General features: G+C 45.6%; 2 protein-coding genes across 2 annotated transcripts in view; both read right to left on the bottom strand.

Moving 5' to 3' along the window:
- Positions 1–480: 480 nt before the first annotated feature.
- SCN10A (sodium voltage-gated channel alpha subunit 10) lies at positions 481–80,553 on the bottom strand (the record flags this gene model as incomplete). The annotated part of the gene is given in 28 exon segments (XM_079795050.1): positions 481–1,694; positions 4,398–4,668; positions 9,643–9,743; positions 11,205–11,346; positions 12,589–12,642; positions 13,732–14,016; positions 15,277–15,399; positions 20,096–20,269; positions 23,559–23,713; positions 24,966–25,089; positions 26,594–26,731; positions 28,046–28,510; positions 30,021–30,380; positions 38,851–39,024; positions 40,641–40,879; positions 45,276–45,387; positions 47,744–48,037; positions 52,399–52,569; positions 53,525–53,722; positions 53,872–54,013; positions 57,863–57,926; positions 58,356–58,359; positions 58,361–58,551; positions 61,003–61,094; positions 61,695–61,823; positions 75,555–75,635; positions 78,768–78,886; positions 80,272–80,553. Coding segments are annotated over 28 exon segments (5,898 nt in total).
- A 40,623-nt stretch (positions 80,554–121,176) lies between these two features.
- The window catches only part of SCN11A (sodium voltage-gated channel alpha subunit 11), a gene marked incomplete at its 5' end in the record, with an annotated part of 67,791 nt that continues 44,788 nt past the window's right edge, over positions 121,177–144,179 (bottom strand). Inside the window, 9 exons of the mRNA XM_079794530.1 lie at positions 121,177–122,251; positions 124,864–125,134; positions 128,216–128,316; positions 134,525–134,666; positions 136,306–136,359; positions 137,073–137,342; positions 137,806–137,907; positions 139,917–140,090; positions 143,117–143,271. Of these exons, the coding sequence (XP_079650656.1) occupies positions 121,215–122,251; positions 124,864–125,134; positions 128,216–128,316; positions 134,525–134,666; positions 136,306–136,359; positions 137,073–137,342; positions 137,806–137,907; positions 139,917–140,090; positions 143,117–143,271 (2,306 nt within the window). The 3' untranslated portion in view covers positions 121,177–121,214. The remainder of the gene's footprint in view (positions 122,252–124,863; positions 125,135–128,215; positions 128,317–134,524; positions 134,667–136,305; positions 136,360–137,072; positions 137,343–137,805; positions 137,908–139,916; positions 140,091–143,116; positions 143,272–144,179) is intronic.

Genomic DNA, 144,179 nt, shown 5'->3' on the forward strand with positions numbered 1-144,179 from the left:
GTTACCTTGGGCTGGAGCAGTTGTCTGCAGCTCTCAACATGCAGTCATGCAAAATCCTAAGTAACATTGTCAGTCTCTACATGGTGTTTCACAGAGCACTCACTACCTTGGACCTTCAGCAACATCCTTGCCATAGATCTCTGGAAGTTCTGGTCCTGAGAAGTTTGTCTTGATAAATGGAAGCTCTGATCACAATAAAAATAAAAGAACCAGGGACAGTTTCTGGGACAGTGAGGGAACCCATCATCTGATACTGAAATTCGTAAGGGAAGTCACAGTGGAAATGCTCCTGGCTTCTGACTCTTAGTGGGGGCTTCTCCAAAGATGGGTACCGACTGCATTCCCTTGCCCAGTTCTGACATTGTGACCAGTGGCATGCATGGTGAGGTGGTAGGTGGGTGCCCACCTGTAGTGGGAAAGAGTTATCACAGAGCAGAAGGGCACATCAGAACGGGACGTGCCCAGGCTGGAGTGTCCTCACTAGGGTGCAGGGGGAGTGGCTTCCTTACTGGTAGCTTCACCTACATTTTGTGTTGAGCTAGATGTGCTCATGTTGACTTGGTCACTAAGGCCTCTAGTGACACTGTCATAGGAGGGTGGGAAAGATATGGCAGATGCAGTTTCAGATTTGTCTGGAAGCACACTATTCTCATTTTCTGCGAATGCAACGAAGTCTTCATCTGGAAGTGACACAGCCTCCTCCTCAGCCCTGGCCACACCGGGGGGATTGAAGATGGTCTTGGAGCGGTGGAACACATAGCTCCGATAGGCCTTTTGAATGACGGTGGCTGAAATGTCTTCTTGCTTCCACCGGAGGGTGGTGGCTATTGGTTCATAAGATGCTTTTGAAAGATTTGTGGCCATAAACTTGTCCTCCATATTTGCCTTCAGAGAATCCAGCTCCCCAGACTCTCCCAGAACATTCTTGGTGAAGGCAAAAAGGATGTCCAAACAATGGATCTTATCTCCAGGGACCAAGGGAAGGTCCATTCGGATTAATACATTCCGATTGGGTTTTGGGATTTGCAAGGGGCCAGAGAGGGTGTCTGCGAAGTCTGAGAGGGCAGAAAAAGTTATAAACTGGGTGGCCTCCGGGTCAAACTTTTCCCAGGTCTCATAGAACATGTCAAAGTCGTCCTCGCTCAGGGGCTCGGTGCTCTCCTCCGTGGCCACATTGAAGTTCTCCAGAATCACTGCGATGTACATGTTGACCACGATGAGGAAGGAGATGATGATGTAGGTGGTGAAGAAGATGATGCCCACAGCTGGGTTCCCACAGTCCCCTCTAGTGCTATTGCTGTTGGGCAGATTGGGGTCGCAGTAGGGGGGCCCCGTGTTGAGGATGGGGTTGAGGAGACCATCCCAGCCAGCCGATGTGGTGATCTGGAAGAGGCACAGCATGCTGTTGGCGAAGGTCTGGAAGTTGAACATGTCGTCGATGCCAGCCTCCCACTTGACATGGGGGAAGGTGGCCATGCCGAAGATGGAGTAGATGAACATGACGAGGAAGAGCAGCAGCCCGATGTTGAAGAGGGCAGGCAGGGACATCATGAGGGCAAAGAGCAGCGTGCGGATCCCCTTGGCTGCTCGGATTAGCCTGAGGATGCGGCCAATTCGGGCCAGACGGATGACTCGGAGGATGGTTGGGGAGAAGTAATTTTCAAGTGATGAAATAATTGCAAAAACCGCCAGGCCTTAAAAAGAGAGAGGAAATGATCTAAATTAGTACTCCCAATCATGATCCCTGACACGGTTGGCTGTGATCACACGCCTTCATCTTGGCTCCAGATGAACTTATATGTGTGCATCTGTATTCAAAGACACTGAGCCCTTCTAACCTGGCACAGTGGTTGGCATTGAGTAGGGGCTTAGTAATTGTTAACTGCAGAAATCCTCTCTCTCTCAAGTAAGGCTCACCCTTCCTATCATGGTCTTATCTTTATATCCATTCAGAATATCTTTTTAGTTAACTTCCATGGTCAAAGCCCTATCTTCTGCAGCGTAATTCAGCTGGGAAGTGACTGCACCCTATTCCATAAGCTCACAGTCTATTGTCTGCTTCTGTCTATGACCCAGAGCCTGCTCTTCCCTGAGAATTCAGCCTTTGGCTCATGCCTTTTCCTCCAACCTGGTCTTGTGCTCTGTGAAGGCCACGACCCCCTGTGATTCATCTCCCTATTTCCTACTGTGAAGATTGACTAAGTTCCTGGCACAGGGTCCTGGGGATAATTGTACAGAGACTGGTATTAATTATAAGGGGACCTGAGGAGTTTGGCAACTTGCTGACAGCTAAAGCAGAATGGCTTTGAATGACCAGCTGTCTGCATAATGGCCTTTATTTGTTTCTTTCATTTTCCCAGCTGTGTTTAAACTCTCTGTTAGGGTCTGGAGATGGGCATGTTTAAGGTCAGTTACAGCCCCCCACCCCACTATGAACAAGGTTGGAAAGATGAAGAATGCATATGTCCCTCCATCTGGTATCTTACTTGAAGATTTGTAAGCTTGGTTTTGGGGAACTGTGGGACTTATTGGGACTACCAAAGATAAGGCAAGGCGTTTAGGTAAGACATGATTCAAAACCTCGTAGGACAAATGGTGAGGGGTGTGGTAGCAAGCTCTCTCCTTGCCAGGATTCCCTTGACCCTCTTCTCCAAGTTGCCTTTTATCATAGGAACATGAGTAGTGACAGTATTGTGTTGGAAGGTGGAAGGAAGTGGGAGGAGACTTGGGAAATAATTATAATTTTTTATTATAAAGTCTTAATGAAGGCCTCTCTCCTAAAGTCCACTTTAACTAGGACATTATATGGACACATAATGGGTACATAATGTGTCCACATAATCTCCTTAGATTCTTGCCGGCCAACTGGTCTATGTCTACTTCAAGGGAGAATAAGTGTTCATAGTTGTAACATTTAGATATTCAATGCATGTCTTGCTGGAAGGAAGAAAGGGAGAGAAGGATGGACAGGTGGAATCTGTCTGTCACTGGCTTTCTAGCTGTCTCTCGGAGTGATTTCTACCCAGGGACATGTTGCTGTGTAGGTCATAGGAACTGGTAGTTAAGGTGTCCACATTATAGAATTGAGTACTTTATGTATATTTTATTTCTATGAATAAGTTCCCTTCTCTGAAATCATATCAAAATGGACTTTAGAGTCTGTCACTTTGGAAGACAAACGAACAAAACAAACTTCCCATAAAAACCAGCAGCAACAAGAGAATAAAACAAAACAGAAGTACATTACCCCCTTCCCGCCCCCCCCCCTCCCACCCACTCACCACCACCACCAAACAACTAAACACAACCCAAGGCTGTATTTCAGCACCAGGTAGGGAGATCGATGTTAGCCTCTGATTGGAAACCAATGGGAAGTTAAATCTACAGTTATGCCCTGATATGAAAAGTAAGCAGGTCAGGATATATTTACAATGCAAAGTAAAGCTGGTGTGCTGGGATTTGGCTTTTATAAGGCCAAACTTTGGCTAAACCACAAGAAGGCCAGGGACAGTTTCTCGGTTGTTGGTGGGAGACGGCTAGTTCATTAGAACATTAGCCTGGTCTAATTTCAGCTCCACCCTTTACAAATTGTGTAACTTTGCATAACTTTCCAAATCTCTGGGGCTCAATTTTAAATGTATAAAATAAGAATAATGACACTGCTTTCACAGGGCTACTGTGAGGTTTCACAGCGCCCAGCCCAGGGCTCAGACCTCAGCACTCAATTATGGGGGCTCCCTTCTCCACTTTAGCCTCTGACTCTACTCATTTTCTCTGAACAACTTTGGCCCCCAAATACTGGGCCCATCATTCAACAACACCCAGACTAGACCATAATAACACTGATCTCTTGGCATTGATCCCTTGACTTTTCTATTCTCATATTCCTTAAGAGGAGAGTTATACAGAGATTTAATTCCAGACTCTTAACTTAAGAATCTCCTTTTCAATAGTCTCCTCCCAGACTTCCTTCACTCAGTTGATAATTCACCTCCTTTTTCAGAAAGTGTATTTTATGACTCACTTCACATCACACCACCCACTCTCTGATTTGAAGATCATAAAAATAAGGCCCACTGGAAACTCCATCATCTTAGGTTCTCTGGAGGAGCAGTTGTTCCCCATCAGCCCCCAAAATTCTGGTGATGGTTGTGTACACAGCAGGTGCCTAAAGACACTTCATGACAGCAAGGAGAAGGCCAGTGAAACCTCTGCATTTGACTGAGAGGCCCAGGGGCATTTTAAATCTGCTGCGCTTGGAAGGAAGCAAACACTGGGCTCCTCTAATGTATAACATGTTTAAAAAGTTTGTTTGTTGTCCCCCTGGTTTTGAAAGAAGAGCCAAAACAACCCCAAGCAGAGGCTGGGCTTCCCCACCACGTGTGATGCCCACTTACTCCCAATGGAGAGGACCACGACGATGAAGTCAAACACATTCCAGCCGTTCAGGAAGAAGTATTGCCTCAAAGCGAACATCTTCAGGACACACTCTCCGGTGAAGACAGCCACAAAGAACTGGTTGATTTTGTTAAGGATTTTCGTCTTTTCCTCACTCTGATCATCTGTCTCCACCATCATCGTGATCATGTTGAGGCAGATGAGGACCATGATGCTGATGTCGAAAGTCTGTCTGGTCACGATGTCAAAGACAAAGCCCTGGTACTTGTTCTGAAGAAACAAGAGATGGCACGTCAGGGCCTTTTGGCCAACATAAATCAGGCATCTGGGGGCCTGTGTTCTCCAAAGACAGGGTTTCAAAGTCTGTCTCTTTTGTCTCCCTCACACTCCACATCCAATCAGAAGCCAAGTCCTGTCCAATACATCACTCTTGGTTGATTCTACTTCATTGCCTCAATTCAAGTCCTCATCACCTCTCCTGGCCCCATGAAGTCACCAGGCACTTTGTCCTTGTCCATGCGCTTCCCTCCATTTGCAATGCCCTTCCAGCCTGTCTCTTGGTATCTAAATCCCAATAGTCTTGAGTGATCTATCTCTCTTAAGCCTCACTTCTTCCAGGGAGTTTTCCTTAATCATATCACACCACATTGCCCCTTCTTTGGGTTCCCACATCCTTTATGGTCAGTCTTGAGTTCTAGCATTTCATGTATGCTTCTCTTCTCTACTAGACAACGAGCTTTTAAATATAGGAGCCATGTCTTATTTAACATTGTGTTCCTGTAGTGCCTTGCATATAGCAAGAGTTCAAGAACTGCTTGCAAAATTATTGATTCAAGGGTAAAGTTAGTGTGATGGTGCAACTTCTTCCTGCAAATGCTCTCTTTATTCCTGGGGCTGTGCAGATGTCTAAGCCAATGCAGGGACAAAGCATGGGGTCAAGTCTTGATTGTTTGCACTCTTGGAAAGAGGCAGAATGTCCTGGATAGCAAAGAGATCATTTCTATTTGGCTGTTTTTATGGCGTTTTAAGAAAGTTCCCAGCATGGCACTCTAGTCTTTCCTGTGCTGTTAACTTCGTAGTGTTCTGGGACTCCTTGATCTGAACTCCATTCTCCACTCCTGACCTTCTCCTCAGTTCACCTGCCTTGATCTGCAAACATCTCCTTTTACTTAGGGCTGATACTTTCTCCCCACCCCATGAACTCCAGGGCTAAGAGGCAGGCCCAAGATCCTCTTGTTCTCCTCTGTCAATTCCAGACCTTTATTCTTGTGTCTTGTAAAGTCCTTCCTTCTTGAAGCTTGTGTCACTGATGAGTGAGGCTCTTAGCCACATTTGGACACTCTTGGCTATTGTGTCTTAGTTCCTTAGCTAACTATCTAATGACCTAGTTTTTCAGAAAAATCTTCCTGAACATCACATCTTCCCCAACTCCCACCCTATTCTCTCTCCACTTTCACAGAAAAATTTCTTGAAAGAGTTGTGCGCAAGCACTGTTTCTCATTCATTCCTCAATCCACTCCAACATAGCTTTTGTCCCCATCCTGCCACTGAAATGGTTTTTGCTAAGATCACCAATGACCTCCATAATGCTAACTCCAAGGACACTTGTTTGGCATTGATTACCAACCCCACCCATCTTGAAACTCTCCTTTTTTGGTTTTCATCATTCCTTATTTTCCTGGTTATTTTCTTAACTTCCTGGCTACTCCTTTTTGAGTCTTCTTTACCCAACCTTTAGATGTGAGAGTTCCTCAAGTCTCAGTCCTAGGCACCCTTTGCTTTTCAACCCATTCTTTCTCCCTTGGCAATCTCCCAAACCTGTGAATGAATATATATATGTGGTTTTTGCTAATTATTTTCTTGAGTCACTGGACTGTTATCTCTGTGAGGGCAGGAACTTTATCTATCTTGCTTACTGCTCTACCCCAGTATCTGTATGGTACCTAGTACACAATAGGTGCTCAATAAATAGGTGAATGAATGGATGACAGAATAGACAGCTCTGTTACCCACACATTAAAAACACACACCATAAAGCCAATCCACTAGGGTTTGAGTAAATTTAATTCTGCACAACAGGCACTTAATAAATGTGTACTATGTGCAAGGCTCTGCATGAGTGAGGGAGGAAGAGAGGAAGCTGTCAGGAGTCTCACCAGGGAGCTCCCAGGAGCTGCAAAGCAATCAGAGGGGAGAAGGGCTGTGACAGAGGCTGGTTCCTACTTTCTCCTTCACGGTGGGGATGAGTTGCTCCCTTATGCGGTTAGAGCAAAGAATCAGACCCAAGTGGGCATGGTTCCGGCATAATTGTCGACTCACATCTTTTCTGGAGTGGGAGGGGTATTGCTGAGCCAATAATAGCTTCCATTTCATCAATGAAAATGGTGAAAAAACAGAGCCCATTCATAGCCACATGACTTCAAATGAAACAGAACAGGTGACAACATTGCTAAGTTCCAGGCATCGAGTTTGCCCTGTATATTCAGACGCTGGGGACGCAGCAGCTTGCTGGCTGCTCTCGGCTTAGCCTGTGGGCAGTGATCACACCTTTGCAACCCTTACTGCTGTCAGAGATGATGAAGTGGGTGACTGATAATGTGATATTATAGAGCCTATTATTTTCCCATAAAGTGGAGTATATAAAACCTGCTTTTAGTGACTTCTATAGTAAAGAATGTTATAGAATAAAATTTCTTAGTCTCATGGAAATCTTAGTCTTTGTTATGGATGAAGCATAAGGTTTAGAACCTGGGCTTCAGTAAAAGTGATAAGCGGTACGTATGTGCATGGGTTAGAGGTCCCTACGTCATCCAGGTTGGCTGTGTTATGACATGGCATCCATGCAACTGTGGGTCAGATCTGTGCCAATGCTCTACTTATCTGACCAGCTTGACCTGTTGGGACTCCTAAGGAAAAAAGGTGAGCATTCTAGTGCCACTGGTCATGTGAAAAGGAAACTGGACCTGAGAAGGTGGATCTTATATGGCAGAGGAAATTTCTCTTTTTCTTTGGGTTTTCTTTCTTAGCTCTGGACTTTGAGGAGGACAGGAAATCAGACTTGTACCACAGGGTGGTGGATGCCAAGATGTCTGCCATATGGATGCCAGCCAGGAGCTTGGATGGGCCTTGGCTGTAGCTGCTACTTGGGCCCTGCAGCATCCCTAAGACTTCAAAGTCTTGTTTGAATGTCCCAGCCTTGCCTCAGTTATGTTGAGGGGATCAAAGGAAAAAGTGTTTGCTATTCTTGGACCAGAATATTAAGGAGAGAGCCATGCTCCCCCACTAGAGCTAGTATAGTATTGATAGTGATTATTGCACCCGCCCCCATCCTAAGGGATGATGAATCTCAGGAACACAGTTCACCTATGGTCTCGCTTCCATTACCTATGTGAAGAACCTCCTGCCAGTGCCAATCTTGGAGGATCTTGGCTGTGGCTTAGTTAGGAAAAATGGTGATTTTGTTGTAGGTCTTCCTGCCCAACCATCAACCTCCACCTCTATTGTAGTGCCTGGCATTCCAACATTAGTTTCTACCTTTGTATTAAGATAGTGTTCTCGCCACAGTTCCTTTTTGAAATGCAGCCCACCCTGTCCCAGGGGAATTGTCTTCCTTCAGAGGAGGAAGCTATGGTGGCCTGTGAGATTGGTTGATGAGAGGGGAGAAGCTGAGATATTATAGAGAAATTGAGTAGTAGTAGTTTGTAGGGGGAGGTTCCAGAAACAATTTGATTTTACCAAGGGTTGACCCTAGCATAGAACTCCTTGGTGTCTGGTTCAAACATGGAGTCAACATCAGTCCAGCCATCAGTAAAGGCCAGAATGGACTCAGTTGCTTATTTCTCAGTAAGTCTGAGCGTCCTCCAACTGTAGCCCCTGACTTGACTCTGATTGGCTGGGCTCAGCATTTCACCTATATATTCCAGTTTTGAGCCTGTTCTTGCCCGTTGGACTGGTTGACAGAGGGATACTCAGTGAACTTGAAGGACTTTCCCTCAGGCTCATCCATGCTCACTCACGCCCAGTTATCTTGATCTTGTGGGGATTTGGGAGGAAACCTCTGCCTCTGACATCCTATCACTCCCCATTGTAACATTTCTTATCAGAACTGAGAATAGTAAGAAATTTATGACCACTGGTTCCAAGTAAAGTGTGCCAAAGTTCATAACACTTTTTTTCCTCCAGTAAATGTTTTTAAGACTCTGTATTCATGGATATTTTAGTAATTTATGCAAATCCCATGCCTTGATTTAGAAATTCTAATGTAGGTCTTTCTAATTCATTTAGGGAAAGGCCTGTCTCTTTGTTGAAGGTCCTTAAGCTCTGCCCTTGTTTGGGGAAGGGCTAATGGGATTTTGCCATGGACAGTGCCTGTAGTTTTCTTCATAAATGTTGCATCTTAACCACAGAAAGGTTATATAAAGGGACAGGATGCCGATTCTATTCACTGGAATAGATGGCTCAGAAATTCTTTGAAGAGGTTTAGCTGTATATTTCCAGCATAGCAACATCCCCACTCCCAAACCTGTTGCTCCACTTCCACCAGGGGCCAGACACAGGGCTGATGCTTTCTACCTTCTGGCAGAGGCCTGAGAAAAACTTAGATGGTAGGTATCATGTAGGTTTGGGTGCTGCATTTAACAGGAGAATAAGAGGGCATGCCTCTTAGGGTCTTTGTGAATAAAGGAATCAAAGTGGAGGATGGCCCTAAGTTCTGGTCAATCTTTAAACACTAGAGTGGGATAGGTTTTTATTTCTATTGTGCCATCTGACCATGATTTTGATCAATCCAGGACCCAGAGAGGGTTGGCTTTTGGCCATTTCCCCCCTTTCTAGCTGTAGGAATGAGGGGGGGGGGGAAATGTAGGGTAAGGCTAGAGATCCATTGCAACTTAGCTCATAAAACACAATGTTTCATCTCAGAGCTTTAACCATCCTTCTTATCACTTAGCCTAATCAGCTCTCAATCCTGTACTTGAGCCCTAAAACTGTTGTGGAAGTCAGTGCTTCCCTAAACAGTTCTATCTGGAGTAACTGTGGAAGACATGTTCACTCTTTAAGACCAGAGTTGCTTCTTTTAGACGTCTCATTCCTTGGACCTGAGAACGCTCATTACCTTCATCCCTGAACTCAACCCACATCTCCTCCTCCACAGAGGGCACTGCCCAGGCCCCTACCCAGCACAGGCATAGGCTGTCAGGTTGGATTTGTAGACACACTCTGGTAGGGGGAAGCTCTGGGACTCACCAGGGGCCGGGGGATGGGCTTCTGGGGCTTCTTGGAGCCCAGCTTCTTCATGGCATTGTAGTACTTCTTCTGCTCCTCTGTCATGAAGATGTCCTGGCCCCCTAAGTGCAGGAGGGGATAACACACACCACTGTTATTCAAGCAGTAGGAGCCCCCAGGGATATCAAAATCATGCTGTCGGGGAAAGACATCTCAACATTCTCCCCTTTCTGCAGAAAGACATGCCAAAGCCAGGATCAAGGAGTGTCCTGTTTCTCGTCTACAAGAACCCAGAGATGCCACATGGACAAAGGTGGGGAGGGTTTGGGACTAGGACCTAAGGAGAAGGTAGGGGTTGGTTCAAATCTGAGCCTAAAATCCAGCCTGCTCATTCCAATAAAATCCATTGGTTTCTAGAAACTTACTCTTGGCCAGGGGCAAGAGCTTACCTCAGGGTGTTCTGGAACAAAGACTCTGAAACCCAGCCCCTCAATCCCTTCCTGGGGAGTTATTGCCTTAACCAAGGGTCTTTGGAGAACCCTTGACTGGTTCTCTGAAGGCCCTGTCAGTTACACTGCTGCTGTTACAGTGCTAGAAATTCCCCCAGTGAAGATGCCTTCCTCCCTTAGGATTGGATGTTAGTTTTTTTAGGGACCCTTTGAACTTCCTACATTCAACCCCTCACCTTTCACTTCATGACATAACTTTAAAGCCTCCCATATCAATAGCATGTTTGTATAAATTAGTGACTGCAAATACTGGGGAAAGGGACTGAGATCTGTTGACATTTGAAAGGAGATTTCAGAAAAATCTGGGGCCCTGACTGGTGTTGCTAAGTGGTTAGAATAGAGACACTGAAGGGTGATAGGTTTAACTCCTGGCCCAGTCAGGGCACGTGTGGTAGGCAACCAATCGATATGTCTCTCTCACATCAGTGTTTTCCTCCCTCTCTCTCTCTCTCTCTCTCTCTCTCTCTCTCTCTCTCTCTCTCTCTCCCTCTCTTCCACCTTCCTTCCCTTCTACTCTCTCTAAAAAATCAAAGGAAAAATATCCTTGGGTCAGGATAAATAAATAAACAACAGGTTGTCTGAGATTGGGGTCCTGTTTACTGAAGTCAGCACCCATGGAGGAGAGGGTCTTCTTCCCCAGCCTGAGAAAGGTTGGGAGTCTGCCAACACTGGGCCCTGGCCCTTCCCGAGGCATCCCGACTCAGAGCTCTGGATGCCAGGGCTCCAGACAGAGGCGGCGAGTGCTGGAGCCCTTTCCTTCCCTGTTGATATTCCCCAAGGGGTCACCTGGGACACACCCAACACACTTGGCTCAGCTAGGAGGACCATGGCACTCTGGGAGAGAAGATGGGAACCCCAGGCAAGGCTGGGAGGCAATGCTGATACAGAGAAATACAACTCTTCCAGCAACAGCCCAGACACCAAACAGGGGGCAAAGATCAGTGTTGGTGTTAAAGCTAAAAACTGGGCTCCCCGTCAGGCATGAAGGGCTGTGAGTAGTGTTGGCATTAGTCATGAGGCCAGGGGACAAGAGATACAAGATTGGCCATTACCGCAGAAACACCGGAACCCCACTTATCTTTTTCTTCTGTTGATTGAAGTTGTCAATTATGACCCCAACGAAAAGGTTAAGTGTGAAGAAGCCGCCGAAAATGATGAAGATGACGAAGTACAAGTACATGTACACGTTGTTCTCCCACTTGGGCTGCAAGTTCACCTGTGAGCAGACAAAGTGGGGCATGGGGACGAGGGGGTGTCTTCGTTTGTGTTCACGCCAAAAGCCCACCCTGAGACCTGGACCTGGGTGCAGGTGGTTTATTTGGGAGGCGATCCCAGGAAGCAGGAGTGAGGGAGGGGGAGGGGGAGCAGGAACAGGAGAAAAGCGAAGAAGGGGATGCTGGGAAGAAAGTCATTGCTATGGGCAACGGGCACTCTATCCTCTGGGGCTCTCTAAGGAACCCTGTAGAACACGCCTCAGGACTTGACCTCCAAGGGACAGGGACGCTGGAGCATTTATCTACAGACTCCCCAAACTATCTGTGAGAGCTGTCCCCAGGGATGTTAAATCCCTCACCCTTGGGCTGCTAAGCAAGCTCTAAAACTCTGAAGAAAGTCAAGTCTCATGTCAGCATAACCATTATTGCTTGTCTCATTTTCGGTTCTTATAAGTGTATTTCTAATAGCACATGATCTCACTCATCTAGGGGAAATAATGAACAACATAGACTGATGAATAAGAACAGACCCAGAAACAAGGAGACATGGATCAGACTGTCAGGCCTCAGAGGGAGGGTAGGGGAGGGTGGGGGTAAAGGGGAGAGATCAACCAAAGGACTTGTGTGCATGCATATGAGCCTAACCAGTGGTTAAGGACAACAGGGGGGTGGGGGCATGCATGGGGAGGGGTGTGGGATGGGAATGGGGGGATGAGGACAAATATGTGATACTTTAATCAATAAAGAAATTAAAAAAAGAAAGAAAGTCAAGTCTCTGAGAATCAGAAACACAGAATGCCAGTGAACTCAGAGCTGGGCTGAGAGGACGGGGCAGGGCACCCACAATGTCTGCCACAGTGGGAATGGTCTTTCCTCAGCAGCACCATTCTCTCCACCTGGCTGCCATGGTTGACTCTGAAATTCTATCTCATCCCTTTGTTCTAGCCACCACCCCTACTCCTGCTCCTGCCGGGGAATGCCCACACGCACAGTCCTTTTCCAGCATTTTCCTCATGCAGAGGAAGAGTTTCAGAAGCCCAGGAAGTGTGCACAGAAGGAGAACAGGCTAGGTTGGCTTAAACAGCCAACAGTGAACCAGCTGGACACTGCTCCGGAGAGGAATAGTGCCAGGCTGCTGAGTGGTCGCCTCTTCTGCTATCAAGGCCACCGTCTTCACTCCAGTTCAAATAGACTGATTGAGGGGGAGGGGGCACATGGACGGGAAGGCAGTGGGCAAGACTCACCCCTTGGGCATCGACAGCCGCATACATGATGTCCATCCAGCCTTTAAAGGTTGCCTGGAAACAAAGAGCAGTAGCTACTCAGCCTCTGCCCATGCATCTACCCTGGGCTTTGTTTTGATTTGCTTACTTGTTTTCCTCATTGAGCATTATTGGTCCCCCTGGAGCCAGTTCTGACATGTCTCTATCTCCCAGGGTAGAGCACAATGCCTGGCACACCATAGCTATTCAGGGATTTTTGTCAAATGAGTGCAGGAACTTGTGGGTAACTGCATGACAAATGTATTAGCAATTACATTAACACTTGAATGGATGGAGTACTGAATGAACAAGTGGATGGATGAAGGGAAGTGATGAAGAATGAATGAATGAATGAATGAATGAATGAATGAATGAATTGAAGTATGAATGTGGTTGACTATCACCATCACCAGCATTATCTATCACTATAATAGTCCTAGAACATAATCTATTATCTTCTAGGGCAGTGGTTCTCAACCTTTCTAATGCCGAGACCCTTTAATACAGTTCCTCATGTTGTGGTGACCCCCAACCATAAAATTATTTTCGTTGCTATTTCATAACTGTAATTTTGCTACTGTTATGAATCATAATGTAAATATTTGTGTTTTCCGATGGTCTTAGGTGAACCGCTGCTGTAGAGCCTAAGACCATCGGAAAACACAGATATTTACATTACGATTCATAACAGTAGCAAAATTACAATTATGAAGTAGCAACGAAAATAATTTTATGGTTGGGGGTCACCACAACATGAGGAACTGTATTAAAGGGTCTCGTCATTAGAAAGGTTGAGAACCACTGCTCTAGAGGATAAAATGCAGAAGATTGAACAAGTGGCTATGCTATGTTTATTTTGTACAAGTTGTAAATTCTAACTCATTACCTGATACAATGCCATGACAAGCTTATCGTTTATTCTAGTCTATTAGCTCACATTGGTCTAATTGTACCTCTGGGAGATTATACTCATTGGTAAGGCCCTCTAGCCTCAGGGTGTAGCCTGTAGGAATGACCTCAGCTCAAACTGAGTGCTATCCCCTACATAGCATCTTCTGAAAGATCCCCATCCCCCCACGTTAAAGAGAGGCCAAAGGAAAAGACATGGTTGATTTCAGGACTCACCACCTGCAGAAGCGCGAGGTAACCCATTGCAACATTATCAAAGTTGACCTTCATGTTGACCCAAAAGAGGTTGCCAGTGTAGTTGTGAAGTTTACAATCAGATTCGTTATTCACAATAGTATAAGACACAAGAGAAAAGTCTTTATTGGTCATGTTGATGCACCTCCCAAACATCCCTGAGAAGAAGTTCATGCCCATGATGCTGAAGATGAGCCAGAAGATGAGGCAGACGAAGAGGACGTTCATGATGGACGGGATGGCGCCCACCAGGGCATCTACCACCACCTGGGGGGAAATGCAAAAGGACCTGGAACCCCACCAATGCCTCACCCCTTTTTGCTGGATCCAACTTCTTTCTATACTCACTCAGGCTGCTTCAAGAGCCAGTGGCCTTTGGAAGCAAGAGAAATGGGTTAATTAGTGCAGTAATTCAGACTCAGAAGACTGAGCAGGTGAAGTGGGTTTAAACCTTCTCTAAACTTCATCCAGGGCAGCTTTCAGTGTCTTTGCTCAAGACTGAGGAGGCGGATGAGTTTACAAGTACAAACATGCTCATTTAGGGGTGTGCGTATACGTGTTGTGCTAGCACATACAGACCTCTAGAAACTTGTTTTATTTTCCTTGAATACAAGACATGAAAATGGTATATAGTATTTGGTTAAGAATGAGTGACAACCTACATCCATATTCACAAACTTGCCTATTTGTAAACTAACAACCTGGAGATAAAATAAAATAAATATCAAACTATTTTAGTCATAAATGCCTAATGTTTGTAAAGGTACAAGTTAATTTCAAAAGTCTGCTTTTGTGTTTGAAGATCTGATGTCAGCTTTGAGTCAGGGATGGAGGAAGAAAGCAAAAACCTCACTTTCTCTGCCAGGAGGCCTTTGTAATTATGAGGAAGGGGAGCGGGGGGGGGGGGGGGGGGAATGAACAGTCCCTCAATCTCCCCTAAGGCAAGGGCCAGGCGTGTGAGCATTCCACCCTGAGGAAGACAGTGAAGGCAAGGTGGGTGCTGATAGAGATATGTAAGAACAGGGATGGATAAAAGGAAAAACCCATAAGACTCAGGACTGTGGTCTGTTGGAGAGAAGATATAGTCTAGTGGGTGTGGTGGAGGTGCTGAGCTGATGATGTCACTACATTTAAATGAGTGTCAGAGGAAAGGCTCGTTTGTCCTGAAAAGATGAAGAGCTTGGGATGTACCGAAGATTCTGGCAATGAGGACATCTTGGCAGGGGGGAGGTTGAGATCAGGGATGCCTGTGGAGCCATGAAGCAGGATCAGTAAGAGTAGAAGTGAGGTCCGAGTCCAGGCAGGTGTGATGTTTCAAGTGAGAAGGGAAGAGGGGCTCACAGAGGACCCGGAGGGGAACTAGGAGAGTCAGGACACTGCAGCACCACCAGTGTCCATGCAGACGTGAGGACCCGGAGCTGACCTGTGGGGGTGGGGCCTGGAGCTCAGGGTCAGTGGTATGGAGGGCATAAGGGGAGAAGTGGTACCAAATGTGGCAGACCAGAGCCATTTGGAGATAGGTCTTACCCGCATGCCTTCAAATCGAGACAGAGCCCGCAGTGGCCGCAGGGCGCGGAGGGTCCGAAGGGCTTTGATGGATGCCATGTCAGAATACTTCAGGATCTTCGCTATGAGGCTGGTCAGTGATATCTGAGTGCGGGCAGAGAGCAAAAACATCACTCTAGGGTCCCAGAGGGGTGGTTCTGGTGGAAGGAGACAGGAAGTCCCGCCCACTCCCTACTCTGTCTAAGCCATGGTCCTCGCTCCCACCTTATTCTGGAAACCAGCGAGAGGTCCAGAGATAATTCAGTCCCTTTCCTTGTATTAAAGACTTTGCTCATCACTTATCTGAAGCTCTGGGAAAGGAAAGGCCAGTCTCCCACATGGCCAGACCCCGCTATGCAGGTGGCCAAGCTCCTAGTGCATGAAACCTACCTTCCCATTCCCTCTAGGGGCACCAACCAGGTCCCAACATCCTTGAAACTTTGATTGACTTTCAGAGATTTGGAGAGGTGATGGTCCTTCATGAGGTTAAGTGAAAGTTTAATTTGAGGAATATAAAGTTAGTCTCAATTGTATTTGCTTAGAAAAACAAGGTGGAAAGTGTCCTGGTCTGGGTAGGGTCTAGTTCCCTCTCCACCCCTGATTTCTTTATTGTTGTTAATCCTCACCTGTGAATATCTACTGATTTATTTTTTTATTATTTTTAAAAATATATTTTATTGATTTTTACAGAGAGGAAGAGAGAGGGATAGAGAGTTAGAAACATCGAAGAGAGAGAATCATCGATCAGCTGCCTCCTGCACACCCCCTACTGGGGATGTGCCCGCAACCAAGGTACATGCCCTTGACCGGAATCGAACCTGGGACCTTTCAGTCCGTAGGCCGACGCTCTATCCACTGAGCCAAACCGGTTTTGGCATCTACTGATTTTTTTAGAGAGAGTGGAAGGGATGAAGGGAGGGGGGAGGAAGAGAGAAATAGAGAACGAGAGCGAGCGAGCGAGCGAGAGAGAGAGATGAGACATATCGATTGCTTGCCTATTGCACATGCCCCAACAGGGATAGGGATTGAACCTGCAACCCAGGTACATGCCCTTGACCAGGAATCAAACCCACACCCTTTGGTGCCCAGGTTGATGCTCCGACCACTGATCTACACCGGCCAGGGCTTGACCCCTGATTTTTTTTTTTTTTACTTTGGGTCAATGCCATGTTAGCCTAGGTTGCACTTTCACCCTTTGTGAGATGAGAGTCAGATTAAGAGAACTCCAAGGCCCTACAGGTCTGTTCTTTAGTCAGAGTGACTGCAATGGGTACACGAGAGCCAGCTTTGAGAGACAGCTGAAACATAATGGCTGAGTCCCTGTTGGTCTGTTAGTTCCTCCAAGGATTGCCAAGGACACAAACTGACATGGAAAAATGGTCACACCTTCCAGGAACTCTGAAGGTGCCGGGGAGATACCATATGCAGGATCTTGCTAGAGACTGTGCACCAGTCCTAGGAGATCCTACTGTACTATGACTGGCAGGCCGAATTCAGGCTTAGCTTATCCTGGCAGTTAGGGGATGTACACCCGAACTTCAGAAGGGGAGGGATTTATATTTGGGTGCTAGAGCCTCAAAAGATGCCGATTCTTGGAACGAGTGGCACATTCCACCAGGATAAAGAACTGGAATGAAAGGACCCCCTTCTTTCACGCGTGCAAGGCTCCAGACACCAGCAGGTGGCACCCAACTGCATGGCTGGCAGAGCAGGGAGGTTTGAGGCCAGCTCCATGCTGGACCCCATTTAGTCTTTTGCTTAGCACCCTAGGAAGGCTGGCTCTTGTGCAAATCTGCAGCCGGGACAAGCAGGCGCTGGGGCCTCTCCAGCAAAGCCTTTCCACCCAAGCCCAGCCCCACTCCCAACCCCGTCAGGGCACGTAGCCTCCCAACTGGCCTCTAGGCTCCGGTAGTGCATCCATCCCATCCTTTCTCCACTGCAAATCTGACTATGATCATGTTTCTCCTTTACTCCCAACCTTCACTGGTACTTAGGATAAGCACCCTTAGGATAAGCTCCACACTCGTTAGCCCAGATGACACAGCCATAGCTATAGCCACCGCCTACTTTTCCAGTCATATTTCACCCTATATTCTACCCAAATTGTGCCCTAAGTACACTTGTGCCTGCTCCTTTGCTCAGGATCATCTTTTAACTAAGATTGCCGCCCTCCACCCCCAGTCCTCTTTGCACCTCCATGCTCCTGCTCATTTTTGTTGTTGTTAAGCCTCACCTCAGGGTATTTTTTCCATTGATTTTTTTTAGAGCGAGCGAAAGGGAGGGGGAGAGGCAGAGAGAAAGAAACATCGATGTGAGAGAGACACATTGATCCGTTGCCTCCCACAACAGGGCTGGGGATTGAGCCTGCAACCGAGATACATGCCTTTGACTGGAATCAAACCTATGACCATAGGCTGATGATCTAACCACTGAGCAAACCAGCTAGGGTTCCTGCTCATTTTAAGCCCTATACCTAATGCCACCTCTTATATGAAGCCTTCCTAACCACAAATTCTACTGGGTGGAAGCAGGCTCATGTCCCTGTGTACCTAAGATACTAATTATTTCCAACAGTGCTCACCACATACCCCCTTATATTATGTTTATTTCTCCCTGTGTGTTTAATCTGCTGGAACACTGAAGTGTAAACTCCTGGAGATACAGAGTTTTAATTTGTTGGCTTTATCTCTCTCAGAGCACTTCATAAGTCAGCCCTATAATCAGTAGTGATGAATAAACATTTGATGAATTGAAGAAAAGACAGAGGCATGTTGGGATGGATAGAAGGAAGGAAAGAAAGAAGGAAAAGCAGCTGGATGGAAAGTTGATGGATGGATATTATAGATAGTTGAAAGGAAGAATTGAAGAAAGAAAGGAAAAAAATATCGAGTAGTAGATGGATGGATGGATGGATGGATGGGTAAAAAAGGGACAAATGGACAAATGGATGGAAAAAAGAAAGGATAGATGGATTGGCTAAAGGAAGAGTAGAAATATGGAAGAATGGGTGGATGCTGGGTTGGGAGGTGCATGAATGAATGAAAAAGAAGGTTAGGTGATTGAATAGTTAGACAGAAGGATGAATCAAAATATAGGAAGACAGAAGGACTAAGAACCAGTGGACAGATGGATGGAAGGAAGGTTAGGATGAATGGATGGCAGAAGGTAAGAAGAATGAAATTTTGAGAATGAATGAGTAGAGGGAGAAAATTGATGGAGAGAATAAATGGAAGAAATTAAGATGAATGGATGTTTGGAAGGAAGAAAACGGAAGGGTGAATGGTTGGATAGATGGAAGGAGGGATGTATGGAAGAAAGGATGGATGGTCAGATGATCACATTTAAAGCATTCAAGTCTGAAGCTAGTGAGACCTATATAGGTTGGCGTGACTGTGCCCCTAACATGGGTGGGTAGCCAGAAGAAAACATTTTTCCTTCATCTATGAATACTGTGACTCCGATTTCAGGCCTTACAGCTAGCTAATCGCGGTGGTACAGGGGCCTGATGCTGCTAACACATTGGTGTCAGGAAAGAAGAGACTTGAGTGCTCAGACCTGCTGTGGAGGACCTGCCAACACAGGAGGCGGACAGAATGTTCTGTCCTGGACCCCATCCAGCTTCAGGAGGCAAACATCAAATACAGACACATTTCCCAACACCTCTGATGCGCAGACCTTGGTGCTGGTGGCTGCTGAAGTGGGGGAGGCAGAGGCAAACACAACACGTGTCTCCCCCGGCCCGCAGGGACCCTCAGCTGTGCACCCGTGAACAAATGACGCAGGCAGCCACCTGGCAAAGCCAAGAGGGCAAAGGCCTGGACAGAGATAGAAGATTGTAATGGTTACGATCAGGGAGAGATCACGCCTAGCTTTTAGGGTGAGTGGCCACAGGTTAGTGTGAGTCTGACATAGGAGCTTCAGCTCATCACCTCTCCACGGGGACCCTCTCTCCCTGTCAGTGCCCCCGGGAGAAGCCAGTGGTGTTAGCTCAGTGGTTCTCAATCCTCGCTGCACATTGGATATGTCCGGGAGTTTTACAAAAGCCTGATGCCTGGACCCCTCCTAACCCTGTACCCCAAAACCAGAGAGATATGCATCTTTGGGAATAGCAGTGTTTGTTCACTGTATTTTCTTTTAAAAAGATTTTTATTGATTTTTAGAGAGAGAGGAAGGGAGAGGGAGAGAGAGAGAGAGAAACATCAATGATGAGAGAATCACTGATGGGCTGCCTCCTGAACACCCCCTACTGGGGATCAAGCCCACGACCTGGGCATACGCCCTTGACCGGAATCGAACACGGGACCTTTCAGACCGTTAGCCGATGCTCTTTCCACTGAGCCAAACCAGCCAGGCAATGTTCATTGTATTTGTAAGAGCCACCCAGGTGATTCTAGAGTGCAGCCAGGGCTGAGGGCCAAGCCGGCAGGAGGGCAGATTGTCTGTGCTGCGCAGGCCTCAGCCCCCTAAGTCCAGAAGCCCTGTCAATGGGTGCGAGGTCCTAAGACCTTGGGGAGCCTCATGTTTTAAATGTAAATACAGAGGACGGTAAGTGGTCTTTCTGGATGGAGGCCTAGGAACTGAGGACTCACCCGAGGCTCATCATTGTGAGAAAATCACGCACTGCCCGGATCTTACCATTCGCAGGTGGACAGGGCTGTTCTCGGACCCCTTGCTACATGCTCAGGACTTTGCTTTGGTGCAGCCCTTGAGGACCAGGCCTCCGAGCTTTCTTGGGCAACAGCAGCCATCCATCAGAGGTGAGGCCCCTAAGCCCGGCATGTGTGCCCACCGAGCTACTCACGTTCACGATGAGGAAGTCGAGCCAGCACCAGGCATTGGTGAAGTACTTTTTGAAGCCGTAGGCCACCCACTTGAGCAACATCTCAAACACAAAGATAAATGTGAACACCCTATCGGTGTAGTCCAGCAAGGCCTTCACCGTGGGCTTCTGGTCAAGGTAGTAGTCTTCAAAGGCCTGGCAGGAAGGGAACAGAATGGCAGGTTGCCTGGACTTCCAGCTCTGGGGCCCAGGGATGGGGCAGGACCCCACTAGGCCTGCCCCTCCAGCCCCCCCGTGAGGGTTCTGGTAACCAGCCGGCCTGTATTGTTTTGTTTTCTCCGCTCTGGGGAGGTGGAGTAGTGGAGGAGATGCTGTGAGATACAAACCAGGCCTTCCCCAGCCAACGGGCCCACGTGGCCGTGCTCAGACTTTGCAGGGGAGCTGAATGCTAGTGAGAAAGAAGACCTTCTCACACTGGGGTTTGGGAGTGAACCAAAGGGACGTTCACTGTGACTTGGTTTAAGAATAAAAGCATAAAAGGATGTTCCCAGCAGTTCACAGAAATGAACGTAAGAATCGCTGTGAACCTCTGAAAAAGAATGCTGGAGCTCACTGGGAATCAAGGAAATGTAAATGAAAAGAAGACGCGGGTTTTCTTCTTGCAGATTGGTGAGGATAAAAAGGAAGGGGTGGGGGGAGCCCAGAGTTAGTGTGGCTGTGGGGGTGAGGCCAGCCACTCTAGCATGGCCGGAGGGGAGGGAAAGCCAGTTCAGACTTTTGGAAGGTCAGTTTGGTAACCCGTCTCAAAGGTTGTAGAAACCTAGCAACTCTGCCTTCAAGAACTTACCCGGAGGGCACTAACTGTCCTGGTGCCCCACCCAGATCCTGTTGAAGGGGACAGAGCGCCCATCTCCCGCCTGCTGTGCAGGTTGGCAGCTACCAGCTCCTGAATGCCCCCTTTCAGGAGGATGGCCCCGGGCTGAAGGAAGCTGCCTCCACCTCAGGAGGTTACCTGCCCCCCCCTCCTCGCCTCCCCGGGAGGCAGCCCAAAGCCAGTGACTGACGGTGGGTTTAAAAGGCCCCAAGGTGGGACAGCTCTGTGGCGCCCTCTATGCTTCAGAGCTCCCGTGGGGTCCGGCTGAGACTGGACTTCCTGGAAACCTGCGTCTTTTTCTAGCTCCTTTCCCTGTTCCCTGGGCTCCTCTCCCAGGCGGCCCCTCCGAGGGAGCACTGGCATGGACCGTGCGGCCACCATTGCATGAGCCAGGAGGAGCCTGATGACTGAGAACCCTGACTGAGAGATGACAGAATGAATAACTGGGGTTTCAGCTGCGGCATGTGTATGTGGTACCTGCAAAGGCCGATGGGAAAGTAGGGTACCAAATGTTCCCAAAGTGAGATTCTCTTTGAGTGATGGGAAAATGGGCGCTATCTTTTCTTTGCATTTTCCCATCATTTCCAAGTGGTGGGATTTTTTTTTGTTTTGTTTTTGCACTTTGTCAGATGAAAACTCATGCTATTTTTTTTTTCCCCAAAAGTACTCAAAGTAAAAGCATAAGGAAGACTAAATTTGGTGCCAGCCTACTGAGTCCCTTGGGGAAGGAGACGGGAGGTGAGTGGAGAGCTGCTGAGGCAGGATCCCAGCTCCCTGCTGGGGTGGGGGATGGGGGAAGTGGGGCAGCTGGAACAAGGGGAGAAGAGAGAGGGAAGGAGCAAGGGAGAGCGGAGGAGATAAACCAGGAGAGAAGGCCCAGGGGGAAGACATGAGCCAATGAGGTAACTGAAAGATCGGTCGGAGGCCGAAAACCAGGTGACACAGGCTTTATTAGGGGAAAGACCTGCCGGGCTGTCTCGCAAGGGAAGAGCAGCAGCCCATGCGGAGGTGAGCACTCCTTTTGAGGGGAGGAATGGGAAGGAATGGGGGCTTAGGGTACTGGGCAGGCGCTGATTGGTGGTTTAATGTATGGTCCATATAAGGTACATAGTTAGGCACTCAGGTACTTAGGAACAAGGGCTTAAGGTATTCGGCAGGTGCTGATTGGTGGCTTAATGTATAGTCCATATAAGGTACATAGTTAGGCCCTCAGGTACATCTGGGCTGCAGGTTACGTCATATTTACCGTTACTCCGCCCACCAGTTGGGGGAAGGGAGGATTATGGGTAATGAGGAAAGCACCCAGTCAGCAGCAAATGTGGTGATTGTTTCCATCAGGGCAGGCAGGACGGAGGGAAGGGTCGGTGTGGAGAAAGCACCTCCAGCCTCCTCTCACCCTGCAGTATGGCCTCTGCACCGGGCCCTGGACCGAGACTGCCATTCCAGGTGGACAGTCACCGCCCTGTGCCCGTGCTGGGACAATGGGCACCTGCTGATGCTGCCTGGCCCTCTCCACCTTCCACCACGTGGACCAGCGCTGCTCTAGGGAGGCCTCTGCTACCTCCGCTCTGCGCCATCCCTGCCCCCTTTTCCTCCCGCCTCTCAGATCAGGCCTTCTCAGCTGCCTTTGCTGCCCCCCCAAGGCTGAAGCTATACCCTGCGCAGTGTGGGCCCTCTTCCTGGGGAACCTGGCATTTGAGTGGGTGCCCAGACAGTCAGTAGATTGTTTCCAGATTGGAGCCATGAGCCTGGAGAGTGGGTTCTAGTCCTCCCTTAGACTAGCTGGCGGGGACCCTGGGCAGGTCCCTCCATGTCTTTGTGCTGTGACTTCCTCGCCCATAAAATATGGACACCTGGGGATGAAGAGTCCCCGCCTGTGCTGGCATCTACTCGGGTCCGTTGGGAAGGTGAGTGGAGACTGTGTAGTGACACTAAGCCACCGAACAGAGAGAAGCATCCTTCCTTGTCCCACAAAGCCTGGAATTCAGCAAGGGGCTTAGGAAGTGTCCCCTAACCGAGAGTCTCTTTTCCTGCAAGGCATAGCTATTCAGCCTCACCGGGCAGCTTGCTGGGAATGCGGAGTCTCAGGCTCCAGCCCGGATCTCTGGAATCAGGAACTGCACTCAGACAAGCTCCCCAGGTGATCACATTGTGAGAAGCGCTGTTTGTCATGAGTTGCTTGTGAGCTTTGAACACGTCACAGCCATATTTACAAGCGGCTTGATAAGACAAGGAAAGATGATCCTCTTTGTCCTGGGCCTTCAGAGAAAGCCGATGTGGTTGGGGGTCGGAAGGTGGCACGCCAGGGGCTTTGGGATCCTATGAGGGCTGTTGGGTTTTGCAACTTGACAAGCTGGGTAACCTTGGACAAGTCCCTTAAGCGCTTTGAAGGTGGGTTTCCCCGCCTATAAAGTGGGATGCACACACTCACTGCTTGAAATCCTGCAGCTGGTGAAGCAGGCCAGGTGGGCAGCTCTAGCACCCACCAGGCCCTGCTGCTGAGAGGGGCCCACGTGCTGGGCTGCAGCTCTCCTTCCAGCCACAGGTTGGGGGCCTGCACCCCAGGAGTCAGGGGAACCCACCCACGCAGCCCCAGGGCCTTCCCCTTACCAGAGACCCGCTGCTGAGCAGGATCATGAAGACGATGAAGCTCTCAAACCAGCTGTGCTCCACGATGCGGTAGCAGGTCTTGCGCACCTGCCAGCCCACGGTCCATGGGAACTTGGCGGTGTTCACTTTGCACCAGGGACAGCGGCGAATGCAGCCTGTGGGGAGAGGTGACTGATGGTGAGTGACAGCCTACTGGGACAGGGGGAGCATTTTTGCTCCAGCCCAGCAGGGAGACCACTCTGCTGGGAAATCCACCTGCCACCCCTTCGGAAAATAATTCTTTCCTGGAATATGCAAGAAGCGGGGTCCCTCACAGGCAGTCTCTCTATCCTGCCCTCAGAGGCTCCGCTCCACCATCGGTCTGGCCCACTCTCATCTCCTCCCAACCTTCTTCCTTCTTTTTATTTTTTAAAAAATATATTTTTATTGATTTCAGACAGGAAGGGAGAAGGAGAGAGAGAGATAGAAACATCAATGATGAGAGAGAATCATTGACTGGCTGCCTCCTGCACGCCCCCTACTGGGGATCCAGCCCACAACTCAGGCATGTGCCCTGACAGGGAATTGAACTGGGACCTCCTGGTTCATAGGTCAACGCTCAACCTCTGACCCATACTGGCCGGGCTGACCTTCTTCCTTCTTATAGATGACCCCTGTGGTCCCTGCGCTCACGCTCACCTGTCCCCGGAAGCCTGACAAATCGTGCGGCCTGGGCCTGGTGGTGTCTGAGGGGCCATGCCCCGAGCCTGTGCTGAACTGAGGGGCCACCACGGGCTGGAATGGAGCGTGGGTCCAGCCCAGGGTCATGTGGAACTGGAAACCAGAAGTGTTTTCTTTATGAAACAAATTAATTTTATTATCGAGGCCACAATTTCATAGTATGCTTTATTCAGTTATTGCACAAGTATCTATTGAGAACATCATGTGCCTCATTGCTCTAGGCCAGTGGTCGGCAAACTCATTAGTCAACAGGGCAGCAAACTGCTCTAGACTCTGAGGGAAATGCGGAGTCAGGTGCAGTTTCTGTCTTCAGAGGTGACACGGAAGACCGCAGGCCACAGCACGCCCCGCCCCTCCTCTGTCCTTTCTGTCCCGGATCAAGAGCGGTTGTGGTAGTGACTCCTTTCCCCCGTGCAACCTCAGGAGGGTAAGTTCATAACTGAGGGGTTTCCCGGGGTGGCGGGGAGGGCACAGCACCCACGGGTCGTGTCCAACGTGGCAGGAGATGCACATCGCGCCCCCCCGGGCTGCCCTGAGTTGTGGCACTTGTGTCTGAGGCTGGTCCCTCAAGCCTGGGAGTGAGGCAGCAAGGGGCCCTGTCTCCGGTGCACCCCAGGCCAGGGCCCGGGACGCACAGGTGCTGGATGAGTGTGGAACTGGATTCGGGCCCGAATTCATGTCGGTTACCTTCTGTGAAGCAGTCTTCCGGTTCTTCCAGGTCCTCGGCCAGCTCGGGGATCTTCTTCAGGATCTCCTCGGGATCCAGGAAGTCCACCGTGCTGCCCTCGGAGGAGCTCCCGTCGCTCGCTGCCTGCAGGGCACAGGCCCAGGGCAGTGAGTTCAGCTCCCCGAGGGGCCGGGGAATCTGCACGGCTGGCCCGACCTGCTGCGAGCTCGGAGATGCAGGCTGGACCCGCCGGGGGTCCCTCCTATGCCTGCTGCCTGGCCAGCTGCGGCCCAGACCAGTGATGCTCTCTGAGTGATGCAAGACTTTCCCCCTCCAGACCCTGATGGAGTGCTGGCGATGGCCCGAGACGCCATAATTACCCTCATAAAGACTGTGCATTCACTGGGCTTGAATATTTAACCGCGGAGCAATGCCGCAGGGGCCCGGCAGCCCTCCTGGCAGCTCCGGCCCTGTAATGTCTCCAGATGAATTCAATTAGGAGCTGACGCTGCTGTCCTATTAGTAAACTTGATAGCTTGGCTAATGGACCCAAATGGTGGGGTGTGTTCCCATCTGTCACTGTCAGACCCCTCCCTGCCTGGCCAGGGTCATGGACGAAACAAAAACAAGACTAACACCCAGCAGTTGTGTACCGAAAACATGGACAGAGAAAAGCAGCCAGGGCGTCCTTAGCAGGCTGGGGAGGAAATAGGATGTCCACGTGTGGAAGGTGCCACCCTCGCCCGGCTGGACCCAAGTGGCTTGTGTTCATCCGGGGCCCCCAGGTCCCGTGTCAGTCCACCCCCTTATCTCCTGCTGCTGTGGTCAGCCTTGCCCAGGGGCCCACAGCCAGTAGCTGGCATTCCTCAGGCTGAAGGGCTTGATAACTGTGGGGATGAATGATATATCTTCCTTATCTTTGCCTAGTCCAGTGCCTGTCACAGCGTCTGCCCTTAGCGGCTAGGGGTCAAGTTAAATTCCTGATTTTTAATACAGTGGATGAAAGACGCTAACCCTTTACAGACACCTCTTTATAGACACTTCTATAGCTCGTCTTCCTCAGAGATTTGTAATGAAACCATCAAGTTCATTGTTACCTCCTCTAAGACATTCCTATCCCCCGAGTCCTCTTCCTGCTCAGTCTGCGTAAGGCTGTCCGCCGACTGCTCAGCACTGACAGCCCCTCCAGAGCTCCAGGGTGTTTTTGGTGAGAGAAAAAGGTGTGGACAAAGGAAAGCGGGGGTGGGGAGCCACGGGGAGGCTGTCTCCCCCGCGAGCAACCCTGACTTTCATCTGCCGGCTTCACCCAACTCTCTCTGAGCACTGTCTTCGGTTTCCTTTCTTCTTGGTTGTCATTTTCTGGGCACTTATTCCATTTCAGGGAAGAGCTAAACACTTGACAAGCAGCATCTCAGTTAAGCTTCTAAAGGACCCTGCCAAGGTTACCATTCAGTGTCACGGTGAAGACCAGGAGGCTCCGAGAGGTTGAGGACCTGGTCCTCCGCCCCCAGCCTCACTCTCCCTCCTGAAGTCGTGCCGAGTAGCCTAGGGGGTGGGAGGGACTTTAAAAATTCCCAGGTGTGATCTGAGGTTAGGAGGTTGAGTGGAGCCTGGAAGACCCCACCTCTCCAGGAAGCTCTCTACCTACCTCTGCAGGGGCCTGAGCGGCCGCCTGGTCTTTCCACTTCTCGCCCAGGTATGGAGCCAGGTCCTCAGAGGACGTTCCAGAGCCTGGGCTCCTGGGTGCCGGGTGGTCCTCATAGCTCCCGACTTGCTGCAGCTGCTCCTGCGGGTGAGAGGGGATCCCAGCTAGGTACTCGGGCCCACCCTCCGCTGACCACTTCTAAATTAGAAGGGCTTTTGTATCTATGTAAGTAAACTCTACATCCACGCACCCGTACACTTGTGTGAAGGGAGTGGGGAGACTCGACAGCCTGATAGATCTGTTTAACTCTTGGCTTCATTACTTATAAGCCTTGTGACCTTAGGCAAGTTACTTAACCTCTCTGATCGTCATTTTTCCCATCTGCAAAATTGAGAAGGCAAGGTCTACTTCATTCAGTTATTTTGATGACTTAAATGTGTTCATGCTTATAAAACGCTTCGAACAAAGTGCTTGGCTCAATAGATGTTAGCCATGACCATTATTAATTGTCCAAAGGTCAGAGTGGTAGTGAGTGAACGTGGCTATCTGGAGCCACCCGAGGACCCCAAAGTAACTAAAATGCCTTTGAGTGGAGATAGACATCCCAGAGTTCATGTCCTTTACTATGGGGATGGACGCCCTGCCCTTGGCTGTTACCCAGACAAAGGCATGTAAAATATGGCAGCTGATAGCAGCTGCTGGAACACAAGAAAAGTGACAGCTGCAGGGGAAGAAGGCCATGGAAGAGCCACAGCCTCAAAGCGCAGCTGTGTCAGGCCATTTAGTGGGATGGCCAGCAGCCCTGCGTGTCCCTGGGCCCCACAGGGATCCCTGCCTTCCCATATTGTGCAGAAGTGCATGCCCCCAGTCATGGGGAAGAGGTTAATGAGGGTTGATACACAGTAGGGAACTGTGCACAGTATTAAAAAATATATTACTCAAAGGCTGAAATTCTTTGGTGCCAAAAGGAACAAGTGTCATTTCCCTGTAACATCTCTTGTCGGATAAATGAGTCACATAATGACCAGGACTCCGTAGGCTTCTGCTGAAGAGTAGAGGAGCCTGCTCGTGGACAGCATCCTGTTCTTAGAGGAATCTCATTAGCCTCTCATGCACAGAGCCAGGGTTTGGTGGAGCAAATAGGGCCACCGTGTGAAAGACAGCCCCAAACACCTACAAGTGGCCTGGGGCTCAAGGGGGCCCCTGCTCCCTGCTGGCCCTGGGAATCCTGATCCTTTCTTCCACGTGCTCAAATGCCACCTCCTTGAGGAAGTATGGCACGACTTGCACTTCCTATGTCAAGGGCGCCTTAGCCTGGCTAGCCTGGAGCTCTTCCAGGCCGGGCCAGACCTGATGTTGGTAAATCTCTGTATCATCATTTCCCTTCTTCCCCTGTCACTCCCTCTCCGAGACTTCTCCTTGCTTCCCATGGCCGTCCAGTGGGAGAACTCTCACCTGCCCATGTGGGATCACTTCCTGCTGGGAGCTCCCAGCATCCTCCTCCTCCTCCTCCTCCTCCTCCTCCTCCTCCTCCAAGTCATCCAGGTCAGATTCACCCTCGGCAATGGGCACAGAGACCCATACATTAGGATTGGTGATGAAGTCACTGTGGCTGTCCCCGGGGTCTCTGGGGGCCGAGAGACCTCCAGGGCCCCCCAGGGCTGCATCAGCAGTGATGTGGTTCTCGGCTTTGGAGCTGGAGAGTGGGATCTTCACCACCAGCTGGGGCTGTGCCTTGGCCCGGGAGAACAGGCAGGGCCTGCGGAAGAAGCTTCGAAGAGTCTTCATGGTGCGATGGCCAAACGCCTGGACCCGGGCCAGGGCCACCTGCAGGTTGTTCATCTCCCCATCCTCCTCTGGGGCTGTGAGGTTGTCGGCGCTGAAGGAGTTCAGCAGCAGGGCGATAAACAGGTTGAGCACCTGAAGAGAAGGAGTGGAAGGGAAGACTGCTCAATCCACGGCCTGAGCCCCTCCATGGGCCACCTGGTCCCAGCGACATGGCCGGATAGCCACACCTGGGCCTCTCCCTGCATCCCGGGATGCTTTCCCTCTTGGGGGAACAGACCGTCTGTGAGCAACCGAGGAGAGCCTTGGGGGTGTCATAAGTGACCTGCCCCGTGTACATAAGACTGGGAAGCCTGTTCTCCACCATAGAGGAGGATGGCCCCTGCTGAGCAAAGGGACGTCAAGGGACAACAGAGAGGAGCAGGCGTGGGCCTCCCTGGGACCACCGTCACCTGCCAGAGCCCTGGGTCCTAGTCCTCACTCTGGAATCCTAGGCACATCTCATTGCTTCCAACCTGAAAGCAGGGCGTGGGGATTCTGAACCTCTCAGAGTGGCTGTGAAGAGGAAATGACGGAGGGATGGATGTAAAAGTGCTCAGAGAGGCACACCTCCTGCCTGAGGGTTAGGGCCTGCAGGGATGGTGAGCTCAGCCTACAAGAAAGGGGTTTCAGCCAGCCCCCCACACGGGAATGTGGGCGGAAGGCATCTCTGCCTCAGAACCTGGGTGGGAAAGACTCGGAAGAGCCTGGATTTGTTGGTTCATCCCTCTTCTTGGTTTAGCTTTCTCTGTCTGTAAAACTCTGACGGGAAAACAACCTAAGCTGGTTGACTTCCAGGGCAACAAGCAAGGGGCCCCTGGAAGTCCACCTTCCCCCTCCAGCCAGTCGGTGCTGGGAGACCAAGGGGGCCCAGAGCCAGCACGGCTGGAGCTAAGCTGAGGGTGAGGAGCCAGGCTGAGGCAGAGAAGGGGTGTTGGGGCCAATTGTCAGGAAGTCTCCCGAGAGGCTCCCCTCAAACCTGGGAGTGGACTGTGTCATTGCCACGGTGGGCTGGACACTGCCCATGGTCCAGCTTTCCTTATTCATCTTGTCCCATCGCGCTTGCTCCCTGCTCCTAGCTGGGACCTTCGTAGCTTGGAGAAATCAGCCAGCTTTTACTCTCCTGGAGAAAAATATTTTCTGAAACTCCCAGGAGCAGGGAAGGAAAATTTTCCTTTAACGACTAACAGCTATCACTTACTGAGTTCCTGCCATAGCCCAGACACTGCGGTGGCAATTTGCATATGCCATCTCCTGTAATTTAATTCTCCCAGTAAGCCCACTGTATTCTTAATTTTAAGGAAATTAGAGCTTGGGGATATTATCTCTTGCGCTGGGTGTCAGCCACCACTATTAGCAGTGGACCTGGGATTCGAAGCCAGGTCCTTCCTTCTCTGCCACATGTGCTCATTCCCACAAGTCAGGCTGTCTCCCAAGGGACAGTTCTTACAATGCGACTTGTAAATGACTCTGAAAAGTTTGAAGGCCTTCAACCCGGGAGGTACTCTGTGGGCATCAAACACGTGCAACGTCAAAGCTTTTCAGGATAACCCGGAAGTTTCCTCCGTTGCCCAGAGACAGTGCCCCAGTGGGGCTCCGCACTCACCACCAGGTTCCCCAGCACCATCACCGTCAAGAACAGAATGAGGCAGATGGACGTCTGGCCGACCTCCATGCAGGCCCACATGTTCTCAATCCACTCCCCGCAGAGTATGCGGAAGATGATGAGGAAGGAGTGGAAGAAGTCGTACATGTGCCAGCGCGGCCATTCCTCGCCGGGTGCCGAGATCTTGTGCCGATAGTCCCGGTAGTAATCCCCGAGGAGCTGCTTGCCAACCAGAGCGAAGATAAAGACAATGATGGCCAGGATGATGGTGAGGTTCCCCAGAGCCCCCACTGAGTTCCCGATGATCTTGATGAGGGTGTTTAAGGTAGGCCAGGACTTGGCCAGCTTGAGGACCCGCAGCTGCGGAGAAACAGAGACCGTGTCAGGTCCTGGAGGCTGTTCTCATCACCTTTCATCGCAAGTCTTGGCCAGACACCAAGGGCCTAGGAAAAGCACAAGGCAGCTTATTCCATTAAGATGGGGTGCTCCCAGGAAGGTACCCTTGGACACCTTTCTTCCTATGTCACGAGTTACTCAACAATATTATCGGTCCTCTGTGGTTCCCACATATTCAAGGTGCTTCACTGACAGTGGCAAAGTCAGGGGGCTTATAATGGGGGTGGGGGTGGGGGTGGTCTTGTCGTACATACTCTATTCTGTAGCTGCTGGCCTCCTGATGTGGGGCTATTCAATGGGGGTGGAGTACAGTCTGATGGGGCTCACAAATAAGTGAGAACGGTCCACTTTTGACCTGAAGAGAGGCAGGCCTCCTGCAGGTAGGGCATGCATTTGAGAGGTATTGGCTAACTATCTCTTAGGGCAGATGGTCGGCAAACTCATCAGTCAACGGAGCCAAATATCAACAGCACAACGATTGAAATTTCTTTTGAGAGCCAAATTTTTTAAACTTAAACTTCTTCTAACGCCACTTCTTCAAAATAGACTCCCCCAGGCTGTGGTATTTTGTGGAAGAGCCACACTCAAGGGGCCAAAGAGCCACATGTGGCTCGCGAGACGCAGTTTGCCGACCAAGGTCTTAGGGCATTTCTTATCTTGGGGTCATGGATGTGAGTGTCTGTGATATCATAGATACTGAAATAGCAAGTATCTATGATATCACAGACACAGCAATAAATGACCCATGTGTTCATTTAATAGATCAACCAAACTGCCCACCTTATTGAATGCCAACCACTTGTATACATGGCACTGTGCCAGCCTGAGAGGTGTGTGGAGAGAGGCTCCTGCCCTTGTGGAATGAATGGTTTAGTTAACAAAGACAAGGCAAAGAGCCCGGCTGGTATGGCTCAGTGGTTGAGCGTCAACCTATGAACCTGGAGGTCATGGTTCGATTCCCAGTTAGGGCACATGCCCGAGTTGCGGGCTCATTCCCCATTGTGGGGCATGCAGGAGTTAGCTGATCAATGATTCTCTCTCATCATTGATGTTTCTACCTCTCTTTCCCTCTCCCGTCATCTTGGAAATCAATAAAAAAAATTTTTTTTTAAAAAAAAGACAAGGCAAAGACCCCCTCATTGTACACCCAAATGTGCTAAATTCCACAAGAGAGCAAAAACACCATGCATAAAGATGTATACACACTTAAAAATACATTTGTATGGTTCTCTAATTTGTTAGAAAGAAATATCCGGGCTCATCTGTCATGGGGTATTTATGGAGGACCTACCAAGAGCCGGGCTCTGGATGGAGTGCTAGGATGCAGTGCTGAACAGAGCAGGACAGCAAGTTTTATCACCCACACAGCAGAGTGCATCCCAGGGGAGGAGGGCTAACCCTCTTACACAGGAAGCGCCGTACCTGACACCTAGTCTGGACGGCGTTCTCCTCATACTGGAAGCAGAGCTTGAAACACCAATTTTGTGGACTGGACATAGAGGCGGCTGACAAACCCTAATAAAAACTGAGTGTTTGTCACTAGACAGAGCCCTTTAGTGGAGGGTATTAGGAGAATGTAACTTTCCTTAGCAACATGATTGATAAGTTTCCATTCTCACGGTAAACTCTAGACAAGAGTAAAAGCAGAGATTGGAGTAGGGCCTGCTACAGGGTGACAGCCACCCACCACACCACAAGTCTGAGGGGCCTGACTTGGGACAGTGAGGGACACAGGGGCAAGTTCACTGGCACCTGGGCAAAAAGACCAGGCATTGGCTCTTGCCTTAATCCCATCTGGCTAACGGTTCCCACTGGTTCCTTAGTTAGTTGGGGTGGGGTTGGGATGGAGAGTTTAGATATTAATATAGTTGGATTCTAATACAGTTGACCCTTGAACAACATGGGGGTTAGGGGTGCAGGCCTCCCATGCAGTCAAAAATCCATGTATAACTTTTGACTCCCCCAAAACTTAATTATTAATAGCCTACTGTTGACCTGAAGCCTTACCCACAACATAAACAGTCAATGAACACATATTTTATGTTGTATGTATTATATACTGTGTTCTTACAATACAGTTAGCTACAGAAAAGAAAATGTCATTAAGAAAATCATAAGAGAAAATACTTTTACAGTATTTATTGGGAGGGAAAAAAACCTCGTGTAAGTGGGCCCACACAGTTCAAACCCATATTGTTCAAGGGTCAACTGTATTAGAATCCCCTAAGATAGCAGTTTGTTGTCCATAATTAAGCTTATATTAAACTGTAAGCAAGTTGTGTATAATTCTCATTTTAGGGTATAAATGGAGTCAATCCTTTTGCTGTCTTTATAAAGGGCAGGAAAACAGGATCCCTCCACTTGCTGTTCTAGAGACGTCTGGACTTGGGGACCATTACTGTTAGCCAGCCAGTCAACACACATTTACAGAGTGTTTGCTGCTGGGCTGTAATGCATGCGCCCCCACTTCCCCAAACCACCTGGCTGGCTCCTGCTGATACTAGAATGAGTGGTACAGGAAAGCAGCCCCACCTGCGTCCATGTTCCCCTTGACCTTCACCTCCACCTCCACCCCCATCCAGTTGCTCTCTGTAGCCTTTGCCCAGCTTAGCATTACAACAAAAGAATTGCTTCATATTATCATGGAAAATTTATAAACTGTTGCTTTTAGTAGTTGTTGAGTATTCCTTCATGTCTAACTAACCACCTCTCCAGTTAATCTCATGACTAATCTGAAATTTTCTGTTTAGGGGGAAAAGTACACTGCTTCGTATCCCAATCAATAAGCCATGGGGTTAAGTCTTTAAGTGTTGAAGACCAGTTAGATTTTTCAACGAAACAAAGCCACTCTTAGCAAAGATTTTGCTAATGGCGTGGCCACCACTGAGTTGAGAGAGAAAGGCATGGGGACCAGAAAGCAAAGAAATAAAGCCGAGCTGAGAACTCCGCCAAAGAAAGCACGGCGGGCATGTTGCACGCAGAGCGGTCTGAGGCTGGCCATCTAAGTTTTAAAAGAAGTGAATTACAAAGGAAACCATGACCCCTGACTGCAAAGCCTTTGCTGTTTAAAAGGTGAAATGAGCCTCGGCCTCCCATTTTCCATAAGCTGGAGGCAAGCTCTGACGGTTATACAGGCCTGGCTTGCATCATACTATGACAGGAGAGAGAAATATACCCTTATTGGGTGAAGATACTGAGTTCAGGGACTGTTTGTACAACACTAGGGTTATTTACTGTTGATTAAGTCACAGATTTTAAAAAAATTTATTAAAAAACATTTTTATTGATTTCAGAGAGGGAGAGAGAGATAGAAACATAAATGATGAGAGAGAATCATTGATCAGCTCCCTCCTGCCCACCCCACATTGGGGATCGAGCCCGCAACCCCTTGCATGTGCCCTGACCCGGAATTGAACTGTGACCTTCAGGTTCATAGGTCAATGCTCAACCACTGAGCCACGATGGCTGGGCAAAGTCACAGATTTAAAGAAACAAAATAAAACTAAACTACTTAACAGAATTGTAAGTTGGGAAGGGGTAACAAATGGAAATTTGTCTTGGAGAAAAGTAAAGATTTTAGCTAACTTTCACTTTGTTTAAGTTAACTGCTCATGCTGGAATTACTAAGGTAAACCGCTCAAAGAATAAAAACAGAGTATTCTGCTTCAAAACCAATAAAAGGGAAAATGGAATAAGGAAAAACAAACAATCCAAAAGAAATAGAGAAGGGAGGGGATGGAAAACCCCAAATATAATGATAGACACATATTCAGGTCTATGGGTGTTCACAGAATGAGTGGACTACATGCTTTGGTTCAAAAATAAAGATTGGTTTGTCAGAACTGGATAAGAATCTAAAATCTGACTATGCTATTTACAAGAGACATATAAAAACCTTCAAGATACACAGGGATTAGAAGAGAAAGAATGCATAAAGATATATGAGGCGAATTCTAAACAAACAAAAAATTTTATTTTGAATTAACATTAAGGATGGAGATTTTTAAGGCAAAAGCATTTTAGGGATAAGGAAGGTCAATTCTGAGTGGTAAGTTTCACCTTACTGGGAAGATATAACAGCTTCAAATTTGTATACATTTAATGATACAACCTCAGGATAACACCAGAAGGAGAAAGAGACCTCACCATAATCATAGTAGGAAATAGTTTTATACACCATTCTCTCCTAATTACTAGAACAAGCAGGGATATAGAATATTTGAATCATATCATGAACTTCCTGTACTGAGCGGATTATGCAGTGTATTGCTCCCTGCAACAGCAGAAGGTACATTCTTTTCAAGTGCATAAGGAACATTTTCAATATATTAAGCCAAAAGGAAATTATCAATACATTTCAAAGCACTAACATCATACATGTTCCTGGACTATAAGACAAAGAAGCCAGAACTCAATGGCATAAAGATAACTAGAAATACCACATATGTCTTGAAATTGAGAACCATGCTTCTAATTAGCCCGACTCAAAGAATAAATCAAATTAAAAATGAGAAAATATTTAGAACCAAACAGTAAGGAAAATTTTACACATCAAGGTGATTCTTAGAAGGAAATTGAAGTCTTAAATGAATATAGTGGAAAAAATAGGTTGACAATTCCATCATAAGAAGTTAGGAAAGGATGAAATATGCAGAACGGAGAATGTAATTAAGATAAGATGCAGGGTTAATTGACACAGAAAACATCAAGGAAGTACAGAGGATCCACAAGCTAAAAGTTGGTTCTTTGAAAGGGTTGATTAAATTGATGGTTTTCTGTAAGACTAATAAAAAAAGATGAGAGAAAGCCCAAATCATTCTTTTTAAAAGAAAGGAAAAGGTAACATAAGTACAGGTGATGTAGGCCCTTAAAAGATAACAGCATAGCAGCTGACTGGGTGGCTCAGCTGTTAGAGTGTCGTGCCAAACATCAAGAAGGTTGTGGGTTTAATTCCCGGTCAGGGCACATACCTACTAGTAAATTGTGGTAAAAAAAAAAAAAGAAAAAGATAACAGCATAGCATACATAACTTTATGTCAATACACTTAAAATTTAGACAAGAAGGAAAATTTTAGAAAAATACAACTTACCAAAACTACTTTGAGAAATAGAAAACCTGACTAGTTCCACAGCCATTAAGAAAATTAAATCAGTAATGAAAAATTTTGACCTCCAGATGGCTTCATTAGAGAATTTTACCAAATCCACCAGGAGCAAATAATTCCAATCTTAACCAAAGTCTGGGTGTCGAATAAGAGGAATATTTTTCATGAAGATTAGCATAACCTGGCAATTAGCATACTACAACCTGGCAAAGGACAATGCAAGCAAAGAAAAGTATAGGACAAATATTACTCATCAATACGGATGCAAATATTTTGAGCAAACTCTTAGCAGGCTGAACCTTCCAATGTTTAAAGATTATATCATGATCAGGTTGGGTTTATCCCAGGAATGCAAAGTTGATTTCACATTAGAACATCAATTAATATAACTTACTACTCTAATAGATTGAAGGAGAAAATCTTGTGATTATGTTAGTGCATGCAGAACAATTGTTCGATAAAATTAAACATCTATTCATAATAAAAAATATATAGTATATATACTTTTTAATCCTCAACTGAGGATATGTCTTTATTGATTTTTTTTTTAGAGAGAGAGGAAAGGGGAAGAGGAGGAGGAGAAGAAGAAGGAGAAGAAAAAGGAGAAGGAGAAGGAGAAGGAGAAGGAGAAGGAGAAGGAGAAGGAGAAGGAGAAGAAGAAGAAGAAGAAGAAGAAGAAGAAGAAGAAGAAGAAGAAGAAGAAGAAGAAGAAGAAGGAGAAGAAGGAGAAGAAGGAGAAGAAGGAGAAGAAGGAGGAGGAGGAGGAGGAGGAGGAGGAGGAGGAGGAGGAGGAGGAGGAGGAGGAGGAGGAGGAGAGAGGTGAGAGAGAAACATTGACTGGTTGCCTCCCGCATGCAACCTGACTATGGATGGAACCCACAACCTTTTGGTGCACAGGACGATGCTCCAACCAACTGAGCCACCCGACCAGGTCCATAATAAATATTTCTAACAAAAATATTTTCCTAAACTGATTTTTTTTAATCTTTAAAAGAACTTGTCACAAATATCAGACTTGGTGAAATATTGAAAGCATTCTCTCTGAGAGCAGGAAAACAGCAAGGATGTCTGCTGTGAACACTTCGTTCCAACAGTGTACCGGATGTCCTAATCAGCACAATAATGTAGAATCTAATGAACAAAATGAACTGACGAACAAAATGGAACCAGAAGCATGGATGCATGGGACAGACCAGATTATGCCCGAGGGGAGGGGATGGGGGTGGCTGGATAAAGAAGGTGAAGGGACTACAATAGTTTGGTGACGGCCAAGGGAGGGGGTGGTGGGGTGGGTGGGCAAAGGGCCAGGGAAAGGGGGACACCTGCAATTGTGTCAACATTAAACATTTTTAATAAAAAAAACACAACCCAATGGTATAAAGCTTAGAAGAGACAAAACTCATTATTGGCATGATATAATTGTGTTAATAAATTTTAAAGGTTATATAGATAAATTGTTAGAATTAATGAGAGGTTTCTGGATACAAAGATATTAAATAGCACAATGCTAGTAAAAAGAATAAAAACCAGAAAAGGAAATTTAAAAAAGGGATTTCATTTAGAGCTTAGGTGCCTGCCTCTGATCATCCTTTTCTAGATACTTAGAAAAATCTGCCTTTTGAAAACTGTGATTTAATTCTGATTTTCCCAAATTCCCAGGTTATGGCTCATGAGCCCCGAGGCCCACTCTGCCCTCCTCCTCCACAGGATGGCGAAGACCCCGTCATCTCTCGCAGATGTCACCACCTGTGGCACAGGGCACACATGTGTCCCGGGACATGCTTCATTTGACCATTAGCGTGTGTGGGTGGGAGGGCTGAGGGGGCGGGGAATGGGGCCCATCTGTAACACTGTCAACAATTTTTAAAATTTTTGAATTACTAGCCAATATGAACCATTTTCCCTTAAAATCTGGATTTCTGTTTTCTCATAAAAAATTGGAAACTCTGACAAGAGTGGGTGAGTCCCCTGATTCCCATGCCCTCCCTGGAGCCGGGCTCTGTGTTGGTCGGCCTAGACCGGACTGAGTTGCCCCTGCCTGTTTTATGGGACAAGTGCCCAGTGCCAGAAGCTCTTCCTTGGCCAATGTATTTCACTGCCTGCCTGGTTCCCACAGGCGTTTGCATTTGCCACCCTGGTGCAGGGACCCCAAGTCCAGGAGCTCAGGGCTGTTTGACTGGGTTCCCTGATGGGGACCCAAGCAGACTGTCTGGCCTGGAAATGGACTTAGTGAGACGTCTGAGCTCGCTCCCCTTCCTTCCGTCATCTCTCTGGAGCCCGACAGCACAGAGAGAATACTGAGAACAAGGGGTCAGCGAGGCACCACGCTTCCTCCAGATGGCCCTGAAAACTGGGAGACCCCAGTGACCCCAGACTTTCCTGGCAATCTGACAAATCTGGCAGATGTGGCTCTTATAAGCGTGGGTGGCCTGTGGGCCATGGGGCACCAGGTACTTGAATAGAAGAACTGCTCCTGTAGAGGGCGCACCGGAGCTGAGTTTGGAGAAGCATCAGGCCATGAGGCTAGCAGGTGGCAGTTTTCCAGGTGTGTGACACATGGGGACTGTGATTGGGGCACTAGGGAGTCAGAGGATGACCTCCGTGAGGTGGGAAGAGCTGGGACTCCGGGGTCAAGCAACCTGACTTTGAAATGCAGGTCTGCTGCTCGCCCTCTGGGCCCCTGGCCCCCTTCCCCCCCTCGGCAGCTGGGAGACTTCGGGTCGCTGTTGAACTGCTCTGCATCTCAGTTACCCTCAGCTGCTCATGAGAATATTAGAAGCAACTCTCGCCCTAGCCGGTTTGGCTCAGTGCAGAGAGCATGGGCCTGTGGACTGAAGGATCCCGGGTTCGATTCTGGTCAAGGGCACATGCCTGGGTTGCAGGCTGGATCCCCAGTAGGGGGCATGCAGGAGGCAGCCAATCAATGATTCTTGTCATTGATGCTTCTATCTCTGCCTGAAATCAATAAAAATTTAGAGATAAATAAAATAAAAAGCAACTCTCTGTAAATCTGAGCTGAGGAATGTTACGGGAAAGGATTAGCGCTGTGCCTAACACATCATCAGTGTCCAAGAAGCAATGGCTGCTATGCTTGTCCTCGTTACTGTTATTTGACAAGAGAACAGGAGGGTGCCTGGTGCAGAGGAGGGGACCCAGGCCCGGGGAGGAGAAGGGACGCCCCCACTTTGAATAAGTGGAAGGCACCAAGTCTCTAGCTTCCAGGAGTCGTGTCCTGCCCGCTGCCCACAGGGACAGGAAAGGAAGCGGGAGCAAGGGGCAGGGTCTGCTCCCAGGGGGATGTGTCCCGAGTCGCCAAGAGAGGACCTTACCAGGCGGAAGGACCGCAGCACGGCCATGCCGCCCTTCTTGGACGTGAGCAGCTCTATCAGGCTCACGGTGACAATGATGCAGTCGAAAATGTTCCACCTCTTCTGGAAGTAATAGTAGGGGTCAAAGGCAATGATTTTGAAGACCATTTCAATCGCAAAAAACACGGTGAAGACCTGCGGAGGGAAACAAGGAGCCATCTCAGCCAGGGTCCCCGGGGGCAGGGGCCAATGACGAATAGGGCAGCAGCAGTGAAGTGTCTTTTTTTTCCGTAAACCAGCAACCCCCTTTCCCTCGTTTGTGTTCAGTGTCTGTGTGATCTGCAGGCTCCTGGAGGGTTGGGGATGCGAACACTCAACGTGGCAGCAGAGAGAGATCTCTGGACCAGTGCTCAGGGCATACGCATTGGAACCCACCCTTGAGGGTGTCCATCTGCATGGTGAAGAAGGGGAATAAGTGGATAATCATGAGGAGGAGGATTATTACACAATCATGTAAATGAGCAGTCAATCCGGTTCAATAGTTTAAAGCGTGGTTGTTGGGGCGACGCAGACCCAGATAAAAATCCCAACTCGGCCATTTCCGAGCTTGTGTAAGCTGGGACAAGTCACGCGTCCTCTCTGTACCCCCAAGTTCCTCATGTGCATAGTGACCATCAAAGTGAGATAATGCGAGTGCAGGCCTCCACAAAGGTCCTGGCAGACAGTAATTCACTAATAAATGATAGCTATTGGCAAGAACAAAAATAATATGTTGTCTCAGGCTCTTTCCACCTCCGAGTGTCTTAGGACAGAATTCTGAGGTCAAAAGAGGCCAGGACCAGGCTCAGGCCTCACAACAACCAGCAGGGAAGGGAGACAGGTAAGAAGAAAGCAGAGACCAGGGGCAGGGGCTTCTCTGTCATTTGACCTCATTGATGCCTGTCACCAGCCTGGGCAACACAGGGTGGCACTGCTTTTACAGAGAAGGAACGGGTTGGGAGTTTCAGGGACTTGGCTAATGGCACAGACTGCCACTGTGTTCTTCAAAGGGCATCTGTGGGGTGCTCTCTGTAGGCAAGTCAGGGTGGGCTGGTGGGGGATGGGGTTAAGGTCCTGTGCCCTAGAGAAACCTGGACAAGTCTCGCTCCACCTCCCCAGCTGTGTCACCTTGGGGCGGGATTCTTAACCTCTCTGAGTCTTGGTGCTCTCTTCTGGGCTGTGAGGGTGATGATGACCTCCTAACGCCGTGACTCTGAGCTAATACTTATAAAGCACCTGTAGGCACCCCCAAATGCCTCCCTTGCTTTCATTTCACAAAATGGCGCTCCGCTCCGTCACAGTGGTGGAGGCCTTTCTCTCTCTCACCTCAACCTCTCCAACGGTAAAATGGGGGTGTGGACCCAAAAGTCTCTTCCATAAAGCCCTCTGTGGTCTATGCTGACTTCTTAGAAATAGGTTCTCCCTTCTCTTTCCATTTCTCCTTTTCTGGAAGGAAACTGGAATGCCCATATCTTTACATAGGACAGTGGTCTTCACACGTATTTCAAGGTAGAGGCATCTAAAACCGGGAGAATTCAAGTGGGCAGGGCTTTCTTGGTCCACTTCCCTGTGCTCGTTCATCCCCAAGCAATCCCCACCAGCTCAGCCTGGTCCTCTGGACTTGACTTCCTGAACTCAGCGTCCACCCATCTCCTGCCCTGCTCCTCTGCTCTCCGCTAGCTAGACCGTCGCTCCAATCAACCAGGGCATGTGGCCACCCCACCCAGAGCTCCCCGGCCATGGTGGCATGGCGGTGGCTGCCAGGCACTCACAATGTTGCCTATGGTGAACATGGTTTCGAAGGTGTGGCTCATGTTGTGGTGCTCCATGGACATGAAGACTGTGTTCACCACGATGCACAAGGTGATGGTGAGCTCCGCAAAGGGGTCCGTCACAATCCTAAACAGAAGTGTCTTGAACTTCAGCCACGAGGGGCTGCACTCCCAGATCAGATACTTCTGAGCCAAGCTGGTCAAGCAGGGTGGGCACCTCTGTTCAGATTCCTCCAGTTCTGCATCACAGGTGTAGTCAATGACAGCTGTCAGCCAGGAGTCACTTCAGACCCCCATCCCCTAGACCAGCGGTTCTCAACATGTCTAATGCCACGACCCTTTAATATAGTTCCTCATGTTGTGGTGACCCCCCACCATAAAATTATTTTCATTGCTACTTCATAACTGTAATTTTGCTACTGTTATGAATCGTCATGTAAATATCTGTGTTTTCCGATGGTCTTAGGCGACTCCTGTGAAAGGGTTGTTTGACCCCCAAAGGGGTTGCGGCCCACAGGTTGAGAACCACTGCCCTAGACCTTGTCATTACTAATAACCACTACCTCCAATCTCCACTTCAGCCTCCCTTTCTCTGATTACTATTTCCTAGTTTTTGAAGTTCCTTCAGTCCAGCAACCCCAATCCAGTATCTCCCCATCTAGTCCTCCAAACCATGCACCCTATACTTTTTAACTGCTCATCACCTATGTCATGTCTTTACTTCTCAACTTACCTAAGTTAGAGTTCATGTCCATCCCTCTATTTATTCCTTTGCAGACACCTGCAATTCCCCCTTCATTATACTTATCTGGCAGAACCCCAACTTGGAATAAACTCAATGCACAGACTACTCCGCACCTGAGCAGCTGAACCTGGATGCAGAAAGTACATGACTATGCTGGCTGGTCCCACTAGGGATTCATGAGTCCCAGCTGGTCACTGTCCAAAAATTCTGCCACATTTCTCTATTTCAGTCCATGCCTTCAGCCTCCCAGACTACTATTTCTCACTTCCTCCTCTCTCCTCCAACCTCCATCGCCCCCTCTCCATGCCTCTCTCTGGCACTAAAAAGAAGCACAGGAAGTAGTGCTGAGTGAGGAATCTTGCAGAGATACCATTGTGGCAGGAAGCAGCCTGTCTGTGAGGCAGGACAGGGAGAGACTCAGCCTTGTAAACAGCCTCAGCTTTGTTGCTCTTGACTGTCTGGGGAGATACAGAGGCTAAAAGAATTATGCACTTGCTAGCTTGTAAATGATCAGGCTTCCTCCCTCAAAGAGTCTTCTGCAAAAAAAAGCTATTCCAGAAAGAACTTTCCTCCTGTTATTATTAAAGAGATGTCCCCCCTCCTATTAACAGCCAATGTCTCCACCTGTACTTTCTCTCCTGCTAGCCACTTCAAGAATTTATGGAACATTCCCTCTCTTCCCTTTATGTTCAATCTCTCCCATTCTCACAGACCATCTCCATTAGCATGTAAATGTCCTTTTTTAAAAAGCCACATAAGAAAACCAAAATAAAATCTTCCTTCAACTCTACTTACATTAGAGTGTCGTTTTTATTATCTCCTTCTCTTCACAGAAAAAGTTCTTGAAAAAGTTGTTTATATATAATATCTCCACTTCCTTACCTCTCATTTATTCGTCATCCCTCCCTCCAATGTGGCTTCCGCCTGCTCCCCTACCCCACCAATCCTCTCTTGCTCAATCACCAAAGACATCACATGACCAAAACCCTGGACTCTTTTGAGGCTCAATCTTATTTGTTTCTATAGCATTGCCTCTTTTGACCTTTCTGTTCTTCTTGAAGGAATTTAGACCTTTGGCTCTGTGTTGTATTCTCCTGGGTCTTCTCTTATGCCTAGGCATTCCTTCTTAGCCTCCTCTACTGACTGCATTTCTTCTGTTCAATCATTAAATGTTGTTGCTTCTTAGAACTCTGTCCCAGACCTTCTCATCTTACTTGATTCCCTCAACATCATCCATCCACTTGCACCATTTCTAAATTACCGCCTGTATTCAACTGCTTTCAATGATGTATCTCTAGGTCACTCTCAACTTCTAAGCTCTAGACCAGTGGTCGGCAAACTGCGGCTCTGTTGACTAATGAGTTTGCCGACCACTGGGATAGGGGCTAAATTACAAGGAACAACAACAGCCTGTAATTATTGGAATCGAGAGTCTATTTATCATAAAACCGACTTCCTCCTGGGCATCTCCACCTGGTTGTCTCAGGGGCTCCTGGAACCCAATATGTCGCAGACTCAACTCATGATCCTCCTTGCTCATCTTTCCCCAGTGAATCCCCCTGCTCCCTCTAAAGTGTTCCCTTTATGTCATTGCACCAGCATCCCTTCAGTTGCTTATGCCAGAACCATGTAAACCACCAAATTTTGAATCTTACGCTCCTTAGATAGCTCTCAGATCCTTCCATTTCCATCATCCTCACTGCCACCACCGCAGAGTCCAGGCACTGCCATGTTTCCCTGCTTTCCTCCTAACTGGTCCCCCGCCAATGCCATTCCCCTCTTAATTCCCTTCTCTACATGCATCCAGAGTAACCTTTATAAAATGCAAATGTAGTGCCTCTGCTGCCAATCCTTTAGTGGCACCTCACTGCTCTTAGGATGAAGTCCAAAATCCTTAATATGGTCTGAGAAGTCCTGTGGGTCTGGCCCCAGTCCATCTCTTTAGCCTTATTTTAAGGCCCTCTCTTCCTGGCTCTCTATGCTCCTCCTCTGGCAAGCTTTTTCAATTCTTCAAGTGTGATGCTGTCTTTTGCTTCAGAGATTTTGCTGTTTTTACTATCTGGAATACATCCCTAACGCCTGGCTAAACTTACCACATCTTGCTTAGCACCCTACACTTCTCCTTAAGACACTCAGCACCCCAGAAGTAACTTGTTCCATGTCCTTCTCCCCGACTCAGCATGAGGGTAGAGACTAGATTGTGCTCACTGCTGTGCTCCTGCTTCTGGTCTTCTGGTTGGGACAACTGTCAAATCTTAGCTTGTATGCCAAGCGTAGGGGTTCACCTGCCCCAACTTCAGGGAACTGCCAAGTTCTTATTGGCTTGGGCCAAACTTTCTCAGGCACAATCACTCCCAAAGTGGTGGACTTTGTAAATCCAGTCATAATTCTGACAGCATCAAGCTTCCTTCATGGACTCCATGGGTATAGAGGACATAATGGTCAACCAGAGAAGATCATAGCTCATCTGCCCTATGTGCAAACACGTTTGACCTAACCTGAGGTCACCTTTACCCAGAAAAATGTCATTATTTCTCCTGCCTTTCCTCACCTATTCTCATAGTATCTTCCTTGAGGGGAAGTCTGTCCTACCTCAGAATATATGACAATTCCTGTTCATCAGTCCAGGTCATTATAAATTACTATTACCCGCCCCCATATCACCTTTTGTGCATCACACTCATTTATTATTCATTCAACAACTATTTGTTGAGCACCTACCATGTGCCAGCACTTCCATTCTAGGTACTGGAGATTCAGCAGTGAGCAAACAGATATATCTCTGACCTATGGAATTTATAACCTACTGTATATTTTCACTATTTTACAGATGAAAAAACTGAGGCACAGAACAGTTAATGGAGCCCCAAGATGGCACAGCTTACCACAAGTGGCAGAGCCAGGATGCAAACTCAGACAGCTGGGCTCTAGGGTCTGTGTTCTTTACTACCCTCTATTGCTTCTCATCCAACCCAAACTGCTTTTGTTCTTAGGACACACGTTTTGTTCATTCCTGCAAAATGCATTGCATTTGCTGTTCATCTGTCTGGAACCTTCTCCCCCAAGTCCTCACAAGGCTGATTCCCTTACTTTATTCAGATTTCTGGTCTATTTAGGGAGAATAGTCTTCCACAACCACCCCATCTAAAATAGCCCCTTCTGCCCTAGCCAGTTTGGCTCAGTGGATAGAGTGTCGGCCTGCAGACTGCAGGGTCCTGGGATCGATTCTGGTCAAGGGCACATGCCTGGGTTGCAGGCTCAATCCCCAGTAGGGAGTGTGCAGGAGGCAGCCGATCAATGATTCTCTCTCATCATTGATGTTTCTATCTCTCCCTCTCTGAAATCAATAAAAATATATATATTTTTAAAAACTATCCCCTTCTTTAACTCCTTATTCTCCACCTCTTTCCTTACTTAATTTTTCTTTTACTTCTTATCACTACCTGAATATCTATTTGTGCTTATCATCTGTATACCCCAGCCCCAGGATATAGATTCCATGAGGCTGGGCTTCTAGCTTGTTGACCACTGAATCCTCAGCTCCTGGAACAATGCCATCCACAGAGCAGGGGCTCAACAAACTTTTGTTGATGAGTGAATACATGAGAAAAGAGGGAAGGAGGAAGCTTGAGAGTCCTGGGGAATAAATGAAAAAGCAAGCTGTTTGTATTTAACATTTGCTATTTGAAAAATTATCCACATTACAAAAATCCCACATTGATTAAGGGTGATGGGCCAAAGGCAGAAAAAAGAGGAGTGTTTAGGATCCCAGGACACAGAGATGGGTGCCCTTTGACACAGGGTTGGGGCATTCCCATCCCCCCCCCCCCCCCCCCCCCGCTGCTCACACGGGGACTCATGACAGCAACCTTCCAATGAGTAGCACTTACCCTCGAGGACGGAGGTCATGATACTGACCACACTCATTGCCCTTTGGATTCGGAAGGGTTCATTCAAGTATTCTGCTGATAAGAAAGTCTTCTTTTGTCCTGCTTCAGACGCCTGCTGGGACACAAGCAGAGTCAGGGCACTCCCCAGACTTGACTTGATGGTTTTTCAGTGGCAAAGGGAGCTCACTCGGCCTCTATTGGCCAGTCTCTTGTAGCTGTGAGCTGCCCAGTGAAGCTGTGACCCTCAGCAGTCACGCTCAGAGAAACTGGGCTGCTGCTTGAATTTGGGGTAAGAACTCAAACATGACGAGCAGGACACAGAGCTGGGGTGCAGCCCGAGCCAAGGTCTGCAGCTAACAGAGTGGCCTGGGCTCACCTGAGGCTCTGCAAACTCCTGCCCTGGGGACAGGGACCTGGCACCAGGGTGGGGAAGGGCTTCTACCAAAGGGAGAGGAGCAGCAGGCCAGGCAGTCATATGAGATGTCCTCTGGGCTGTGCATATGACATTCACACAGAATATGCATGGCATGAATACTACTCCATGATAGACTTTCTGGACCTCCCTTCTCATTGGCCCATTTCCCACCCCACATAAAACCCAGGTTCTAATTCCACACAGTCTCTTTCTGAGGGCCATTTGTGAGTGTCTACTGTCCAGTTTTCAATTGTCTGACACAATCCTTTTGACGCTTCCCTCTTTGGGCCTTCAATCAGAAGTTCTATCAGGGTCCTATGCCAGGCTCTGAACTCTAGTCACATCCCCTGGATGTGCGGAGTTCAAAGCCCACAGCAGCTGATTGAGCACCACACAAACCATTCAGAACCCAAATCCAGTAAGCATTTATTGAGCACCGACCACGGCTGAAGCTGGTAGGTATACAGTAAATGCTTAATACATATAAAGAAAGTTTCCAATCATGAGGGCTCAACCAAAGATGTTAGCAGATGCTGTGGTTATTTGTCATGCATATAAATATAGGCACTTTCTGATTCCATTGAACCCTTTAGCTATTTATAAGCCTTTTACAAGGGGAGACACAGAGGCGTGAAGAATTTAAGGGACTTGCTAAAGGTGACTGAGTTAGTAAATGACACAGTTGTGATTGAAACCCAGGTTTGTGTGACACAGAAAGGGCTTAAAGACTTAATCCTGCACAAGCCAAATAATTTACCAAAAATGTATCCAAGTTGGAATATCTAGGAAAGTAGTAATCTAGGGATCAATAATAAGGTTTCTTGAATGGGGAATTTTCTAGAAGGTTAAGCACCCCTGAGGGGGCCCTGCAGACTGGCTTTGACTTCAGGACTCTGTGCTGGGGTTTCCTGTTGGTCCTTAGAAACCTACTCTCTCTTCTCTGCCCAGTCCTGTGTACACACTGCATCACCCTCACCCTCCGGTTCTGGTTGGGTTTGACCAATGGGAGGCACAGATAGGAGATCAGAGGCTGGGAGGGGAGAGGAGCCCTGGATCTACCATCTGGCTTCCCCCCGCTGGGCTGTGGCTGGGCCCTGGCTGTAATTCTCTGCCTGAGATGGCAAGTTCTATGAAGCTGCCCCCACACAAAGCGGTAGCTCTTGCCGGGTCCTGATTCTGGTCCTTTCCCTTGTCCCTCCACCCTAGGCACATACAGCTTCCCACAGTGCTGGTCTCTAGGGGTCTCATGGTCCCTTCTTAGCTCCCAGAGCCCCGCCCACTCCTGTAAGTATTCCTCTAAACTCTTGCCCGTTGGAGTGGTTCCTTCATCTGTTTCTTGCTGGCATCCCATCAGAGGTGAGCTGAGGTAACTCTGTAAGACTTCTCCAAGTCAGAAGAGCCATCCAGTGGTCTTCTCACAAGTCCATTTGCAAACTGCTCTGTGTCCAAGGCTATCCAGCGAGGGCAACCAAGAAACACTAGCAGCATCATTGCTGCAACTGGATGGAGAACTCACATTCTGTCATGGCTCCCAATCCAATGAGGAGTCCCTTGGCTTGGCATTACACTCTGTGATTATTCTATTGAGAGTGCTTACCATTCAGTCACGGTTGCCTACTTTGCTTCTGCTCAGGTCTGTCCAGGGCACCTGCTAGGATTTCTCTGGGTCCCATCAGCCAAGCCCAGGGTAATTTGCACAGAGCCCCAGGAAGGAGGAGAATCCTCCAGTTTTCTCTTTCTTATCCAGAGAGCAAGCAGGCCTATCTCTAAAGCAGTGGTAGCAAGTGGGGACAGAGAAACACTGAAGAAAATATGGGATCAACTGGAAAATAATCTGTACCCCTTTACAGAGTAAACCAGAAAACCTGTTTGAACTCAGGTAAACCCAGCCTCTCTCTCTCTGGGTCTCACTTGCCCAGGGTGTATAATGGGGGTGAATGGGGGACATTGGGCAGAATGAGGTCTAAAGGACCCTTTCATGGGTGACACTCAGAACGTCTTGGCCCAAGGCCTCTAACTGGAAAGCAGCCCCAAAGAACACTCCCCAACTCACCGAGCCTTCTGTGACTCCAGGTCCATGCTCACCAGTGGGCAATGTGGGGTGTCCATCCTCTCCATGCCCTGATCCAGGGTTGGTGGGTTGAGGCAGCGGGCTCTTAGGGAGAGGGCCTGGTTGGTTGGTACTCCCACCCAACAGCAGGGAGCCCCGATGGCTGTCGTGGTCTCCAAGAAAGACTCCATCATCTGTGACCCCATCAGGGAATGAGCCGTCTCGGACAGGGGCCCGGAAGTGGAACACACTGCCATGGCTAGCCCGGCGTCTCCCAGAGGTGAGGCCTAGGAAAGACTGGGCATTGCCCCAGAGGAGCAGGAAAGGAGGAGGCTGGACGCTTGCCCTGCAGGACAATCTGGAGCCCAGCACTTGGCTCTGCTCACTCTCATTTCCCTGCCCTTATTCTCATGACCATCTAGCAGCAAATGAAGGATACAGATCTAATGGGTATTCTAGTTAAACATGGGGGGAGGACAGGGAAAAATATTCTTGACACAACCTGGGAAAAAGCCAAGAGAGATGACAGATTACAGGGTGCTTAAGGTCAGCAAATAGGTCCTCATCGCCTAGGACATGTTAGAGGACAACCTTGTGGTTCAATCAGATGTGTCAACTGTTTGCCAGCCTTTGGCTATCAGGCGTCTCCATGTGCAAGTTGTGACCTGAGGAGACTCTGCTACGTGAACTAGTTCTGGAACATGCTTGGTAAGTGGTTGTTGAATGACCCAGTGCACTTTATGGCCTGAAAATTAGATTCTACAATTCATTAGATTCAGCCTACATGTGCGGCAAAGGAAAAGACAAGAGCTTTGCAATGCAATAAGCTTCCAGGATCCCTTGAGGCAAACTTTGAATAGTCGACAATGGGGAGATTGAAGGGAGAGTTACAGCCTAATTTCCTGGAAGAATAATGACATTCCTCCAAATCAATAAACATTTCCCATCAAAATCTGCCTCTGAGGGAATTGTGTGACCTACAGTTGCCAGACAAAAAGGAACTAATTCATCGGCCCAGAGCTCCTAGAGAGTTAGGATGCTGGGTGAGCTAGTTCCCAAGGCCATGGTGGGAACCTGACCATAACAAGTTATCAATTATGTCCATAGGTCATATAAGTTATTTCTAAAATCTAAACACTGAATTCCTACCAAACTCTGATCATACTGCTGAAAATTTTCCCCTTCCTTACTCCTGTGGACAAAAAAGGGGACACATACTAAACCTGACAAGCTCAGGGGTGGCCTGCATGGCAGGTGTTACAAACTCAAGAGGCCTAATGTAATGGCATAGGATGGTCTGAAATGAAAACTTCCTAACAAAAGGTGAGTCGTGGCAGGTAGCCATGTCCTAGGCCAGTGTCTTCATTGACAAAGGTCAATTTTACCGTAACTGAGCCTATCTATCCTCTTTTTGCATCGATGATAACTTGCCTTTGGAATGTCTGGGTAATTCCCCTTTTCCAGACTCCTCAGGACACAATCTCCCACCAGTATACGAGACTACAGAACCCCTTATTGATATCTTGTTCTCCCTCCCACATACCATCTCTATGTGCTGTAAATGTTAACTACCCTTTATCCACCAATGTAAAAGAAGTGTGTGTCTCTTCATTTTACTCTCTCTCCAATCTCTGAGATTTTCCCGTTTTTTTTTCTCCTGCCTCCCTAATCTCTCACCCATGGATTTTATGTAACCCCCTTACATCATCCCCTTTGATACTGATATATAAAATAAGTATTAATAGTGACATTTTCAGGAGCATTTCCTCAATCCATTGGGATTTTTGCTTTCCATAAATTGTCATTAATTTGGCTCAAACAAACTCATAAAAATTCTCTACAGTCCTGGCCTGCGTGGCTCAGTTGGTTGGGTATTGTCCCGGTACTGAGGGGTTGCTGGTTCAGTTCCCTGTTGGGGAACATGGCTAGATTGCAAACTCAATCCCTGGTGAGGGTCATGCAGGAGGCAGCTGGTTTTACTCTCACACCAATGTTTCTCTCTCTTTTTCCCTCTCCCATCCTCTCTCTGTAAATATCAATTTAAAAAATCTTTAAAAATTATTTACAGCTTTGGACATTTTTTACATCAAGAATTCCTTTTATTTACTAAACTGATAAAATTGAGACATCTTGTCCATTAGCATTCTCCTTACTTATCCCCTTATCTCACAGAAATTTCAGCAACCATCATTGAAATCCTGATATTGTAAACAGAGCACTCTTTGCCTAGGATATATGTCCAAGGAACATGGGACTCATAAAAATCCACAAATCTTCTCACTTTTGAAGCAAAGTAGCAGAGTCAGTAAATCCTTATTAAAGATTGGACAACCAAATTATTTGCACTTGGGCACTAAGCAAACCAATAAAGAAATGAGGAAGAACAATTTTGGTCCCATATTTGACAGGCAATGCCTCCTTAGCCAACAATTAATATTTCAAAATTAACCTATTGTGGGCAATGACTACTCTCTCTCTCTCTCTCTCTCTCTCTCTCTCTCTCTCTCTCTCTCTCTCTCGTTTTGTTAATCCTTACCTGAGTATATTTTTTCCATTGACTATTTTAGAGAGAGTGGAGGAGAGGAGGGGGGTGGAGAGAGAGAAATATCAATGTGAGAGAGACACATAAATTGGTTGCCTCCTGCACGCACCCCAACTGGAGCCAGAATTGAGCCTGCAACTGACTTAGGTGCCCTTGACGGGAATCAAGCTCCAGACCCTTTGGTTCCTGGGCCAACGCTCTAATCACTGACCAAAACAAGCCAGGGTATCAATGACTTCTGATTTTAAGTATTAGACTCGTCATAACATGCGTCATCCAAGCAGACAAACCAGTTTCCTGTGGGTTCCCTGAGACCTTGACTGTGTCTTTCCTAGCTACCTCCAACCATTCTCTCACTTCTGATGGTAAGAAAATGGCTTTATATAAAAACTGCCAAGGGTCTATTTACCACATGAATATACCCAGGGAAAGAGGAAGGGAGTGCCTTCTTGAATGGCCTCCCATTAATCAGGTAGCATTAAAGAATTACCCAAATGGCATCTTCCTGTATTTGCTTGTACATGTTCTTCTTTGTGCCTGGAAAATATGCCTTCCAAACCCTCCTAGACCTCAGTTACTGGAGGACCCCCTACTCACTATTTACTATTCGTTTTGATTAGTCTCTCTTCCAGTGAAGCCTTTCCTGATACAGCCCAATCCTGTAAGAGCTGTGTTTCCTTTTCTATTTCCCAAACACCATTTACTTGTCCCTGACAGAGTATTTAACATATATCTGTTTTTATGTGTGCCACCTCCATCCACGTGGAAGTCCTTGGGAAACAGACCACGTTTTAGCAATCTCTTTATACAAACCACCTTGTATTGTTGGATGAACAAGACATAGTTCCTCTTTTTTTCCCTTGAAAGGTGAGCATAGCTGGAAAGATAACCACATACACCAAACAATTATTGGAAATCCAGGTGCTGAGTTATGGGAAAAATTAAAGCCCAATTCAGAGTATCATTGACATTTCCTTGAAGCTGCAATTCATCCAGATTGTCAAATCCCTGGTCAAATCCCCTTTGAAACTTCTTCTGAACTGTGCCCTATGCATGCCAGGTGTTCCTCAAGAGGCAGAGCAAGGAAGGGAAGGACACAAACTCTGATAAATGCTAAAGTGTGGGTGTCTCTGAGGCCAGTGTGCAGGTGAGTGTGTCTGTGTGCTTATATGCACACACAAGTTTGAGGGTTGTACAGATGGTATTCCAAAAAGTAAAATATCCTTCAGATGAGCACAGGAAAAGAGACTGAGAAGGAAGTAAGAGTCAGAAGGCCCCCAAATAGCCATTTTTATCCCCTTTCCCATACAATAGTACTAGAGTGGGCACTATTGTACCACAAAGGGGTTATTATCTCTCGGGCCTGTGGAAAGGGCATATGTGGGCTACACAGGACTTTGAAAGGAGAAGAATGTGGTGGGAGGAAACTTGGGGTGAGTACTGTGAATCTTAGAGTGGGAGGTAGAGGCTTGCTGTGGGGCAGAATTGCTACAGGATCTGCAATGAGGTACTCAAGTTATTCCTAGACTGGACACTATCACAGAGATGGGTGCTGGGATCTTCTGTGCCAACAATAGGTAGGCATTTGAGCTGTAAGGGCTGAGGCATGAGGTCAGAAAAGAAGCTTGCAAATGATTTCAGCACCACGGACAAGAACCTCCCTCCAGGTTACAGAATTGTAGATGGCGAGTGTGTCAGAAGGAAGCTGACTCAGGATGATCACAGGTCCACAGACACCTCAAAGATATCATGTCCAATATGGGCTCACCACTTTCCAACGCACTTAGCTCCTTCCTCCAGTGCTCCTGACTTAGAATCACCACCCACCTAATTGCCCAAGCTTGAAACCTGGGAGTCATTTTGAACTCCTCTACTTTTTCCACATTCCACAGTCCCAGTCTTGTTGATTCCATCTCTACCCATCAAAGTCTTTATAATCCACCTTCTTTTCCCATCCATAATGACCCTGCCCTAATATAGGTCACAATTTTGGGGTCTGGATTACTAAAACAGCCTCCCAATATGTGTGCCTCCAGCTATCTCCCTGTTACAAACCTACTGTTTACAACAGCTGCAAAGGTGGGTACTCTTCAGAGCACAAACCTGAGTGCCTTACCATCCTGCGTTGGTTGTAAGGCTCAGATTGTGGTGATTTATTGTCATCTGTGGAGCCATCTGACACCTTTGGCTTCATTCTGTGCCTTTTTTCATTGGCTCTTTTGGAGGCTAAAGGGGATCCACTGTGGGAGTGGAGAGAGGCGGTGTCAATCCCCATTGCTGCCAGCACCTGAGGACAGAGAACAGAAGCTGCAGCCAACAGTATCTGGTTGAGCTTAGCATACATGTGTCCCCCAGACATGGGGTGTCACAGAGGTGAATGCATCTGAAACAGAGGAAGTCAGGATGAGGACTCGGGTGGTGGTGGGATTGAGACATGGCAGGAAGAGCGACCTCTGGGTCACCTTACTCATTCACGCTGTGGAGGAGACCCTTTTGATGACCTGTCCAGATCCCTTTTACCTGGTCAGGACACTCATCTTCCAGCTGAGTGTGGAGTGCTAGCTGCTAATGGCTCACAGCTGCAGCATTCTGCAGAAAGTTTCCTTTGACTGTACATCTGGCTGGGGCAGGTGTGAGGATATAAAAGGCCGGCCCTCTTGCTTCAAGTTAGTAGGACTAACTCTGTGATACAAGCATGCCCCAGAGTTCCCATGGGATTATGCCAAATGCAGTCTCTAGCTGAGGCTACTTTCTCATTCAGTTTTTCCCCTAGCCCAGTGGTCGGCAAACTCGTTAGTCAACAGAGCCAAATATCAACAGTACAACGATTGAAATTTCTTTTGAGAGCCAAATTTTTTAAACATAAACTACTTCTAATGCCACTTCTTCAAAATAGACTCGCCCAGGCCGTGGTATTTTGTGGAAGAGCCACACTCAAGGGGCCAAAGAGCTGCATGTGGCTCAGGAGCCGCAGTTTGCTGACCATGGCCCTAGTCTATTCTGCTTCCTTCACTCTCCTTCTTCTGAGGGCAACCTCAATAAATCACTTACCTAACTTCTTCACTTGGATTCTTCCTCTTCTTCTTTTTTAAGAAAACCTGATGTAAGATAGTCCCTGAGATAAGATGAATCTTCCTAAAGTTCCTGAGAATAAGAGCCTTAATCTAAGGGACTGGTCCAAACCTCCGCCTAAGATTGTACAGCCTGCAACAGACTTCACAAAGCTTCCACCCCTCACAGACCTCATGCTCCTTCCGGAGCATCTCGAGGGCCTCCTGGAACTTCTTCTCCTTGGCTTCAATTTCATCCATGGTTGCTTTGTTCTGCTCCTCATATGCCATGGTGACGACAGCCAAAATCAAGTTGACCAGGTAGAAAGATACCAGGAAGATGACAAGCACGAAAAAGACCATATAGATTTTCCCAGAAGCCCTCAGGGTCTGCAGATTCAAGAGAAAGAAGAGAGACATGTGCCCAGAGTAGATGGCCCCCCTGACATTGTCAGGTTCCTCCAGGAAATATGTAGCCATGTTGAAGCTGACCCCCTCCACCTTCAACCAAGTCTGTGTGGGGACATGCAGATCAATACCTGCTGGTAGAGGCGTTCCCAGGAATCCTGTGTCATGAGGCGGAACAGTGAGAGGAAAGCCCAAGCGAAGGAATCAAAGCTGGTGTAGTTAAAATCTGGGTTGTCAGATGTTTTCATGCAGAAATAACCTTTAGGGCAGTGGCTGCAGTGAGAGCAGAGAAGGTCATCAATTGCACAGCACCCTGTTTATTGGGGGCAAGGCAGCCTGGCGCTGTGGGAAGACTGGAATTCAAGGCCTGAACCTCCTCTTATGAGCCAGATGACCTTGCACACTCAGTCTCTTTAGGTCTCAGTTTCTCTTGCCCATTAAATGGGGGTGACAATATTCTCACTTCAGAGTTTCATGCAGAAGGGAGTGGCCCAGAGAAGGTCAGCAGGCTGCTCAGGAATGACCCTATAAGGTTACGAGCTCTTTGCAAGTTCACACCAGGGGTGGGAGAGCTGGTATGAATAACACAGACTTAACACCTGAGCCTATTGGCATTACCTGCAGAATTGTCCATTAAAGGAGGATTCACATTAGCCAAGTTCACCGACCAATTATATATAACAATGAAAACATTTTCCACCTACTGAGCACCTTCTCTCTCTCTCTCTCTCTCTCTCTCTCTCTCTCTCTCTCTCTCTCTCTCTCTCTCTCCTACATGCTTTAAAATGCTATAATTGTCTCCGTATTCTTTTTACAAATGTGCAAGTTGAGGTTCAGAGAGAAGTCAGTCCCTAAAACCACACAGATGTTAATGTATTTATTTAAAAGGAGAACTATAACTGTCAAGTAGCTTATGAAGACTGACTTATGAAGGAAGGTCAAATTGAAGATGATTTCTTGGTGAGCATTGGGATGGGAGTGCTGCACTCCTCTCTGTCTTAATAAGAGGGTAAGTTGATGTCGAGAAATATCTCTAAGCTCAGGGCATATGAGGTTCTGTCATTCACCTTCGTGGGATGGCCTGGTCAAGGAAACATTAATGCCACATCTGCATTCTGGATTCTACTACTCTAGGATCCCCTCACCAATACAAGCCTCTGGGGCTCCCCTTATTTCAGACGTCCATGTGAACACTCAAGCCCGAGATCCATACAACTGATTAGAGCCTCAACAACTTGATCATAATCAATCCCAATTCTATCTCCAACCTTGGTTCCCAGACATTGTAGACCCACATTTATAGTCAGCCTCTTGGTTTGCTCCCCCAAGGAGCTAGTGAACCCATCACCTGTAGGTTTGCTAGTGAACTCTGAGGGCAGTCTTATTTCTATGACTTCTGTAGAACCCCATTGTAGCTGCTATGCATCAACAGCTAACTGCTCTGAGAATGACACGAGATCATGGTACAAAGCCTCTTGCATGATGCCTTCAGCATAGTAACGATGATATATAAAATGCAAATTAAAATTCCTGCTGCTTTTAACCTGATGCTACCAGAAGGATGTATGTGAAATAATGCTGAAAATCATCAAGTATTCTCTAGTATGTATTTTCCACCTTAACACCCCAGGCTTTTTTGCCACAGGGCCACTTGCCACATAGGGCCTCTGCTCAGGGCTCTGCTTCTCTGAAGGCCAGCATAGGACCCAGGGTTGCTGGTCATGACATGTCCTTCAGAGCTTACTCTGCCCATTGTCCTGAGCTGGCCTCTACTTGCCATCCCAGCTCTATCCACTCCTTCACTACCTGTCCAGGACCTGCCCAACAGGAGGTCTGGCTTCTATTGGAGCTTGAGGGGCTACCCATGGATGGACTCCAGTGCATGGGCTACTCTGGAGCCATTGCCATGAGAAATGCCATTATCAGACAGGAAAGAGACATTGATGGGGCCCTATTTTAAATTTAAGTCAAAGGCAAATGAAAGCTGACATCAGATCAATTCTCTCCCTGAGCCAAAGAAGCAAATGCCAAGTGCTTTGTAAAGAAAGAGGCCAAGAAGCCTATGTTGATCAAATTCTCCTGTTTGCACCCGCCCCTCAGCTCTATCTGAGATTGTTTTCCTAGTGAGCTGAATAAGGCAGAGCTCCATATAGGTAGCACTAGCTCCACGTGGGCAACATGGGGCTGTCAGCTACTCAGGGAGTAGGGTCGTGTGGGCTTTGATCTTCCATGCCCCCAGCCATGGAGGTGGGAGAGGTGAGCCCTTCTGATCTGTTTTCCTGAGCTCTTTCTGCTCACATCTGCTTTAGTGGTCAAAGAAGCAGGCAAACCTGGGGGGGCCCTACCTCTTTTCTTGGTCTCACATTCTGTTCTGCCACCTGGAATGGCCTCCATTCAAACTCTTATTCACCCAGCCTACTCTTCAACTCTCACCTCAACTACCACCTTCAGGAGACCTTCCCTGACCTCCGCTCCTGCCTCGTACCATCACCTCCCTGCGCTGCCACGGTCCCTGGAACCTCTAGCGCAGCACTGGGTCTCCACAGTATAGCATCCAGAGCTCACAAACTGGCCGTTTGCAGGCTGAATTTGGCTTGCAGAAATATTTGTTTGGGTCCATTATATATAGACATTTAATGGAATTGGCAGCCAATGCTAATAGTTGGGAGATTTCACATAAAAATCGTGATGTCCTATTTCTCTTTTAGCAGTTGGAAGAGTTGGAAGTAGTGGACCCTCATGGCAACCCAAGGCTGCACTGAGCAGTGGCTGCCTCTTTAGATGGAGCATGAACTCTCATTGCCATGGGTCCCACCCAGCCCGCTCCTCTCTTTCGTTGTTATGTGTCTGGCCTCCGTAAGGTTTGAAATGACAAAGCCTGATACACGTGCTTCTTTCTCTGTTATGTGAGGATAAGGAAACCCATGTGATAATTAAATGTGGAGCATTTGATACAAAACATATTTAATAATATATGAGTTCCCTTCTGGGGTAGATTGCTTATAAAAATGGCCACAACTGCCCTAACCGGTTTGGCTCAGTGGATAGAGCATCGACCTGCAGGCTGAAGGGTCCCAGGTTCGATTCCAGTCAAGGGCATGTACCTTGGTTGTGTGCCCATCCCCAGTAGGGGGTGTGCAGGAGGCAGCTGATCGATGTTTCTCTCTCATCGATGTTTCTAACTCTCTATCCCTCTCCCTTCCTCTCTGTAAAAATACCAATAAAATATATTTTAAAAAATGGCCACGGTTATTCTCCTCCCTGTGTCCACACTCCTTTGCAATATGATGCTGCAGCTCCTCCTATCAAAAGGTAGAGTCTGTTTCTCTACTTCTTGGATCTGGACTGACCTTTGACTTGCTTTGGTTAATAGAATGCAGTAGAAGTTACATTGTGCCAGTTCTAAGCCTCAAGAGACCGTCTACACTTTCACGCTTTCTCTCAGAACCCTGACTCTGCCATGAGAATAAGCCCAGGCTAACCTTGGGTGGATGAGAAACCACATGGAGCAGAGACCAGCCACTACAGCTGAGACCATCTTAGATCAGCTGGTCTCCAGCTAATCTGCCCCTGAATATGCATGAATGAACCCAGTCACTGTCAGAAGAACACCACACTGATCTCAGCACAACATGCTGATGTGTAGAATCCTGAGCTAAATAAATGGCTGGTATTTTAAGTCACAAAATCTTGGGGTTGTTTGTTACACAGCATAAGCTAACTTGTACACTCTCTCCCATAGTCCTGGGGTGGCAGAAGCCATGACTTACTCATTTCCTCATTTTCTTTAGGACCTGCAACCCAGTCTCTGCCCAGAAAATGCTCATGATGCCTGACTGGCATGGCTCAATGGTTGAGCGCAGACCTATGAACCAGGAGGTCATGGTTCGATTCCTGGTCAGTGCACATGCCTGGGTAGCAGGCTCAATCCCCCGTGAGGGGCGTGCAGGAGGCAGCCAATCAGTGATTCTATCTCATCACTGATGTTTCTCTCTCTCCCCTCCCTTCCTCTCTGAAATCAATAAAAAATATATTTGTAAAAAAGAGAAAAAGAAAATGCTGATGACAAGAAGGAGAAAGGATTGTTGGGCGTTGGAGCTATGTCACAGGTTGGACACTCACCCTGCATCAGATCCGTTGCCGCACAATAAGCGATCAGAAGTGCCTGGCTTATTGATGTAGAAGTCTGCAAAAGAAAGGGAGAAGTGGAAGTTTTGCAGATGGTTCTGAACCCTTCAACGCAAGCCTGGGGCGTGAGGGCAGCACCTGTCGGTCTTCCGCCCCAGCGAGGTAAGTTTCTCGGCTATGTGCTCTCAGAGGACATGCAGGACACTTGGAAGGAAAAAGGCCCATCTGGGAAGAGAAAAGCTGAGCAGTGACTTCAGCTTCAAGCCTCTCCCAGCAGAGGCAGCATGACTTGCCCCTGGATTTATACCTCGTTTCCTTGTAAAAGGGATGTTTGGTAACAGAAATAGGAAATCCAAAAGTAAAATGTAACTCTGGGAAAGCATTTGAGCAGAAAAGAGGAATCAAACTACATGTCTATATAGGTATGCAGGGGTTTCACACCCCTTGCCAACCAGACAGACCTTCATCATTATGGCAGAAATTCCACTCGAGTTTTTCATAAGAGGAGTAATTGGCTGTATCGTTGAGAGCTGTGCAATTCTTAACACATTTGTTCTTGAGGTTGCCCTTGAAGAGCTGCAGGCCCACCAGGGCAAAGACACCCAGACAGAAGACGGTGAGGATGGTCACATCCGCCAGCTTCTTCACTGAGTGGATCAGGGCCCCAACGATGACCTTCAGCCCTGTGGGAAGATGACAGCAACACTCCCACATGGATAAGGTACCACACACAGCACACACATGTGCCTGGCACACCTGCATCTTAGCCATCCTACCCTCTCACTACGTACAGGTATGAGGCATTTTACAAACTCTATGGCAGTTCCAACCCTAGTTCTTCATACGAACCTAGTCAAGATTATTGCCCCATTGTAAAGATGAGGCAGCTGATACCAGGCAATGCATTTCTTATCATCTTAAGGCTAATACATTCCTGACAATAGCAATTCAATTTAAAAAAGAATTGTTGAGCCCTAGCCGGTTTTGCTCAGTGGATAGAGCATTGGCCTGTGGACTGAAGGGTCCCGGGTTAGATTCCGGTCATGGGCTTGTGCCTTGGTTACAGACTCCTCCCTAGCCCAGGCCCTGGTCGGGGCTCATGCAGGAGGCAACTAATCAATGTGTTTCTCTCATATCAGTATTTCTCTCTGTTTTTCCCTCTCTCTTCCACTCTCCCTAAAAATCAATGGAAAAATATCCTCGGGTGAGGATTAAAAATAAATAAATAAATAAAATAAAGCATTTTTCTAAGATATTTATTTTAAAAAGAAGAATTGTTGAGTGCCTGCTATATCCCAGGCATTGTGCTAATCATGATAATCATGAGGCACCTAACTTCATTCCAGTCACTTGGCATCTGTATTTCTGCACTCACCTTGATATCTTGGGAGAAGCTTGAGGCTGGGGACACATGAACGCTGTGTGTGTGTGTGTGTGTGTGTGTGTGTGTGTGTGTGTGTATGTGTGTGAGTGTGTGTGTGTGTGTGTGTGTGTGTGTGTGAGAGAGAGAGAGAGGGGGGGGGAGGCGGGGAGAGATTCAAGGAGATAAAATGAGACAGAAAAGAGAGACATAGACACAAAAACACAGAGACAATAGAGAAAGACCATGAGAGCCGCTGGAAACAGAGAGAATCTGAGAGAGGCTATGTCAGAGCCAAGCCCAGTTGGCAGCAAAAATGAGGCCCCTGCTCGTTTAAGGACAGATGGTTTGCTGCTCTGCGAACGAAACCACCTTCTTTGGCAGAGCAGTGTCAAGGGTAGCAGAATGACCTCTGACCAGGGAAGCAGTCTGGGACCAATCCTTGTCATTTTGGTCAACAAATAACTAATGGAGCACTACCTACCCCTGTGCCTGTCACTGGGCTGGGAGCTGGCATGTGGAGTTGTGTGACAATCGAGGGGAATTCCTTAGCATTAGCCAGCAGGGGCACCCATAGTAGCAGCACCTAACCAAAGCCTTGGGATGGGGGTGGGGTGGGGTGTGAGGACATCGGGAAAGACCAGGAAGTCTCCTTTGAGCTCCTGGTGACAACAGACATCTTGGGGGCCCCAATAAGATGAGCTCTGGTGTACTACTTTCATTTCTGAGTTCTCTGTGATCAGGGTTATCGGATTCTTTTCTCAGCACAGTGGTCGGCAAACTGTGGCTCACGAGCCACATGCGGCTCTTTGGCCCCTTGAGTTTTTAGCAAAGGCCAGCTTAGGAGGACCCTAATTAAGTTAATAACAATGTACCTACCTCTATAGTTTAAGTTTAAAAAATTTGGCTCTCAAAAGAAATTTCAATCGTTGTACTGTTGATATTTGGCTCTGTTGACGAATGAGTTTGCCGACCACTGTCTCAGCATGTCTAAAGACAGGGCTGAGGCTCAAGCTTCCAGATCTATGGAAATGGCGGAGACACTCACAGAGCCCTGGGCTGCCTTCCCCTTCCTTCCTATTTATTTCCAAGCTTACACCTTTGGTTTAAGGGATACATGTGAATCTGACCAGACGGAGGCTTGCCTAACCTCCACAACAAGAATATAAAACGAGGACTTGACCTTCTTCTTGTCACTTATTGATGGTGAGACGGTGCGATGCTATGGACAGAGCACTGGCCGAGAAATCGAGGCACTAGGTTTCCAGATCACACTTTGCCTCTTACCGGTGATGAGGACTTACAATTGTGTTTTCTACTCTCTGGGCCTCAGTTTCTTTTTATTGTAAGTGGGGACAAGAGTCCATGCCATGGAGTTTAAAAATCATAAGGCCACTAACAAGAGAGAGAGAGAGAGAGAGAGAGAGAGAGAGAGAGAGAGAGAGAGAGAGAGAGAGATGCAAGGAGGTATTTTATTGATTTCAGAAAGGAAGGGAGAGGGAGAGAGGGATAGAATAACGATAAAAGAGAATCGTTGATTGGCTGCTTTCTGCATTCCCCCTACTGGGGATGGAGCCACCAACCTGAACATGTGCCCTGACCGGGAATCGAACCATGACCTCCTGGTTCATAGGTCGATGCTCAACCACTGAGCCATGCTGGCTGGACCAAGCTCTGGAACTTTATAGGGCTCTGGTGAAAGTCAAGGGGGGACACTAGGCTGTGGACACCAGCACGTGCTCCATGAGTAAATGTGCTGGTTAAAGCCGCTCACCTGGAATCACAGAGACTGTTTTTAAAGCTCTAAGAACTCTGAACGTCCGCAGGCCTGAGATCCCCTGGAGATCTGTCATTGTGCTAATGTACCTATGGGACCAGAAGTCAGTCAGCATCTCTGCAAGGAGAGGGCCCTGGGAACGCATGCAGCATAGATAAGGACGCCTGGGGGTGACGGGAGCTTAGGAAGGACCCAGAACAGACAGAGAGTCTAATAGCACTTCCACCTATAGACCAATACTAACATGGATTGAATTGTCATAACACCTTTCCGAATGGCCCCTTTGAGAAGATGTGCTGGGAGTTAGGGGGGTCCCTTGTGCTACACATATGGATGGGTATTCAAGCATGTGGGCTTGGCCAACCAGCCTTTGCAGACACTGGTTGCTCAGGGAAAGACATTCTTGTCAGGTAACTGGCCTGTCAATCTACTTTGACAGGCCGGTTACCAGCTCAGATTTGAGGTCCCTGAGGATATGGGACTAACCCTGGAAAGTGACCCCCGAAAGCCACAGTCTGTGGCAACAAACCCCAGGCCATGCAGTTTCAAACGAGGAAGCTAGATAGAGATAAGGAAAGACCCCAGAGTGTGAACCTGGGCACACCCACGGCCCTCCCCCCACCACACACACACACACACACACACACACACACACACTCCGCGCCAAATCAGGGTGGAGAAATACTCACGCCAGGGTGATGACGCTAAAATCCAGCCAGTTCCAAGGATCTCGCAGGTAGGTGAACTCATTGAGACAAAATCCTCCTGCCACTATCTTTATCAAGGCCTCGAAGGTATAAATGACAGTGAAGACATACCTGGAGGGAGGGTGGGAAGAGCTCAGAGGGAGAGCTGCTGAGGTGATTCCGAAGGAAAACCTGCCAAGATCCCCTCCAAGGTGGGGAAGGGGAAGCAGAAAAGACGCAGACAGAGGAACTCAGAGGAATGGGTCCAATGTGTGTGGTTAAGACGATTGGCAGTATTTGCAGCTCAGATGGTAGGCACGGGGGGGGGGGGGGGGGCAATGGACGCCCCAAGTTTCCAGGTTCCCAGAGGCTCCCTGCCCTGAGGGAAGCCGGAGGCTCCTCTTCTCACCTGTGGATGGCTGAAGAGGTGGAAGAGGGCCTAACCCTGCGATATTTCTCCTCCCCAAACTTCTCTACTCCAACTGTCCTTTCTTCTCACGCTATGCCCAGTCTCAGGGATCCCAGTCTAAGCCATATAAGGCAGGAAACAGCTGGGTGTCATGGAGGAAAACGCATCTATGTCCACAAACATTTTCTCAAACCTGCTCTTTTATTCTGTCGGTTGGATTTGAAGGGAGGGGGGCGGTGCTTCTCAAATGTTCAGAATCCCTCCATCACCTACAGTAGTGGTTCTCAAACTCGAGCAAGCACCTGGAGGGCTCATTCAAACATGGATTTCTGGGCTTGCACCCAACCCCACCCCCTCCAGCATTCTTAACTAAGTAAACCTGGAGTAAGGCCCCCAAAAGTGTTTTTTTTAACAAGTTTCTAGCTGATGCTAATGTTGCCAGTCCAGGGAACGACCCTTTAGAACCACTGACCAAAGGGATCCAGATGCACACCTAAATCATATAATCTTGGATACATTAAATATTTTACGTTATAAAACACTGGTATGAAAAAGGGGAAGACTCTTTTGAACGTAGGTATTTACCTCTACCTTTTCTAAAATTCTTCTTAAATGACAGTAAAAGAATTTTTTAAAAGCAGAAACCCACTAGGACAAAGATAGCAGAGAACGCAACATCGTTTTGGAGGTGAGCGTGACGATGGATGCGTGGTAACTGACAGAGCAGACCCAAGACGGCCGGCACCTTAGTTGCAAGTGGGGAGCTCCCATAAGCAAAGCAACCCCACTGCAGAACTGCTTAGGACTTAGAGATGCTAAATCCCTGGGGCGTGGGGGGAGGGTGGCAAGCAGGGGCTGGAACAGTTTGGAAGTCTTTACAAGAAGCAGCTGAGCTTTTACGACCCCACTTCACACCACCCATGCACTGGAAATGGATTGGATGTTCATCCTCTCACGAGGTGAGCACGAGGGAGAGAGTTGCACACCGAGACAGGATAATAAAGGAAAAACGTACACACTGAAAGGCAGACAACCCCCCCCCCCCCCACACACACACCTGCTTCCTCCCCGCAGCACGCTGCTAGAAGCCCGGTAGTCAGGCTAATAGCCCAAGATGCTGCACTTTTCATATGGACAGCCAGCCAACAAGCATCAGGAATTTTAAGGATGCTTCTAATATCAAAGATTAAAGAAACCAAACAGGAAAGAGGAAAAAAAGAAAAGAAAAGAAAAGAAAAGAAAAGAAAAGAAAAGAAAAGAAAAGAAGAAAAGAAAAAAGAAAAGAAAAGAAGGGAGGGAGGGAGGGAGGGAGGGCGGGAGGAAGGGAGGAAGGAAGGAAGGAAGGAAGGAGGGAGGGAGGGAGGGAGGGAAGGAAGGAAGGAAGGAAGGAAGGAAGGAAGGAAGGAAGGAAGGAAGGAAGGAAGGAAGGAAGGGAAAAAGAGGCAATGCAGGGAGCAGGAAAAAAAGTTAGGGAAAAAACACCTTGTCATTAATATTTTAGAGAGTTAAGAGATGAGAAGAAACTGGACACATAAAAGAAGGACAGAAGGATATAAACAAGAATATTCAAAGAAGAAACAGACTTTTAAAATAAAAATGTCATAGGGAAAGTAAAATATTAATGGGATGGCTGAAGATAAAATTGAGTAAATCCCTCAGAAAGTGGAACAAAATGACATGGACAAGAGGTGATAAAAAGCATCAAAAGTAGAGAATCAGACCAATAGTTACAATGTCTAAATAATAGGAGGTTTAGAAAGAAACAGACAGGAAAACTGAAGGATCACAAGGATTGAAAAAAAAATGAATGAAAGGCTCATATGAAGGCATACCATCCAAAGATTCAGAGCATTGTCCACAAAGAGAAGCCTCTCTTTTTTGAAGGAGTGACAATCACAGGTCACACACCAAGGACCGAGAATCAAAATATCATCCCATTTTTCAAGCGCCGTCTTGGAGGTTATAAGACAATGAAACAAAGCCTTCAGCATTTTGAGGAAAATAATTTCCAATGCAGAATTTCTTCTCCACCTCAACTGTTAGGGGTAGGATGAAGACAATTACAGATATGCAAAGTCTCAGGAAATGTACTTCCTGTCTACCCTTCTAAGAAGGTTACTAGGGGGTGCGCTCCACCCAAACAAGGAAGTAATCAATAAGGAGGGAGATATGGGATGTAGGGGAGAGATCAATGGAATCCAAAAGAGGATGGAGAAAGAAAAGAAAAAAATCTCTGGAAAAAGAGGTGTGCATCAGGCCTAGGGAACTTTGAGACCAGATTGAGGCTGGAGATGGGGCACTCCAAGAGTGGTTTCCCCAAGAAGATTTGAAACTGGTGGCAAACCTGATGTGTCTGAATAAATTGAAACAATAATTAAACCTCTGGGAACAAACTAGTGATAAATAATTAAACCTCTAAAGAGTTTGGGAACAAATTAGTGATAAATTAGTGAACCAATGAAGAAATAAAATCCTTATTAACTCCAGAGAGAGCAAAAACATGCAAAAAGAAAATGTCATCAAAACATACTGCACGGCTCAGCTGTGAACGGAATTTGCTCAGCAGCACTATTACAGACTAGTAAGCATATGTGCAGCCAGACGATGGACATATAGTTTGATTATCTCACTAAACGCTTTGGTGCAACTAATGGGGAGATGAGTGCGAGAGGGAATGAGTCTGAATATGTGGACCTAATTCTTTTTTTCCCCCCCCATAACAGAAAGCCAATAGATAACATCTAAAATGGAAAAAAAATAGTAGTATGAGTATATTATTAGAGATAGGGAGATAGAAGAAGTAAAAATGTTGAGAGGTTTGCCTTCGGAAATATGGAATTAGAGGTGAGAAGATGAGAAGAGAGAAATTGCTGTTTCTGTTAGACTCTTTATAGAAGCGCGACCTTTTAAACCACAAACTTGTATATCTTCAATAAAAGTAAAAATTAAATTAAAACGTGAACAGCAGTCCTGGCTTTTCATCGCTGTGAGGGGAGAAATGGTGTTTGAAATCACTCACGAAGAAATCTCTGGCTGGACAGCTGCATGAGCTGTCAGCTTCCGTATTTTGTTGGGTTTTCCCCGAGCCCCACTCTTTCTGTTTCCTACATTAGGAAATTTTAACTCAGAATTATAGGTTGTGGGAAGCTTTGCTGGATAGTTCTGGCTTTTCAGATCAAAAGCAGAACCAGAAATTATGGAGAGAATTCCCATTAAAGACAACGTTCAGTGTTTCACCAGCAGACCAGCACCCCAGCTCAGCACCCCTGAGAGCTGAGGTGTCCGAGGTCCCAACCTGGAGACAGCAGCTGACAGTCACACCCTCTCTCTCTGCTGGCACGTGGCTTGTAAGATATGTCTCCGTGTCCCGTTGCAGCCTTTGGGTGTGATGTGTAAAGTGCAAAAGACATAGCCTACGTGCTTTTCTCTGCTGAATGAAGGAAATCACCGGGTTCTGGGGAAAGAGTCAAAATCTCAGCCATGGAGCTGTTTGCTGACTCTCAACCACTGTTCAGTTTTAAGAAATTCTGAGGTCTGATCATTTAAAAATCCTCATATTTTGGTCCTGAAGTCAAAGATCCATACTATTCAAAATCCTAAATGATAATTTTAAAAAAGATTTTATTCCTTATTCTAAAACACTGTAAACCCTTTCATTTCTGGAGGCATGCAATGGACCCCCGTGAATGAGGCGTGTTCCATGAATAAGGCGTGGTCTGCATTTGGAAGCAATTCCTTTCAGTGACATAGTGATGCCTTTGCGTGTAGCCCTTGTGGCCAGAGCTTCTTCTATACCAAGTCAATGTATCTTTTTTTTCAATTGCAGTAAAATATGCATAATATAAAATTGACTACTTTGACCATTTTAAAGTATACAATTCAGTGACATTAAGTACATTCACAATATGGTGCAATCATCACCACTATCCATCTCTAGCACTTTTTCATCTTCCTAAATTGAAACTCTCTACTCATGAAACATCAACTCCCCATTCTTCCCTCCCCTACTGCCTGGCAAACTCTGTTCTACTTTCTGTCTCCATAAATTTGCTTATTCTAGGGACCTCATATAAATGGAATCATACCATTTTTGTTTTGGGGGTCTGGCTTATTTTACTTAATTTTTTTAAAGGTTCATCCATGTTGTAGCATGTATCAGGATGGCATTCATTTTTAAGGCTAAGAATCCATTGTGTATGGATATACCACATTTTGTTAATTCATTCATCTGTTGATGGACATTTGCCTTGTTTTCACCTTTTGGCTATTGTAAATAATGCCATGGGAACATTCAGGTCCAACATAACTTTCAAAGTCTACCTCATAGTTTACAAACTAATCGTTAATTAAACCAGAAATCTCTTTTAAAATCACTCATGTATATGGCAAGTATATACTGACATTGATTTATTCATAGTTTTATTAAACTGTAAAGTGAATTGTCTGTTGTGTACATACATAATAGTCATTGATTTTAAATGCCAGTCACATTAGGAGAAATCCAATAGTTCTGATAAAGAAACTCTACCAATTGTTTCCTGCTTTCTTTCCAACCACAATACTTGTTATTGATTTTGAAGCTGGTTTCATATTTCACCAGCAAGAATATAATTGCATTTGTTTTTGCTACAAGGGTGAATGATGACTATAGTTTTCATGTCTTTTCAACCTTTAACATTAAATTTTGACAACTTTGTACAGGAAAGCCTTAGTTTTTGTTTGCACTAGAGAAAGTCAAATGGTTTAAAAGTGAGGTTGATAAGCTTTATTGGGAAATATTGTGAAAGTTTTGGTAACTTTATATTATTTTTTGATAAAAGTGTTAAGGGCTGATGAGCTGCATTCTAGGACAAAAGGCTCACTAATTCAACACAATTTGATTATCGTTTTCCATTGCCATGCTTCCTATTTTCTTTTTTTTTTCCCTCTGCCTTTGTGAGATTATCCACATCCATTGTCCACTTGTCACGTGACATACAGATTCAAGCTTTCCATTTGTGACAGAGCCCACTTACTACTTATGACCTTATTTGTGACCTTATTTCATTTCTAGGATTTATTTTTCTACTTTAGTTATAATTCTGCAAACTACTGTGGAAATGCTGATTCATGTTGTGAATTGTGGATATAACACCATGTGATAGCAACAGTGACAAATGTGGGTTTAACAAATGTAAACAATAATGGTCAGATGACAATAAAATACATTCTTTAAGATAAATACATTCTTTAAGATAAATGACACCAGTATGAACTAAGTCAATCCTTGAATACAGTGCTTTTAAGAACATAAAAGGTGAGAAATTCTATAGGAATTATGATTAATCTTACATTCAGATTTTAAAAATTATCTGTGCATAAATGACTGCGTAACTTTTTCTTCTGAATCTGTGAAACGATTTAGAGGCTACTGAGAGACTTCTGGTGGTCAAGAGAGATCCATAGATCACTTATTGAGAAACTTGTAGGGGATGGAGAGAGCTGAACTGCTCTGTGAAGCAGAATGAGAAGAATTTGAGCTCCCAGGGACAATACAGAAGGAAGACAGTGAGGCAGGGAGGTGGGAAAGCCACCCAAAGGGACAGTTTATGAGAGAAGATTATGGCAGCCTCAGTTACCAAGATAGATCAGTTGCGATACTGGCAAGCTGAATCCACCAATGATCAAGATAGAATCATTAAAAGTTGATTAGCAAATTTATTAAGGTGACTTACTATATTAACAGATGAAAGACTATATGATAAGCTTAATGAATACAGAAATGTTGATAAAAACCAACATGCATTCATTATGAAACTCTTAACACACCAGAAGTGGAAAGAAATTTCCATAACTTGATAAAGGATTGTAATCATGAGAATCCCGTGTCATGACAATGGTGAAACGTTAGACGTATACGGCATAAAAACAAGAGAAAAGAACGCTGCTCACGATGATAGCGTCAGCATTGTGCTGAAGGTCCTGGCCAGTTCAATAAGACAGGAAAAGTGACCAAGTGGCATAAGAATCCTAAAGGGGGAAACAAGCTGATTATTCTTTACAGATGATATCACTGTTTAAACAGAAAACCCGCCGAAACCGGTTTGGCTGAGTGGATAGAGCATCGGTCTGCGGACTGAAAGTTTCCAGGTTCGATTCCGGTCAAGGGCATATACATTGGTTGCGGGCACATCTCTGGTGGGGGGTATGCAGGAGGCAGCTGGTCGATGTTTCTCTCTCATCGATGTTTCTAGTTCTCTATCCCTCTCCCTTCCTCTCTGTAAAAAAATCAATAAAATATATTTAAAAAATAAAAAAATAAACAGAAAACCCAAGAGACTCTATAGAGAAATGCTGTAGCTTGTTAAAGAGTTCAGAAAGGTTGGATGCAAAACCAATATAGAGAAGTTAAAAACATTAATAGATTTTAGCAATAAAAATAAATATCAAAATGATAATATAAGATAAGATGTGTAAAAGCTTTACATAAGACATGATAAAATGCTATGGAAGAATATAAAAGAAGGCCTAGATACATTGGAATATACACCATGCTGATGTGGGAGAAGGCTTGATACTATAAAGGTGGCAATTTTTCCTGTGGTAATAAAGAAATTCAATGCATTTACAATCAAAGTTTCAATAAAATTGTGAGAAAAGAGCTTGCAAATCTGACCTTTACATTGATATGGAGAAGTAAAGAAAGAGGAGGAACCAAGTAATTTTCAAGAAAACAACAGGAAGGGTTGCCATCATCAACCAGGTCGGATCATATCATAAAGTGTTTAGATCTGCGCGGTGTTGTCTCGGGAAGCGACAAATAAATTCCTGGGAGAAACAGATTGAGTGTGCATGGAAATCCGGTGCATGACTGAGGGAGTAGAAGGGATGACTTGGGAAATGATGACCTATTAAAAGTGGAGTCGTAAGGATAATACACATGGAAAAATATTAGAAGCCTATTTCATGCACAACATACATACACACACACACACAAGTCGAGGAGGATGCACTATCTACCTAAGTACAGGGTGGGGCAAAAGGAGGGTTACAGTTGTGAGTACTATAACACAGTTTATCCTTGTATTATTACTTAATAATGATTGTGTTATTTTCCATACGAACAACTGTAGGCCTACTTTTGCCCCACCATGTATTATGGCTTTTAGAAGAAAATACAGGAGAATATCTTTAGAGAATATCACATAGCAGTAAAAAACACACACACACACACACAAAAAAAAAAAAAAAAAAAAAAACCCCACAAATGAAATAAGTCTACATGTAGCCATTTAGACAAACACCATATTGATTTTTAAAAAGCATCCGCTAAAGCATGCATACGGTGCGGTATCCCTCATAGAAAGCTGCAAAGACACAAAACACTGCTTTATGCCGCGCAGGGCCAGGGCCCCGTCCCCAGTTTGCTACTGCTTCAGCTCCACTTCACCTGCTCTTTTCCAGGTGAGAAAACATTCCTTCCAACGTGCTTTTCCCCGCAACCAAATTGCTGTATTTTGTCAGCCTAGGGAACCTTAGCTGCTCATTAATTTCGTGTGCCAGGCCTCTAGTATAGTATAAATATATAAAATCTTCCCACAAGCAGACAGATAGGCAGGCAGGTGGTGGTGGTGGTTGCGGGGGTAAGGGGGAGGAGAGGCGGGGAGCTGACTTTATCAGCCAGCAACAGAGCAAAGCTAACATTTCAGGGAGGCACGGTGTCTGGGAGGATAGATAAGGAATGGGAACCACTTGTGTCCAAAAGCCTGTATCAAGCACACGGTGATAGGATCAGCTTCCGATTGCTCACTGGCTATGGTTTAATTTCTAAGAAATACACAACATGCTCTCATAGCCCCGTCTAACCCAAGGACATTTACTCTTTTCCTTAAGGCTCCCAGCAACCCAGTGAACCACCACGAGCTGTTATCAGTTTGCATTAAAAAAAAAATCTGGAGGCCGATCATTTTTGTGAAGCTGAGGATACTGAACATCATTCAAAACCTGTCACATCCATTTCTAGAACTAGGACCAGCAAGGTAGATTTTTATCATTTATATTTTTTCTAAGTGTGTTGATAAAGAAAACGGTGTCAACAATTTAGTTAATACAAAAATCTGATAAAGAATAGATTTAAGCTCGGCCAGCATGGCTCAGTGGTTGAGCACAGACCTATGAACCAGGAGGTCACGGTTTGATTCCCGGTCAGGGCACATGCCCGGGGTTGTGGGCTTGATCCCCAGTATGGGGCATGCAGGAGGTAGCCGACCAATGCTTCTCTCTCATCATTGATGTTTCTGTCTCTCTCTCCCTCTCCCTTACTCTTTGAAATCCATAAAAAAATATGTATTTTTTTAAAAAAACAATGGGCTTAATTATTAGTGGGAAGGGCAATTGGTGCAGCTTTGGAAAACAATTAGGCAGTATTTCAAAAATTAAAATTGTGCGTCCCTATGACCAAGCATTTTCACTTCTAGGAATTCATTGCTCACATTTACCCACATTATGCGTACAAAGATATGTGTGTAAGGATATTCCCCGAAGAACTGTGAGGGCAGAATATGAGAATTATGTTGACTAGAATCAACATAAATGCCTGTCAATAGGACAATAGGTAAATAAATTTTGCTTCATCCATGTAAGTAAAATCTATTCAGTCAATTTCTACAAAATGTCTGCTGCTGGGATTTTTATTGGGATTTCATGGAATCTGTAAGTTAATTTGGGCTTCACTAACATGAGATATCCTTAAGTTTATTTAGGTACTTAGAAATTTCTCTTGATGTTGTTTTGCCATTTTTCAGTATAAAGGTTTGGGCCTATTTTTTACCATAGCTTTGGAATCTATTTTCTAACAAATTAATTATTCTCTTAAGTTACTAACTTCTTTCTGTTTTCCTTTCATTAGTTTCTTGTTCTTTTGTCTAGCTTTATGTTAAGCATCTAAGTAATTCTTTTCACTTTTGACTGATAGATATTCTATGCTTCATTGCCATGGATATTTCCTGAGCACATCTTTACCTGCACCCTATAGGTTCTGATTTAAGTGTGAATTGTTTTTTCTTCCCTAGAAATTCTATAATGTTAGTTTGTAGTCTTTCTTTTATCTAAGAGTCCTTTAAGAGATTAAAAAAAACAACAACACAAACACAACAAAGCAAAACAAATTAAAGGCCTCTCCTTTTTTTTTTCTGATTTTGTTATTATTTTCTAACTTTACTGCAATGTGGTCAAAGAATGTTTTCTTTATTATTTCTTCTCTTTGGAACTTATTGAGGTTTTGTTGTGGTTTAATATTTGGTCAATTTTTATGGTCATTTGAAAAGGCAGTATATTCTCTACTTTTCAGGGAATATAGTTTAATATGTGTTCATCAGATCTAGCTTTTAATTACATTACTCGTGTCATGTATATTTTTTATACGTTTGACCTATCATAGGCTGAAGAAAATTAATTAAACTTTCCTATCCTTTCAATGTTTTTGTCTATTTACCTTTATATGCTCATAATTTTTGATTGATGGACAGTGTTGCCACATTATTTGTTGCAAAGATGTAGTGGATTATTTAGCATTACACTGTGTCATTTTGTTCTGTTTAATGATTTTCTGCCTAAATTCCACCTTCTCTTACATTAAGAACATGCCTCCTGCTCTTTTGTTTACCTTTGCTTATATCTTAGCCCTTTGTTTAATTTTGACCTTTCTGTATCTCCTTGAGCGGTATATATTTTATTAAGCATGAAGTTGGATATAGCTTTGTTCTATAAAAATATATATGAATTTTACAAAACAGGCGCATCAAATCCATTTATATTTATTAACCTGGAAGATTTGTTTGATTTTAGTTTGCTATTTATATTACTTTATGTTATATATTTAATACTTTCTTCAAATATTTCATTATCAGGTATATTTTACTTGCTTTATTTTTTGGTGCATGATTCTGAATTTAGTACTGTTTTTATTTTAGTTCTAGTGGCTGCCTTTGTAAATATAAATTTACAATTACAATTAAAACTATGTAATGCACTGTCCTTGGTATTCTAGCTCTTGAAACAATATCTTATTTCCATTTGGTAATTCTCTTCCGCTCCCCTCTGCTTTATCCATCCCCTGATTGTATTTAATAATATATTTTTCATACCTAGTATGTATTGTTAAATATAATTATTTTCCAGTCCTTGATTTACCAACGTTAAAGAATACTCTAACTTCTTGCTATTTTAGAAGCAGTTCCCGCATTCTTTCCTCTTTCTACTCCCAATTTTTGCTATTTATACCATGTCAACGTTTTCAGGGCCTCTGGGGTTTGGGGAGTAAAATGCCTCCATCCTCATTTTTGTCCCTCCCTGCTGGCACTGAAGTTTAACAAGCTCTGAGCTGCTAAGTCCTTCCCTAGTCCTCCCCCCACTGGCAGTCTTCCGAGATTGTTTTGACATCTCGTGTCCTCTGTGCTTTCCTTTGTTCGTGTATATTTATACCATTCTTGTTCCCATGCTGTCATTTTACCAGCATTTTAAGAGAGTTGGGGTAAAACATATGCATGCTGTCTTCTGTGTTTAACAAGAATCCCCAAATAACTTTTAGTTTTGAGAGAAAATGCTTTGCATTAAAAGTTCAGAAGAAAAACAGAAATTTTACATGCCTATAGCTCAGCCATTTTAGAACTCTATCTCCATCCCTCTCTATCTCTATTGTTATCTCTACCTCTATCTTTATATCTATACTTACATTATATATCTCTATCTCTATATCTTTATCTATCTATATGTCATCTACCTATCTCTATATCTATGAGGGGGAGAGAGAGAGAGAGAGAGAGAGAGAGAGAGAGAGAGAGAGAGAGAGAGAGAGAGAGAAGGACAATAAGCTAAAATACTAACAGTCATTTCTCTACCTCTCTACCTAGTTACTATCTTCTGATTTCTAGTTTTCAGTATTCTGCATTTTATGCATTGGTCATTTTTTTTCCCCAATTACTTTGTTTTTAAGCTTTTTATTTTGATATGTAACATGCACGATAAAAATGCACATGAAACATAAATTAGTTGTAAAATGAATGCTTGTGTATTAGTCAGCTCCGTAACAAGATACCAGAGGGTGAGTGGTGAAACAACAAAAATTTACCTTCTCACAGTTCTGGACGCTGGAAGTTAAAGATCAGGGTGCCAGCAGGGTCGGGCTTTGGGGAAGGCCCTTTCCTGGCTGGCTAAGGGCCTGTTTCTTGCTGGGTCCTCACATGGCAGATAGAAAGCTCTGGTGTCCATTCCTCTTCTTATAAGGGTACCAGTTCTATGGGGTCACGGCTGTGCCCTATGACCTCATTTAACCTGAATCACCACCTTAAGGCCTGTTCTCCAATACAGTCATCTGGGGGAGGGGGGGTTAGGGCTTTAACATATACATTTTGGGGGGACATAATTCAGTCCATAGTAGCACATGACAAACTACTCATGTCACAAAATGGAACATCATGAGCATCCCACAAGCCCCTTGCCGATTACATCCTTCCACCTCTGCCCAAGAGGTGACTACTCTCCTAACTTTTGTGGGGTTTTGTGCCTTTTTGTTTATATTTTTACCTCCTAAGTATTCATCTCTAAACAGAACAGTAGTTTTGCTTTTCTGTTTTTAAATTTCGTTTAAATGGAATCATACTTATGTCTTCTTTTGTGTCTGGCTTTTTTGTTCAGTATTATATTCCTGAGACTCATCCTTGTGTGGAGCTAGAGTTTACTCATCTTCATTGCTGTACATTATCCCATTTTCAGAACATAATGAAGATGTTTAATGTATTCAAAACTTTATGAACACTGGGTTGTTTCCAATTTATTACTTTTATAGGCAATGTTCATAAACTTTCTATGGCTGTATCCCAGTGCCCATAAGGACTTAATTCTGCTGAGTGAATGTTCCAATAGTATAATCAGAAGATCACAGTGTATGTGTGTTTTCACCTTCACTTGATAATATCCACTGCTTTCCAAAAGGGCTGTACAAATGTGCATTCCCACCAGCAGTATATGAGTTTCTATTGCTTCATATATTTCTCAATACTTGGCACTGTTAACAATTAAAAAATTTCCCATCCAACAAACTTATAGTAATCTCTCAGTGTGATTTTAGTTCACATGTCCTTAATTAAGAGAAGGTTGATAATATTTTATATGTTTATTGATCATTTGGATTTCTACTTTTGTGAAATATCTATTTAAATTTTGGCTCATTTTAAAATGGGTTGCTCAGACGTATTTCTGGTGAATTTATACGGTTCATTATTTTTGATATAAACACTTTTTAGTTATATGTGTTGCAAATATTTTCTGCTCAGTAGGCTTGCTTTTTTACTCTCAAAAAGTAGTCTTCTGATGAACAGAAATTCTAAATTTTAATGTATTAAAATGTATCAGGTTTTTTCTCTATGGTTCATGCTTCTTATTTCCTATGTAATAAATCTTTCCCTAAACTGAGGTCATGAATATAGTCTCTTTTGCTTTTTTATTTTTCCCCCTTACAAAGTTGAATAGAACTGATAAAACAGACATCTTTGCTTCTTATATTTTTCTTCTGATCTCAAAGAGAAAGCATGCCACTTTCACAATTAAGTATGATGTTTGTTGCTTTCTTTAAAGTGATTACCCTTTATCAGAGTACAATTCCCTTGTAGTCCTACTTTTCCAAGAGTTTTAAATCATAAGCAGATATCAAACTTCATCAAATAATTTTTCAGCATCAGTGAAGATGATCACATGATTTTCCACTTTAACATGTTAATAGAAAGAGAACATGTTTCCTATTGTGTGTATATTAATGTTATCGTCAGCAAGAAAAATTTGCAAGTTGGAAAAAGAAAGCTTTACGGAAAGCTTTGGCGTAGGATGCTTTTGGAAAGCTCCCACATTCGGAAACTACGGTTTCCATTTGCTAACTCAGCATAATCTTAGAAATACTAAGGTCACTTCGAAGTATATGAGCTATGATAACTTACCCAGCTTCATTCATGGGTTATTTTCTGAATATATTCCAAATATATATTTGTTCTTCATTCTGTCTCAATTTTGTTCCTGACTCTCTTTCCAAGAGTAGGCCTTCCCTAAAGTTCATTCATGTGTGCACCTAGCAGGTGGATGGGTATATGTCTGGCAGGAAATTCATCTGTCCAGATCACAGAAATTGAACCCTCTGAGACTGAGATACCAACATCGATATTTTTTAAATCTCCCCAGGAGATTCCAATGCACAGCCAAGGTTGAGAACCACTAATGTACTAGTACAGCTCTTTAAAGCTGAAAATCGTATGAAACAAAGTCTACAGAGAAGGTATATGACCATTACAAAGTCAGATAAACAATAGGATCCCACTTTACCCAAATGGGACCCCACCAAATAAATAACAGGGGGAAAAGCTGTCACGTGGAGGAAGAGAATAAGAGGACAAAAAGGAGAGGCAGCGAATGACAGCAAATCTACTCACTCCATCTTCTCTGGAAGGTCGGTGCGGGTCATGCACACACAGTTGACGACGATCGTGACTGTGATAAAGGTGCTGAACCACCTGCGAGGCTGGGTTAAGGAAAAGCTGAGAGTCACACAGCAAAGGGCATGTGATCACCTTGATGCTGAATGATGAAATTCATACCTCTTAGCTAAGATTGGCTTCATGGTCTTGTCGCTTAATAACCAGGAACATTTCCTGAGTGCCTACTATGGGCTGAGTACTTCGTCCACATTTTTTCTAACACAATTACCCTATAGGTGGGTATTATTGTCTACATTTTGGAGCTAAGAAAACAGGCTGGTAAAGCTTAGGTCATTTTCCCCTGCTCACACAGCTAGTCAACCCTGATGCCAAGGTGTGAACTCAGGGGTTTGCTAAGAGCACCCTGAGCAAGATGAAAGGAAACAGAACCTTTCTTCCAACATGTCCTTCTGCCCTGAAGACGTCACTCCACTTTAGAATATACCCTGATGTTTCATCCATCAATGTCTCTCTTCCCCTAAAAGGCAAAGAGAATGCTCCTGGGAACTTAGAAATAACGGGAGGGCTACCAGCTTCCATGGAAATTAGCTTAGTCAGATTGTTTTCCTAAGTGAGCTGAAGAAGTGGACTTCTGGCCAGGAACGGTGGAGGCAGGCACAGGAAGTGAAATGCTGGTTCGAGGTGGAGATTCCAAGTAGGATTAGGCTGTGGTGAGAACTCTGAACAGCCAGAGAGGAGACTCTTAGAGGAGAGGTTGGGCAAGGGGGTTATCAGAAGTGGAAGGGGACACTGAACAGGAAGGCAAGTGTGAGGGGTAAATAGATGGGGAAAATGTTGGTGGGGAAAATTCAACAATCAATGTCTCCCTTTGGACATTTTTCTCAGAACTAGCTGGGTTCTTGACAATTCCTTCCTGAGAAAAATAAAGCCTGAAGATGAACTTGACCTACAGAGAGAGTGAACCGCTCATCTTTCATAATTTCAGCTTAAGCAGAAGTATTTAAATCTATTTTAGTTGTGTGTGAGAGAGAGTGTGTGTGTGTGTGTGTGAGTGTGTGTGTGTGTGTTTTGTGTGTGTTTTTTGTAAATGTCTTTAATGTGCCCTGTCTCATAGTTACTTAGAAACACTTCTATTTTAAAAAGGGAAATTCTACTAATTAAGCCACATTTTCCTGTTGTCTTGCAATTAAAGTAAGAAATGTATTCACATGGAGGGGGGATGTTAACCCAAGGATAAATGTAAAATTATATCTTCAATTCCACAAACTTTTAAAAGTAATATGATATATTATGTATAATATTACTTATAAAAACATTCATAGTGAATTTGATTAGAATTATAATTTTGATGAAATAGTAATAATAGGACAGCGAGAATCCCATACCTTAAAGAGTATCCTTTGGGGCTAGAGCTACCCAAGTTCCTGAGATTTACATATATAAATGCAGATTTTGATAAGTCTGTGATGAGTAGACCCTCTACATAGTTATTTATTTATAAAATCTCAAGATAAAAATAATATGCATAATCCATGGACACAGCCAATAGTGTGGGGAAGGTCTGGGGTAGGGTGGTGGCTGGGTGGAGGGGGGCAAAGAGGTGGAAATGGGGGACATCTGTAATACTGTCAACAATAATAAAAAAGAATATTCACTGTTCACTTGGTTCTTTAAAGTGATTTTACATCTAATTAGCTGTTTCTTACTTACTTAGATGTAATTTCAACCAGGATGCATGGAGAGAATTTTGTGTATTTGCTGTTTTTCTTTATTTGTAATTTTATGTAATTGTGCATAAAATTACAAATAAGGAAAACCCTAGTAGAGATGACATACTGAGAGAATAAATTACCCTAATTCGTTTTCATTAGCTGCCTACTTCCTTATTGTTGATACTGCCCCAAGCAGGATGTAGGATGGACATTTTTAACAAGCAGAGTGACCTTGGACACTGTACTTAATGCCTCTGAGTATCAGTTTTATTATCTGTAAAATGGGGAGGTTAATCCCTTCTTCAAGGGTTTCCGTACCTATGAGAATGTTGACACTTAGGGGATATATAGCAAACGGGAGCCTACTATTATCATGAAAATTCCCTGTAGAATCAAGAAATCCAAGATTCAATTAAGGAAATATACTTCCCACTGGTTAACCATAAAGCACGGAAAGGGAAATTGTAATGCCACTTCCTGCGGCAGCAGTTTCATGTTGAGATCACTGTGCCAGGGGTACCAGCTCACCGGGAGCTGCCCGGCAGTCCTGCGAGCTGCCCCAGGGTGCAGGGAGAGAGCTCCTTTTCCTGGAGCCTCTTAGGAAGAGGCTGGCTACCACCTGCCAGGCAGCTGAAGCAAGGCTGTTCTTGCAAATCAACCTCCTGGAAGCCAGAGCTGAAATCAACTCTGGAACGTCCAACTTGGACAGTCACCAGGGAAGATCCTTGGAAAGCAAGCCAAAGTCTCTTATTTGTACTAGTTTGACTGGTCTTGGAAAAATACAACCAAAAAATCCCATTCCCTAACCCCACAACAGAAACCTGAAGCCAGCTTCTGAAGCTACCTAAATATAATACTGACATTTGATCAATGTATTGCTCATCATTACATTCTCCAATGGTGTGAACCATGGGCTACTGACAATTTTAACCGGCTGGTAGGTTGGGGGTAACTTATGACATGGGCAGTGCCACATGACCAGTGGGGGCCCATTGAGACAATCTGCCCTCTGCCCACTGCTGTCTGTTCTCTTGGCCCTCTGGGAAGTGCTGCTCCTTTGCCCAATAAGCAGCCACTCCCCAGCGTGGCTAGGGCACAGATATACCATGCCTATCTCATTGGCCCAAAGAAGGCTTAGAGCCCCTTTCCTGTTCTTTATGTTGTGGGAAGAGCCGACCACATACGGGGAGAATGTGCCTGGTATATCAGCAAAGCTCCCCTCATAGAGAGAACATTTTTCAAGATGTGCATCCAGAGGTGTGTCCATATTAATCCAGGTGAACCCAATCCCATCTCTGGGTTACACGAAGACCTCCTCTGCCTTGGGACTGCTTTCAGGTGTTGGATACATTAAAGCCACAGTTTTTTCAATATAACGATTGAAAAAAGGACTCGATTGGAGGAAGGCTCTATTGCTAACCACCGAAGCAGGTACTAGACAGAGTGGGAAAGGCCTGATTCTAACATGTGGAAGAATCAACCGTGCAAAGGATATGAGTGGACAGACACTTTGATGGCTGTTCTTCTGACCGGGTTGAAAGGACTGAATAACCACAGGGCCCGAGTGGCACTGAACCGGGAAATGGTCCTCCCTTTGTTCAGCACCATAAACGTCTACAACAAAACAAAACAGAAGGGGCGCCGCCAGTGAGAAACACACATCCTCACACCACCATGTTTTTGAGCATGAGGGGCATCATCTCAGGCTCATGAGCAAGAGGGTCTGGGAACCATGGATCAGTGAGAGCCAAATGGAGAAGCAGAGAGTTAGGGAGGATCGGGGGCTAATAGCCATACCCCCACCCTCCCAGCAAGACCCCAGGTCTCGTGGCTGACTGTGCATCAGAATGAACCCACTGCAAGTGCCCAGTAGACAGGCGGCTGACCAGGGAGCAGCTAAGATGCATCATGCCCAGGGCTGGAGGATGGGGTTCTGGTGGCATTTAATTTCTCTTCTAATTAGTGGATCACCTCTGGTCCCGTGATGTTCCTTCTGTCCTCTACCTCCTAGGTCTTCCCTTTTAAACCCTCCTCTGAGCATCTAGGAGGGTGAGGGCTCTTGGCAGATGAGAGGAGGGAGGAAGACAGTCCAGTGCCTTTATTCTCTCTACAAACCATACTGGAGATGGCTGATTCCTGACCTTCCCAACTCCCAAACATTCATACACCATTTTTTTTTCAGCTGTGGAGAACACTTAAGATACCATACAAACAGGGTAATTGTCATGGAACTGCTCTTGTTCAAATGATTGGTTCTCAAACTTTTGATTGCAAAAATTACCAAGGTCTACAAAGAGCTTTTGGTAGTATTTATACCTTTTTGTGTATAAACACACACACACACACACACACACACACATGTTTGTGTATATGTACTATTAGAAATTTAAAATGTAGGACATTTTAAAACACAGGAATAGATAAACACACATTCCAGTAGCTGTTAGACTAACAATGTCATCCCCCATCAATACCTCTATGCTTACTATTATATGTTCACAAAAAAGCATGCGTAAAAAAGACAAATGACATCTAAGTACTATTATGTAATAGTGTTGACCTGCAGAACTCATTAAAAGAGTTCAGAGAACCCCAGGATTTCCAAGATCATACTTTGAGGACCACCGGTTTAAATCCTCCTCATTTCTGATCCCCTCGCCTACTCTACCCTCCCACAAGATCTCTGCTCCCTGCTTGCTAAGAGAGCCATCATCTCTAGAGATTCTAGGCCAGAACTCATCCAAGGGAACAACCACTTCCCGTGAAAACTCCACGATAGTTCTCTCTGCTTTTGAGGATTCGGGTTTCATTGGCCTCTACCATCAATACCATACAGATTCAAAGAGAATGTCGAAAAGGTGAGTTACATTTCCTTTTAATTGACCGAGTCTAGCTGACAACCACATCACCCAAGATGCAGAAGGACACCCTGGGCTGGGTGGGGACAGAGCCTTCCTCTCCCAGAGCCGAGAACAGCCGTTCCAGCCAGTAGCCCTTACCCTGTGTGCAGTGTAGAAGGGGTCCAGATCCTCCAGGGGCTCCCCGACCAGCTCTGCCGGGAGTTCGCCATAGAACTTGGGCAGCTGGTTGCAGGCTTTCAAGTCGAGCTGGGGCCGAGGCTTCTCCTCTTGGTCCTTCTGCTTGTGCTTGTACTTACTCTGCTTACCTTTGGCTTTTTTTTCTGCCTGCTTGGCCGCAATTCTCTTTTCAATCTCCACCAGGGACTCTGGAGTGAATCGACGGAAGTTGGTAGTTTCCAGGGACCCAAGGGGGAATTCCATCTTCTCATTCTTCTTTAGGAAGAATTTAGACTCATATGAGAGTGGACATCACCATAGAGAGGTAACAGTCTGCCCACTGGCCCTCTTCCTCCCATCCCTCCCACCTTTCTTGCTAAACAGCTCCCCACCCCCCTCTCCTATTCCTTAACCCTCACTAAGCTCCCCCCCCCCCAGGACCCTACAGCCCCTGCACTGCTCTCAGGGAGGCTGTTTGTTCCATCCTACTCCAGGTACTACAGGGGCGAGTCTGTGTTCTCCATGAGTTTCTAAGTCATTGCTCCTTCATCATTTTGTAACACACCGCCAACAACAACCACAACCTACCACTACCACCAACCACAACCATCACAACCACCACCAACCACCACCACCAACAACAACCACTACCACCACCACCACCAGATTTAGCCATACTGCCTCTCTCTTCATTTCTATGACTACTGAGCAATAGGCACTCTCCCACATTCATCAAAGACTTCAGTTCATGAACTACTCTACCTTTAGTCTCATCCTACTTTCTGACCATAACCTCATTTTTTTAATTGTTGACACTATTACAGATGATCTCCATTTTACCCCTCTTTGTCCACCTCCACCCAGCCCCAGCCCTGGCCTTCACCTGGCTATTATCTGTGTCCATGGACTATGCATATACGTTCTTTGGCAAATCTTTTAAACTGATAAACAAAATAGAACCAGAGGCATGGACACATGGAACAGACTGACAGATTTCAGGGGAGAGGTGGGTGGGGAAGACTGGATAAAAGAAGGTGAAGAGACTGACTACAGCCTTCTATTGATTGACATTTTCAATGTTTTCCCCCTCTATGAACTCCATTTGGAACTCTGGGCTACTTTTTCTTTGTCCCTGGCCGAAGACTTATTTCCATATTCAGATCAGACCTTATGGCCCACCATTTGTCCCTTGTCCTTATCCTAAATACCAAGCCTGTATCAATCTACAGGAGTCTAATTCAGGTTTCTCTGAATCTGGACTGCTGAGGGGTGAGGGAGAACATCATGCTGCTTGGAAAGCATATGATTTCCCTAGGCAGCAGTTTCTTCTTGTCAGATATTTCAAATACTGTTCATCTTTTCTGAGTATTCCCTATTCCTCTTTGTAGTAAGACAATGACCATGTTCCCCGCTTCATGAAGAAAACAAAACTCCCTTAACTTTATGCCCCCAAACCTCCTACTTACCTGATCCCACATGTTTCTTACCTCCTCCTCTCTTATCACAACCTGAAAGGTACCTGGCAAGGTGCAGATAGCGACTGCTACCTTCCTGGGCTTTGTTCAGCTAATTGGGAATCCTTATTTCTGAGTCCATTTCAATGCAGTGGGGAAGGCATGCTCCTTGTGAAGCAGCCATATTGGACCTATGTATTGTAGAATTAGTCTGGGCTTGGGATTCACCTCATGGATTGATAGCTGGGGAGGAGCCAATCCAAGCTCAGCCTTGGCTTTGAAACAGTCCACCCACCTGAGTATTTGCAGGTGTATTCTCTCCAGCCACGTAGCTGTTACTCATAAACCAGCCTCTCTATCTGGTGGACATTCAGCCCTCTCAAGATGAGCCAACAGGGCTATTTGCTTCCCTTTGGCCTCTTAATGTCAGGCAAGAGCGGGTCTTTCTCTATTGCTCCTCTGAAGAGCCTATATCATCCAGAGCCTGCAGGACTCTCTGGAGGAAGATTAAGTAACCCTCATACGAAACTCTGTGATGGGCAGAGCAGGTTAGCTACAGGGCCAGTGCTTTCTTCTCTGCAATGGGGTCCCTCTCTGGTTCCAGCTCCCTGGAGCCAGACACAGGCCTGCAGATATTCCTCCCACAGCAGCTCCCAGCACTCACAGTGCCTGATCAGTCACAGGGGTTTCAGCTCAGAGCCTTCAGAGAGGATTTGTCTAATCCTGCTTTTCCCCCAATGCCTTTTGCAGAATTTTAGTGCACTGCAAATAGGTGGTCTGTGGGATAAACAATGCTGGCCAAATTTCCCCCTTGAAATGCATTTGCCAGAAAGGCCGGAAGACACTAACATGTTTTACTGTCCTTTTTATTCTATAATGGAGTGCTTTTAAGAAGTGACAGTTTTTCTGGACATGGCAGGCAGCTCAGGAGAAGGCCTAGCTCACTGTATACATGGCTACACTTACCAACTGAGAGTGTGCTGGCAGCTGATGCTCTCCGGTTTGCAGCATATTTGTAAATTTTTGTTCGAAATAAAATAAATTCTTTAACTTTTCTAGTTGGTTGTGAGTGTGTGTAAATATATTTTTATTGATTTCAGAGAGAGGAAGGAGGAGGGAAAGAGAGATAGAAACATCAGTGATGAGAGAGAATCATTGATTGGCTGCCTTCTTCAGGTCCCACACTGGGGACTAAGCCCACAAGCTGGGCATGTGCCCTGACTGGGAATCAAACTGGTGACCTCTTGGTTCACGCGACAACACTCAGCCAACTGGTCCACATTGGCTGGAGTAGCAGGTATTTTCTTACCCATGAGAGAAATAAGAACTATTAGGGTCGGTGCTTACTTTAGGTTATAAAGATATTAATTGGGCTAAACAAGCTTGTCTCTGAGTCTTTTGATTCCACACCCAATGTTCTCCCATTTCCGGGATGGGTCTGGCTGGCTGAAGCAGCTCTGGAACCTACTGACTGGGTGCATCCTTGGAGGACTCTGGGAAGTGAGTGAGGCAGGGACTGAACTGAATACATTCAGATCTGGTGAGGTTTTAAGAGCCCTCAGAGAAGAGCCTCTTTGTCTTATACAGCTCACTGAGACTTAGAATCCAAGAGAAGACTTTCTCCACTATTGTAGCGTTTGGCTCAGACATGATGTGGGCAAACAGGTAATTGTTGTGTTTCCAGAGCCTGATTAGTAGGTGCAAGTGTCGACTCCCCCATCCATTGTAGGATGACATTTTCTCATGCTCTCATCAACTTACATACAACCAAAGCTATCATTTGCATGCAGGTGATCCTAAATCTGGGCCTTTCTTCTGAGCTCCAGACCCACTAGTCCAATGCCTTGGTGCATGTCCTATTGAATGCTTCATGAATACCTCAAAATCACTGTCTCCCATGATCACTCCATCTTCTCCCATCCCAACTTCTTCTCCTCCTATGTTACTTATTTCAATAAATTGAATAACCATTTTTCTAAGGTGGAAACTTAGGGGTCCACCTTTATGCCTCTTTCTATGTCATTTCCTCCCTTATGCCAGACATTGCCTTAGACTCCATGGGTATAGCAGCAAAGAGGCTATAGACTCATAACCTTTGGGTTATGTAACTCTGAGTCTCAGTAAACTTTTCTGGCCATCTTTCCAGGCAGATACTTTCCAGAGGAGAAAGAGATTTAAGTTATGATGATGACACGAATAGTCTGGAATCACATTTGAAACACAAATTTAAATTTGTATCTCCTGTCTAGGCCTTCCAACTACATTCTAAATTCTTATAGTCAACTGTCTGCTCACTGTCCCTCACCAGGATGTCTGGTAGATCTATAGAGTCTATTAATTTCTTTACCCCAACTGTGCTCTTCCCTTAGTCATCTTTATTTCAATAAATCAAGAACTTCCAGTAGTTCAAGCCCCAGTTCTTGAAACTGTGGAGCTAGACATTACTTCTCTCTCTCTCTCTCTCTCTCTCTCTCTCTCTCTCTCTCTCTCAAATCTCACATTTGGCCCCTCAGGAAATTCTAATGACCCTGCTTCTGAAATCTAGCTGTCTACTTCTCATCACAGCCATTGCTACCATAGTCTGATTCACCATCATATCTTGCCTGGGCTGCTAGCATATGTTCTGAACATATCTCGTGGCTAGCATTCTCTCAAATCCTTGCAGCCTATACATTTTGAAGCAGTAAGAATGATCTTTTAAAAACAAGGCCTGGGGTGGGACAGGGACTGGAAGGAGGGGGGCAAAGGGGAAGAATTGGGGGACATCTGTAATACTGTCAACAGTACAAAATGCCTTGAAGTATGTTCCCATAAAGTTCATCTTTGAGCTCATCTCATATCGTTCTCTCTCTTGCTCACTGGAACCTGGTCCCCACAGGAACCACCTTGCTGTTTCTTGGACACACCGAGCACACTCTTGCCTCAAGCTTTTTGGACTTGCTATTATCTCTGCCTGGTATTCTCTTCCCATTAATAACCACATGGCTCACTCAAATATCAGCTTGTTAGAGAAGCCTCCCCTGACCATCCCTTCTCAAACAACAGCTCCTGGCCACTCCCTTTACCTTTTTTTCACTTTTTTCTCATAACTCTTTTAACCAACTAACATTAGCATTTTATTAGTTTACTATCAATCTCCTTCAACTATAATTTTTGCTCCCTAAGATTATGGATTTTTATCTCTGGTTAACTGTTCAACTCCTAACACGAGAACAGTGCTTGGCACATACTAGGTGATCCACAAATACTTGTGGAATAAATGAATGAATAAACTCAAGGGATCCTGAATGTGTGTGTATCAGATATTTATGGAACATTGCTAGAGCTTTTCATCTGCTACCAGAATAGGGTTTGGAGGAAACAGGACAGAGAAACTACAAGTACCTGAACTATGAGACCAGGGTGGGTAGAAACTCACCATATCCCATGTTACTAAAGAAAAAAGTGTTGCCTAAACCGTTTTGGCTCAGTGGATAGAGCGTCAGCCTTCAGACTGAGAGGTCCCGGGTTCGATTCCGGTCAAAGGGCACGTACCTTGGTTGTGGGCACATCCCCAGTAGGGGTTGTGCAGGAAGCAGCTGATTGATGTTTCTCTCTCATCGATGTTTCTAACTCTCTATCCCTCTCCCTTCCTCTCTGTAAAAATAATCAATAAAATATATATTTTTTATAAAAGAAAAAAGTGTTTTCTGTTTAATAACAACTTAAGTCTTAGAGTCCCCCAAATCCACCCTGATTTGGTAAAATGTTCTCCAAGGTGAAAGGAGAGTGTGGTTAGGCTCTCTAGTTCATGGAATGAGTTAGCTTAAGTTAGCTTTAGCACTAGGATTACTAATAATGAAATCAAATGTCCCTGTTTTGGAGGATGTGACCAGACAAGACTTAGAAAAGTCCCTGAGCCCTAACCGGTTTGGCTCAGTGGATAAAGTGTCAGCCTGCGAACTGAAGGGTCCCAGGTTTGATTCTGGTCAAGGGCATATTCCTGGTTGCAGGCTCAATCCCCAGTAGGGGCCGTGCTATGATTCTCTCTCATCATTGATGTTGCTATCTCTCTCTCCCTCTCCCTTCTTCCCTGAATCAATAAAAATATATATTTTAAAAATAAAAGTCCCTGAGATGTCAGCATTTTAGATAGGGATAATAACATGTCTTGCTGAGCTGTCCATTGTCCTGAAATCTTAATTGTTAGGCTTCTGATTGGAGCATTAGGGCACTGGACATGTAAGCAAGCTGCCCAGAGAGAGGATTTGAAGTAGCTATGCCACTGGGAAAGTGTAATGAGCTGTTTGTGGTGATAAAAGTGAGACCACATTATCCATAATCCTGCCCAGCCGTCAGATATTGAGCCTTCGCTATCTGTAGCACCAGAAAAAATATCAGAGCCATCTTTAAAGTTGAATAGTCCTGACTTGCCTCTGGTGCTAAAGGGAGGAAGCTCGGGGAATCCTGGATGAACATAATTTACCTCCGAATGATCCAGAGATAATAGCCAGCTAGTCTGTTGCCCAGAGATGGGATATAACCAAGGTGTTTACAGTGTGGAGGAAAGTACACGCTCTGCCTGTGGTTCTGAAAGAGCCAGACAGTGTGTGGGATGGCTATGAGCTGTCCGAGGTGCTGAACAAGAGCTGCTGGGGATGGATGAGAGCTGAGTGGGAATGGTTTTCTGTGAGGCTTGGTGAGGAGCTGATCCGTTTGTAGTGCTGAGTGAGTGTGCAGGCTGAAGTGCTGAGAATAACAGTTGCTGTAGGGGTTAAAGTTGAAGGAATAAGTAACTCAAGGAAGAAAGGAATTTGACAGTTTGGGAAAGAGCCTAAAAGGCATTTGATCTAAACATCTCTGCCCACCAGAATGGAGGTCCAAAGTCGAAGAGGAGGAAGGCATTTCTTTCTCAGGGGTCTCTGCCTCCCTCCCCTCTCTCTCTGAACCCATTGAAAATGAGACCATAAGGAGGGAACATATTTTTGTCCCTAAGGAAGAAAGCAAGTTCCTCACCGCATGATCTGGGAATGTTATGGACCCAGAAACTCAGGATGGTTGATTGAGTCAGATCTAGAGACTTTGAGTTACAATTATACAGAAGACCCAGAGAGGTCATGTGACTTTATCAAAATAGTACTGGGCTTGGTGACAGGGAGCTTGAATTCTGACTTTAACTAGGTTTTTAAATTCAATTCTCTGAGCCTCACATCTTTGATTTGTAAACTGAAGATGATAACATCAGCCCTGCTAATTTGACACTGTTGTTGGGAGAATCAAATAATGTACGTGAAAGCATTTTGTAAGCTAAGTGCTGTACAAATGCACAATATAGACTTGAATATTTCCCATTATGCATGCGATTTAATAGCCAGTAGCCACTTAGCCTATTTCAATTCCACATCACTAACTCTCAGCATATAAACTATAAACTAAACATGTGAGATCATTTACAATTAAACACAATATAAAAAAATTCATAATGTTTCCACTTTCTCCATCCCCAATTTTTAGTGTGATGCTTTTGAATATGGTGCAGCTGCTCAAAATAAAAGTGTTTATTTAATGAGGTAATACAAATTATAATAGATTCAAGAATTTGAATGGGATCCATGCTGTGGATAAGAGTTATTTAAAACATATGGAATCTACTTCCTTTCTCCTATTCTCAATACCTTCCCCCAACAGAATTCCTGTCCTATTCAATAGGACCCCATCAAAATATATCACTCACAGACCTCCAGAATTTGTGGGGGAGAGGGCCTGACAAGCACTGTGAGTTATAAATTTTAAAACTGTGCCTTAACATTCCCAGGTATATTTAAGAAAGCCAAAGATTTTGTAAGGATAAAGTGCAAGCTTGATTCAACAAGAATATTGAAATCACCATATAGACAATTCTTTGCCATTTGTAAAGTCCTGATGGACAGTAGAATTTAGGTGATTTCTTCATTAATTAAGGTTTTTTAGGAATGCTAGGGTCGCCTAGCATCAGATTTAACTAGATGACATAATATCACAAAGAACACACATGGCAAATGAATCTTTTAATACATGTTATTACCCCGCAACACACTCTAATATGTCTTCCCCAGCCCCTTTCACCAAAGCTTTTATAAAGTTGTAAATGACCTCCAGGGTGCCAAATACTGACAGACTTTAAAATCTTAACTTACTTGACTTAACAGCAGGATTTGACACAGTTGACCACTATATTTTTTATTAACATCCTCTCTCTTTGTTCCATCGGAAACTTCATTGAAGGCTTTGGGGGGGGGGGGAAGGGGTCTGGCCATTAAATATTGGAGTTTCTTGGAGTTCTGTGCTAACCTTCTTCTATATCTTCTCTCATGGAAATCTAATCTTCTCCCGTGGTTTCAACTTCCACTCAAACTTCTCTTCTGTGCCAGACCTGCCTACCTCCCTGTTCTTTTGGATATCTCCTCCACCTAATTTAGCTTCCCCCCCTCCGCTGTTTTGTTAAGTTGCACCATCAAGCACCTAGGTCAGTGGTCGGCAAACTCATTAGTCAACAGAGCCAAATATCAACAGTACAAAGATTGAAATTTCTTTTGAGAGCCAAATTTTTTAAACTTAAACTAGTATATAGGTAGGTACATTGTTATTAACTTAATTAGGGTACTCCTAAGCTGGCCTTTGCTAAAAACTCAAGGGGTCAAAGGGTCGCATGTGGCTCGCAAGCCGAAGTTTGCCGACCACTGACCTAGGTGATCACATCATAAACCCATAGACTCTCTCCCTCAATCTCTACGTGTGCTCCAACCACCACGCCACAGCCATCTCTTATCTGGCTGGCCTCTATGCTTGCTTATTGACTGGTCTCTCTGCATCCTCTGTTTTACCTACATACATAGCAACCAATATCTCACTCCTCATATTAAACCTTTCAAAGGCTTCCCAAACTCTTCAGACAATGAGCCAGGAAGACTTAGCTCTTCCTCATTCCATCAAATGCCCCAAAATGCTTTTGTTCTCAGTAATTGCTGAAGGCCTACTGTGTATTTACAGGATCGGGCATTGTGGAAGATGGTGTGGTAGAGAGAACAGGGTATAGAGCTAGACATCAGAAGACTGGGGTCCCAGCCACAGGTCTGTGATAAGCCACCTTCAGTCTTTGGGTATCTTCTCTCTCTAGCTTTTAGTTTTCTCATCTGCACAATGAGGGGGTTTGGTTTGGGCTAGACTGAGGCCCTTCCATCTTGACAAGAAGCCATATTTCTTGATTTGGAGGCCTTTGAGTCTGCTTGGGGAGAAAAGGAACCCTTACTGTGAGGAAAAGGAAACACTAACTTGTGTGATTCTGACCACGGAGGGTTGAGCAATAAAGACAAATGCCTCAGGCACTGAAGAAGGCCAGGGCCAACATGGTTGAGAGAAGCTGGTGAGGGCTCCCTGGAGGAAGCAGGGTGTGGAGTGCATGTGTCATGGTCCGGATGTAACACAGTTGGGCTTGGAGAGGCACAGAGCACTCTAGGCTCTGGGACTCTACAGGATATGCAGTCCCATGCCCAGGCCAAAGGCACCCACCGGGGCACCTTCTCTCTGTTTCTGACCTTGGTTGAATACCTCCTGAAAGCAGGGGCACCTATATGGGGCCTGTTTCCATGAGGCAATTCTATGGCTGTTAATCTTCTTCTTAAACATTAATTATTCTAGAGCCAAATATGTTTCTCATGAACAATAAACCTTCTTTTTCTTTTTTAAGTTTCCAAAGAAAAATATGCAAATTCTGACAGATATAAAGGAGTTTTGGACAAGGTCCTAAGGCAATAGCACTGTGAGTATTATGTAAATGCCAAGCAATATAATGCCACCCATCAGTTTATTCCAGGGAAACAGAAGGGACTCAGACAATCCGGGGCGGCTGCGCAGATCCTGACGTTGAAAGAATCTGTCTTTTGTCCACAAATCACATTCTGATTCAGTCCTCAAATTCTGCCTCCAAATGGCAAGTTTTTGACAAAAATAGTATCTCCTTTTAGGCCACTGCTTACATTTCACTCCCTCAGAGAAGCCTTTCTTGATCTTGACTTTCTAAATTAGGTGCCTTCAAGATGATCCTCCAAAGAATCCTGTTCTTTCCTGACATGTATCACAGCTGACAATTGCATGTATTTGTCTGATGGTATAATATCTGCTTGCTCCACTAGACTATAAGTCCTGTGAGGGCAGAAACAAATGTATTCTGTCCGCAGGTCTGTGCCCCCTGACCCCGTACCTGGCACAGTGTCTAACGTGGAACATTGTCACTAGGTCAAAATGGAGTCTTGGTGAAATAATCCCCTTTTAGAAACCATATAGCATATGCTTAGCATTTCAGATCTTTCAAAATGCATTGGGAGAGTGAGTCTAGCATGTGAGTCTTCTAAATCTTCTCAACGCACTCTTACACTTATCACTTCTCTCCTCCAATACACTGGTTAAAACCAATGTGTAGACAGGCCGCATGGTGTCATGGCTAAGTTCTTGGATTCTGGAGCCAGACCACCTGGATTTCCACCCCCATTCTACAAATTATTAGCTGTGGGACATTGGAAAGTTCGCTTAACGTCTCTGATTTTAGTTTTCTCATCTATAAAACAGGCATAATAATAGGACTCTGAGGTAGCCATGAGCATGAAATGGGTGCTTAGAATAGTGCTCATGCGTAGTGCTTAGGACAAGGACTAGAGAATAAGAAGCCTTATATTAACTTTGCTATTAATGTCATTCCCTAAGGGAACATAACAATTAAGTGTTCGGCCCAGAAGTGCTCTACAATCTGTCTGATGTCACATTAAACCATACCGTCTTCCCTGAAGGACAGCCACCTCCAGCCGGCAGGTAAGGAATCTGAGACCCCGGTGGATAATGGGTCTTGCCCAAGGACTCCAGCTGGAAGAGGCAGCGAGCTGGGACTTGGTGCTTTCTCTACACCAGCACCAATGCCATGTTTCCCCAGGATCCCCTTCCTCCTGCTCTCATACTGATTTCCCATGAAGCTAAGGTTGGAATAGACTAGAGTAAGAGATCCAGAGTAGTGTTGGGACCAGCACCGAACCAGGGGGCTAACCAGGACATTCTGAGCTGTCCCTACAATGAACCCATTTCTACAGATAAGGAACTAACCCTTGAGGCTGGCTTAGCCCAGGTCGTAGTCTATTGGAGACCTAAGTCGTTATTCTTATCTTTTTTGCCCAGAAGGTGAAAAATAAAACTATTAGCACTGATTAATTTCACAGTGGTGTTATTGGTGATGTCTTTAAAATAGAGGGATAATATATATGCAGAAAATGTATAAAGTGCACTAATATTTAAGTTTATACTTTAATTTTTTTAACATATGCAAACACCTGTGTAACGACCACCAAGAACAAGATATTAAACATTTCCTGCACCTCAGAAGAATGCCCCCATGTCCCTTCCCAGTGGCTAACTTGCCTCCTCCGTGGAGGTAACCATTAGTCTGATTTCTGTCATCAGAGTCAGCACTTTCTCGGTGTCCCTAGTTCTTTGCCTATGTCACTGTGTCCGGTGCACAGTAACCTCCCCTCTCTACTCCATTTATCAACCCACCCACTGTCCAAGGCCTTCCTCAACTCTCCTCTCCCTAAAGCATCCCTGACTCGGCCTGCTGATCAACTCTGTGAGCACCTCAAAACCATCATCATCATCATCGTCATCATCACAATACTATGATTCACTCCACCTCTTTTGCCCTCGGACTGTGTTTAATGCAAGGTCAAGTTCACACCTGGTGATGCATTTGTTTTGGGCCCCTCCCTACAGAGTGTGAACAAAAAACATCTCCAACAGGGACCCCCTCCTGTCATCTTGGAGCCAGACAGTGCCATGTGGTACTGGGGGAACGCTTCCGATGATGGGCAGGGGACATTGTGCCGGTAACCAGCTATTCAGGGCCTTGAGTAAGTCACTGAAACTAAAACTCCAGGTCTCGGTTTCTTTATCTATACAATTAAATAATAATAGGAGCAGGAGCTAATAGGTTGGGCTAAGCCATTACATGCCCCTGTTTACACCTCACAAGCATCTTGGGAAACAGGTATTATTATGGCCATTTTGCAGTTGAGGAGATAACAGGATGGGGAGAGTTGCTTAACATGCGAACGAATAGCACAGCTGGACACTAACCAAGATCCGGCCCAATCCACAGGCTTGTGCTCCTAGCCACTGTCCTCCATACCTGGCTGTGGCCCCTGTGACCTCTTCCTGCCCTTCTGAACAAGGTCATGAACCATGGATCCAGTGATCTATCGAGACCCAGGGAAAAGCAGGGCAATGACTAGTGAGGTAAGGAGAGTGCCCCGGGGGATCCAGTGAGCAAGGTAGACCAAGTGACAGTCTCCCTAAGGACAAAGACTCCAAACTGACACCAGCAGGCAGCGGAGAGAACACATCTGCCTGAAGGGGAGGAGGGTGCTGGTCCCAACATCTTCCCATAGGATCCAGGACATCAAGCCATAATGTTTATTCAGGAAGCACATGTAGCTATTGTGTACAAAGTTTTGACGGGAGCATAAAAATCAAGGGGACGCATCAAGTCACATGCCAGTGGGGAAGAGAGACAAATAGAAGCCCCGCTCTAACAGGAGGCATGCGCCATGCAAATGAACGTGGATGTAGAGGTGAGGCAGAAGCAGGGGAAGGGAGAGAGGGCAGTAGGCCGCGTGGGAGAATGCGGGCCAGTCAGGACTTTGGAGGACAGGTAGCATCGGAGCGGGTAGGGAGTATGCAGAAAGGGCAATCCCAGTGGGTGAAGGGTGCCTGAGAAAGGACACAGCAATCGCCGAGGGGAAAGGAATGGTGTCTCTTCCATGGGCTCAGAAAGAAGGCAGGCAAGGGATCCAGGCACGTGGTATTGGTGTGTATGTGGGACCCTCGGACCTGTCTGCGTCTGAGAGCAGGGGAGCTGGTGAGAAGCCTGGGGCTGCTGCTCAGGAGTCTTCTGGACTTGACTGGGCTCTGACACAGGGAATGCCCGACTGTGCACCGGCCCAGGGCCCTGACCACTGATTGTATATCCCATTAGAACAGCATTTCCTGGGCAATATTTATTTGTGAAAGACCCTTTAGCTGCCATGTACCATTACAGACCATTCTCAGCTTCCTGTTCCATTCCCTTCCGACGAGGATTCTCTCAAAGCCACCATTGCAGATCTGCGCTCTTTCATGTGCCTATGAAAAAGGGCTGATGCCACTTTAAATGTTTTTCATTTTCATTTTCATCCCTACCACTATTACTTGACTGCTAAGTGAATGGACAGGGAACCTGTAAATGCCTTTTGAAGACCACTCCACAATCTTCCTCGCATTTCGAGCCAACTTTATACCATTTCAAAACAAATTTTTCCATCAGACTAAAAGCAACTCCTTTTCCCCCATGTCATTTCCACTTTCCTCCCACGCCATGGGGTAGAAAGCCCAACCTTTTGGCTTCTGTTACTCAAAACGCGTACATGTGGCTAATCCTCCCTGCTTCCTTTTGCACATCCCATAAAGCTGACTCAAAGGGCATTTTTAAATTATACAGGAGTTTCTCTCTCTTTTTTTATGGCATCAATCAAATCAGGTAATCTTTAAAAAAGGAAATAATGATCAAGAATCAAACCTACACTAAGTGCACTTGAGCTTGGGGCTGGGGGGAGGGGGCGGGGCGGGGAGGGAGACCAAACAGAGCCGGAACCACAGACATTCCCGAGTTGCTCTAAACGCACATGAACGCCGCACTGCAGCCTGGAAAACACCCTCGCTTACCCGGGTTTGTCTTTTCTCACCACAATCTTAAAACAGGGTTCCTCAAGCCTGGCCAGTGTGGCTCAGTGGATGAGTGCAGACCTATGAACCAGGAGGTCACAGTTTAATTCCCAGTCAGGGCACATGTCCGGGTTGTGGGCTCGATCCCCAGTGTGGGGTGTGCAGGAGGCAGCCAATCCATGATTCTCTCATCACTGATGTTTCTATCTCTCTCCCTCTCCCTTCCTCTCTAAAATCAATAAAAATATTAAAAAACCAAACAAACAGGGCTCCTCAACCCTGTTGCTATCAGAATTTTCTGGAGGGCACTGATAAAATACAGATTCCTGCCCTAGCCGGTTTGGTTCAGTGGATAGAGCATCAGCCTGCAGACTGAAGGGTCCCAGGTTTGATTCTGGCCAAGGGCCCATGCCTGGGTTGTTGGCTCAATCCCTATTAGGGGCATGCAGGAGGCAGCCAATCAATGATATTCTCTCATCATTGATGATTCTATCTCTTTCTCCCTCTCCCTTCCTCTCTGAAATAAAAATATATATTTTTTAAAATGCAGATTCCTAGCTGCCACCCCTAGACATGCCGATCCAGTAGGCCTGCTGTGAAATCCAGGACTCTGTGCTTCTAAAAAGTCTTCCCGTTTATTCCGATGTGTGAGCAGGAGCAGAAACGACCGCCTTCACCCTCACCACCCTTCTCTTACAAGAGGACTTGTTGCCTTGATTTGGAAGCAAAACTCATCTCTGAAAGCATGTATCACCTCCGACCCAAAGACCATGGATTCTTTGCTTTCTATGTCCATTTTGATCTAGTTTTAACATTTTCATTCGTACCCCTAGGATGTTTGACCTCTGCTACCACACCTTTGGCAACATTTCTGAAATCACACCTGTTAATAAAACATCTCTTCATATCACTGCGACTCATTGAAGAGAGCAACCTTGACATTGATGTGATATATAGAAAGTGAGAATATTTGGATTTAGCTATCACTTTCCCCCCTTCCCTTCAGACAAAGGGAAGCAGTGGAGCCTCCTATAGGGATAGATGAAGAGTCATTATTTTTTCTCAGAACGATGGGTGTTTGGGGAAGACCAGTGTACTCAAACAGTCTACAAAAGATGCTTCCTTTTTGGCTCATCGATACAACCAGTAATTCTTCCCATAGAACCCCAAGCATAGGTCTTTCCACCATTAGCCATAGACTGGCCCCCGAGTACCCACAGCCAAACCTTTGCCGCTCAGTCTTGCTTGTCTTCTAGGTGAGAGATGCTCTCTTCTGTCCCCGCACGCCTCCACGGGACACCATGAGCGCCTGGCACCTACGGTCAGCTTAATACTCAAGCATGGCCCGGAGAAGCAGCTCCATCTGACGTCTGCGCTGCGGAGAGCTAGTGAGTGGCCGTGGCCGGGGACGCCAGTCTGAGACCCCAGTTGTGCAAAGACTTACACTCCCTGGTGCTCCCCAGCGAAGGCGGTGCGGCCTGTCTGACGGGAGCCTGGCCGCTGTTCGCAGAACTGCCAGGGTTCTCGCTTAGTTGGGTGCCATTCCCATTTCCCGGCACGAGTCCCACCCTGGCCGCGGGAGCTCCAGAAAGTGCATTCCTGGGATGGAAGCAGGGCGGGGGCTGTGGGGAGCAGCTTATGTGTGATTAGATGGTAAAGTAACAAATGTGATTTTAAATGATCTCCTGGGAAATGCTGAAACCCGAGGAAGCAAAGAAGCTGCACTTAGATAACAACGCCTCCCGCATCGCCAAGCCTCCCCCAGCCTGGGCAAGGCGGCCTGGGCCGGCCCGACAGGCAGCTTCCTACCCCCACCCATCCACGGGGCGCCTTCCTTGTAGCGAGGTCCTCGTTCCAGAACAAACACGCGTGTTCATTAAAAATGTTTTTGTTCCCCTTCGCCACCAAAGGGTAAAACTTTTATTTCATGCCTTTTGGATACATTTAATTGAAAAACATATCGGAGTAATTTTCATGTTCTTTAGGCGTACGCGGTAGCAGCCAGGTCTTAGGAAATGATAGTTTGAAGTGAAATTACATAAATGTTCTAAAACCTCAGCTTCGGTTAAGGGCAGGGGAAAATACCCTGTCCTCATGGCCACGGGACCCAGAGGGCGGGGGCACGGTGCAGAGGGGTCACAGCCCAGCTTGCTGCTTCGGTAGCCGCTAGGCCCACTCTGGGCTGGCAGGGGAGTGTATAGTGCAGAGAGCTGGCTGGATGCTTTATTGCATTATGACTCATTTATTGAAAACCTCCCAAATCCAACAAAAATAAAAACACACACACAGCTTCTTCAGGTTAGGATTCGGTTCTTAGGATGCATTGGCCTGTCCCTGTAGAGACCACAACTTCTGAAGGGCGGGTCAAGGAGGCCCGGCACCCCTGCTCCAAGGCATTGCTCAGCAGCAAGAGTCCAGGCTGGAGGGTTTGAGCACCAGGAAGCTCCATGGGGGCGGGAGGGGGGGGAGGGGGAGGAGTGAGGGCGGTGCTTCTTCCAATACACTCTACACACAAGGGCGAGAATGTTCTTTATAACAGACACCTGATCAGAAAACCCCTAACCGGCTGCCCATTGCCGTTACAATGGAGGCCCGAATCCCAGCAGCAGCTGATGAGCCAGCTCTCTCAACCCGGTGGTGACAACCCCCACCACCCCCATTTCCAAGACCCAGTGATACCGGGCTACTTTCAGATGCTTGAACATACCCCTCTGTCTTCCAGCTCGGAGGCCTTGAAGATGGCATTCTTTCTTGTTTTCTTATATTTAATTTCCTCCTCTTCACTTACTCATTTCTAGTCATCCTTCATTTTTCAGACTAAACATCACTCCCTTGAGAATATATTCCCTGACCCTCCAAACCATGCTAAGAAGAACCTACTACGTCTGTCTGCTGAGCGCTGAGGTTATAGAAAGAGAAGATGAAGCCCTGTTCTCATGGAGCTTACATTCCAGAAGGGGCGGTAGAACATCATTAAAAAAATGAACGAATGCATATGTGATGAGATTTATAATAAGAAATGCATATTTCCCCATAGACCTTCCCCCCAAAAAAGGAGATATATGTACTACTATATGTAATACTTTAAACAATAAAATAAAAAGAAATGCATATTTGCTTCTTGTCCTTGTTCCTGGCACAGAGCTCCTAAAACCCTCTTGTTATGTTAATGAGGTGACTTTTGGACCACACCTAAGGACGGGGGCTGGTTGCCAGAACCAACCATGTGATTAGAGGGTGGAACTTTCGGTTACCCTCTGGGACAGTGGGGATGTGAGGAGGGCCTGGAGTTGATTCAGTCTCCAATGACCAATGGTTGAGTCAACCATGTCTATGTAATAAAGCCTCCACAAAGCCCCAGAGGACCAGACTTGGGGAGCTTTTAGGTTGGTGAACGTGTGGAGATTTGGGGAGAGTGGTGTGTGCTCGGAGAGAGCAAGGGAGCTCCGTGCCCTTTCCCCATACCCTGCCCTCCACTTCTCTTCCATCTGGCTGTTCCTGAGTTATATCTTTTTCTAATAAACTGATAATCTAGAGCAGTGGTCGGCAAACTCATTAGTCAACAGAGTCAAATATCAACAGTACAACGATTGAAATTTGAGCCAAATTTTTTAAACTTAAACTTAAACTTCTTCTAACGCCACTTCTTCAAAATAGACTCGCCCAGGCCGTGGTATTTTGTGGAAGAGCCACACTCTAGGGGCCAAAGAGCTGCACGTGGCTCGCAAGCCGCAGTTTGCCGACCACTGATCTAGAGAATCAATGGGTTCCCTGAGTTCTGTGAGCCACTGTAGGAAATTAATCAAACCTCTCATTTACAGCCAGTTGGGCTTGGGACTGGCATCTGAAGTGGAGGGCTGAGCCCTTAGCTTGTGGAATCTGACACTATCTCCAGGTGGATAGTGTCAGAATTGAGTTGAATTGTAGGGACACTCGGCTAGAATTGCTTGTTGGATGTGAGGGAACACCCTTCCCCCAACCTCCACACATGCTGGAATTGGGTGCACAGGGCACTTCCAGTATAGTAAGGGGACAATTATTTTCCACAAAGCAACATATTTTACAAAGATTTCTTTGGCTCCAGACAACCAGAGAATTTTATGACACCAATTTTATGAGACCAATTTTCACCCCCTTTGACTCAACTTCTTCTTTTCATGCTTCACCCCAGAAACTTCCTGTCATGAGTAAAAACACCCATTAAAGTCCTCTTCCCCAATAAATTACAACCTTCCTTCTGTGTTTTAGAGATGTAAGTCTTGTGTTCATCTCCCTAAGTTGTATTCCTGCTCCTTGAGAAAAGTGGGATGTACTAGACAACACAGTAGGTCAACAAAGAGCCCTTTTCCAAGGCTGGCGTCCCTCCAGAGAGGGTCCATGAGCTTAGTCCTGCGTCTCCAGCCCCTGGCACCAGGCCAGTCTAGATAGAAAGGTACGGAGCTGAGACTCATTGAAGGAATAAAGCAATTGTTCCTTTTAATCCACCAGTGGTTTGTCATGCATGGGTTCATCTTTCTTTTGAACACAGATTATGTTTTCAGCTTGCTAGAGGAACACGCCCCTAGAAGTATAAGGGCTTTATGGCTTAACTTTACCTTCGAATCATGATACCTGACGAGTATCTGGTGATAACAGGTTCCTGATTTTCTATGTGGGGAAACAGAAAGGCTTAGCGAGGTTGAGCGGCTTCACCAATGACACCCAGCTATGACATATGAGGACAAGGATGGGAACTCAAGATCTACTCCAAGGCTCTTGACACCACAAACTCCCCAAATGTGACGGCGCCTTTGGTTACTGCTTCTCGGGTAAGCCGTCTCCTTCCGGGCAATAGCTGTCCCCAGGAGCCGTGGCAGATGAGGTGGAAGGGAGAGAATCATTGCCAGTTCCTAGGTCCCGCCGCCTTTCCTGCTGCTCCGAGCCTGTCATCCATCTCTGTGCCCATGACATGCCCTGGACTCAGTCTGAGAGGGCAAGGAGGGGCCCAGAGGTGAGGGTGCTCTGTGGAGTATGGTCTCCCTGTCAGAACTCCAAGCACCAGGGAAGGCCAGGAGCTTGGTTTCCATGGCAACCTGCCTACCTGGTTGGTCCCTGCAGTCGCAACCCCCCCTTGGGCGCCTGAAGCGGGGCCTGCGGGTGGCCCGAGCCAGCCCTGTGCCCACGTCAGCCCCCGCCAGGTTCAGGCCAGAGGCAGGCTGCTCATTCTGGGCTGGAGCTCTGCCTGACATGGTTCCCATGGGGACGGCTGTGGGCACACGCTGTCCGTGGTCAGATCCCCAGATCCAACCTGCCCTGCAATTTAGGCAGCGCCTCTCAGGCTCAGAGCCTTTGGAAGAAAGATTGAGTTTCTGGTGTCCAAGTCCCTCACCCCCCAAACCCCCAAAAAAGGTAGATTTAAGAACTTGGGGCCGTGGGGCTTTCTGTATCATGTATGGGACATGCCCTCTGTGCCAGGGCCTGGGGACACCAAAATGACTGAGGCACAGTCCCTGCCCCGAAGAAGGAGAGAGGAGGACAGACCTCGAGCTGATGAGTACAATGCAGCGAGCTCAGCAACAGTGGAACTTGGAACCAGAGACAAGAAGGGCTGATGAACTCCGGGGAAATGTTCTCCAGGCAGAACGACCTCCTTCCTCATTGCAGTTTTCACAGCTGAGCCGGAGGCCCCCGGGTCGCAGGAAGACTTGGGGGATGACTATGTGACTCTCACGGGAGCGTGGGTCTGTAAACAAGGCTCCTCCACCTGCCAGGAGCCCCATGTACCAGGGGTGAGGCTGGCGGTGAAAATGGGAGGGAGATGGGGCGCTGAACCTAGGACCGGCATGTAATTCCTGTGGCTGATCTTCCTCCAGTGCCACCATCCCCTTCTCTTCCCTTGTAAGTGCCCTCGGGAGGCAGACTCTGTTTCTCCCTCTCCACCTCCTGACAGCTCATGGCTTAGCAGCCAGGACATGCCGGGCATGTGCCAGGACCTCATCTCAGTCCTGCCACAGCCCTGGGGGACAGGTGCTGCCATCCCCATTTCACAGAGCAGGAAATTAAGGCCCGTGCCTGGATCTCAGCACCATCGTCGGGCAGGACTTGAATTAGACGAGTCTATCTCACAACCAGGATGTTAGGAGATTGAGGGAGGGTCTGGAAAAGGGGACCAGGATTACAGATGGACAGAAGGACAGAGTCCTGTGGGCTCCAGCAGGAAGGAGAGGGGAGTCGCACAGAGCCAGGGGGATGTTGGGCTGGTGAAGCTGATGGCAAGGGGAGCTGCTGAAGCAGTCTGGAGAGGGAGGTGGAGTTGTGGAGAAGGACAGGGTGGCGGAGCTGGCCCGGTGACTGTTAGAGGGCGTCTCGGAGCGGGTTTAAAGGCAGTGCTGAGTGACATTCCACCAGGGACCAGGAGACCCCATCTGTTGTCTCCTGGGTCTCAGGGTCAAAATGGCTGGGGTGGGGTTAAGGAGAAGGTGAGGAGATGGTTTGGAACAGTGGTCCTCAAACCTCGTGTGCATGAGAGTCACCTGGAGAGCTTGTTCACACAGATTCCTGGGCCCCACCCTGGGATTCTGACTCCAGAGGTCAGGGGAGGGGTGAGCTCCTCCATTCCTGACAAGCTCAGGGGATGTGGCAGGAGCAGGGGCTCACGGCCATCCCTGCTTTCTGAGGCTTCGGGACCAGCTTCCCCAGCAGACCCCTCTCCCAGTGATGGGCGCTGCTGACTCCTGCGGGGAGAAGGGGTCCCTCTCGCTCCAGGAGCCACAACTGAGAATGGCTACCACTCTCAGTCGGCTTTTTTGTGCCAACTTTACAGATAATAAACCTGGAGATCAGGGAGGGGATCCCAGAGGTTACAGCTAATTAGCGCTGAAGCCAAGACTAAATCCAGGAGCTCAGCTGAGACCCAAGAGGAGAAGGCCATCCAGGACCGGTAGTGCCCACTACATGGCAGGAAGGTGTAACAGGATGTTTGGGAGGCCTGGCGCTCTGCAGGCATGGGATTCATGGAACCACCTCCTACCCAGAGCTCCTTAGACAGGAAGGTCACTGGGATGCGAGAGGCACTCTGCCTAGGGGACAACGAGTCACCTGGGAGGAAATGGGTTCATACCATGACTTTTCCCCTTGGGGTTCAAACGCACCAGGCCCACGTACAGTGAACATCACTGGGATTCTTGAACTTTGCATGAGCAGGCGGCACCAGGAAAGAAAGACACCCTCGCAGAGAACAGAGCGGAGCTTGGAGCCACGTGGATTTGAATACTAGAGGAGATGGGAGTTTATCCTCCACCTCAAGCTCCAGGTTACAATAGGATCGGATGGGGGCGGTGCTGGCAGGAAACACGTGCATTATCGCTCACATTCTCTTCGAAATAGATTCCCATTCATCTAAATGACAATTGTTTTTAGAGTCATAATTGATACCTGTTTTCATTACTTCAAAGCAAGAGGGGGAAAAAAAACAGGTAGAAGAAAAGATGCCTAAATTCAGCACCAGCAACGAGATCTGAAGGCCCCGCGCTAGACAAACAGCTGTCCCTTTTCAGAGCGAGGTGCAAAAGAAAACGCAGCGCCCGCCGTGGATTCGGTAGGAGTTGGGCGAAGAGATTTTTTATAAGAACAGAAAGCATTTGGGATCTCAAACCTCTTAGCCCGGGGCTGAAGGAAGAACTCCGAGATGGCTGAGAGGCAGGGTGTGCTCTGAGAGCAGCACCAGGCCCAGGAGAATCGCGAGCTCAGAATACAACTCCATCCAAATGGACAAAGGAAATGCGGAATGGCTGCTAATGGACATTTCCATCCAAGATGAAATGTGAGCCCAAGGAGCATTTCAGTATAATATATATTTAATTGAAATCAACGTGTAGTTCCACGTGGAGTGAGAATTGCTCTGGGACGTTTATGTTCTCCCTCCCTCACGCTTATTTTGGGAGAGAACTGTTAGCTCAAGTATTTGCTGAAGGATTGAATGAATGAATGAATGAATGAAGTTACAACTGGAAGAGATTTTTGAAAATATACTTTGAATAATGCAGTTCATTTCCTGTGCTTCCCAAGTTTTCTGCAATGGAAAGCTATTACTTTGATAACTACAATAAGATTAGAACTCGGTGGAGGACTGGTTAGGAGTGTGTTCTCTTGCGAGAGAGTTTCCTGAGGAGGGCAGTGAGATGCCCGAGCTCGCTGACCAGAAATGGCACCCTCCTGACCCGGGAAAGATGCAGGCAGATGCCGGTGGGCAAGGCTGGGGCAGTGGCCGGTGCGGGAGGCTCCCTGTGCCAGGAGCGGTGCACAGAGCTGGATTCCAGGGGAGGCACTCAGACCGCCTCTCCCTCGGCCAGCTCACGGTTTGGGATGTGAAGGTTCACGCACTTGGCACATGTCATTCTAGGACAACCTGTCTGTGCCGTGGCCAGTAAAGACGGCAGTGCCGGGACGGAGCTGAGGGACAGCTGTGGGTGGGTGGGAACTGTGTCTACTGAGAGACTGCGGTTGGTGGAAAGGAGAAGTGTGTGTGCTGGCCATCTGCTCAGAAATGACTGGAACAGGGCAAAGCACCTCAGATCCCCCTGGGTACGCTTCCTGCACGCAGAGCAGAAAGGTCACCTGACTACTTCACCGGGGAAGTGGGGGAGGGAAGGGGGGGGGCTGGGGCTGTATCTGGGCTCCTCCAGATGGGGAGAGTGGAGAGGTGGGATGGGGGAGACCCAGCAGTGGATGGGCAGGAGGGCAGCCAGATGTCATTGGCAAGCTTATCCTGTCCAGCAGCACCCGTGAACCCCAGGAGTTGCCTGGTGTGGTCCTAACACGCACAGTCCAGACCCCTACTCCTGTCTCTTCTTGCGGCAAGACTAGAATTCATTTTGGAATCTGCATTTTCATGAGCACTCTGGAGGACTGCGATCGGATACAGGGCATCACCCTTCACTGCTGACGACAGAGCCACTGCGTCAGCTGGACTTTCCCCACAACGGCTTGAAACAGAGGCCCACTAAAGAGACGCAGCCATGCCCGTGTTGATTTGACTCAGTGCTTGGAGCGTCGGCCCGTGGACTGAAGGGTTCCAGGTTTGATTTGGGTCAAGGACATGGACCTCAGTTGCAGGCTCGATCCCTGGCCCCAGGAGGGGTGCATGTGGGAAGCAACCAATCGATGTGTGTCTCTCACATCAATGTTTCTCTCTCTCTCTCCCTCCCTTCCACTCTGTCGAAAAATCAATGGTGAAATATCCTCAGGTGAGGGTTAACAAAAGAAAAAGAAAAGAGTGGCAGCGGAGAGGCTTGGGGGACTCCTCCTCTGGAGCTGGGTGGGGCCTGCAGACAGAAGCAGGAGTTGCAGGCGGGGCCCTGGGGATGGCTCTGCAGCGGGAGTGGGCGCACGGCGGTGCCAGGGGAACGCTGAGCGCACCACTGAGTCAATGCCGCTGGCTTTCAGCAGCAGAAGGGGGCAGAGCCTACCTTACCAGTCTCCTGGCCACTGAGCACTTGGTTATTGAAAAGAACCCTTTAAGAGTGGTGTTTTGGATTAAATAAGGCTGCACTCCCATTCCAACTGAGCTCATAATGGAGTCTAATTTTATAAAAAGTCCAATTAATGGCTTTGTAAACATAAAAGAAAGGATCCCTGCTTTTTTTCTTGACCAAAAGGCCCAGAAGTTCGTCCTGTAAAAAATGTCAAATCTTGCTTTAAAGAATGGCAGGATTTCTCTGAGCAGAACAACAGGAAATGAATCACAGAGGGTACCCCGAGGCCACTCAGCCGCACAAAGGGCCCCCCTGCGCAGTAATGGGAGGCTGCTGGCCCGCTGCGGGGAGCAGAGTGCCCCGCCCCCGGAGGGAGCGGGCCGCTCCCGGCTGGTCCTCTGTGGGCCGGGCTCTGCTGGCACGCTGCCTCAGAGGCAGAGCACACGCTGAGCCGGAGCTCGGCAGTTAGGAATTGGTGCCTCACGGAAAACTCACCTAGGAATCCTGCTAAATTAACCCCATCAAACCGGCAGTCCGGGGCTCTCCCCGGTACTGGACGCTCGGGATCTCACCCTGATCCCTTCGGATGAGCAGGTGGAGGCTGGCAGGTGCCTCTCCTGGATTCCTGTGGCCTAACTCGGGCCTGAATCTTCTATCCCAGTGGTCGGCAAACTCATTAGTCAACAGAGCCAAATATCAACAGTACAAACGATTGAAATTTCTTTTAAGAGCCAAATTTTTTAAACTTAAACTATATAGGTAGGTACATTGTTATTAACTTAATTAGGGTACTCCTAAGCTGGCCTTTGCTAAAAACGCAAGGGGCCAAAGAGCCGCATGTGGCTCGAGAGCCGCAGTTTGCTGACCACTGTTCTATCCTGACTCCCTATCAGCCTCCCCTCACTTCCCTTCTCCTTCCCTTCCCTCGCCTCCCGCTTCTCCTATTTCCTCCTCCGTCCCTAGGCTTGTCCTGGTCAAGGCCCCAATAAGGACTGCGGACCCACCCCAGACCCAGATCTTCAGGAGGGGGACCCGTCAGAAAATACTCAGATGGAACATGCCGGAACCACCACAGCACTGTTAAGATACTAACTTTTTCTGTCAGTTAAGCGGCTGCTGCCTTGAGCCCCTGTTAGTCAGGCAGCAGTATGGATGCAACTGTGTTCGTTATCTACTGCTGAGTAACAAGGTACCCCAACAGTCTGCAGCTTGAACCACCAGACACTTATGACCTCACCGAGTTATGCGCATCTGGGAGTGGCTTAGCTGGGTGGCTGGGACTCCGTGTCTTTCAGGAGAGCTATCCACAGGGGCTGCTGTCATTTCAAGACTTGCCTGGGGCTACGGATCTACTTCCAGACTCATTCAGGGGATTGTTGGCACCGGGACCCTTGCTGACTGTTAGAGATGTCAGTATTTTGCCCTGTGGGCCTCTCTCCATAGGGCTGCTCACGACCCAGCAGCCTGCCTCCCCCAGAATGAGTGACCCAAGAGAAAGAGGCAGAGGGAACTCAAGACTGAAACTGCAGGCTCTTGTGACCTGATCCCCAACGTGGCCTGCCATCACGCCTGCTGCGTGCTGCCGGGCATGCCGAACAAACCTGGGACAGTGTGGGAGGGGGCGACTTGAGGGAAGGAACACCAGGAGGCCAAGATGCCCGAGGGCTACCCTGCAGGCACCCAGGGACCAGCAATGCAGCCGCATTCCTGCCCTAGACCCCAGGGGCCCGGGGAGGGTGCTAGCAGGAGCTGTGCGGTACTGGAGGAGCGTGGCCACTGCTAGAAGCAGCCCCGAGCAAGCAGGAGGCGGGGCAATACCCTCCTCTGCCTCTTCCTGCCCTTCAGGCTCCTGCCCGTGCCTCCTATCGGTGAACCCAACTGGAAGTTAGGCAGCAAGTGAGTCCAACTCGGCTCTGTCTCCCTGGGCCCCAGTCAGAGAGGACACGGGCAGAAAGGGATCTCGGGTGAGGGTGTGGGTACGTGGATTCTAACCAGTCCCCCCAAACGTTCTCTCGCTGCCCAAGCTGCCCTGGCTCCTCCCCTGTGGACCCCCTCCCCCCAATACGCCTTGTGGCCCAACTGAAGAGTCGCAGTGTCCGTACCTCTAATCCTCCCTTCCTACATCTCCTCTGGCCACTTCCAAGGGTTCTCTCCGGGAGTCAGCGACATCCATCCTGTTCGCTCAGTGCCCACGCCTCATCAGGTCAAATGCTTTCAGTACCATCCCTAGTCAGCACACAGCAAAGGACATCATTGCAACCGGCGTAGAAAATAATAGTCCGAGGAGAGTCACATGAGGGAGTCCTGTCTAGAAAGAGGGGACCCCTGGTTCACGCACTGCTCCACCTTTCTGAAGCAGCCTTCGCCCCGAGCAGGTGGAACAGAAATGGGCTCCCGTGTCCCGTTTCTCTTGCTGAGCTCCCTGTCTCAAAAGGGCCACCTTCTTTTTGGACTTGGGATGAATCTCCCAGGGCCACCAGCATTTGACCTGTGGCAGGATGGGGGCAGGTACAGATCATGGGCAGCAGACAAAGCCCATGCTCCTAGACAGAGCCTCCTCCACGCTGTGTCCACGCTGTTCCCCGCACAGGGATGGGATACATGGAGACTGTGGGGAGGGAGGGACAGGAGTCCTCTAAGCCATCTCGGAGTGAAGTGAAGCAGAGAAGCTTCCAGAGCTGCTTTGGGAAGGGGACAAGAAGGGGAGGGCACTCCAGGGGAGGGAATTGCGGGAGGAGGAGGTGAGAGCAGGAGAAATATGCAAAGCCCAGCCTGAGGACTGGCAGGACCTGGACGGGAAGCGATGAGTGGCTAGATGAGAGGTGAATTGTGCCTCACTGGCCAGCACAGGACAACCCAGCCACCTCCACTCCTTCTCTCCCCGGGGCCTGCCTGAGCCCTTAGCCAGTGCCCGAAGCCAGCTGTCGCACATCTGGGGCACATCTGGGGCCAGCTAATGAAATGTTCCGAGCTGTGGTGGAGTTGGATGCCATGCAGGAAAGGCGGCCAGGCCACCGTAGCCGGGACTGTGTACTAGACAGTTCTTTGCATGTCTCTGATAGTGTTTTCCCACTCGATGAACAAAAGCCCACCCAGAATGTCTCCCCTTTTACAACAACTCTGCCTGTTGGCACTTCTGCGCCTACAGGCCTCCAACGTGGAGGTGTCCTCCCGTTCCTGCTCCTGCTTGGCTCACCCAGAGCTGAGGGGCCGGAGGGATGAACGAGCCGAGCACACGCCTCCGAGAGCATCCAAGGCAGCCCTTCCTTTTTGTGAAGGTCAAAGCCAGGCCCACAGAGGGGATGGGCCTCTCTCAAGGTCACGCAGCAAGCTGGGGGCCAGGCCGGGGGTCAGGCCCCTGCTGCCCGGCGAGGGAGGGCAGGAGGTTTTCTCAGCAGTGTGTAGGGGGAGCGGGAAGCAGCCGCAGGCCGGAATGGCCCTGAGAAAAGGCTGTTGTAAGGCTCATCAGAGCATCCTTAAGTGTAATTGACTTTTAGGCATTAAACTTTTACCAGAATGAGCTCACAAGGTCTGCAGGGAGAAGGAAAGTGCCTGGCATTTACTGCCTCTCGGGGCAGCGTCTGGGGTGCAGAAAGCCCATCCTCCAAGCAGCAGGATGGAGCCCTCCCCTGGGAGCCAGGAGAGGGGTGAGGCCCCAGGAGAGTGCAGGCCAGGATACAGGGTGCAGCGGCCACTGGTTCTCGCTCATCCTGGGAGGTAGAGACGAGGGGAAGGGGCCTATGACCACCCACCCAGCAGCCCGCAAGCAGTCACGCCTGTGCGTGAGTGACTCCTGCAGGGGTAGGAGAGAAGAGACAGAGAAGTCCATCTGTGCTCACAGCACCCCTTCCCTCCCCTGAACACGCTCACGCACCATTTTGTCCCTACACCTGTCCTACCATCCTTCGTGGACCTTGTTTAAATCACCTCCGAGCTCTGCGCATCAGTTTTCCTTTCTGTGTGACGCTGGACAAGGTGATGTCTTGAAATGGTTTTGAGCTTTGTCATTCTTTAATGAGGGCGTTATTCATCCCAATTCTTATGCCAAGGGCTGCTTTCCAAATGTCCAGGCAGCCACACCGTTGTTTGGGTATCACCTTTGTTTGATGTGTCTCCCCAGGGAGGTGGGCAGGTGCCTTGGCTTAGAATAGCAGCAGCCTCTCCCTTCAGACCTTAGTGCTCAAATAGCGATCCAGAGGCTGGAGATTTCCATTAAAAAACTCAAGAATCGGACTTAAAAAAAAAAAAAGGTGTATTGAACGATAATTGACCTACTCTAAACCACACATATTTAAAGTACTCAATTTGATAAATTTTTACATCTGCTATTCACTTGTTATATAAAAAAAAAAAACTATCAGCACAATCGAAATGGTGAGTATATTCATCATCCCCCAAAGGGTTTTTCTCACTCCCCCTTTCCTCTTTTAACCCTTTCCCCACCCCAGGTTACCACTGGTTTACTTCCTGTCACTACACTTCAGTGTACCTTTTATAGGGTTTTATGTAAATGGAACCACACAGTAGGTACTTGTTTTTATTTCGTTCCTTTCATTTATCAGAAAGTTTTTGAAAAATCTTTCATATCATTGCATGTGTCAGTAGTTCATTCCTTCGCACTGAGTAGCATAGCATTAAATGGATAACCACAATTTATTTGTTATTCACCTGTTAATGGACATTTGGGTTATTGGCAATTTGGGCTATTAAAAATAAAGGTGCTATTAATATGTCTTTATCTGGGCATATACTTTCCTTTCCATTGGATAAATACTCAGGAGTGGAATGATTGGGTTGTGTTATAGGCGTATGTTTAACTTCATAAAAAGTAACTACACTATCCTGCAAAATATCTGCCCCAATTTTCCAATCAGCCATGTATGACTGGTCCAGTTGCTCCACATTCTCACCCACCTTGATACAGTTAGTCTTTTCTCTGTTTTTCCCCTCTTTTTCTTTTTCTTTTCTTTCATTTTGTTTTTTCTTTCCTTTCCTTTCCTTTCCTTTCCTTTTCATCATACTTAGGCATGTAGTGGTGTCTCATTGAGGTTTTAATTTGCTTTTGTCTAATGACTAGTGATGCTGAACATCTTGTTGTGTACGTGTTTTCTGCCATCTATTCAAACCTTTTACTATTTCAATTTTTTATTAGATTGTGTTCCTTCTTGTTATTGAGCTGGAAGAACCCTTCGTATATTCTAAATAAAAGTCCTTTGTCTGATATATGTTTTGAAAATATTTTCTCCCAGTCTGTAGCTTCCTGTTCATTTTCTTAATAGTATCTTTTAAGAGCAAATGTTTTAATTTTGAAGTCCAAGAATACTATATCCAGTAAAACTGGGCTTTAGAAATGAGAAAGATAAAGACATGCCCAAATAAACAAAAGCTAAAGGAGTTTATCACCACCAGGACTGCCTTACAGAAAAAGCTAAAGGGAGTTCTTTAGGTTGAAATGGAAGGATGCTAAGTCCCAACATGAAAACATATGAAAATATGAAACTCACTGGTATATATAAAGTCAAACTCGGAAAACTCTAACACTGGAATTGTGGTGTGTAAAAAAACTTTTATCTCTAGTATAAAAGTTAAAAGTCAATATAATTAAAAATAACTATAGCTATAATAATTTGTTAATGGGTGCACAATATAAAAAGACAAAGTGTGACATCAATATCATAAAACACAGAGGGAGGAAAAGTGAAACTACAGCGTTTTATGCAATTGAAGTTAAGTTGTTATTAGTTTAAAATAGACTGTTATAACTATGTCTTATGTAAGCCCACAGAAAAAGACACCTCTAGTAGATACAGAAAATATATAAGGAAAGGAATTAAACCGTACCACAACCAAAAATAAACCACAAAGGAAGAAAGTAAGAGAGAAAGAAATGAACAAAGAAACTACACAAGAGTGAAAAAACGATCAGCAAAATGGCAATGATAAATCCTTACTTGCCAATAATTACTTAAGTGCAATTGGATTAGTTCATTAACTTCTCTAATCAAAAGACACAGAGTAGATTAAGAAAACATCAAAAGGTATGCTGCCTATAAGAGACTCACTTTCACTTTAAGGACACACACAGGCTGAAAGTGAAGGAGATATTCTATGCAAATAATACAAAATAGAGCCGGCATGGTTATACTTATATCAATAAAATAGACTTTCATCAAAATTGATCAAAGAGACAAAGAAGGTCACTATATAATGATAAAGTGGTCAATTCATTAGGAGGATATAAGGAGCGTAAATACATATGCGCCCAACATTGGAGTACCTAAATATTTAAAGCAAATACAACTGAAAGGAGAAATAAATAGCAGTATAATAACAGTAGGGGATTTTCATACTCCACTTTTAACATTGGATAGATCATCTAGACAGAAAATCAATAAAGAAACAGAGGACTTGCATAACTCTATAGTGCAAATAGACCTAACAGACTAAGGCACATTCTATCCAACAGCACCAGAATACACATTCTTCTCAAGTACACACTGAACATTCTCCAGGATATATTATATGTTAGGGGACAAAGCAAGTCTTAACAAATTTAAGAAGATTTAAATCATATGAAGTGTCTTTCAAACCATAATGGCATGAAACTGGGAGTCAATAATTGGGGGGAAATTAGAAAATTCACAGATCATGTGAGTTAGGAAATTAAACAATACATTGCAGAACAACCAGTGGGTCAAGTATGAAATCAAAGTGGAAATCAAAATTTGACTTGAGACAAGCAAAAATGGAGGCAAAACCTACCAAAATATATGAGATACTGCAAAAGTAGTTCTAAAGGCAAAGTTTAGAGTGACAAATACCTACATTAATAATAATAAAAAAGATTCAAGTAAAAATACTAACTTTGCACCTCAAAGAACTAGAAAAAAGAATAAACTAAGCCCAAAGTTAGCAAAAGGAAGGAAATAAAGATTAGAGCAGAAATTAATGAACTAAAGACTAAAAAGGTAATAGAAAAAAAAATCAACAAAACCAAGAGTTGGTTTTGTGAAAAGATAAACAAAACTGACAAACTGCTAGCTGGATTCACCAGGACAAAAGGGAGAGGACTCAGATGAACATAATAAAAATGAAAAAGGAGACACTACAAGTTATACCACAGAAATACAAACCATCCTAAGAGACTACTGTGAACAATTATACGTCAATAAATGGGATAGCTTAGAAGAAATGGATAAATTCCTAGAAACATGCAACCTACCAAGAATGAATAATGAAGAAACAGAAAATCTAAACAGACAAATAATTAATAAGGAGATTAGACCAGTAATCAAAAACTTTCCAACAAAGAAAAGCCCAGAATCCTGTGAATTCTACCAAACATTTAAAAAAGAATTAATGCCAATCCTTCTCAAACTCTTCCATAAATTTGAAGAGGAGGGAACACTTCTAAACTTATTCTACGAAGCCAGCATTATTATGATACCAAAGCCAGACAAGGACACTTTAAGAAAACAAAATTACAGGCAAATATCTCTGATGAACATAGATGCAAATATCCTTAACAAAGTACTACCAAACCAAATTCAATAGCACATTAAAAGGATCATACACATTAAAAGGATCAAGTGGGATTTATCCTTGGGATGCAAGGATGGTTCAACATATGCAAGCCAATAAACTTGATACAGCACATTAACAAAATGAAGGATAAAAATCATATCATCATCGCAATAGATGCAGAAAAAGCATTTGAAAAATTCAACATCCTTTCATGATAATGACTCTCAACAAATTAGGTATGGAAGGTGTACCTCAAGAGAATAAAGGCCATATATGACAAGCCCACAGTTAACATCACACTCAATGGTAAAAGCTGAAAGCTTTTTCTTTAAGATCAGAAACAAGACTAGGTTTCCCACTCTCATCACTTCTGTTCAGCACAGTATTGGAAGGTCTACCCAGAGCAATTAGGAAAGAAAAAATAAATAAGAGTCATCCAAATCAGAAAGAAAGTTAAATCATCTCTGTTTGCAGATGACATAATCATACATATAGAAAATTAAAGAAACTATTAGAATTAACAAATGAATTCAGTAAAGTTGCAGGATACAAAATTAGCATAGAAAAATCAGCTGTGTTTCCATACACTAACAACAAACTACCCAAAAAAGAAATTAAGAAAATTTCATTTATAATATAACAAACAATAAAATAGTTAGGAATAAATATAATGAAGGAGGTGAAAGAATTGTACACTGAAAAGCCTTAGACATTGATGAAATAAATAGAAGAAAACACAAATGAAAAAATATCCTCTGTTCTCAGGTGGGAAGAATTAATATTGTGAATGTCCACACTACCCAAAGCAAGCTACAGATTCAAAATAACCTTGAGAGGAATGGATCAGACTGTCAGGCCTCAGAGGGAGGGTAGGGGAGGGTGGGGATATAGGGGAGAGATCAACCAAAGGATTTGTGTGCATGCATATGAGCCTAACCAGTGGTTAAGGACAACAGGGGGGTGGGGACATGCGTGGGGAGGGGTATGGGATGGGAATGGGGGGATGAGGACAAATATGTGATACCTTAATCAATAAAGAAATTTAATAAATAAATAAATAACCTTGAAATCTGTATGAAACCACAAAAGACTCCAAATAACCAAAGCAATCTTGAGAAAGAAGAACAAAGCTGGAGGCATAACACTTCCCAATTTCAAGCTATATTACAAAGTTATAATAATTAAAACAGTATGGTACTGGCATAAAAACAGTCACATAGACCAGTGGTCGGCAAACCGTGGCTCGCGAGCCACATGCTGCTCTTTGGCCCCTTAAGTGTGGTTCTATTTAGAACCACTTCTTCAAAATAGACTCGCCCAGGCCGAAAATCGACTTCTGTGCATGGGCCACGAAGTTTCAATCGCACTGTATGCGCGCGCCCACACGTGATATTCTGTGGAAGAGCCACACTCAAGGGGCCAAAGAGCCGCATGTGGCTCACGAGCCACGGTTTGCCGACCACTGACATAGACCAATGGAAGGGAATCTAGAGTCCTGAAATAAACCCACACATGTTCAGTCAATTAATCTGATAAGGTTGCCAAGAATACACAATGGGGAAAGGGTAGTCACTTGAATAAATGGTTTTGGGAAAACTGAATATCCACTTGCAAAAGAATGACATTACACCCTTATCTCACACCATATCCAAAAAAACAAAAAACAAAACAAAACAAAAAAAAACCTCACAATAGAGTAAGGACTTAAATCTAAAACCAGAAACCATAAAACTCTTAAAAGAAAACAAAGGGGGAAAGCTCTTTGACATTGGCCTTGGCAATAATTTTTTTGGATATGACACCAAAACCAAAGGCAACAAAAGTAAAAATAAACAGATGGCACTACATCAAACTCAAAAGCTTCTGCAAAGAAAAAAAAAAATCAACAAAAAGAAAAGGCAACATATAGAATGGGAGAACATATTTGCAAACTATTTATCAGATAAGGGGTTAATATCCAAAAAATATATAAAGAACACATACAACGCAATGGCAAAAATCCAAATAACCCAATTAAAAAATGGGCAAAGGACCTGAGGAGATATTTCCCCGAAGAAGACATACAAATGGCCCACAGGTCTATGAAAAAGTGCTCAATATCACAATCATCAGGGAAATGCAAATGAAAACCACAACGAGGTAACTAAAGGCGACGTCAGTAGCATGACTATTACCAAAAAACACTAGATACTGGTATAACAAAATGTTGATGAGGGAGCAAAGGGAATCTTTGTACACTGTTGAATGGGAACGTAAATTGATGCAGCCATTATGAAAAACAGTATGGAGTTTCCTCAAAAAAAAAAATATATATATAGGACAACCATACAATCCAGCAAACCCACTACTGGATATAAATCTCAAAGAGATATCTGCTCTCCAGTGTTCACTGCAGCGTTGTTCACAATAGACAAGTTATGCAGACAACCTGAGTGTCTATCCATCAATGAATACTTAAAGAAAATGTAGCTGGCAGCTCGTAGGCAAATGTGGTGCTCGAACCTCCCACAACCACGTCAAAATTACAACTAAATTACTGGAAAACCACCATTCAGAATGTCTGAAATCTAGCTTAACAGAAATCCAGTCATTAAGGATAAAGGAGCAGCCAAATGGAGACTGGTAGGAAGGGTAGAGACCCACATCCACGTGTGGACGATAAAAATCAAGAGGAATTTCTCTGCTGCGGAGGCTCCCCGCTAAGGAGCCAGGGGTCCCAGCCTCACATCAGAACCCCAGCCCAGGTTCCAGTGCTGGGAAGAAAAGTCCCCATGACTTCTGGAAGTAAAAACCAGCTTGTGGGTGAGTGAAACGAAGGGCTGCTGGCATTCTAGGCGTTCCTCTTAAGGGCCCACGCACGGACTTACTCCCACTCACTTGCTCTGAGTTCCAGCGCTGGGACAGCGGCGCCAAAGGCCCAGGGACCCAGGGGAGAAAGGGAATTGTCTGGCATCAGGGCGAGAGCTGGAGGGGCAGCGTTCTCCCAGACGGAAGTGCTGGCAGGGGCCGTTGTTGCTTTGCTGAGCCCTCCACCTACAGAGCTGGCAGGCGGACGCCAAATCTGAGTCTCCGTCGACCTGGCTAACACAGTCAGCCCCACTTGGGTGATTACCTGAGATTCCGCTCCACCCAATTTGCAGGCCCACCCAGGTGTTTCCAATTGCTTTTCCATACAGATGGTCTCTTGTGCCTCATGTTTTGGACTTTTCTAAAAATCTCTCAAACAAGCAGCACCTGCCCTTGGCATACCTCGTTCCTCTTGCTAAGTGGTCCCTCCAGAGCCAGTGTGCCCAGGGGTCAGCTTCAGACCATATCAGATTATAACCCATCCGCCTCCACGAGCTACACACTCAAGGGGCAGACTTGGTAGCCCCCAAAGCCCCGCTGAAGCAAGTCCTGCTCCCGGGGTTGGCCCCGGCACAGCAGCTCCTCCAGTGTAGTAGCAGCTGATCCTTGTAGTTGATTGGCCTGGGGGTCAGTCCCTCCCAGTGATGTGCCAACAGCAACCAAGGCTCAACTACAACAGGAGGGTGCACACAGCCCACACAGGGGGGTGCACGTGGAGTGCCCAGCTTGGGTGACCTGGGAAGCTGCGTGACTGAGCCCTGCAGGACACCAGTTGCATAAGGCCATTCTACCAAGTCCAGGAGATGTAGCAGCTCTACTTAATACATAGAAACAAACACAGGGAAGCAGCCAAAATGAGGGGACAAAGAAACAGGTCCCAAATGAAAAAGCATGAGTAATCTCCAGAAAAAGAACTAAATTAAATGGAGACAAGCAAACTACCCGATACAGAGTTCTGTAAAAACAATGGTTATAAGGATGCTCAAGGAACTTGGTGAGGACTTCAACGGCATAAAAAAGGACATGAAAACACCAGTAATGAACCATCGGAAAGAGAAACGAAGAAAACAATCCCATTTATTATTGCAACAACAACAACAAAATAAGATACCTAGGAATAAACGTAACCAAGGAGGTAAAAGACCTGTGCTTGGAAAACTATAGGACATTGAAAAAAGGAATAGAGGAAGATACAAACAAGTGGAAGCATATACTGTATTCATGGATTGGAAGAATTAACATCACAAAAATGTCCATGCTACCCAACGCAATGTATAGATTTAACACAATCCCCATGAAAATACGAAAGGCATATTCCACAGATCTAGAACAAATATTCCAAAAATTTATTTGGAACCAGAAAAGACCCTGAATAGCCACAGCAGTGTTATTTACAATAGTTAATATCTGGAAACAGCCCAAGTGCCCATCAGTAGATGAGTGGATAAAAAAGCTATGGTACATTTACACCGTGGAATACTATGCAGCTGTAAAAAAGGAAGGCTATCTTACCCTTTGAGACAACGTGGATGGACCTGGAGATTATTAGGCTAAGTAAAATAAGCCAGACAGAGAAAGACAAATATCACATTATCTCACTTATATGTGGAATCTAATGAACAAAATAAACTGATGAACAAAATAGATCCAGAGACATGGAAACAGACTGACAAATCTCAGAGGGTGGAGGGGACGAGATTAACCAAAGAACTTATATGCATACTAGAGGCCCGGTGCACGAGATTCGTGCACTTGGGGGTGTCCCTCAGTCCAGCCTGCACCGCCCTCTTACAGTCCGGGAGCCATCAGTTGGACATCCTTAGTGCTGCTGTGGAGATGGGAGAGGCTCCCCCGCCACCGCCGCTGCGCTCACTAGCCATGAGCCCGGCCTCTGGCTAAGCGGAGCTCCCCCTGTGGGAGTTCACTGACCACCAGAGGGCAGCTCCTGCATTGAGCGTCTGCCCTCTGGTGGTCAGTGTGCATCATAGTGACCGGTCATTCTGCTATTCGATTTGCATATTATCCCTATATTATATAGGATATGCATAGCCCATGGACACAGGCAATAGTGAAGTGAAGGCCTGGGGTGAAGTGGGAGCCAGGTGGAGTGGGCAATGGTGGGGGGTGGGAATGGGGGATATCTGTAATACTCTCAACAATAAAAATCAATTAAAACAACTTTTAAAATGATAAAGAAGAAAATGTAGAGTATGTATTATGTACAATGGAGTATCTATGAAAAAGAAGATCCTGTCATTTGGGACAACATGGATAAACCTGGGGGACATTGTGCTAAGTGAAATAAGCCAGACACACAGAGACAAATACTGAGTGACCTCATGGATGTGTGGAATCGAAAGAAGTTGAAATCATGGAACCAGAGAGTAGAATGGCGGTTACCAGCAGCTAGGGGTGGGGGAGGGGATGGGAAAAATGGGGAGATGTTGGTCAAAGGTTACAAACGTTCTGGGGGTCTAATGTGCAGTACAGTGACCCTAGTTCCGTGGTCGGCAAACTGCGGCTCGCGAGCCACATGCGGCTCTTTGGCCCCTTGAGTGTGGCTCTTCCACAAAATACCATGGCCTGGGCGAGTCTATTTTGAAGAAATGGCGTTAGAAGAAGTTTAACCCTTTGCACTCGCTTGCTTTTTTCTCGATTCCTTTATTCTACTCGGGATTTAATTTTTTAAATACCCCAGATTTTACAAAGCGCGGCAGTAGAATAAAAAACTGGAGTTTCTTTTCATACAAACTTATTTATTTGCATTTTTTTATATTTCAAATTATTGATACATTCAAAGAGTAATTGTAATCTCTACATCCGAGTGCAAAAGGTTAAGTTTAAACAATTTGGCTCTCTAAAGAAATTTCAATTGTTGTACTGTTAATATTTGGCTCTGTGACCAATGAGTTTGCCGACCACTGCCCTAGTTAATACTGTATTGTATACTAGAAATTTGCGAAGAGAGTAGAGCTTAAGTTTTCTCAGCACACCAAAACCCAAACAAACTGTGAGACACGGTGGATATGTGGACTGACATGATTGCAGTAATTATTTCACAATGTATATGGACAGCAAACCATTACATGGCACACCCTATACATATACAACTTTTATTTGTCAATTATACCTCCATAAAGCTGGGGGAAAGTAGAGTATGAGCCATCAGTGTGACTTGGCTCCAGGAGTGATTTTAAAATATGGAAAGAGCTTAGAGGATGGGAAGGAGGAGGGGCTTGAAGCTGCGCGGGCACAGCAGACAGTGCTCTTAGTTAGACCGTGCTCATCCAGGGTGACTTGGTTTGGGGGACCGGTGGAGATGAAGGGAAACTAAATCAGCACCCCCATGATACCTCTTGGGACCACCTGCGTCAGACTAGCATGTTTGATGTCTACATGAATGGAAGTAGATTGTCTGAAAGGAGGGGTAGCCCCTCCAGCCCCCAGGGCACCAGGTGCCAGAGGAGCAGCATGCAGCAGAGTTTGCCTGGAGAAGGAGGGAGAGGATGGTCAAAGAACAGAAGCTACGTCAAACTGTTAGGGAGTTGAGTGCGTCTACAGAACAGATGTCAGATTTGGAGACAGAGCACAGCATGTCCCCATGCAGAGGATGTTTCCACAAAGTCAGAAGTTTGGGGAAATAAACGCATTACCTCCAGTGGAGGAGAAATGCGTGGCGAAGGGTTTGCAGAGATAACCAGGAAAACTCTGCACCCGCTCTCCAACCTCAGCTGCCTGTGAGCAGTGGGGTGCAGTGGTGCACAGCTTGAGCGCCGAAGCCAGACGACTTGAGTTCGAGTCTTGTCAGGGCCATGGGTTGGCTGTGTGGCCTTGGACAAGCCTCCGGTTCCCACTCCATGCCTCAGTGTTCTCATCAGAACAGTGGAGATTAAAAATAGTTGGTCTTTCTTTAATGGAGCTGTTGTGGAGATGAAAGAAGGCAATACCGGTAAAGTGGCTACCGAGCCCCGAGTAAGTGCTCAATAAATGTTAGCCCTTGCGTCCTCACGCCTCTTTGATTACTGCCTGTGCCGTGAGGGACAGGACTGCCCACTGAATGACCCTGGAGTGTCTACCTGGGTTGCCAGGCAACAAGCTATCTGGGACCAGTGGCTCCCCCTCCTTGAGCCAGAGGAGCTGTACAGGATTTCAACTTCCTTAAGGTCAGTGGTGGCTGGTAGCTGACATTCCAGGACAGCTCCCCGGGGGGGGGGGGGGGGGGGGGAGTCCTGTCAGGAGGGGGAGTCCTCCTGAGCCGGGTTGTTTATGAGGCAAGCTCCCATGCTGACTCAATAAGGAGGTAAAGGAAGAGAGGGGGAATTTTCCTGGAACATGACCATGCTGTGCCCAGGTTCCTTGCACGCTCCTTGGGGGGAAGGGATGAAAAGGGGGGACCCTGACCTCATCTTGTTGGCTGTGACTTTCTAGTGAAGCCCGCTCTGTGCCCACACTGCATGGTGTGGTGTTTACCTTCCCCCACCTCCCCACACCCGCTCCCAAACTGTCTCACTCCTCCTCATCTCTAGTCCCTGAGAGTGTGCCCCCCAGGCGAGCCCTCTGCCTCCTGCTAGGCCTGGCGATGCTTGCTCCTCCTTGGTTTTATCTGCTGCTGGGGGCTTCTGGTGTCCTGTCCATGCCTTGTCCTCGGGTTCCAGGCCTGGTTGGACACTGTCAGGTGGACCTGGCTTATTGACCATCTGTACGCCGTCAGCGGCTACAGACGTAAGCCGCGGGCCTTTTTTAATTAAATTCAAATTATCGTGGCAGTTAACTGGTTAGACCTTCAAAGTGAGTTAATTTTCCCTTAGCCATGAAAATGAAGGTTCCCCCTGGACTCCTACCCCCAGGCCAGTCATTGGGCACAAGCATCCTAGTCACAGCAGTGCCCCTGCCTCCCTCCTCACTCAGGCCTCTTCCCCACCAGGACCAGTGTTCTGGTCTCTCCTCTGCTCTGCCCTGGTACTCTGTCTTCCTGATTTTCCTCCCCCTCCCAACCACCGTCAGTGCCTCCCTGGTACCTCACTCTGTTGTAACTCCTCACCGGCTTTTCGGGCTCTCTGGCTAAGACTCAGCTGCTGCCGGTCCCCTGTCCACACTCGGCGGCTGCACTTCCTTCACTTTCTACACTCCCTCCACCCTGCACTGTCTCCTCCACTTCATACACGCCCCCGAGCCCCTCCCCATCACCGTTCCCCACATCTACTCAGCTCATCTCGATGCCCCTCTCTCTGGGGCCCCCATGAGCCTGCCTCCGTTCACACTCTCAGAGCAGAGGCCTGTCATACTGCATTGTATCATCACCCCATGAACACTTGTCTAAGTCCCCCCGTTAGCATGTATGCACTTGAGGTTAAGGGCCAGCGGTGAGGAGCACTTTACACAAGGTGGTACCACGTAAAGGTGGCCCTCGGCACGTCTGTTGATTGCATGAGCAGGGCTGATGTGCCTGGAGAAGAGCAGGCTCAGAGGAGAGGACTGGCTTCAGGGGCTGTAGGGGTTTGCAGGGAGGGCCCTGCAGGGCAGAGCTCAGCCCAGCCTCTCTGCCTCTGGGGGTATCCTGGGTCCCCGCACAGGGAGAGCTACCTTTGGGGAGTATGCGCTGTCTAGCACCCATCCAGGGTTTGGATAACTCAGCATTTCCTGCCCCCTGCACGGGCTCTTGGACCACCAGGCTCACACACATCTAGATGCTGTGCGGCTCTCAGAAAAGACCACGGTCGGGCGTTTGCTGCCCTCTAGTGAACGGAGCATGGCTCAGCCTCTCGCAAAAGCCAAGCAGATCCTGTGTTCTCCCCAGGAGCTGGCTCCAGGAATCCAGCCCTGGCCAAAGGCGACCATCTGGGGGTGAACATGTGTCTGTGGGAAGGGCCAACACTTCTGTGCAGAACAGATCATATCTAAGCCCCTAAATTGCTATCTGAATGGGCAAGACCGTATCGTCCCAGGTCCTCCCCTGCCTCCACCCAGGAGGTATCCCTGCTGGAGCGATGGCCAGCCATCTCTTTCAGATAACTTGGCAGAGATCTGTAAGACACCCAGAGTTCGTAATCCGCGGCAGCTTTTATGGAATACATAGGCCATCCCCAATGCTGCAGGCAGAACTGGCCACAACATTAGAACGGTGATTTCCACGGGCCCGTGGCCCTTCATGAGGGCCCTGTGGCCGCGCTTCTGGGACACCCCTCCCCCTTCCCAGCACGGCACAAAGGCTCAGGCTCCACCAGGCGAGTGACCACACACTCACCGGCTTATTGTGAGGGTCAAATGAGATTTACTCATGACAAATGCTTAGCCGGTGCCTGGTGCACAGCAACCACTAAGTAAAAATTAGATATTGACAATGATTAGATAATGCTATTATTCGTTTTGCCAACGCTCCAGAACACAAGGCTGCCTACAAAACTCAGGAAACCCAGGCCCTGGACAGGAATACACTGTGTCACGGTTAGATCTTGCACACGTTGAAAATGATCGCCCTTCACTGTGCCACAGCGTCCGGCACTGGCCTTCCCTCCAGGGGACATTCGGAGGCTCAACCCTCAGACCCCAGGCTGCTGGTAGAAACATCAGCTTCGCCAGGCTGGGTGAGGTACAGGGCTCCAGGGCTGTTTCTGCAGGGTTTCCCTCACACTTAGATGATCACAATGTAGGTTCTTTGCCCCCAGTCCAGTCTCTGGGGGCTGCCAGCATAATGTCTTGTTTGGCCTCAGGGTGTCTCCAGTTTTTAGGGAGGTCCTGAGCTAGCCCTGGGGCCAGGCCCTCTTGATAGGCCTGGGGTGTTCTCTGGGCTGCTTTTCAAGCAGACATCCAGCCAGAACTAAGTGTAGGGTCCATCAGGTGGCTATGGTCACCAGCTAACCACTCTGTCCCATGGCGCCTGCACCCTGAGGTCCAGGTGCTGCTGAGAGGGTGCTGTCTCCACTGAAGGGGCCCACTGCATATTTGCTACCAAAGTCACATGAGCCTTTCTCATTGGTTCCAGCCAGCGGTGTGCTGGAGCCAGCTCGGGCCGGCCTGTGAGACCGGATGCTGGACACTTCTTCCCAACGCCATCTGTAGAAACATGTCAGTAGCTTGAAATCAGCCAGGATGGAGGTATTCGCCACAGAGATCAGCAAATACTACAAATCCTGGCTTTTCTTTTTCCTGAAGAGCCAACTGTTACACCTTATCAGTATACCACTTGCTTTTCCACCTTTAATTCCAAGCAAAGCACCACATTTAAACCACTGCTTACACAACCACCAAACAATAGGCTTTTTAGTGTACTTTCTGAATAAAATGCAAAATGGAAAGCCTCATTTGTTTGTTTATTTATCCAAATATATATAACAGAGATTGTAGCTGGTGAAAATATGGTGGTAACTGACAAGTCAAGATCATGCTTTTGAGTTTGAAATAAACTCCAACTATCTAATGTTGGTAAAAATATGTGCAGTGAGCTATTTTTTTATTGGCAGGTTTTGAATTTTTACTGCTTAGCATGCAAAAGAGCTCTATGTGATAAGCCACATACTTGCATTGGGGAAAACATTAAACAAAGATATTAGATAATGTACCTCAAAACCTATGGAAAAACGATTAAAATTTTTAATGTTTTTTGTTTCTTTCTTATTCTTTTGTTTTGACATAATTCGCACTGTGTTTCAATCCTAACATTAGTGTGTCCTCTACAGGCCTGTCTGGTTAAGACAGTAGCAGTGGTTACAGTCAGGCAGCCTCATCTTACAGCACTGTAGAAACCATTTGAAGTGAACCCTGAAATAGCACTTCTTTTATCCAAGAAAATGGAATAACTAGTTCAACTGAGTCCACTGTTGGTTCACACACTGGGCTGTGGGTCCCCGGTGCTCAGAGGCTGTGAGGCTGTAAGGTAGGCATGGCGGTGAGGGGCTCAGTCACAGTGGACCTTGCCCTCGGCCACCCCGGAGCTGGACAAGTCTCCATTGCAGAGTGTCTGGAGCGGTGAACACAGCCTGTCTTCCAAGGCACACTTGTTCGTCTTCACCATCACTACGTACTTTCGAAAGGCCTTTTGGATGACAGCAGCACACCGCTCCTCTTCCGTCCTCTTGGTGGTGGTGACTATGGGTTCGTACAGCTTCTTCAGAGGGTTGGCTTCCATGAACTTCTCCTCCATCATCGCCTTCATGCCGTCCAGGCCCGTGGAGTCGCCGAGTACCCTCGTGGTGAAAGCGAAGAGAATGTCCAGGCAGTGGAGGCGATCTCCGCTTACCATGGGCAAGTCCATGACGAGGAACTGAAATTTATTTGGCTTTGCCACACGCAGAGGCTCGGGAAGGGCATCAGCAAAGTCAGAAAGGGCAGAATATTTGATAAACTGTGTGGCTTCTGGGTCAAACTTTTCCCAGACTTCGTAGAACATTTCAAAGTCATCTTCACCCAAAGGGTCCTCACTTTCTTCAGTGGCTGTATTGAAGTTTTCTAAAATCACAGCAATGTACATGTTGACAACAATGAGAAAGGAGATGATGATGTAACTGACAAAGTAGACGATGGCTATGGTACGGAGGTGACAGTTCTCTCCATTGGTTTTACATGAATCGTCCGATTTCAACATGGGGTTGAGGAGGGTGTCCCAACCTGCTGAGGTGGTTATTTGGAAGAGACAGAGCAAGCTGCCTGCAAAAGTTTGGAAGTTAAATATGTCATCAATCCCAGAGTCGTGCGCCACTTTACAGAAAGAGTTCATACCAAAAATGGCATAGATAAACATAACCAGAAAGAGGAGAAGACCGATGTTGAACAGGGAGGGAAGGGACATCATCAGAGCAAAAAGGAGGGTCCTGATTCCTCGTGCCGCCCGGACAAGCCGCAGGATCCTGCCGATCCGAGCCAAGCGGACAATTCTGAAGAGTGTGGGAGGGAAAGGAATGTGATCCTGGTGTTCTAAGGCAGAAATCATTGTGCCTGAGGAAGAGGAGAAGAGCCCGTCAATTTCTAGCAGGCCTCCGGTTTTAGACCAGACTGTCTCTCCTGCCTTGGAATCTTAGTGGGACTGACTTTTATCAATACCTTTTAATTTATGCACAAAATTAAGAATTTTCTTTACCCATATAAGGGGAAATATCTATCTGTACCTTAACTTGGAAAACAATTTCCAAGGGCCGTACAGTTTTAGGTGGGACCTAAAGACCCAAGGAAAGAAAAGAAAATGTAGCTTATGAAAGGCTATTTTGTGAGTTTCTCTCATGAACTTGAAATACATTATCTATGTTGGGCATTTAAAGTCACTCGTGGGGTAATAATATAATAGTTTTCCACGTTTATTGGATGTATAGAGTGGAAAATAGATGAACTATAGATGGAGTCTTTTAGATTAGAGTACAAAGAGAAATTTCTGCTAATGAAGGTTGGCTTGAGGCTGAGTTTCAGTGGAAATTGTGGAAAACCTAACCTCAAAGTTCCATAAAGTAACAGGTTCTTATTTGTATAGAGGAATTTGAACACAACTTGTCAGGAGATGGTAGTGTTAGGATGCTCATCTTTGGGCTAAAGCTGTCATGGATCTCTCATATATTTGTTAATATGTTAATTCTAAGGACTCCTGAGTCCAAATTCAAAAAATTTCAGGGACTAAATTAGAGATACTTTCTCTGTTGTGGTAGACACCTCAGAAATGGCATCTCAAGCAGAGGTTTCTGAAAACTGCCTAATAATTGGCCTAAAATGTCACTCTCTTCTCTCACTGCCTACTCTGTGGGCGAGTGAGACAAAGATTTAAAACAACTCACATTTTGGCCCCGATATTATAGAATGGTTGGAATGTGTAGACATGGCCTTGCTCTGGTGGTCCTCTAAGGTCCTTCAGGGTGATGGGCAGCCAAAACTATCTGCCATCGCCTAATGACTAATAAGAACTAATTGATGACATATTTCACTGCCCAATTGTGCCAAGAAGTTTAATTCACATGTTAGTTGGGCAGTCAACCCTGGTGAGATGTAGAATTCATTAAGTACCAATTTAGCAACCACTGGAGGAGGTCCATCCTTTACGACCCACCCCCTCCAGGAATAGTTCTTTTAAGTAATCAAGTCCACAGTAATCTGTCCCATCTCTGAGATCAATCGTCTGTGTACCATGTACTTTGGTGTTCAATTAATTTCCCTGTTTCTGACTCTTTAAGATGAGTAGGTCTTAACAACTGGATTGTTAACTCCTAAAGAGGGACTCACTGTGGCTCAATCTCCTTGTATATTTCTCTAAAAGCTTAGGGAAGAGCTTGAGAAAGTGTAGCGGCTAAGAGTTGAATGGCAGACCTACTGGCAAAGGAATAAAAAAATGCTGCCTTTGGTGAGCAGGATTTGGCTCAATGTGCATATTTGCTCAACCACTGGAGCCAAATGTTATCCAGTGCTATGCAGTTTAACTGCAATTGCCTAATATTTATTTAAGGGACAGAAGTCAGAAATGTTTCTACAAACTGTACGATGCCTGGCACCGCCTGGAAGGAGTTCAATGGAGAGTGGAGTGGACGAGCTGCTCTCTGCATAGTGGAGAAAGGGCTCTGTAAGCTACAAGAGGGCTGCCCCAGAATCGTCCAACCACCACTTTCTAACACAGTTGCCTCTGTCAGTTTCACCAGAATTTATGATTGGAATTGACTAATAAAAATTAAGGATCTATTTAACTGTAAGCACATGGATCTATTGGTGAACTTTATCTACATGGCTTAGAAGCCAGAATAGCCTATGAACTTGCCCTCTGAAAAACGACATTGCTGCAGTGATAGGAACCAAAATATTTTCATCCAAAATATCTGTTTAATGCATCCTTTCTGAAATATCACAAAAGCTTCCACCTGTGAAATCAGTTGTTATTACTTCCACTGCTTTTTTAACTATAAGAAAGGCCCCTGGGCAATTTTACACAATTATAAAAAGTCAAATTACTGATTTAGTTAAAAGCAGACTTCAAAAACTCAGAGTAAACTCGATGGTTAAGCATGAATAATAAAGGTATATGGCCAATAACCCTCCCCCCACCCCATTCTTCTTTCATAAATCTTATAGTTAATTCTGCCTACGGTTAGGGAAAATATACTGATTATAAAGTGAGCCTAGCTGGTGAATGGGGTCCAAACAGTAGAGATAAGCATAGTTCATGGATTTTGAACTAAAGAAAAATATGGAAACTAAATGCCAAATCCTTAAAATTATAAAATGTTCATTAGGGCTTATAGTTTCACAGGGAAGATAGAACTCTGACTCAGTTACCAAGATTAACCAGGTAACCCCACAAAGACTTTTAAGTCACCTTAATTTTGCCTATCTCCATTGACTAAATGACCCACATTATTATTTAACTCTCTACTCCAATTGGGTAGACAGTTGAGGGAATGGAAATTACTCTATCACCTAGCAACTTTCCAGTAAAGAATGGCATTAGCACACCTGTTTTCAGAAATCACATTAAGCCTCATTTGTTGCTTTATGGATAGTTTGGATATACTTCCAAATAATAATACAAATTTACTCCTGGCTCTCAGATTAACACCCCTCTGGCTGCTGATTTTACTTACTAACAATAGAAACGACCACGATCAAACAATCAAACAAATTCCAGCCATTGGTGAAGTAGTATTGCCTCAAAGCAAAGATTTTGATGAGACACTCAATTGTGAAGATGACCACAAAGGCCAGGTTGAGACGCTCAAGGATGGAACTCATGGATTTAGACTGGCCATGTGACTCAGCCATCATGCAAACCATGTTGAGGAGAATGAAGATGATGATGAAGACATCAAAGAGCTGGTTTGTGACCAGGTCAAATACGAGACCCTGGCATTTGTTCTGAGAGAGAAAAAGAAAGGAATCATAGATCACTTTGAGTTGTAAGGATGAAATAACAAATAACAAAGGCATATACAACAGAATGTATTCTCTCTTACAATTAAAGCAGCTTCTTGGAAAATGCACAAACTCTTTTTAAAGAGCAAAAAATTCTTTATAATATTTTCATTTCTTTAAATTAAATTAAATAATTTTTTTTAAGCTTTAGGCTTATAGCTTTAATTTTAGCTTAAAACAAAAAAGTATAACTAAATAAAATTCTTAGTAACAACATAATTTTGATGTGATGGAGGATGTTTTGCAAAAACAAAACAGCTCATGTTGGATTTAATAATAAAAAGATAAACTTTGGTCTCTATGTTTCATCTGTTTCTATATTTTGATTTCAATACTATTAATGCAGAGAATACCCGCTCACATAATTATGTTGGACAAAATGGAATTATCACCTCCAAGGCTCCACTTGTCTGTTCAGAATAATCAAACCTTACACTTAACCAAAACTACATTCAAGCAATTCTTAGACGCCAAGTTTCTAATTTTTGTTCCACCTGCGGATAAGGGTAGGTAAATAGGATTCTGATCCAATGATTACTAAACAAGGAAACAGAAAAGTTGGGTACTTGATGTTATTACCAATAGTGAACTTGTATACTGGTTTGTACATAGATGGCCTAGACGCTGCATCTGTGACATTGCAACTTCTGTCCGGCTGTGTGATGCATTGCTAGCTCCATATCCTTCATGAAATAGACTGGTAAATACGGGGAAACATACTGTGTCTCATGAGTAGAGTTAATTCCAAATCTGGGACCAACTGGTGTTGAGTCAGTGGTTGTATAGCACAGACATGTAAGTAAAAATTACCTGTGTCTTTTGTGTTGGCTCAAGTTCAGGTAAAAATTTCAAAGTGAAATTAGTGCTAATAGGTGAGATTAGTACTGAAAAGCTAGATTTAGGGAAGTTGACACCTACTGTTGACAGATTTAATCTCCCCAAATATAATTTCATCATTAACTCCTTGGTCAAAAATTCTTCATTATATAAACTCTAGACAGTTAGCCCTGCCATTCACAGACATTTTTAGTGCAACACAAATAATCCTAGTGGGATGGGCTGTGTGCATGTGCCCTAAAACATTCTTTCATTCAAAAACATATACACAAAGTTAAAAATGGAACTCCCATTTGACCCAGTGATCCCACTTCTAGGACTATATCCCAAGAAACCAGAAACACCAATCAGAAAGGATATATGTACCCCTATGTTCATAGCAGCACAATTTACAATAGCTAAGATTTGGAAACAGCCTAAGTGCCCATCAGCAGATGAGGGGATTAAAAAACTGTGGTACATCTACACAATGGAACACTGTGCCGCTATAAAAAAGAAGGAACTTTTATCATTTGCAACAGCATGGATGGAACTGGAGAGCATTGTGCTAAGCGAAATAAGCCAGTTGGAGAAAGATAATTATCACATGATCTTACTCATATGTGGGATATAATTATCAACATAATTTGATGAAAAAGAATCGATCCAGAGACAAATGGCAGGTGCAGGGGGGCATTAGAGAGCAACCGAAAGACTTATATGCATGCATATTAGCATAACCAATGGACACAGACACTAGAGCAGTGAGGGGTTGCCCAGGGTGGGAATGGCTGGGGGGGGGGGGGGTGTGTCAATTGGGGGAAAAGGAGACATATGTAAAACTTTAGACAATTAAATAAATAAATAAATACATACATACATACATACATAAAAACACATGATCTGAAAAGCAAAAACAAACAAATAAACAACAACAAAAAAAATATATAGAGGACACATTTGATGCCAGGCTCTATTTTGCATGCTGGGAACAGCAGTAAATTTAACACACTTTGGGGTCTATGTTCAAATGAAAATCTCAAAATCCTCCATACACTTCAGTTCTCAAGCCCTTCTTCCATTCTGCTGCCCCCACTGACCCTCTCCACCTTAAAAGTCTTCAAACTCACTTGTCAGAGCTACCAACGGTGCTTGTTGTATTACTTTATAATTGAATGCTCTCAAATCCCAGCCCTTCAATTAGACTGTGAGCACTGAGCAGCCCTTTCATACCAGTTACAGCAGGATCAGCAAACTACGCCCATAGACCAAATCTGGCCCACCGCCTGTTTTTATATAACTTGGGAGCTCAGAATGGACTTTATGTTTTTAAATGTTTGAGAAAAACCTCGAAAGAAGAATAACGTTTTGACATATGAAACATATATGAAACCCAAACGTCAGTGTCTCTACATCCAGGTGTACTGGAATACAGTCATGCACGTATGTTCTGTGTCATCTGTGGCTGCTTTTCTGGCACAATGGCAGAGAGAGCAGTAGCAGCCGAGACCATAAGGCCTGCAAAGCCAAAAATATTTACTGCCTGACCTTTTACAGGAAATGTTTGCCAGTGCCTGACACAGAAAGTTTATCATAAACATTTGTGAAGTGAAAGTGAGTATGCATGGCCTCAACTTCACAGCTGAAAAAGTTGACAAAATGTATTATAAATACAGTTTAAACTGATCGAGATGAAATTAAAATGGTCTGCTAACAGACACAGACAACAGTGTGGTGACAGCCAGAGGGAAAGGGAGGTGGTGAGGTGGAGGTGGGCACAGGCGGTGAGGAGACGGAGACGGAAGGAGGCTTTGCTTGGGGGGATGGGTGCATGATGCAGTGTGCAGATGATGTTTTGTTGAGTTGTACACTCAAAGCCTGGGTGGTTTTGTGAACCAATGTTACCCCAATAAATTCAATGGGGAAAAAAAAGTCTGCTAACTTCTCGTCATTGCAATGAGTATATACTAAGCACCTGTTGTGTGCTCACTAAAAAGCAAGTTAAAGTTGTTACCCAGACTCTTACTATTGAATATGAGTGTCTAATTTTCCTAAGGACTTAAAACATACACCTGTGCATCTGGGTTTTTATTGTTCTTGGAAAAAGTCTGTAAACTTTAAAAATTAAAGAAGAGCAGCAGTGTTGACATCTGAGTTCCTCATAACCACGTAATGAGCTATGTATTTAGAATCAATTACTTCTCTTACCAGAGGCCTTGGAATGGGCTTTTGAGGTTTTTTGGATCCTAACTTTTTCATTGCATTATAGTATTTCTTCTGTTCTTCTGTCATAAAAATGTCTTGGCCACCTAAGTATATGAAGAAGAGGAGAGTTAATATTATTAACAGTTTTAGGAACAGGTTCTGAATTGTCAGAAATAAAGTTATATTCCACTTCTGTCATTAATTCCTAAAATTTCAATGGGAAGCAAAAGAGGCTGGACTCTAGGGGAGGGCTGAAAGGAAACCGGGTTTAAATTAAGGAATAGGGGAGAAATTTTACTTTTATCAAGTATATATCATTTTTTAGAATATAAACAAAGATAACAAATTATTTGCAAACATCTACAGAACCTTTACAAAACTGGAAATATTTCAGGTTGCATAAATCAAACAACAGTGCAACAAAAATATAAATGAGTGACACAATTTAAACAAAAAATCCCACTCAGTGGCAATTAAAATTCTCTTAAATGAATGAATATATAACTCACTACTAATAAAATTTCACAGAATCTGTCCAGAGCCATTTTCAGAAATAAAAATTAGACAGCTTTAAGGGTTTTCACTACTGAGTAAGAAAGAATAGAAAAATGAACTAGATTTTTCATTTCTGAAAGTTTTAGGGGACTTTAAGTAAAATATCTAGACATCCTGGATAAAACAGAAGAGAATTCCTTTAAATTGTATAGCTGAACAATCCAATTTTCCTTACCAAAGTAAGGAAAATCTCTAGGGCCTAAAAATCAAGAGAGATTTTTAAAAAATAAGACAGAGTAGTAAGTTAGTTCTAAAGCCACAGTTGGTCTAGGAGCATTTTCTAATCTCTGTAAAATCTAGAATCTTGAGCTTTAAAAACCACAAGGGGTCTTGGGAGAAAAGGCAGTGGGCTTCTGCTGAAGTCCTGTGTGAATCTGAACTTTCCAAGTGCTGCCAATGAAAAGGTGAAGATGACAGAATTTGTTGGCAATGAAAGACAACTAGGAAGCTGTCTCAGTGTGCACTGTGGGTAAAAACCCAATCTTCCCTGATAATTTGTGAACCCAGGCCAGCCTTGAGGTGGGTATGGGATTTGAATTTACACCACCAGTATGGACCAAAAATATACAGCCCTAGGACAGCCTTTTCAAAGACTGGGGAAACTAGCACTGGGAAAATGGATATCTGCATGCAAAAGAATAAATGTGAATCCTTACCTGACACCATATATAAAAATTAACTCAAAATGGATCAAAGACATAAATATAAAATCTAAAACAGCAAAACTCTAAGAAGAAAATAAGACAAAAGCTTCATCACATTGGATTTGGCAATAATTTCTTTAGTATGACACCGAAGGCAGAAGAAAAAATAAATTAAACTTCATAAAAATTTAGTGCATTATCAAAGGACACTTAGGTTGTTTCCATGTCTTAGCCAGCATGAATAATGCTGCAATGAACAAAGATACATATATCTTTGTGAATAAATGTTTTCAAATTTTTTGGGTAGATACCCAGAAGAGGGATTGCTGGGTCATATGGTGCTCTATTCTTAATTTTTTGAGGAACCTCCATGCTGTTTTCCATAGTGCTGTACCAATTTACATTCCTTTGATGGATGATTGGATAAAGATGTTATACATATATACAATGGAATACTACTCAGCCATACAAAAAGATGAAATACTGCCATTTCCAACAACATGGATGGATCTTGAGAATATCATGCTAAGTGAAATAAGTCAGATGGAAAAAGTCAAGAACCATATGACTTCACTCACATCTATATATCTATATATATCTATATATCTATATATCTACATATCTATATATCTATATCTATATCTATATCTATATCTATATCTATATCTATATCTATATCTATATATAAAGAGCCAGGGTCTGTAATGACCGAAGACTCGACCGAACACCAGAAGTCAGCACTGACTGCCACACTGCGGGCGCCTCAGCAACCCAGCACTGACTGCCAAGAGGGCTGTGATCAGACCCGGACAGAGGCCGGGAGAGAGAATCAGGCTCTGATCGCAGCCCCTGTGACAGTCAGTGCTGGGTCGGCATGGCGGAAGTCAGTCCTGCAGTCAGTGAACATAGGGTCAATTAATATCTCTTTGAGAGGAGTTGGGAACATAAAGTACAGTGTAGAGCAATTACTTATATTATTTCACATAAAACTCTTTTCAACTAAGATATTTTCCTTCATTTAAAATGTATCTTTATTGTTCAAAGTATTACAGATATCCCTTTGTTTTTGGGGGGGTTTCCCATTGATCTCCTCCACCCTGCACCCACCCCTTCCAGGCCTTCAACAGATTATTGTCTGTGTCCATGGGCTATTCCTATCTAATACATAAAAATCTAGAAAGATTTAGAGAGGATAAAATAAAAGATATGCCAGGTAAACATTGAACAGAAGAGCTGAAGTTGCTGTATGAATACTGGATATAGGCTTAAAGCCAAATTACAACTCATGAGATAAAGTTAGTCATTGTAACATAACAAAAGGTTCCTTTCACTAAAGAGATAAGATGGTTCCCAATACTTATACACATAATAGAACAGTGTGGGGGTTCAGAATGAGCCTCACCAAGATGTGTCTCAGTGGTATGCAGATTTTTGAGCTAAGGGCAATTTTAGCTTCAGGCTCAAGTGAAAATTCTGCCCCTTCCTTTAACTACCTAAAAAAAAATGAATTAGAGGCCTTGCCCATAATAAGACATTATCCTATATAATAAAAGGCTAATATGCAAATCAATCAAAAAGCAGAATGATCGGTTGCTATGACACGCACTGACCACCAGGGGGCAGATGCTCAATGCAAGAGCTGCCCCTGGTGGTCAGTGTGCTCCCACAGGGAGAGCGCCACTCAGCCCGAAGCTGGGTTCATGGCTGGCTAGCGCAGCAGCAGTGGTGGGAGCCTTTCCCGCCTCTGCTCCTATAGGGAGCAGGCCTAAGCCATCAGTCAGACATCCCCTGAGGGCTCCCAGACTGGAGAGGGTGCAGTCCGGGCTGAGGGACACCCCCCCTCCAAGTGCACAAATTTCATGCACTGGGCCTCTAGTGTAAATATAAAACAGAAAGCAACAAATGAACAAATAAGACAAATAAACAAACAAAATGAACTCAAGAACATAATGCTAAATGAAATAAGCCAGTCACGAAAAGACAAATACTGTAAGATTTCACTTATATGAGATACTTAGAGTAGTCAAAGTCATAGAGACAGAAAGTAGAAGGGTGGTTGCCAGGGGCTGGGGAAAGAAGAATGGGAGTTATTGTTTGATGGATACAGAGTTTCAGTTTTACAAGATGAAAAGAGTTGTTGAGATAGACAGTGGTGATGAATGTATTTAATACCACTGAACTGTCTGATAAAAATGGTTAAGATGGTAAATTTTGTGCTATGTGTATTGTACCAAAGTAAAAATAAAATAAAAATAGAGCCCTAGAAATTAATCAGGTTGTTTCAGGGTGCCTGGCAGACACAAGTGTCTTCAGTAATCATATGCATCATGGTAGTATTAACACTGTTTTTCTGAGCCTGTCCTAAGTGTGTGTTGTGGGATAAAGAAAATAAGTAAGTATGGAAAATGGTACTGCTATCATCTCCTGTGCCCATGAGAACCAGGTTTCTCAGTGTAAAGGAGAGGAGATACAGATTTATCGGTTAAATGAAAACCTCCTGAATTTGAATGATCAGTATTCATATTTCCACATATATCTCCCAGGAGTCTTAAATGTGAAGTAGCTCTGTCCACTGAAAAAGCCTCGAAACAATGACAGTGAGCATTCCAAACTGCGGTCTTGGAACTCCACGTCACACAACAAACCCAGCACTCCTTAGAGAACGGCTGATTCCAGATCTGGGACAGGGAGGGTCTGACTAGGCCGGGCACATCTCATCATTCCAGAGAGCAAGGAAGCTGTCAAATGGGAGGCCCTTATTTGAATCCTGATTTGAAAAGAAACTAACTTTAATACACATGAATTAATCAATGAAAGAACAAATAAGTATTTTAAGAAAATGAAAGACGGGAGGAAATTTGAACATGGACTGGGTATTTGACAAATTTAAAGAATTCATATTCATCTTTTTAGGTGAGATAACTGATTTGTGGTTATGCTTAAAAAGAGCTATGTTCTCAAAATCTGTGGATGAAATGTCTGATTAGTTCTACAAAAAAAAAAACACAAAAAAAAACCTGGTGGCAGGTTTGGGTGAGGCCAGATAGCATAAGGATGTTCTTAAATCAATAAATATTGTGATGGGTGATAGGTAGTTTGGGTTCATTTTAGTATACTCTTGTGCGTTGTTTGAAATTTTCTGTAATAAAAGTAAAACAAAACAAAATTGCTATAGACTAATCAGAATAGTGATTTCAAATGTAAGCTGAAACCTAAAATCATAAGGCCTGACACCCAAATTGCAGGTATTGATTGCAATCAAGCTGCATATTGCAGAGGTGACTCCATATAGCACACTCCCGAGTAACAGCAGTGACTAATAGTTGCATAAGGGTAGTGACTGGCTCTCCCTGCAGATACTAGGAGGGCTCATCAGTATCAAGGTATATTCTAGATGGGTTAAAAGAGTTCAACAGAAAAATAAAAAAGAGCCCCCCAAAACTGGGAAACCCAAAGTGAATAATATTTAGTTACCTGTTTTCAGAATTCAGAAATGCAAAAGAAGAAGTCAAAAAGGTCAAGACTGGGAGTTTGACTCCATGAATATGCTAAATGTCTGTAAGTCAAAAAGGTCACTACAAAAATACAAGAAGCAAGTCACAAAGTGAACTCACTATATAAAAATATAAAAAAAGATGACAATCTCAATTTTAAAAAGAGACAAAGGCTAAAAACATAATTCTTAAGAGAAAAATACTTATGGCCACCATCCTGTGAAACCATACATAACCTCACAAATGATCACGTAAATGAATATAAAGCAATGAGATAACACTGTTATCCATCAAGCTAGAAAAGATTTTTTAAAAATTATAAAAACCAGAGTGATAAGAAAAGAACAAAGCAGCATTTTCATATCTTGCAAAAGGAGCATACCCAGCACTATTTCTGAAAGATTATTTGATAGTATATCTTTAATGCCTTAAATTTAAGAACTTATCCTGAGGAATAATCAGATACACAGAGAGAAGTTCAAGAATGTTTGTGACAGTTTTAGAAGAGCAAGAAATTTAGAACTGAACTAAATGTCTAGGAAAGGGGAGAAGTTGATTTCATGATATGGACTCATGACTAATGGGAAGGAGGGGGGGGGCTACAAAATTTAAAATATCATGCAATCTCAACTGTGTAAAAGGAATACATATTTAGTTGGGAAGTAACTGGGAGGGATTGTACCAAAGAGATGAGGCTTAATCCAAAATGGCTATCATTTGGTGGTCACCTTATGGATGATTTAAATTTTCTCTTATTTTCCACATTTACTATGAACAGTAAAATCAGAAGAAAAAAAAACCTTGTTTATTACAATGCATGGGGAATTTCCCTAAAACAATCTGCCTCTTCCCCAACCATCTTCTTTTCCAGTTGTTCCAATGAATCTGCTGAGTTTGGGTGTTGGGAGCCAGGACACAGTTTGCTATAGGGGAGAGTATTCTTTCTTTCTCTCTTTCTTTCCTTCCTCCCTCTCTCCTTCCCTCCCTCCCTCCCTTCCTTCCTATTTATTTTTATTGATTTCAGAGAGGAAGTGAGAGGGAGAGATAGAAACATCAATGAGACAATCACTGATTGGCTGCCTCCTGCATGCCCCCTACTGGGGATTGAGCCCACAAGCCAGGTATGTGCCCTTGACCAGAATTGAACCTGGGACCCTTCAGTCCCCAGGCTGACACTCTGTCCACTAAGCCAAACCAGCTAGGGCTTTTTAAAATTACTTATTTACTTTATCTATCTATCTATCTATCTATCTATCTATCTATTTATTTTTATAGAGAGTATTCTTTCTATTCTGGGTAACAAGTTACACTTGAAAGATTACTAAAATATCACTGTAGTGTCATAAATACTGATTCTGGTAGTTGCCTTTTTATTGGGGTTCAACAATGTCCTTTGTGTTAAAGAGTAGAATGGAGAGATAAAACAATGGTTTAATAAAACCTAGCTGTTTTTAGTCCCTTTTCAGCCACATCTTCAAGCTTCGTCTCCAGGTGGCCCCCTCTTTGTTCTCATGCTGATGATAAAGGCTACTTTGCACAACATTCTAGACCAGAATTATGTTTCACTCAAGTGCTTTGGAGAAGAGAAGTAAAATACCAAACCAGGACAACCCCGATACTTATCTTTTTCTGCTGATGGTTGAAGTTATCAATTATAACACCAATAAAGAGATTCAGAGTGAAGAATGAGCCAAAGATGATAAAAAATACAAAGTAAAGGTACATGTATTTGTTCGTCTCAAATTCTGGCTGCTCTTCCTTCTAGGAATTTTTTTAATGAGAGAAGAAAATAATTACTGGAGAGAAATATAAGCTATATTAAACACCTCATCTAGAAGACCAAGTATTTCTCAGCAGCAGCATTAACTCCTCAGCCCACTCCAGACAGCCATGGCGCCTGCAGAAAGCCCCTCAGTTTCCCCTAGCTCAGGGTACCATGCAGTGGGAGGGAGCCAGACTGGAGGTGAGACTATCAGAGGCAGACTAACTGCCAACTCCTGTTGAACAATTACATCCTTCATACAGAGCCCACATCGGATTTAGTTTATGCTTATGTCCTGTCACTCTTGAATCCCTGATGCCTAGCATACCTTGTGACATGTAGCATATCATGAATGAATGAATGAATGAATGAATGAATGAATGATCAAGCTCCAGAATGGACACAAATTAATTAAAACCAAGCTCCCCAGCTCAAAATGTGACTCAAAGCATCGGACGCTGGGGATAGAGAGAGGCCTCTCAAACTTTTTTCAGTTCTCATGCGACTTAGACATGGGGTTGACAGCCATGGGTTTGCCATGGTGGGCCTCATAGTAAGGAATGGAGTAGACTGCTGGACCAGGAGACCATGTGGGGAACATGGCAGCAAGTCAGTATTTGAGACCAGGAAGAGCTGAGGGGGTAGAAATGCCCATTGTTTAACCACTTGTAATTTTAATATTTGAGACTAGCTGGATGCTCCACAACTACACAGAGAATGGCCATGATGATAAAAGCCAGCACACATCAACTAGAATGTCCCAGGACCAGCATCAGGACAGGTACCCCTCCACATACTTCCACCCACATATGTGAGCCACACAACTTTTCTATTATGCATCTGCATAAGATTTCCTCCCCATCCCCAAGCTCCACCTCAAGGCAGATGGATGCTCACAGTAAACTAGGAAGGCCATATACTCAGACCAAAAAAAATAAGCACATTAATATTTCTAAATATTTCCTTGGTTATAAATTGCCTCTACCACTCTTCTCACTACTCATAGCACTTCTATTGCTACTACCAGCTCACATGTACTGAACACCTACTATGTGCCAGACATCAACTCTAAAGACTCTCAAATGGAACATCAGACACATATGTTTGTGATGATAGGAAAAAACAAACAATGCTGATTCCTTTCTTGATTCAACCATCTGTTCAAAGCATGACTTTGGACAACACTCATCCTTTCAATTCCTCAATTTTCCAATTGGGAAATAGAAATAAAAGAGTTTGCTGAGTATTCTTCTAACTTAGGGAATCCATGATCAATTTCTATTTAACTAGAATTCAATAGTTGACAACCATCAGAAACCCCATTAGTCTTGGGAGAGCCTGAAGCCATGAGAGGGGCTGTCGTGCTCACACCTAGTCCCATCTTACAATTTTCCCAGTCAAGGGCAAGAACCCTTTGAAAAATGGCTCTGCCTACCCACTCATTTGGAGAAAAGGTGAGAGAAGAAAATCAAGGCATCCTGTGATTCTGTTGCTGTTTCTGGCTCCATCTCCTACATAAGTGGTTTCTCCTTGGCCACTATGGAGAAAGAGGACTGGACTTTGGAGCATGCTAGGATGTAGTTGTAACATCCCTGTTTTGACCCCAGCACTCAAGAACATGGTAGAACACAAGCTCACCTCTCTGGCATCGACAGCTGCATACATAATATCTGTCCAACCCTTAAATGTTGCCTGAAACAAAACAAAAAAAGCAGATAAACATGAACACAATTATAGACTTGCCATCAACATATAGGTCCCAGGCAAAAGCAAGCAAGGCCAGTGGGCCGATGTGTGTAAGATGATGTAGCACCCTTCCAGGGCAGAATGCCCAAATACAAGGACAGTAGAAAGGAATGCAAGGATGGGTGTCTTGGATTTTTCTTCTTCTTAATTTACACAAAATAGAAAGTTTAGAAACAAGAAAGTTCTGCCTTAAAAATTGCTAGAGAAGCTACAAATCAATTTCTGGAAAGAACCTGCTTAAGGCTCTCTCCTGATGCCACATCTGTCTGCACTGTCAGTCCAAGACCTGGCAGCTGTGGCTTGACCTGGGACTGACTTCCAACAAGAAACCGTTACTAATGGTGCAGCAGGGCCTCCGAGGCTATCTTTCCCTCTCCCTTCTATCTTTCCCTCTCCTCTCTGGTTGGAGCTCGGAAGAACAAGGCATCACCCACGGCAGAGCAGGAGGGACAGACCCTACAGGGGCATCACTTGAAGGTTGAGGCTCAGTAGAAAATAAAGTTGGAGATGCTTAGTGAGTAGCAATTCCAGAGGGCACTGGCTCTCACATGAGAAATTGGGATTTGATTCTATTGCCTCGGGGGAGTCACTGTATTTTTATTCATTGAAAAATAATTTATGATTTTCCTAAGAGTGACAAACATGCTGACAGCACTTACCACTTGCAGCAGGGCAAGGTAAGCCATTCCCACGTTGTCAAAGTTGACTTTCAGGTTGTCCCAGGTGAAATTTTCACTTTTACATTGACTTCGGTTTGCAATAATGGTGTAGTTTATAAGTAAAGCCGGGTTAGTTGTGTTCAGGCATCTTCCAAATCTTCCGGAAAACAAGTTTACTCCCAGGATACAAAATATAAGCCAGAAAATGAGGCAGACAAGCAAAACATTCAGAATGGCAGGTATGGCACCTATGAGAGCATTAACTACCACCTTAAGGAAACAAAACAGAAGAAAAACATAACAGATGTGTAAGATTCATCATGCTCTTGCTTGTCCCAGGATAGGCCTGGGGCTCCTAGAACTGTTTTTACCCGCCACCCTGGCCCTCCCCGAACTCCACGACAAGCCCTGCTCTCAGCTGCATAGGTAATGGGTCCTTTCATTGCCACTCAGGATCTCTTGAGAAGTGTCTTCTGATGATGGTGTTGGAGACTCAAGGAACACCTGCCTTAGGATTCAAGGGAAGCCATAGTCCATGTCACAGAAGCTCTTTTAGGATGGTGGCTTTATCTTACACTTTTCTCCATTTCTCACATTCTAAGCAATGGGCTGGATGGGAAGGAGTCCAAGAAAAGCTTGGCAATTTAAAGAAAGCCCTCTTAGCCCGGCGAGAAATGCTCCACCTTTCCCTGCTAGCCGAAGAAAGTCCCTCCCATGCACTTGAAGAATGTACCTTCATTCCTTCAAACTGGGACAGAGCTCGCAGGGGCCTCAGTGCGCGAAGAGTCCGGAAGGATTTCAAGCCCTTTAAGTCAATGAGACTGGTCACAGACACCTGGTGGGAAGAGAAGCCTGCTGGGTAGCATGCCTGCCTGAATGCTCAGAGAAGACAATGTGGGGTTAAGAACCCCCATTCTAAGAGGCAGGTGGATTATCCAGACACATAGACACTACTGGAAGGGGAAGAATGGATGGAGAGGCTCTTTCCTCCTTGTCTGGCAAAACTATAGTTCATGCAGGTAAGAATGATGCATTTACATTAGTTGTTTAATGAAAAGTAAAGAAAAGTTGAGAAATTGTTGTGAATTAAAGGAAACCAAAGAGTCATGTCAATGATATGTCATGTGGGGTCCTGAATTGGATACTGGATTGAGGTGAGGTATGGAAAGGGGGAGATAGTGATGGGTGGGATACAGAAAATCTTCTCTAATAAAATGGTAATATGCAAATTAACCATCACTCTGCTACATAAGCCACGCCCACCAGACAAGCCACGCCCACCAGACAATCAGGGCGAGTATGCAAATTAACCCCAATCCAAGATGGCTACAGCCACAGAGAGCAAGGTTTCCCAGGTAACAGAGCAAGCCAAGCTTTCCATAGCCGTTGCAGGCCTAAGCCTCCACTCAAGCTACAAAGTTTCAATTATAGAAGGTAAACAAATTCAAACAAATGGCAACAGAATGGAGCTTGAGAGAGCAGGCCAGGGTTGCCGGCGGCAACAGGGGAAGCAAAGCTTTAAAGCACACCCTGGCCGGGCCCACCCACTTAAGGCAACAAAGTTTCAACTGTAGAAGGTGAATTAACTGCCACAGAGATGGCTGCCGCCCCGGAGGGAACAGCAGGCTTGGCTCTGCTCCAGGCTACAAAGTTTCAATTGTAGAAGGAAAATAAATCCCAGATACCAGGGCCTCCGCTTAGGTTGCCAGGGGGCGTGGCCCGCCTGCAAACCACCACAGGCCCCTCACTCAGGCCACCCCACGCCCCAAGGGAACCCCACCCTGATCTGGGACACCCTTCAGGGCAAACCAGCTGGCCCCCACCCGTGCACCAGGCCTCTATCCTATCTAATAAAAGAGTAATATACAGATTGATCATCACTGCAACACACAATATAGCTGCCCCCATGTGGTCAAAGATCCTGCCCCCATGTGGACACAAGATGGCCACTACAAGATGGCCAGCAGGGGAGGACAGTTGGGAGGCACCCGGCCTGCAAGGGAGGGCAGTTGAGAGGGACCAGGCTTGCAAGGGAGGGCAATTGAAGGTGATCAACCCTGCAGGAGAGGGCAGTTAGGGGTGACCAGGCTGGCAGAGGAGGGAAGTTGGGGGCAAACAGGCTGGCAGGGGAGCAGTTAAGCATCAACCAGGCTGGCAGCGGAGTGGTTAGGGGGTGATCAGGCTGGCAGGCAGAAGCGGTTAGGGGCAATCAGGAAGGCAGGCAGGCAAGCAGTTGGGAGCCAGTAGTCCTGGATTGTGAGAGGGATGTCCGACTGCCCGTTTAGGAGTCCCAGATTGGAGAGGGTACAGGCTGGGTTGAGGGACAACCCCCTGCCGTGCACGAATTTCGTGCACCGGGCTTCTAGTTAACTATAAAGGACTTTGTTGTAACAATTGACAAAATCTGAAAATAGATTTTTTAGTATTGGATCTTGTTAAATTTATTGTCCAAATTGCACCGTGACTATGTGAGATAATATCTTTGTTCTTAGAAATACACACTGATGGCCCTAGATGCTTTGGCTCAGTGGATAGAGCGTTGGCCTGCGAACTGAAGGGCCCCTGGTTCGATTCCAGTCAAGGGCACATGCCGGGGTTGTGGGCTCTAGTGCAGGAGGCAACCAATCAATGATTCTCTCTCATCATTGATGTTTCTATCTTTCCTTCTCCCTTCTTCTCTGAAATCAATAAAAATATTTTTTTAATAAAAGAAATACACACTGATTATTAACATTTCACCCCATCAGCTTTGTCATTTTCTGTCTTATTTTTTTTCCTAAATTGCTTGAGATAAAGTTGCAGACACCACACTCCTTTACCCCTTAAGAGAGATGGTACACTTACAATCACAATGGTGAAATCAAGCCAGCACCAGGCACTGGTGAAATACTTCTGAAATCCAAAGGCCACCCATTTCAGACCCATCTCCAGGATAAAAATGTATGTGAAAATATTGTCAGTACAATTAAGTAATTCTTGGATTTTGGGTTGTTTATCAAGGTGAATATCTTCAAATATCTGAAATGATAAAGCCATAGGCCAGGCTGAATATTTGCACAGGTCTCCTTGCTGACTTTACTTTTTCTTTTTCAAATAAACTAGTATCTCTCTTGGTGATAAAGTTTTGCTCAACAGGTATTTTAAGGCTGAATTTTTTCCAATGGAATCAATTCCTTAAGTAAAACTGGAAGAAGAAAAATCCTATTTCTAGACTTCTGTTGCTACTATGTTCCCCAGGCTCTCATCACTGGCCCCTGGAATATAAAAACATCTTTCTAACAAATCACCATACCATTTCCTGGTCTTCTGCTGAGTTTTCTAAAACCACTGAATGGCAAACACACACCATCTCCTTTGTCCTCCTAGTTACCTTAGGGGCTATATTCAGTAGCTCTCTGTTACTTATAACATCAAATCCAAACACCTTAGTCCGCATTCTCATCTGGCCCACCCTGAGGCCCATTGTCTCCTACCACCAACAGCCTTATCTAGTTGCCTTAGTGTTCCCTACACACATGATCATTTGGTATGTGCACCGTGACATGCAAAAGTTCGAGATGCTATGGGCTAGAGCTCCCAATGTAAATTACTTTGAAAACTAAACATTCATTAATTGTGACTATGAAAACAAGACACCCTAGCTTTCAGAGAGACCCATTTTCATGCTACGTACCAACATTTCCTTCACCCCAAGTGTGCGTGTGCTTCTTCGGGGTCTATAGAATGAGGATGCACACTGTCTTTTGTTTTTTTGGTGGGTTTTTTTGTTTTGTTTTGTTTTGTTTGTTTTTGGCCTTCACTGAGTTACTGGAGATGAAAGGAAGGAGAGATGAGGTCTTGACACTAAATCTGCCAGGACATTTGGGCAAACACAGAAAGCAAGAAAGCAAGCAGCCCTGCTGTTGGGACCGAGGTTTCCACAGCTCCATGGCTCCGGGGGAAAAGAAAGCAAAAGAGTAAGTCTCGCTTCCAACTCCCCAGTGGGACTGACTAGGGAAGGACCTCCATCTCTGCTCTGCCTCTGCCCCATAGGCTCCTTGTCAGCCCTTCGATCTCAGATTAGCTGATCTTTTCTACAGGAAACTGTCCTTCTTCCACGGAGACTGGGTTAGCTGCCACCCTACACGGCCCCATGTCACTCACTGCTTCTCTGACTACATCACTATGGTCCTGGTCTGTAATTGCCAGACTCCATCTGTCTTTCCTACTGAACTCCAAGCTCCTGGAAGTCAGGGACTTATCCGTGTGTTTGTCTCTTAAAGAGAGACAAGCATGAATGGCTTTGGAAGCTCATTTTCTCTCTCATTTTGGAAACTTGGCAACAAGCTGGCTCCGCAGGTCTGAGTTAGCTCAATGGAAGAGCAAGCTGATAATCAGCAACTGCTCTTTGGGGGCTCCCACATTATAATGAGGCCATTTACTAACCCAGGAGGCTCCCATTATTACACAGTTTCCCAGACCAGAGTTTCTCAAACTCTAGTGAGCCCCAAATCACCTAGGTTCTGATTTAGCAGTTCTGGGGTGGGCTCAAGACTCTGCATTTTTAATAAACTTTCATGGGATAACTAAGGCTGCTGGCAATCAACGAGGTGTTTCTTTTCTCTATTTCTCTGCAAATAATGTACAGTGAAACAGGGCCTGGGTCCCTCTCCTGGAACCCTCTGCTTGTGTGTTCAACTCGCTCTGCCCAGCCTACGCTTGCCTCAGCTGAAGGCAGATGGGAAAAGAGGAGGATTGTGTGTCCTCTGCTACTTCTCTGATTATACCTTTTCTCACATGGTGCCATGGCGCATGTGTGGCCTTTTGATAGCACCACTGCTTTCCCACTGACTAGCACAGGGCTTGGTAGACACCAAGTACCATTTGTGGAGTAAATTATAACCCCCTGCCACTTGAATGAGAGTAGACAGCCAGGGAGATTGTAATCACCAGAAGACTATAGGAAACCAAAGGCCAAGGACTAGCAATAGAAATTAATCAAGGAACTTCTCTTGATAGCTTTAGAGAGATCTGCTCTTTTGATGGCGGAATAATTTACATTGTGGTGAGCAGACAAATGAGGAGTCTGTTGGCCATAGCCTCCGATGGGCCCCAGTGTGTGCTCGTCTCCTTTCACCCAGAGATTGCCCGGGTGTAGAGCACTAACCAGAATGGCAGGGCTAAAGAAGCGAGACATTTCCTTGTCCCATTCTATTTGCTAGGAACATACTGCAAGAGGTCTGTCACTCCAAATTCAAAAGGAGGAGCCAAGGGCTCCATTTACTTGACATAACAAGTAGGAAGACAATTTGGTTCTATAGTATGGCCATTTTAAGGGAAGACACAAGATAGAAGGAGGGAGGGAGGCAGGGAAAAAATGAGGGAGAAAGAGAGATATTGGTGATAAGAGCAAAGGGGGAGGTGAAGCAGGGGGCAAAAAGGTGAGGATAGAGAGCTGGAAGGAGTTTATGACTATGTGGTTCTGGAGGCTGATGGATTCAGTTATTTCCAAACCTCACTGAGACACAAGACACCTCGGTTTGGGAGGATCTGCCATGCACATAAAGCGGCATTTCTTTGTCTCTCCTCTCAAGGGATTACAAGTGATGGAAAACACTAAGGCAACTTAGTATACCCTCATCGGGTCCCTGTAGCCTTCTCCTCGCATTTTATCTTTTAGAAAGCAGCATTGTGGTCTTCAAGAAAAGAGAGTAGGAGTGCTGCTGTCTAAAGGAGGAAACTGGTAGGCTACAGTGAAAATGTCTAGAAATCCTCCAAGAATGACAGACAGAACTGGGGTAAAGGGCCAGGCTTCAGGGGCCACTTTAGAGTGCTAGGTTGGGTCATGATTCCCTGTAGGTAAAGTGCCTTTGGCTTGGAGGCTTCCCACTTGCAGCATGACTCCAGAAGTTGTTCTGCAAAATCCTATCCCCAAGGGGAACCAGCAGTAAAGATCCCACTTGTGCCTATTCCCCCCACGTTCACAGCCCCATGAAGGTGAAGTCAGAATGCAGCTCCCCCAGCTGCCTTGTTCCCCAATGTCCCCACAAGATATGATAATTTACCAATGCCCCACTGCTCAGCAGAATCACAAAGATAATAAAGCTCTCAAACCAGCTGTGTTTCACTATTTGGTAGCAGGTTTTCCGCAGGTTCCACCATAAGATCCAGGGGGCCTTTCTCTTGTTCACAGCACAGCATGGGAAGCAGCAAGCCAGGCCTATAAGGAACGGGCAGTAGCACTGCCATTAGTGTCTGTAGTAAAGTACATTAACAACCCAACTCTTCACCCCTCCCTGTACACATGCCCCTTTGCTGTGTGATTTTGCAATTCCTCACACTAAAGAGGTAGAGTCTTTTTCCAACCCTTTGAATCTGGGCTCAGCCATGTAACTTGATTTGGCCAATAGAGCAGAGTGAGCCAGTTCTAAGCCTAGACCCTAAGCAACCTTGCATGTTTCTATCTGCTCTCCTCCACCATCTCCATAAAAAAGGTATATATGCCAGACCAGTGTGGCTCAGTGGTTGAGCGTCAACCTATGATCCAGGAGGTCACAGTTCCAATTCCCGGTCAGGGGATATGCCCAGGTTCTGGGCTTGATCCCCAGTGGAGGGTATGCAGGCAGCCGATCAATGATTTTCTCTCATCATTGATGTTCCTAACTCTCTCTCCCTCGCCCCTCCTCTCTAAAATCAATAAACCTCCCCCACCCACCCCTTATTTTTTTAAAGAAAGGTGTATTCAGATCAGCTAACTGGTTCCAGGAAGAGGACATATTACATGAAGCCACATTGCAGTTAAACCCAGGCTAGATCAGCCAACTCCTAGTTAGTACCACTCACATGAATAAAGCCCTCCAAGATCAGCAGAGACAGTCAGCCTAGATGAGCTGAATCACGTTTATCACTGTATGCTACTGAGGTCTTGTGGTTGTTTGTTATGCAGCAATGTTTTGGGCAATAGTAAACAGTGTCCTAAGAACTGCAGGGAATGAGGCATGGATGGACACAGGCTTTGTCAACCACCCATGGAAGAGTTTGATCAATTGTCAAGATACTTACAAATAGCTGAGCATTTGGTCCCAACACACACAAGCCATCTAGATGAATCTCATCACCTTTCACCTT

The sequence above is a fragment of the Cnephaeus nilssonii genome (assembly GCF_951640355.1).
Source record: "Cnephaeus nilssonii genome assembly, chromosome: 17".
Classification (NCBI taxonomy): Eukaryota; Metazoa; Chordata; class Mammalia; order Chiroptera; family Vespertilionidae; genus Cnephaeus; species Cnephaeus nilssonii.